Source organism: Bos javanicus, chromosome 20, assembly GCF_032452875.1.
Source record: "Bos javanicus breed banteng chromosome 20, ARS-OSU_banteng_1.0, whole genome shotgun sequence".
In the NCBI taxonomy this organism is placed as follows: domain Eukaryota; kingdom Metazoa; phylum Chordata; class Mammalia; order Artiodactyla; family Bovidae; genus Bos; species Bos javanicus.
In genome coordinates, this window is record NC_083887.1 from 66374720 (window position 1) to 66518222 (window position 143503).

General features: G+C 49.0%; 3 protein-coding genes across 3 annotated transcripts; 1 reads left to right on the plus strand and 2 right to left on the minus strand.

Annotated features, from left to right (window-relative positions):
- Positions 1–6802: 6802 nt before the first annotated feature.
- Positions 6803–66192, minus strand: UBE2QL1 (ubiquitin conjugating enzyme E2 Q family like 1). The gene is made up of 2 exons (XM_061393898.1): positions 65308–66192; positions 6803–8133 (listed from the first exon to the last, which is right to left on the minus strand). Exons 1-2 carry the CDS (start codon positions 66100–66102, stop codon positions 8002–8004), a joined length of 927 nt encoding a protein of 308 aa, XP_061249882.1. The 5' UTR covers positions 66103–66192; the 3' UTR covers positions 6803–8001.
- LOC133233774 (protein FAM204A-like) lies at positions 40240–41114 on the minus strand. The gene has a single exon (XM_061393899.1). The coding sequence runs from the start codon at positions 41064–41066 to the stop codon at positions 40365–40367; it is 702 nt and encodes a 233-aa protein (XP_061249883.1). The 5' UTR covers positions 41067–41114; the 3' UTR covers positions 40240–40364.
- Positions 66193–132324: 66132 nt separating the features above from the next.
- MED10 (mediator complex subunit 10) lies at positions 132325–141457 on the plus strand. Its single transcript, XM_061393900.1, has 4 exons — positions 132325–132531; positions 133548–133631; positions 138217–138319; positions 140837–141457. The coding sequence occupies exons 1-4, from the start codon at positions 132410–132412 to the stop codon at positions 140933–140935; spliced, it is 408 nt and encodes a 135-aa protein (XP_061249884.1). The 5' UTR covers positions 132325–132409; the 3' UTR covers positions 140936–141457.
- Positions 141458–143503: the final 2046 nt, after the last annotated feature.

Sequence of the window (143503 nt, forward strand, 5' to 3'; positions counted from 1 at the left end):
TGACCACGTTTAAGTGAAATCAGATTAGAAAAATCAGTGAAGCTTTCAACTCCTGCTTTCTATCTTCAACCTCAGCATGGTACTGCTCACGAGTCCACCTCAAAACGCTGCTCATGGAGATGATGTGAGAAAGTAGTTCTAAAAGGTCTTCAAGAAATTAAAAATGTTGCCAATGTGGACGAACAGGAAGAAAACAAAAAAAAAGGAATAGTTCCCTATGGGAAGGTTCATTCATGTTGCTTACAGTTACGTGATTGGATTTGACAGAGGATGAGATGGTTGGATGGCATCACCAATTTAATGGGCAGGAATTTGAGCAAACTCTGGGAGATAGTGGAGGACAGAGGAGCCTGGTGTGCTGCAGTCCACGGGGTCGTGAAGAGTCCGACAGGACTTAGCGACCGAACAACAACAATCTTCAAAATACTTATTAAAAAACCTTTCATGACTCGAAAGAAAAATCTTTACCAAACTTCTCTGGGATAAATTTAAACAACAAAATATGCTTTGCTTTCAAAACTCACCGTGTTCTGACCCTGTTGCTTCTATAAGGACCAATCCCTGCCGGATTATACACAGTCCCTACACTTGGAGGCTGAGCAGACTAAACACAGTTTATTTAAACTTCATTTTTGCAAACAGATGGTGTACACATCTACTTCCATATCTCTACTTTATCCTTGTGTTTAAGTAAAAGTAACTTGTTTTCATTAACAGGAAACAGTTATTCTAGCATGGAAATAGAACTCAAGATAAACACCTAAGCGACAGACACAGCGGAGGCCCAGGGCGTGAATCTTACGTAGTCTTGATCCGTCCGGGTACAGACATAGATCGCGTATCTTAGGTTAGGGGTCAGCTGCAGTCCCGCTGGGCCTTAACTTTTGCCTTAAGGAAGAAATGTCCCCGGACACAGGCTACCCAGGCCACCGCATCAACTCCCCACCAGCTGGACTTGGATACGCTCAGGGAAGAGTGCAGGAGTGGACCCACGTCCCTCTCCATCGCCCGAGAGAAAGGCAGAGCCAACGCCCGGCTGATGGAGGACCTTCCCTGCCTTTGCTCACAGGAAAGGGTGTGAGTTCACCTGGAAGGAAATGAACAGCTTAAAGTAGATTCTAACAGCCAAGTCAAGCTGTCGGCTTGACCATTCCAGGTCAGTCTCATTGTTATTTCCCCCAAATGCTCTGAGTACCAGTTGCATGCCAGGGAGGGGGCGCCCTGCTCCCTGCTTAGTGCTGGTCTTGTCGCAGCAAACTCCACTGTAAACGGTCACTTCCTAACTTTCATTCAGAAAGTGGAGACCACATCTGGGAGGCTAAATTCCTTATTCACATGTGATGGGAGGTAGAGGGGATTCAAGGCTGTTTAATTCCAAAGTCTTAGCCTGTTAATACCAAATCACATTTAGAGATTTTTTTTTAAAGAAAAATGTGCTCTTGATTGGGAAACAGTCTCAAATACTAACACCAGGGCTGCGAAGCTTCTCTGATTAACAATTTAAAACTAAAAGCCAACTTATATACTGGTGTGAAAAGTTGGCTGAAGTATCTTTTAAATAAAGTGAGCTCTTGAGCTCAGTGGTTCAGTTGTTTGACTCTTTGTGACCCTGCGGCCTGTAGCCCACCAGACTCTTCTGTCCTTGGGATTTTCCAAGCAAGAATACTGGAGTGGGTTGCCATTTCCTCCTCCAGGGCGTCTTCCCAATCCGTGGATCGTCTCCTGTGTCTCCTGCAGTGACAGGCAGATTCGTCACAAAACTGAGCCACCAGGGAAGCCCCAAAAGTGAGCTCGTGTTACATGAAAATGGTCACTTTCCGGAATTACCACTCCATAAGAGTTTTCTAGAGAAGTGTCTCTGTGCTTTGGTGTTAGTTTAGGCGCACTATTGTGCCAAGCACACAATGTCAGTCATGTTGAGAAACTTTAAATGGGGACCTTTGGCAAACCTGTTTATAATGCATATGGCAACTGAAGGAGAAATGTAAATCACACAATGCTTAGGTTTGGTTCACATTTCATCGATTTTTATGGAGAATACCTGAGACATGCTTCAGAATTTTCATTTGGCAAACCATAAATAAAGCACAAAAGAACCAGCGGACACTACACGACAGGGCTGCCCACAGCGGCCCACAGAGGACAAGGTCCGTGGAAGTTCAGAGGAGTCCAGGCAAACGTGGACACACAGCATGTAAAGGTGCAGCAGACGTTCCACGGAGAGACGTTTACTGATGTTAGAGTCTTTTCAGAATCACGATGTTCCCTCTTAGGACCTTGCCTCTAGACTATGGGACTCGGGCATTCGACCTCTTCTAACAGTCAACATTTCTTTCCTATTTATTTTATGGCACACGCAATTTCCCCTCTCTCATTTGCGGATCCCAGACTAGGACAACCTTGGAAGAAGTATGCAGTGAAGCCTCAGCGTGCATCGTGGTAATAGTCTGAAAGCGTCCAAGAGCCCACAGCTGTAGATGGCATTCTACTGTGGTCACCATAGCGACAGTGTTCAAGAGATAAAATGTCGTCAGTAAAAAGGACGAGCAGGACACGAAACCCAGCACTTTGGGCCACAGCAGCTCTAGTTTAGCTCAAGGAGTATCACCAGCAGTGATTCCCAAGACCTAGACGTATGAAGTGATTGTGTGTCTTAATTTACCTCCAGCAGAAGAAACAGGGAAGCGCCTCCTTGTTGGAACTCGGCAGGAAATAGTGGTGAGTCTGCAGTGAGAAGGGCTACAGCGTTTATCTCCTCACCACATACTGCCTTCCTGACCCACGAGGAGGACCTTGGAGCCGCCTCCCCCACCTCCGTCCACTCTCCTATTTACTTAGCCCTATTATGACCTGGTGATAAACACTGGTACTTTCGAATCTGCGTTCTCTTTAAACATTCTGCCTTGATTATGTGTCTTTGGCCGGCACACTGGGCGCCTGTGTTTCTTCTGGAGCCGAGCTGACAGTGCTTACTGCCGGCCCTGATGACAACAGTGTGTGTTTGGCTGTCCCAGTTCATTGGCTGGTCATATCTTACAGGTCAGATGGGCCCTGGGATCCAGGGATACTCAATACTATGTAAACTGGAGGTGGCAAAAATCAAACAGATGAGTCAGACCATAGTGTCACAGCTGAAAGTTAAGGAGTGAAGCTGTCTATTATTTTAACGTCTTGGGAGGGGAAGAAAAGTACTGTGGCCGCGTGGACTGAGCTCCAAGCCCCTCACCATGGCTTCCCAAAACAGGAGGGAGTACAAACTGTCTTTCGCAGCAACTTGCTTTCAACGCAGAGTGGATGACTTTGGGTGATTTCCACCCAGCTCTGGAAGGTGTGTGGCTCTTTGGACCCAACAGTGAAATAAAAGGCATGCACTGGGATGCGGGTCGCATGAACTGCCGAATGGTCTGTGGGAAGCACCAAGGATGATCAGAAAGCACCACCAAGACAGTGGCCTCGGTGTCACCTCTGTAGTTGACCTGGAAAAGCCACGCTGGGCTTGGTGCCTCCACAGTAGGGTGTATCAAGTTAGACTTAAGTTCCTCCTAGATTCAGTGGATCCGCCCTCACTGCAGTTGGGATCAACTCTGCTTCTCTAGCAAGCACATTCTGTGAAAATTCTGCATGCTTTTGGGAGGGTTCAGATGAAACGTGGGAATCCAGTTGTTAGGGAAGGGGGCAGCCCCAGAGGCCAATATGCTGTCCTGCCTCCAGAAATCAGATCCGCAGACAGGGTCCCTGCAGGGAGAAGGGACAAGTAGCTGCCCGGTGCCCCATCCTGGGCCAGTGTGGATGGAGACCCTGCCCCATCCTGGCCTTCCCTCTTCCCCAGCCATAGCTCAAAGCTGACTCATTCCGAAATCTTCCCTGGTGATCGGCCAGGAACACTCTGAGCCACAACTGCTGCAATGCAATTTAGCTGTCTGTGTGCTATTCTTGTCTGCTGAAGTCCTCCAGGAAGGAGCCGCGTCTTTAACTTCTACTTTCCCTGTATCTGAGTGGGTGCAGAGATGCTCACTGAATGTGCTTGACTGACTTAAAGGAAGGGGCTGAGGACAGAAAGCCAGCGCAGGATTTCAAGCTGATTGCATTCGAGCCACTGTAACGGCTCAATCTGAGCCCACATCCAAGTGCATTGTAATATACATTTCCTCGTACTCTAAAAATGACACTTCAAGTTCACATGACAGTTTTTTGCTTCCCAAGCATTTTCCATTGTTCACGTCCATTCTCATGCCAACCTGGTAGGAGGTTACAGCCCAGAAAACTGAGGCTCAAACAGGTGGTGTGACTCGCCAGTCACACAGACACTGCGGGCATTTGTGTATCGGGTGTTTTCATGAGGCCAAAGTTCCCTCTCATGGAATAAGGTTGTGTCAAATCACTCAGTTCTGTCCGACTCTTTGAGACCCCATGGACTGTAGCCCACCAGGCTCCTCTGTCCCTGGAATTCTCCAGGCCAGAATACTGGCGTGGGTAGCCTTTCCCTTCTCCAGGGGATCTTCCCAACCCAGGGATCAAACCCAGGTCTCCCGCACTGCAGGCGGGTTCTTTACCAGCTGAGCCACCAGGGAAGCCCAAGAATACTGGAGTGGGTAGCCTACGCCTTCTCCAGGGTATCTTCCCAACTCTATGACAGAGCTATGAGGGAAGCTGCAGCCCAGGGAACTGAGGCTCAAACAGCTGACGTGCCTCGCCAGTCACACAGACACTGCGGGCGTTTGTCTTTCTGTACCGGGCCTTTTTCATGAGGCCCAAGTTTCTTCTCATGAAATAAGGTTGAATTATGATAAATGGAAAGAAGTTGGGGGCTGAAAAATTGAGGTCTAAACCCTGTTGTTTTTTTTTCTGAGTAATGAATTTTAGAAATTGTTAGTCTTCCAGAGACTCTGTGTGAGTGTGTGGAACTTTACTGATCACAGAGAACTTACTGAAGGTAAAAGTGTTAGTCACTCAGTCACATCTGGCTCTTTGTGACCCCATGGACTGTAACCCAGCAGGCTCCTCTGTCCATGGGATGGATTCTCAAGGCAGGAATACTGGAGTGGGTGGCCATTCCATTTTTCAGGGGGTTCTTCCTGACCCGGGAATTGAATCTGGGTCTCCTGCATGGCAGGCAGATTCTTTACCATCTGAGACACCACAGAAGCCGAGGAACTTCCTAAGCAGCAGTCGTTCTTGATCTTCGGAAAGACCGTAAGCTATACGCAGGTCCCACACACAGCCCCTGGCCTGCTGTGGAGGGGACACCCAGGGGCTCGGGCAGTCAGTCCAGGAAAAGTGCTGGCTGGAAAGGAGGCGCATGGTGGTTTGCATTTTTCCTCCCTTGGTTCTGTGGGCACCGGCTGGATTCAAGTTCCTGTCTGTGAGCGGGGGTGTGGAGATGGCAGGCCTTGAACACGTGCTGGCCCGTCTGATTCCTCCCTGCTGTCCACCTGCAGAGCGATGGGCTTCTTGGCCTGCGTGGGAACATGAGCCCTGCCAGCCCGACCCAGAGGGCAGGAAGGACCCACACGCAGGGTCATCACGGAACATCCCCTCCGGCCTCTGCTGTTTGGCCAACTCTGCCATGTTTCCCTCCAGCCCCCAGAAAGGGGAATTCTTGCTTCTAAGAGTCAAAGCAATAGTTGAGTTTTAAATTATTCCCTGCTGCTTTTTAAAATAAAAAAGTCTTCCCAATTTAAGTGAAGACTAGCATTTTTTTTTTAAACAAAGAGGTATTTCTTCTATAACTTCCGGTTTCTAACAAACCTAATGGAAACACCACGCACAGGAAGTCTAGGAGGTACAGGTTGGAATGGAGCCAAGCCAGTGGTCTCCCTCCCCGTTGCCGTTGGCAGTCACCTTGCCCACCACCTGGCCGCCCCTGAACCAACCGTGGCCAAGCTGTTCCATCAGTTAATGAGCAGCACTCAAGTGACCCAGGTTTGGGTCAAATATGTACCTACGTTCCTAGTAGAAAGTTACTTTTATTTTACAATTGGAAGAGAGGGCTTCTGGAAAGAAAGAAACCGAGGTGCTCTCCCTGACCAGTGCTTCTGTCCTAGGCCCTCACTCTCCCACGTGTGATTCCATTATAGACTGGAGCCCAGGGGCCCAGGGACCGGAGGCTGGATGTCACGTTTCCAGGACGGAGAATTCTGCCGTGGAGGATCAGGTGAACGGATACCTTAAGTTCATTGTCATCGAATTTCATGACTACACTTACTCAGAGGGAACTTGAACAAGAGGTCAAGCATCTTAGCTGCACAGAACTGCATGTGTATCCGGGGCCGTAAGAACATGGTTAAAATAATTAAAGTAGCAATAAAGAGTGGATTCGGGTAAGGAAAAACCCTACTGGGGGAGCTGGCCCTCGGCATTAAGGTTTGGTGTCTGAGAGCTCTGACCTCCTGGGACAGGTGTGTGGGACGCCAAGTACCCGAAACTGCCTGAAGGATCTAATATAGTGAGCAGAGACGCTTCCTCTTCCTTCACGGTGCTAAACTGGGACTGGCAGCATCCGGGTTCGGCCAAATAACCCATCAGTCCTTCCAGCCAGTGTCCTATTGTCTTTCTGGCTGCTTCTGGGGACCGTTCCAATCCACTGGATTTTTGAAAAGACCATTGGTTCCTGAGACTCCTTTCCTGCAACTCATGGCAGGAATGCCTTCCTGGCACGTGCAGTATCTGAACTATGAACCCAGGAATCGAACCTGTGCCTCTGGCGTCTCCTGCATTGGCAGGTGGATTCCTTACCACTAGCGCCACCTGGAAAGCCCGAAAACAAATACTTTCAGTGGAAGAAGAGCCCACAACGACCAGATTCAGGTATGCGTGATTTTATTTAAAATGTGTCCAATAAGATTTTTCCACTTGGAATGAACATTTTACCTCTTTTCCGCATATTATAAGAAACAGTGGTTTCCTCATTTCATGGAACTTCTTGGAAAGGTCTAAGTAACTTAACAGAAGAGAAAACTGAAATTGTGGGGAGATTAAGTAACAGGAGTTTATATCCGAGCGAGGGTGCTCACGCATCGCGGCCTCGGGGACACACGAGTGACTACTGGGCCATGCAAATTGTCCTACCGTCACCGGGCCTCCGAAGGCAGTTCTGGCATTCCCCGCCACGCGCACACAGGACACGGGTCAGGTGGCTTCAGCGGATGGCACACTGTCTTTTGCTTTCGGCGGTGGGTCGACCAGCAGAGAGGAGACAGGAACACGAACGTCATAGGAGCGTCTGAGGATGTCGGAAGAGACCCTGTCCGCAACCCGACCTGAGCGCCCCCCACCCCGGCGTCTGCACCCATGTGCCCGGTTGTGGCCACAGCACCCCGCCTTCACCCACAGGCTCGGGCTGGGCTGCGGACCGCACATGCGTCGGCATCGGCCTTGGGAGCACGGTCTAGCCAAGAGGGCGGTTGCTGTTTTCCATCCCGAGAACTTGGCCATATTAAATTTTTTTTGTTCTCATGAACCAGCGGTCATAGAGCACAAACGAGGTCTACATGTCATGACACGGGGCCACAGAAAGATGTGTCTTCAAGTTACGATGTTGACCTGCTGGGGAGAGAAGGAGACACGGGGCACAGCGCACGGGGACTGGACGGGGCACGGCGTTCCTAGGGGCGTGTCAACGGGTCCAGCGAGGGGAGCTGAGCTTCCTGGCTGCTCTGTGGAGCTGCTGTCAGGAGGAGAAGCTAGAGGCCCAATGATGGGGTGGGGGCGGGGAGGGCAGGCGGGCGGGGGAACGTCACCATCTCGACGTGTGATCTAAAGTGACCTAGAGATGATCATTCATTTATCATCGAAACCTAATCCCGAACAGCGTTGGCTCCCCGTCCTTCTCTCTGTAAACACATCTGATCATAAATAACTTAGGCGTCTCCTTGGCATTCAGGATTCCGTTCCGAAGGCTGGAGTTATAAAAAGGATGAAGGGTGCTCAGCGTGGAGAGGAGATGTCAGGTGTGTGTGTGTGTGGAGAGGCAGCTTAAGCGTCTAGTGCACGGCGCGAACATCAGCCGTCAGACACGGGCGGGGTGACCCAGCCGTACTTTTCGTGAGTCTTCACCAAACTCTTAAAGGTGGCTTCGGCTTCCTTGCGACTGAAGGACTTTTTCGACTTGCCAGCTTTCCTGCAGATCCGCCCCTGGGTGAGAGGGAAAAGATAAAAAGCAGGTTAGAGCCCAGCAGTGATCCCGATTACCGCCCTCTTTGTGAAGAGCACTCACGGAGGCGGGGATTTCTGAAGTCCGCGATGAAAGGAGAGATAGGGAACATGATGGCTTTGGTATCAAACAGATGCAGTAATCCAGCGCAGGCAAGCTTTTGGGGGAGGGAGAGACACGCGTGCTGCTGGCGTCCTTGGAAGGCGCTCATCCTTGGATGCTGGCAGGCGGTCTCTGGGAGGACCAGCTTTATCAAAAGAGCATCCATGCAGAACGCAGCGCGTCGCCCTGGAGGCGAAAATGCTATTCTAACTTCTCTTCCCTCCCACCTCAGGGTGCCTTTTAATTACAACTTAGAGATAACGCATTTATGTATAATCTGTGTATTTATACATTCACACACACACGCACACTTGAACACTCTGACTTTTCACATTCAAGCTCAGGAGCAATAAGCGACTTTCTTGTATTTCATGCTGCGAGGGAACAAGCTCCTGAGAAGACAGAGGGGCCATAGACAGGAAGGCAGAAGCCTGGCCCTGAGTGTTCCCAGGGAGAGGTTCAGGTGAGGCCAGCGCTTCCCCTACACAGTCCCTGGGGGTGGGGAGCGAGGGAGAGGTTTGCCCAGCTCTCAGTGCCCGGGCAGGCCGTGGTCTGAAGGACGGAGCACGTGGGGCTGCAGTGAACAGAGGGTCTGGCTCATCTCAGCCCGGCCACAGACTCTGGACCATGAGAAGGAACCAGGAGACCCCACTGAGTGGCTGTGACTCAGGCCATCACATCCCTCGGGGAGCCCTGGGGAGGGAGGTTTAACTTGGCGGTGGTGGGGATGGGCGGACGAAGGACCACAGGAGCGGGGCGGGGCCGGACTCCCCGTCAGATGAGCTGTTGCTGTTCTTACTGCCCCCGGCTGGGCCAGTCCCCACGTGATAGCCCATCAGCAGAAACCCTGTCTGAGCCTCTCGGGCACACGTCCTTGCGCCCGACCTCCCTTCGCTCGCCTGTCCTGGCAGATCCGCTTCTCATCCCAAGCATCTCACACACATGTTTCGTAGGTGGGACACAAACGCCCGCAGTTGCACCCACTAGTGAACACACGCACGCTGTTCTCAGCAGGCGAACGCTCACCAATGATGCGCCCTGGGAAGGCTCTCTGCATTCCTGACACGTGACGCACAACACGGGCATGTACCACCCGTGCAAGGGGACCTGGACGGGAACCAGGCTCATCCCCAGGGCCTCACCGCATACCTGCCCCCCGCAGAGGCAGCCCCCAGGTCTGTGTGGCTGGGTGCGTGAGATCCCCCATCCGAGCTCTGATGAACCACTGACAAGTCCCCTGGGTAGACGTCTGAATCCGTGGGGGAAACGGCACCGATCCCCACGAACTGAGAATGGGAGGCTGTGTCACACATTTAAATTCAGGGCTTCTAGTTCCTTTTCAACAAGTGCTGTCTTTCCAACAGGGGAGACTCAGAGCCACGCCCAGCCGAGGAGTCGGCCACTGGAGCCCCTGTTTCGCTCTGTCTCCTCTGGCCATCTCTCTGGCTGAACTTTTCCCCCTGCCAGTCAAGGGCAAGACCAGCTCTTCTAATTAGCTGCTTTGTGCCCATACTCAGTCACTTCAGTCGTGTCCGACTCTCTGCGACCCCATGGACCATGGCCCGCCAGGCTCCTCTGTCCATGGGATTCTCCAGGCAAGAATACTGGAGTGGGTTGCCGTTTCCTTCTCCAGTGATAAAGTATGAAGTGAATGAAGTGAAGCCAGTCAGTCGTGTCTGACTCTTTGCGACCCCATGGACTGTAGCCCAACAGGCTCCTCCGTCCACGGGATTTTCCAGGTGAGAGTCCTGGAGTGGGTTGCCATTGCTTTCTCCGATTAGCTGTTTGGTCCACATCAAATAGGAGATCAAAGCAGTTGATCTCCTGCTAAAGGAAATCAACCCTGACTATTCATCGGAAGGGCTGATACTGAAGCTCAACCTTGCCCACCTGATGCTGACTCAATGGAAAAGACCCTGATTCTGGGAAAGACTGAAGGCAAGAGGAGAAAGGGGCAAAAGAGGACGAGATGGTTGGATGGCATCACCGACTCAATAGACATGAGTCTGAGCAAACTCCAGGAGATGCTGAAGGACAGGGAAGCCTGGCGTGCTGCTGTCCATGGAGTCAAAAGACTCAGACACGACTGGGTGACTGAAGAACAACAGCCATGTCAAATAAGCTGCTAAACGGTGAAGGAAAACGGGAAAAGAAGACAGGAAACCACCATGTACTGACTTCTAGAAACGTCCCCGTGTCCTCTTGCTTTGCTTATGGGATGTAGTTATACTAGATACAAAGGGACCACGAGCAGCTAAGACATTTACAGTCATCACTGTGTGAGCCAAGACCAAAGTCCAGAATTATTTCATTAAACACAGGCAAACGTACCTTTGCAGGGACGTCAGTATCAATTTCTACATAAGTGGGAGCAGGTATCAAGAGCTAATTTCTTTTGCATAAAACACCACAAGTTCTAACCATGTCTATCATTCTTTTCTATGATACTGAAAATTTATGGTATGACTTGAGAATTCTGAACTAACGGCAGCCAGACAAACACCAGCTCACAATAACCTTGGAGTATTCCTGTGCTCTTGGCATGAACGTACACTTGGCTCATTCTTTGTGAAAGTCCCAATTGTTGCAGAAAACAACAGACAAAACCCCAAACGAACAGACCAGTCTTTGTGGCTTCTTCTCCCCGAGAAGAATGATGAACATAAAACACCAGCACCCAGTCAATTCAGCAGCTGGGAGACAGGGTCCGTGGGAGACAGAGTGCGTGTGTGGCAGCCGGGGTCTCGGCATCTCCACTGAGCTCAGCTGGCCTCCAGCACCTCCCCTCTCGCCTCGTGTCTTACGGCCGAGTTTGCAGCTAACAGATATTGCTGCATAGACCGCCTGTCCTCCTCTGATTGGCTACCTAAGCATCGCCCAGTAACACACTGGGCTTGAAAACCAGGGTGGCTGAGCTACGCTTGCTGAAATGTCCTTGAGGAGCCCACTGCGCCTGGAAGGTCAGGGGCACCCTCTCCACCTCGGGCCTCTTGATGGTCCAGGCCACTCGGACGTTGAACCAACTCCCATTCTTTTTTTTTTAAATTTTTTTGACAGTGCCATGTGGCTTGTGGGATCTTAGTTTTCCAACGAGGGATTGAACCCAGGCCACAGCAGTGACAGCAATGAATCCTAACCACTAGACTGCCAGGGAACTTCTTTAGTTTTTAATTGAAGTATAGCTGATTAACAACGCTATATGAGTTTCAGGTGTACGCAAAGTGATTCAGTTATACATGTACACACGCATATATGTGCACACACATTTATATTAGTTCTCTGAGTACATGCGTTATGGACATACATTTTTTCCATTTTATGTTATTACAAGATATTGAGTACAGTTCCCTGTGCTATGCAGTAGGTTCGTGTTTATTATGTATTTTATATGTAGTAGCGTGTTTATGTAAATCCTATATTCTTAATTTTATCCCTCCTCGGCTTTGGTAACCACAAGTTTGTTTCCTGTGTCTGTGAGTTTCTGTTTTGGAAATAAGCTCATTTGTATCACCTTTTTCAGATTCCACATATGAATGATATTATATGGTGTTAGTATTTGTCTTTCTGTTTCTGACTCCATTTAGCATGGTAATCTCTAGGTCCATCTATGTGGCTACAAATGGCAATATTTCATTCATTTTTATGGTGAGGAATATCCCACTGTATATATATATATACACTCTATGTATATAGTAATATATGTGCATACACTGGGCTTCCCAGGTGGCGCTAGTGGTAAAGAGCCCACCTGCCAAAGCAGGAGACGCAAGAGACATGGGTTCAGTCCCTGGGTTGGGAAGAACCTCTGGAAGAAGGAATGGCACCCCACTCCAATATTCTTGCCTGGAAAATTCCATGGATGGAGGAGCCTGGTGGGCTACAGTCCATGGGGTTGCAAAGAGTCGGACACGAGTGAAGTGCCTTAGCATGCACGCATGCACATATATTAATGTATATAATCTCCTTTATTCACTCATCTGTGCACGGAGACTTAGGTTGTCTCCATGTCTTGGCTATTGTGAACAGTACTGCTATGAACATGCGGGTGCATGGACTAAAGGGTTTTTGAATTAGAGTTTGCTCCAGATATATGCCCAGGAATGAAATCGCTAGATCATATGGTAGCTCAGTTTTTTAAGGAACCTCCTTACTGCGCCATGGGCTTCCCTGGTGGCTCAGACAGTAAAGAATCCACCTGCAATGTAGAAGACCTGGGTTTGATCCTTAGTTTGGGAACATCCCCTGGAGAAGGGGCTACCCACTCCAGTATTCTGGCCTGGAGAATCCCATGGACTGCATATATAGCCCACGGGGTCAAAAAGAGCTGGATATGACTGACCTTCACTCACTCACTCACACTGCTCCATCGTGGCTGCGCCGGTTTGCATTCCCACCAGCAGTGTCTGAGGGCTCCCTTTTCCCCACACCCTCTCCAGCATTTGTTTGTAGACGCTTTCATGGTGGCCACTGTGACCAGTGTGAGGTGACCCCTCACTGTGGTTTTGCTTTGTGTTTCTCTAACACTTGGTGATGCTGCGTTTCCCATTCTTCCTTCCAAGGAGCAGTCTCCTGGAGTCTGGACTCTGGGAAAACTGCAGCCTAACTTCTCTGACCCTCTGTGTGTGCGTGCTTCGTAGCTTCAGGCGTGTCCAACTCTGTGCGACCCCATGGCCTGTAGCCCACCAGGCTCCCATCCACGGGACTTCCCAGGCAAGAAGACTGGAATGGGTTGCCATTTCCTTCTCCCTGATCCTCTGTACTGCTGCTGCTGCTAAGTCGCTTCAGTCGTGTCCAACTCTGTGCAACCCCAGAGACGGCAGCCCACCAGGCTCCCCCGTCCCTGGGACTCTCCAGGCAAGAACACTGGAGTGGGTTGCCATTTCCTTCTCCAATGCAGGAAAGTGAAAGTGAAAGTGAGGTCGCTCAGTCGTGTCCGACCCTCAGCGACCCCACGGACTGCAGCCCACCAGGCTCCTCCGCCATGGGATTTTCCAGGCCAGCGTACTGGAGTGGGGTGCCATCGCCTTCTCTGGACCCTCTGTACGTCCCTCTATAACAGGGACAAGACCCACTTCACAGCAGCACTACGAACTTCAGATAAGATACTGAATTTCAAAAACATGTTGAGAGTTTTAAGGTGTATACAACGAATTAAGAACAGGTTTTCTTATTTTCCTAACCTGATGGTTTCTCTATCCGTTTCCATGTAACTAATACTCAGACAGTCTTTCCTGGAGATTTCCCTTCAAATAACTCTTGTTTTTCCCTAAAACACCTCCACTTTAATGCTAAAGGACCTGATCTGAGAGTTTACTCAGCCTACATGATAGCTCTGTGCTCTCACTAAGAGCTCAGAAAAGTACCCTCTCTCTTGATGACCATCAGCCTTGCTCCAGACTGTAAATGTACAGTTATACATAACCATAGGGTTCTGCCCCAATCACCTTAAAAAGCTCAAAATCTCGCTGTAATATTGACACCAAGCAGTGCTCATACGCACCCAGTTCCCTGGGGCTGCATCTGCCAAACACAGCCATTCGTGGGCGCTTGGTTTGATCTTTCTATTTTGCTCACGGATTTTTTTGTTTTGGGGGGGTGTGTGTCAATCACAATGAACCACATGAGAACACTTCCACAGAGCTAACGAGTGGCCCCAGCCTCACGTCCTGGCACCAGCCGCCGGGTCTGCTGCGGCTTCTGCTACCCGCAGTGTGCACGCTGGACTTCAATCCGTCTCTGTCTCCTACTCATCTCTCATTCATTCATTCGCTCACTTAGTATGTTGAATCCTGGGTGTAGAAAGACAGGGACTGTGGCCCCTGCGGCAGGGCCTAAGATTCATCGAGGGGAGAGAACTGAAGTGTGTTGTCGGTGCTGAGACAGGAGGGGGAACGTCAGGGTTCCTCAGCCCCAGCACTAACTGACAACGCGGGCTGGGTGAGTCTTTGCTGGGGGGTGTCCCGTGCACAGGAGGATGTTCAGCAGCGTCCGTGGAGATGCTAGCGGTACCACATGAGCTATGACATCCGAAGCGTCTCCAGATGTCGCCAGATGTCTCCTGAGAGATAGAATCACCCCCGAACGAGAGCCACCGGTGTATGGAATAAAGGTGGGCCCGAGCAAGGGGGAGACGGTCCATCTCCATTCATTCAGCAAATGGTTGCCCCAGGTCCTCCCGGAGTTACGAACTGGGCTGGTTACTGGGACTGCATGCGTGCGTGCCAAGTCGCTTCAGTCGTGTCTGACTCTTTGTGATCCTGTGGAATGTAACCTGCCAGGCTCCTCTGTCCATGGGATTCTCCAGGCAAGAATACGGGAGTGGGTTGCCATTTCCTCCTGCAACTGGGACTGCAGGGTTTTCTAAATTGGAAACGCTTCTGATCCTCATGGAACTTATAGCTCAGCAGGGAGGGTGGGGTCTACCTTGGGGAGAGGGAAGGAGAAGAGGTAGGGTTCATTGTCTGTGGGTTCAGAAAGATTTCCATGTCTGAAGACACTTGAACTGAGCCTTGAAATACGGGTGGAAAGTGTTTGCCAGGTGGGTGAGGATAAGGGACCCCAAAGTGGAGGTTGAAAGACATGGCTGGATTCAGAAAAGGATGGGAAGACACTTGGTGAAGCTAGGGGGTGTGTGTGTGTGTGTGTGTGTGTGCGCGTGCGCGCTCGGTGGGCGGGCGTGAAGAATTCAATACACCTGGCCTCAAAGCCCTGCTCCGATACCTCCTGGCTGTGTGACCTTGGATGTGTTAATTAACCTCTCTGAAGTGCAACTTCCTCACCTGGAAAATAAGCATAATAACAGTACTATATGCCACTGAGGTTTTATAGGGACTTGCTGGTGGGCTGCCATCTATGGGGTCGCACAGAGTCGGACGTGACTGAAGCGACTTAGCAGCAGCAGCAGCAATGTATTAACAGGTGTAGGATGCTCAGCTCAGTGCCAGGCACAAGATGAACACAATAAATGTGGGTTTTCATCTTTGAAATCATCACAGACGATCTTATCCCTATCCTTTGGCAAAGTTAGTTTCGTTCTGCTCTCCTGGAAAAAAAATGTGTGGATATTATGATGGCTTATCCAGTCACAAAAACATCTTCAGGCAAGTCCAGTATTTTGTATTTGTAGGGCTGCTTTCCTAGCCCTTTCAGTAACATCATTTTAACTGGTTGACATAAACATATTCATTTGACATTTCTCACTTGATTAGATTTTCTTCTATTTTTCCTCTTTGCAAACATACTTTCATGACATTTTCATGGTTCACTTGCCCATGAATTACAAGCTTTGCTCCTTTAAAACTAGTAGGAACTTACAGACTCTTCATGCAAAGTTTTGAGGCTCCTTCACTCATTTCGTGTGTTGAATTACAGAGCAGCTGTAATTTGTTTTTAAAGTCTTAGAACGTGTGACTGTTAGTCTAAAAGCACTCGCACGCCCCACCCTCCCCCGATGTGGGTTTCAAGTGTGTGTAGTGCTCAGTGTAGACTCTCGAGGACGCCGCACGTGGAGGAGGCACTTAGACCGGACCTGTGCTTGGCTTGAGGAAAATACAGGAACACGCGGATTTGGAAGGAGGTCCGCTTGGAAAGACGGCAGTGATCTCACCTCTCTTTGAAGCTCTGATTCAAAGCAGGTCGGCTTACACGTTCTAGAGGACAGATAAGACTCTGCAGTGAACGAGACCACTTCAGAGCAATGCTTTCCCAAATCAAAGGGCGACTCTGAAACCGCTGGCCAGCGAGGAAGGTACTCCTGCTGGATGTGGTCCACTGAGCATCAGGGAGAGGCTGGTGTGGCTGGAAACGTGCCGAGCTGGTTCCGCAGCCTTGACCATGGGTCTGAGAGTGTGTGTGTGTGTGTGTATGCTGTGTGTGCACGTGTACATGTGCATACATATGCATGCATGTACACGAACGCTCACATGTGTGCTTGTATGTGCACGTGTGTACGTGTGCGGCTACAGTGATGTTGTTTAAACTGCAGGGAGAGAAATGTGAGGGTTCCTGAGCTGACTGGAACCCAGGAGTCACCTGGAGGGAAGCCTCAGGCCTCATACTTGGACTTGGAGGATGGTCAGTTTACAGGGGGAGCCCACCGCTCGTCAGGGACCCCACCCAGCACCAGCCAAGGCAGGGGAGGGGGAGCAGAGGGGCTCAGAAGGGCAGGCAGTGAGGGGGCAGAATGATGCTGTGGGCACGTGCCGTGTCGCCACCTGAGCAGGTAACAAGCTGGTGCTGGAAATGGTTCCTTTTTTTTCCCTTTGGCTGGACCGCATGGCTTGCAGGATCTTAGCTTCCAGACCAGGAACTGAACCTGAGCCCTTGGCAAAGAAAGCACGGAGTCCTAACCACTGGACTGCCAGGTGTTGGGTTTTGACAGCATGAAAGCCCCTGATTGCCCGTGTGGCCCCTGTCCACAAGTGCAAAGGCATCCGCTCCGTGTCCGGCTCACGTCAGCTCCTGTGCTGCAGTGCTGGGGCTGCTTTCAAACACTGCATCTCATTACACCTCCAGACAACGCTCCACTTCAGCGTGGTGGTCAGGGCTGGTCAATGGGCTTCCACTGACCGGCTGAACCTCCATCAGGCACAGCTGCTTCCCGCAGACCACCAGGTGAGGACCAGTGGGCCTGGGAGGGCATGGGACCAAGGGAGATGGCCCCGTGGCTGGGCCCGTGGGACACGCAGAGCCCGCCGGGAAAGGGCTTTGCCGGACCTGAGGGGCTCCCTCCCGGCAGCCAGCATGTCTGAGGACACAGAGGCTCAGCTCCCCACCGCCCCACGTCCTGTCCCTGTGCTGGGCATTCAGGTCCCTGTGCCCTCCTTTTGAGTTTTAACCAGAATTCATGCCCAGCATGGCTCCTGTCACATCATCCTCACACCCCGCCCCAGCTATTTGTAATTTAGTCTCAGATCTTATTGGGAACATCTTTGGTGAGACACAAAAAACTAAAAATAGAACACTGTACAAATACACTCCTGGGTATTTATCAAAAAAAGAAAAAAAAAACCACAAACCACTAATTCAAAAAGATACATGCACCCCAAAGTCCATAGCAGCATTACTCACAATTGCCAAGACGTGGAAACAATCTAAGTTTCCATCAACAGTTGAATGGATAAAGATGTGGTATACATAAACAATGGAATATTCAGTCAGTCAGTCACTTCAGTCGCTGAGTCGTGTCCCACTCTTTGCGACCCCAGGGACTGCAGCACGTCAGGCCTCCCTGTCCATCACCAACTCCCAGAGTTCACTCAAACTCACGTCCGTTGAGTCGGTGATGCCATCCAACCATCTCATCCTCTGTCATCCCCTTCTCCTCCTGCCTTCAATCTTTCCCAGGGTCAGGGTCTTCAGCCACAAAAAGGAACGAAATTTTGCCATTTGCAATAACATGGATGGACTTGGAAAACACTGTGCTAAGTGAAGTAAGTCAGACAGAGAAAGACAAATACCGTATGGCATCACTTATGTGTGGAATCTAAAAAGCAAAACAAATTGGTATATTAAAAAGAAAAAAACAGACTCATAAGAGAACAAACCAGTGATTACCAGTGGGAAGAGGGGAGCGGGGGCAGTTTAAGGGTGAAGGTATAAGACATACAAACTCCTAGGTACAAAATAAGGGAGTACAGCCAATACTTTATAAAAACGAGAAACCAACTACACCTTCTAAAATTTGCAAATCACTATATTGTATGCCTATAACTTAATATTTTATATCAAGTATACTTCAATTAAAAAATCAAGCCTCTATGTCCTCATTGCAAAATACTATAAAGATTCTGCTGCTGCTAAGTTATTTCGGTCGTGTCTGACTCTTTGCAACCCATGGACTGTAGCCCGCCAGGCTCCTCTGCCCATGGGATTCTCCAGGCAAGCATACTGGAGTGGGTTGCCATGCCCTCTTCCAGGGGATCTTCCCGACCCAGGGATCAAACCTGCATCTCTTATGTCTCTTGCATTAGCAGGCAGGTTCTTTACCACTAGCGCCACCTGGGAAGCCCATAAAGATTCTACGATATATTAAAGGTCTTATTTTTATAATATAAACCACCAAAAAAAAAAAAAAAAGACTGTGAGGCAGACTCTAGAAATGATCAACTCAAAACTTTCATCTCAGAAACAAAAAAGCTGTCTGTCTTTCTGGAAGTTACGCCTTGAGGACACAAGGTCTGTCCTCTAACTCTGACACTGGGTACTAACTCATAGTTAAGACACACAAAGCCTATTAGAAAAGCGCGTTTCACAGCAGGCCGCTAGACCATCCCACTGGAACAGAGGACGCTGGGGGCAGTGCGCTCATGGTGCTGGACGGAATGGACCCGCCCTCGGTGGCTGTAGGTGGAAAGCCCAGACTCCTCTGCTCAGGGAGCGGCATGAAGCTTTGTGTGGGTGCACTCGTGGCTACACCGTCCTCTGCAGAAAGGCGCTGTGGTCCCTCTACCGGAGACGTCCTCACAGAGCATCGCGGGGCTGCACGCATCCACCTGAGGCGGGCAGATCGCCAGCAGGTGATACCATGTCTAGGGAAGATAACTGGGTGAACTGGGGGACACCTGGGAGGAGGCCGGGGCTCTCTCCCCATCAGCACACAGCCTTTCGCTGCACACACCCCAGGAGCATTGCTTTTGCGGTCGACCCACCCTGAAAGACAGCAGTCCCCCACCTGTTTGGCACCAGGCACCAATTTCGGGGAACACGATTTTTGCACGGACTGGGGTGGGGTACGGTTTTGGGATGCTTCAAGTGCATTCCATTTATTATGCCCTTTCTTTCTGTTATTAGGACATCAGTGCCACCTCAGATCATCAGGCATTAGATGCCGGACATTGAGAATCCCTGCTTAAAGACAGGCCTGGTCTATCAAAGTTGCTGACGTGCAAAGGAGTGTATTTCCCATAGATAAACTGTATTTCCCATAGATAAACAGAGCAGACGTTGTGCAGGTTGCTGGAGACACCAGGGAAGGGAGATGGCCAGGGCTCGGCACGGGCCTGGCGGGTGGCACATTGGGGATGTCTGGACAAGAGAATGCTCTATGCTGTGCTTACTCGCCCAGTCGTGTCCAGCCCACCAGGCTCCTCTGTCCATGGGATTCTCCAGGCAACAGTACTGGAGTGGGTTGCCATGCCCTCCTCCAGGGGATCTTCTCCACCCAGGGATCGAACCCAGGTCTCCCACACTGCAGGCGGATTCTTTACTATCTGAGCCACCAGGGAAGCCCTGAAGGAGTGGATGCATGAATGCAATTGACCAGACTCGCGTGCCCTCCCTGGCAGGACCACAGGCCAGCTTTCCACAGCACTGACCCTCATCGGGGCCAAGGACGCGTGGCCACTGCCATCAGGAAGGAAGGTCTTCTGGGCGGGAAGACTCTCCACTACAGTCTCTAAAGTGGTTTCCCAATTATTAAATGATCAATGTCTTCAGATAGTCTCTCTTGATTTTTGTGAACCTCTCAGGATGACAAAGTCAGCATCACTTTTATGTAAACCTGGATAATATTTAATAGAAATTAAAGTGAAGCCATGTTATTTAACCCAGTGGTGCCCCTTAGCTACTATTCCTCTTTCTGTGATTTCAGTTACCCTTATCAACTACAGTCCAAAAATACTAAATGGAAAATTCCAGAAATAAAAATTCACAAGTTTTAAATCAGACTGTTCTGAACAGCGAGATGAAATCTCATGCCCGGGCAGATCTTGGATACACTGCAGGTTTGGTTCTAGGCCATTGAAATAAAGCGAGTATCTTAAAGAGAGTCACATGAATATTCTGGTTTCCCAGCGCATATAAAGGCTATGTTTACACACCACTCTAGTAAATTAAGTGCACAATTGCATTGTGTGTAAAGAAACAATGAAAACATTTAAAAATCAGCATTAAGTGCAAAATGTTAGTCACTCAGTTGTGTCCGACTTTTTGTGACCCCATGGACTATAGCCCTCCAGGCTCCTCTGTCCACGGGATTCTCCGGGCAAGAACACTGGAGTGGGTCCCTATTTCCTTCTCCAGGGGATCTTCCCAACCCAGGGCTCGAACCCAGGTCTTCTGCACTGCAGGTGGATTCTTTACTGTCTGAGCCACCAGGGAAGCCCAAGTACAAAATAATGCTGTTGAAAAATTGGCACTGACAGACTTGCTTGATGAAGGGTTGCCACAACCTTGAATTTGCTTAAAAAACAACAACAAACAACCCACATTATCTGCGAAGTACAGTGAAACGAGGTGTGCCTGACCATCACCCGCAGTCCCACCCGGGCACCTGGGACTCGAACCCTCTCTGCCCAGCACTTCCACACAGAGAAGAAGACACAGTGTAGTGTTCAGTACTATCCATGGTTTCCCGCGTCTGCTGGGGGGCCGAGTGTGTCCCCGCAGATAAGAAGGGACAACTTGATAACCGTTAAACCATCCTCAAGCCACTGGCAGCACCAAAGGCGCAGTTCATGGATATTTTTGATTCTTGCAAAACGTAAGCATCTCTTTCTTCTACGTTTTAAATAAAGTTCTAGCAATTATGGGATCTGTTTTAAGACAGATTGCACTTTCTTAGGAGAAGCAAACAGGGAAAAAGGAACGTGATGATCAGACTTTAAATTATGTAAGATGCTTGCTTCAGAATTATTTTTTCTGGAGGCTCTGCCAATAGTTCTGCTTAAGCAACTGGGTCCCAGCGGGTTTCACGAGCTGTGTGGGACACAGGCAGTGGCAGCTGGACTTCACTCTTTAAAGGCAGTCGTGGTGGTGGCGGTGGCTCGTCCCTGCTGTGCTGGGCACTGTCCTCAGGACCCGGGTTGCATAGACTCCTTAAGTGGGTTGGGGGGTGGTCCCCGGACCCCCACCAGGTGGGCTCTGCTATCTTCAGTCCATCAACCCTGATTCACAGGTGAGGAAACAGACACAGAGAAGCCAACCACATGCTCAAAGTCACACCGGATCCCCCAGCCGAATCCCAGGCCAGGCCGGCTCTCACATCACGGAGCAGCTCCTGGGAGTCAGCGAGGGAACCAGGTACCAACCCTTCGCTGCGCAGGACGCTGGAGCCTGGCTGCTCTCGCTGGATGCGGGGCGCCAGGGTCCCTGAGCTCCTCCGTCCCCTCCCCTCTGCACCCTTCTTCCCACCTGGAGCTCACCCCATGTGCACGCTCTGAGCTGATCAGGGCACCCAATCTGCCTTCGGCACCAAGCGTCTGGCCCTCCGGCCACCATCGTGGGGACCTCTGCTCCTGCCCGACTCTGGGGACCTTGGTCAGCCGGGCGCCTTCACCCCCCCAGGGGCCTTGTTCCCTGGGACACCGGCATCCATGGTCTCCATCTGCTACACACAGGGCATGGGCAGAGCTGCTGGCCACGGGCCAGTTGAGGACGGCATGTTCCCGTCTGCAAGCTGGAGGGCCCGTTTAACACAGCACAGCTGCCGCTTCTGGGTCTGCTGCTTCTTAGCGGATCTTGGCGCCTGGAGAAGCCGGAGAGCAGACCCTCTGCCCTGCCAGGAGATCCCTGTGGGGGATCTTTATCAGCTCGGTCACGCTCCCCTTGACCTGGCTCCATCACAATCATCAGCCTTCTCACAGGGGCAGCTCCACGTCCTGGTGAGTGAGTAGGGCTCGGGGGTGTTTTCCTACCCACCGGACCTCTCGGGTCAGGATCGGGCCAACCCTCTGCCCCCACCCCCGACACATGACATCACAAGATGAAGACTGTGGATTACTTTATTCTTTATTCTGTGTGTGTGTGTGCATGCTTGGTCACTTAGTCGTGTCTGACTCTTTGCTACCCCAGGGACTCCAGCCCGTCAGGCTCCTCTGTTCATGGGATTCTCCAGGCAAGAATACTGGAATGGGTTGCTATTTCCTCCTTCAGGGGATCTTCCCCACCCAGGGATCAAACCCAGGCTCCCGCATGGCAGGCAGATGGATTCTTTACCATCTGAGCCACCATGGAAGCCCAAGAATACTGCAGTGGGTGGCCTATCCCTTCTCCCGGGGATCTTCCCGACCTAGGAATTGAACTGGGGTCTCCTGCATGGCAGGCAGATTCTCTACCACCTGAGCTACTCAAGAAGCCCTGTTCTTTACTACTTCACTGAATTTCAGGAAAGCGGTGGTGTTCCTAATGACGTGAAATTTCAATTCTGCCCACTGGAGAGACCCCACGCCTGCCTTCCACCTGCTTCCAGTGGGATGGGTCTGAGAAGGCAGGGTCTGCGGTCAGCTAGGTTCTGTTTCTCAAAGTGCTGGGTGAGGATGGAAGCCATTGAGATGGGGACATGATGAAGCCTCGGACAGCAGCTCAGAACACGGTTTGTCTCTGAAGAGCCACGCAGACTGGGTCTCCGTGCACACGTCCTGGTTCACACATCATGCCCTGAGCAGGAACCCTGGAGTCCACAGCTCAGCCTCCCCCTGCCTCCCAGGTGCCGGTCACTTACTGCTGGACACGGTCACCAGGGCGACTACTGCAGCCTCTGCGTGGACATCTCGGCCATCCAGCTTATCAACCTTCCAATCAGTTTTTCTCTAACTTCCCCATTTTCTCTTTACTTTGTATTTCTGCTGCTGCTGCTGCTAAGTTGCATCGGTCGTGTCCAACTCTGTGTGACCCCATAGACGGCAGCCCACCAGGCTCCCCGGTCCCTGGGATTCTCCAGGCAAGAACACTGGAGTGGGTTGCCATTTCCTTCTCCAATGCATGAAAGTGAAAAGTGAAAGTGAAGTCACTCAGTCGTGCCCGACTCTTAGCGACCCCATAGACGGCAGCCCACCAGGCTCCCCCGTCCCTGGGATTCTCCAGGCAAGAACACTGGAGTGGGTTGCCATTTCCTTCTCCAATGCATGAAAGTGAAAAGTGAAAATGAAGTCACTCAGTCGTGCCCGACTCTTAGCGACCCCATGGACTGCAGCCTACCAGGCTCCTCCGTCCATGGGATTTTCCAGGTAAGAGTACTGGAGTGACTTTGTATTTCTATATAAGTTTAAAAGAATTTTTTATTGTTCATACCATTTTAAAGGTTTTTTTCCACTGATAGTTATTATGAAACATTGGCTGCATTCCTTGCACAATACGTTCCTGAGCTTATCTTACACCCAATAGTGTGTACCTCCCCCCCTCCTATGTTGCACAAACCCCACCAACTTTCTGGTGCTTCTCTGGTGGCTCAGTCAGCAAAGAATCTGCCATCAGTGAGAGGGCCTGAATTTGATCCCTGGGGAAGGGAATGACAACCCACTCCAGTGTTCTTGCCTGGGAAATACCATGGACAGAGGAACCTGCAGGGCTACGGTCTACGGGGTTACGAGTGTTGGACACGACTGAGGGACTAAACTATCAACTTTCTAGGCAGCTGTTTCTCAAAGTCTGGAACATCCCCCAAGAGTCCCTCCCTCAGCCAAGGAGGCCTGCTGGGCCAGCCCTTCTGGTTTTGAAGGTGGTAGGGGGAGGCGAGTGGGGGCTGGGGCCCTCCTGTCCTAGGGGGAGAAAGTGAGGGACTCCTTGCAAGCTCCGCCCACCCCCCAGCCCAGCGCACCTGCAGGTCACCCCGAGTGAGGGCTGGGAGAAAGTGAAAGCGGAGTCGCTCAGTCCTGTCCATCTCTGCGACCCCATGGACTGTATCCCACCAGGCTCCTCTGTCCATGGGATTTTCCAGGTATGAATACTGGAGTGGGCTGACATTTCCTTCTCCAGGGGATCTTCCTGACCCAGGGATGGAACCAGGTGGGTTTCCTGCATTGCAGGCAGATGTTTTACCGTCTGAGCCACCAGGAAAGCCTGGTGAGGGCTAGGAGCCACGGCAGTGACCAAGAATCCCTAACGGGGCTGAAACCAGGCCCCTGAACTTGGCCTGAGATGCTGGCTCCCACGACATCACTTTGGCTTGGGGCGGGGGTCATGGCCTGAGCCGGGCTGTTTGTGAGGCTGCACTCTCCTGGAGGGTGCTCAGAGGTGGGGTGGTGGAGGGGAAGTCCAGGGGGTGGCAGAAAGAGACTCAGTCTGAGGCAGAAGGCTGTGGGGGCTGATCTGGGTCGGGGGCCATGTGGGAAGGTCTGTCCTGCTGGCTCTGCCCCCTCACGCGACCACAGAGCTCTAGCACTGATGTGAGCCGGTGGTCCCCAGGCTCACAGGTAAGGCCACCCCTGAGGATGGGCATGGAGCGATTTCTGACCCTCACCTCTCCTATGCCAAGGCGGGTGGGGCGCTCCTGCCCTAGGAATGGCAACCATCCCAGAGGCACCTAAGGCCAGTGAAGACAATGGAGCTTTGGTTGTAAAAATGGAAAATAAGGAGGCTCGTGGGCGGGTGGGCATCGCTAACAGGATGAGCCTTGAAACACTGCTCCAGGTATCGGAAAGAGCCAGGCAAGTGTCACCAGGAACGTGGCACGCGCGGGGCCCCTTTGCTTCCAGGCACGTCCGCACACACTGGCCGAGGTCTGGGGTGGGTTTTGCACGCTTTCAGGATGCACCTGTGTCTTTTTTGGGGGTCCCAAGTTTCCGTTCCATCCCACAATGAGTCAACATGGGGGCCCTGGCCAAACAGCCCTGTCCCACCTCCATGGCCTTAAAATGGGGTGTTTTGAAAACAGACCCACAGACAGAAAACAAACTTATGTAGCCATAGTTCAGATTCCACATATAAGCAATATCACTTGGTATCTGTCTTTTTCTGACTTACCTCCCTCAGAAATGGACTTATCTACAAAATAGATACAATTACGAATGGACTTATCTACAAAATAGAGTTACAGATGTAGAAAATAAATTTATGGTTACTTGGGGGCAGGAGGGAGGGATAAACTGGGAGATCGGGGCTGACATAGACACACTACTACACACAAATGTATCGCTGATAAGGACCTGCTGTAAAGCGGGGACTCCACTCAATTCCATGTAATGACCTAAATGTATCGCTGATAAAGACCTGCTGTAAAGCGCAGGGACTCTACTCAATTCTACGTAATGACCTAAATGGGAAAAGAATCTAAAAACGAGTGGATACAGGAATACGTACAACCGGTTCACTTTGCTGTACGCCTGAAACTAACACAACATCATGAATCACCGACACTACACTAAAAATGTCAAGAAAAACCAGTCTATGTTTACCAAAGGGGAAGGCAGGGTAGGGATAAATTAGGAGGATGGGATTCACAGATGCACACAACTGTATATAAAACAGATAACTGACAAGAGCCTACTGGATAGCACTCAGTATTTTGTAATAACCTATAAGGGGAAGAATCTGAAAAAGAATATATATATATTTATGAGATATATATGAGATGTAGACTGAGTCACTGCGTACACCTGAATCTAACATGACATTGTAAATCAACCATACTTCAATATAAAAGAATGGGGAACTCTCTTTCCTGGGAAAAGTGGCCATCTATGTGTGAAAAACCTTGAGTAAGCAAGCAGCCTGTAGTAAACTTGAATCATGCCTGGTGTATTTGCCCGGAGAACTTGACTCTGACAGTTTTGTGTGCTGGCTGATAATGAGGTGCTAATGAGGTGCAGTGCTGGGGGGCAGAGGCAGAGGAAGGGAGGCTGGGAGGAAGGGAGGCGAGAGTGGGAGCAGCCCCCGCCTTCCCTCCCCACCCAGACCCCCTCCCCCATCCCCACCCAGACTGCAGACACCCCCTCCCAGTACCCTACCGGGGCAGGCATTTCCCCACCCTGACTCCCGAGGACCCCGGCCTGTTCTGAGCCATGTCAGTGGTGCAAAGATGTCCTAACACAGGAATCCTGGTGCACCTGACCTTAAAAACTAAGAGTGTTTCACCGGGTGTACTTTTTGAAGGGTCTTGGGGTGAAATGCAGCACCCATAACCAGGGCAGGTGCTGCAAGCCTGTGCACTTCCGCCGGTGAGCGTCCATCGCAGGCCAGTGTCTTGCTTCCACCGCTGGGGGCCTCTGCCCCTGCATTATGTCCCATGCCTCCCACCCCCCAGCCTGCCCCCCAGCTCCCTACACTGCCTTCCTTACACTGTTTTCTCATTAAATGAAGAAAGCGCTAGGAGTAATAAGAGCCCTACTGCACAGCACTCAGTATTTTGGCCACGTGCTATGAATACCTGCATAAAGGTAAGGCTTGCAAACCATCAGGGCTACATACTGCCATCCAGCCATAGGCGGATGTCACACAGGTGCTGGGCCCAGTGCAGGTGAAACCCAACACCTGCCTTTTCTGTTTGCAAGAAAATGCAGGGCAAAGATAACAGATGAAATAGCTTACTCAGTGCTGAGAAGGAAGGGGTGGGCATCTTTCTAGAAAACACCATGTTCTGTCACCAGAAAACAGTCTCAAGATTGTAATCAAGAAAGGAAGTCGGTTCTAAACTCAAATTTCTAGTCTCTGCCTGAAAGGCTTAGGAAACTGACGGGCTGATTCTGGCTGACCTAATAAAAATTTAAGAAGTGATTTTCTATAAGCACCTGGGATGGCTATTATTGCTTTCAGGTCATTACTTTAGGGATGTTCTGATTTCAGCTCTTTATTTGTATAAGGGTGGTGCTACAGAATCTTTTCTTTTTGATTAAGTCAGAACTATAGTAAGTAGAGAAGTGAATTCAGTCAGTGATTTTTATAAACATCACTGGGAATCTTCAACCAAAATAGACATACAGATGGGAATACCAGACCACCTTACCTGGCTCCTGAGAAACCTGTATGCAGGACAAGAAGCAACAGCTAGAACTGGACATGGAACAACAGACTGGTTCCAAATTGGAAAGGGAGTACCTAAAGGTGTGTCCTGTCACCCTGCTTGTTTAGCATCTATGCAGAGAACATCATGTGAAATGCCGGGCCAGATGACTCACAAGCTGGAATCAAGATTGCCGGGAGAAATATCAACAACCTCATATATGCAGATGACACCACCCTTATGGCAGAAAGTGAAGAGGAACTAAAAAGCCTCTTGATGAAAGTGAAAAAGGAGAATGAAAAAGTTGGCTTAAAGCTCAACATGCAGAAAACTAAGATCATGGCATCCGGTCCTATCACTACATGGCAAATAGATGGAGAAAAGTGGAAATTGTGGCAGATTTCATTTTCTTGGGCTCCAAAATCAATGAGGATGGTGACTGCAGCTACAAATATGAAAGACACTTGCTCCTTGGAAGGAAAGCTATGACAAATCTAGACAGTGTATTAAAAAGCAGAGACATCACTTTGCTGACAAAGGTCCATACAGTCAAAGCTATGGAGTTTCCAGTAGTCATGTATGGAGAGTTGGACCATGAAGAACGCTGGGCACTGAAGAATTGATGCTTTCAAACTGTGGTGTTGGAGAAGACTCTTGAGAGTCCCTTGGACTGCAAGGAGATTCCTAAATCAACCAGGGATCAACCCTGAATATTCATTGGAAGGACTGATGCTGAAGCTGAAGCTCCAATACTTTGGACACCTGATGTGAAAAGCTGACTCACTGGAAAACACTCTGATGCTGGGAAAGATTGAAGGCGGGAGGAGAAGAGGGTGGCAGAGGACAAGCTGGTTGAACGGCATCACTGACTCGATGGACACGAGTTTGAGCAAACTCCGGGAGATGGTGGAGGACAGGGAAGCCTGGTGTGCTGCAGTTCATGGGTCGCAAAGAGTTCGGCATGACTGAGTGACTGAACAACGAACAACAACAACATAAAGCTTGGGCCGGTCACAGTTCTGACAGAGTGACATGGATCAACTCGCTTAATCCACACCATAGAGAGATCTCGATACCCGCCCTCATGAGGAGGAAACAGGCTCAGAGTTAAACAGCCCGTGGTCACACTGCAGGTGGAGCTGGAATCTGAATGCTCAGATGGTAACGAATCTGCCTGCAATGCGGGAGACCTGGGTTGGGAAGATCCCCTGGAGGAGTAAATGGCAACCCGCTCCAGTATTCCTGCCTGGAGAATCCCATGGACAGAGGAGCCTGGTGGGCTACGGTCCTTGGGGTTGCAGAGTCGGACATGACTGCCTGGCTACCGTTCTCACTTTCCCTGCCCACCATGGATCTGCTGTACCAGGTAAAGCAATCCTCACTGATGCAGACATAAAAGCTGAGTGGCTCCCACCCATACGTGCCTAGGTTATCAGCAGGTTTGCACAATATCGGTCCAATCTTTAGTTGAGCAGTTCACAATTGTATTTAAATGTTAAATAGATTTCTAAAGGCAATAAACCCCGTTGCACCAATCCCTTTAACAGAAAGGATAGCTTTATTTCTTTATATCAGACTGTTGGATCCTTTCCTAGCCTCACCCCCTCCTCTCACGGTAATCAGGGTTATACTTGTTTCCTTTCATTGTTTGCCCAAATTAATTTTCCTCTTTTGTACAAAGGGACTGAACTTTGGGGCCAGTGGAAGAAGTGTATCCCTCCCTCCAATCCCTCCCGTGAGGACAAGGTTCTGTTGTTACACACAGTGGGTAGGGGGCTTGTCTTTTCTCAAAACTTGTTGCATGCTGAAAACGGCAGACACGGAACCTCCCCACCCCTCCCCTCCGGGGACACGTGTGTATTACAAGCTGGCTGCCAGGCATGCCGAAGGGCGGGCGTCGTGATGGCGAGAGAGGTGCCAGGTTGGCTGATGCTTGACCTGTGGGTACCTTCTACTTTATAATGCTGTGTAAACGAAACCTGTTCTACAAGTCGACAGCGATCCCTGCAAAGCCTGCTATGGTTTCTACATCATTTTCAACCGACCTTTCTCATTTATGTCTTGCTCTTTGGCGTGGCAGAGACAGCAACTATCACCTTCTACGGTAAAAGGTGGAAATGGTTGCTGGTAGGTGGGGAGCAGGGTCACCCCGAAAGAAATGTGGAGTCACGACTGGAGCTAGGACCCCAGTGATTTGTAAACATCCCTCCCGCATTATCTAAGTAAGCAGCAGCTTCCTAGATCTACCAAACCCCACAATGGGACCAAAAGGAGTTTCTGATTTATACATTATTAGTTACATAATCTCAATGTTAAGACTACACCATGGCAAGTTCAATTAATTTTGTTTTCTTTATAAAGATCAAGTTGGGTAACTATTTGGTCAATATAATTGTACACAATAACAATTGGTGTAGCCAAAAAAAAAACCAGAGGGAGCCACAGAGGGCAGAATGCAATGGCACCCCACTCCAGTACTCTTGCCTGGAAAATCCCATGGATGGAGGAACCTGGTGGGCTGCAGTCCATGGGGTCTCTAGGAGTCGGACACGACTGAGCGACTTCACTTTCACTTTTCACTTTCATGCACTGGAGAAGGAAATGGCAACCCACTCCAGTGTTCTTGCCTGGAGAATCCCAGGGACAGGGCAGCCTGGTGGGCTGCTGTCTATGGGGTCGCACAGAGTCGGACACGACTGAAGTGACTTAGCAGCAGCAGCAGCAGACAAACACAGTGGGCTTCCTGGGTGGCTCAGATAGTAAAGAAGCCACCTGCAATGCAGGAGACTCGGGATCGATCCCTGGGTTGGGAAGATCCCCTGGAGAAGGGAATGGCTACCCACTCCAGTATTCTTGTCTAGAGAATTCCATGGATAGAGGAGACTGGCGGGCTATAGTTCATGGGGTGGTAAAGAGTTGGACACGACTGAGCCACTAACACTTTCATACTTTTCATAAAGACATAGGGTTTGAGGAAAAACAAATTCGACAGATAATGTTTGCACACCCAATGCAAACTGTGTTTTGCAGATACGTGAACTTTTTACTTGATGGACTTGCTATTAAGTCTAACAAAAACTATACAAATTGAACCCAAATATATTCTCAAGGCATCTAAAATGTAATACAAATTAAATAAGGTAATTCTTAAAGATTTCTGAGTAAACAACAGCATAATCAAATGTTCTGAAGAATCATCGTTTAAGTTTTTGAAACCAAGCAGGACTCGCCAAGAGTTGGACACAACTGAGCGACTGAACAAGATCAAGGACAGCGTGGGCCCCTCCCAGGGACAGGCTGTCTCCCACCCCTCTGTGTGTCCCCGCCTCTTGTCTGTAGAAAAACGTTAGTCTTCTTGGCCTTCTCAGAGTTCCAAAGAAGAAATTTAATCAGAGAAGTCAAACGATGAGCCCACAAAGGGAAACAGTCAAATAAGACAGAACAATAATAGTTCAGCCATAAAACAAAGTCGAGGGCCTTGAGTTCCTCCCTGAGGACTGTAGAAAATATTCTGAGCTATACCCTTAAGCTGTTTTTCAGATACTAAACCCCCACCAGGTGGAAGAAGTTAACTGTATGCTCCCCACAAGCGTGGAGACCCCAGGCCCGCTGGAACCAGAAGGTTGATGAGGTTGACTCCCAATATTTGGTTATTTCACCAAGAGTCCCTTGGACAGCAAGGAGATCAAACCAGTCAATCCTGAAGGAAATCAGTCCTGAATATTCACTGGAAGGACTGATGCTGAAGCTGAAGCTCCATTCCTTTGGCCACCTGATGCAAAAGCTGACTCATTAGAAAAGACCCTGATGCTGGGAAAGATTGAGGCCAGGAGGAGAAGGGGATGACAGAGGATGAGATGGTTGGATGGCATCACTGACTCAATGGACATGAGTTTGAGCAAACTCCGGGAGACAGTGAAGGACAGGGAGGCCTGGCGTACTGCAGTCTATGCGGTCGCAAAGAGCTGGGCACAACATAGCAACTGAACTACAACAACCACCTCACCACCAACCAATGAAAAAACAGGTCCATGAGCTGATCAGGTACCTTTGACCCTCACCCTAAACACTGTCTTTAAAACCCTTCCCTGAATGCCACTGGAGACTTTGGGTCTTTTGACCATGTGCTGCCCATTCTCCTTGCCCCATGTTGGATGCCTCGCAAAAAGCACTGTGCTGTCCTTCACCGCAACCTGGTGTCAGTAGACTGGCTTTACTCTTTGGTGACATTTGGTGGGAAGCATGAGAAAGCCATACTGGCTCTCAGGTGCTAGTCTACTGTAACTTAAGAGAATTGTATTTCCATTTTGGAAACTTAAATTTCTAATGGGCTTCTCTGGTGGCTGGGACCATAATGAATCTTCCTGCGATGTGGGAGACCCCAGCTTCAATGCCCAGGTTGGGAAGATCCCCTGGAGAAGGGAATGGCAACCCACTCCAGTATCCTTGCCTGGAGAATTCCATGGACAGAGGAGCCTGTTTATGTTTTGGCCACACCTCCCAGCATGTGGGATCTTAGTCCCATGACCAGGGATTGGACCCAGGGCCCCTGCACTGGAAGCACAGAGCCTTAACCACTGGGCAACCAGGGAAGTCCCCTGGATACCTAATTTTAACCATGGATATAATGTATGGAGTTAGTCTGTATGGCAAGTTCAGGTCAGCCGTGATTATGTATTTTATGCCCACAGATATATTTTCCTATACCTGTGAACACACAGCACAGACTGGAGGGGAAGAAACCCCTTCTCACTGTGTGCTGGAAGGGACACGTGAGGCTGAGGCATCCCAGCTCATGGTCTCGGGTACCCAAGGCCTCCATGGAGGCATCACAGGACCATGTACCCAGCGCCCCGTGCGTGGTCCAGCCGCTTCCCCAGGGGGAAGCAGGGATCCAGGGGAGTCACCAGCACTGATGTGGTACAGGCTCCCTTGCGTCCTGGCCAGAATGCCAGAGCAAAGTGGGACGTGGGCGCTCCATGTGGCATCTCACACATCAGCTCATCTAATCCTCCCCTGGGAGGTGGACACGGTCGTAATTTTGCAAATGATCCCGTGGAGAATGAAGGGGCGAATCGCTTCTCTGTGTCAGCAGAGGTAGACAGGAGTTCGTCAGCGACCCAAAGGCTACAGTCCATGGGGTCGAAAAGGGGTGGGTCAGCTGAGCAACTGAAGATGCGCCCACAGTGCCCAAGCCAGCTGCTGGGATCAGACTCGGAGCTCACCGCACCAAACCTGGCATCCTAGGACCGATGTGCGTCTCAGCTTTCATGAGAAATATCACCGTATCATCAGCATAAGAAATTGAATGGCTCTGAGTAGGCCAGGATATACCAACCTTATCTGATGACAGAAGGCCTTGTTCTCACCATACCACCCCCTGCCTGCTCTCGTCCTAAGTAACAGCCTAAGGACTAGCGATCCTGCTGGAGGGGTCATCTCCATGGTGTCACAGATGGCAGTGCTGGATGGTCCCACCCAGACAGTGTGAGCACAGACCAGTGCTCTTAGCCCTGCAGTGAAGTGCTGGCCGCTCAGTCGTGTCTGACTCTTTGTGACCCCATGGACTTTAGCCCACCAGGCTCCTCTGTCCATGGGTTTCTCTAGACAAGAATACTGGAGTGGGTTGGCATTTCCTCCTCCAGGGGATCTTCCCAACCCAGGGATGGAACCCGGGTCTCCCTTACTGCAGGCAGATTCATTATTATCTGAGCCACCAGGGAAGCCCCTGAAGACTTAAAACCAACCAGCACACCAGTTCTGATCAGAGGTTTCCAATAAGCATCTTTAACAAAGTCGTTTACAGAAGACAAATTTCTTCTTCCACTTTGACTGAAAACAGCTCATGCAATGGTTATGTTTACAGTCGACAATTTGGGATAGGGTTTATTTTGGAGGTGCTAATTAGATATCAAAGGGAGTGAAAGAATTAAATTATCAAAACTGCCCGTTTCCTGGGAATGGGAAAGGTAATACCAGGTATGTTTTGCAGTGATATTTTAAATGTTACAGGGCAATTTTTCACAATATCCTGGCTTTGTCATGTGATGTTCATGTTGGCTTGTGTTGTGATGCAAATATACAAAAATCAAGCTTGCTCGATCTTGATATTTGAAGTGGCAAAAAATGATCATTTGGCTCCAGCTTTGTTTGCCTGCCTTTCATGGTATTAAGAGTTTTTTCATGCCACTGGGATGCAATCGCCTGTTGACCTGGTTATTTGCAGATGATAGAATTGCCTACGCAGAAAATCCTAAAGGCTTAGCAATTTTTTTCAACCCCTGTAAGGCATGATTGACGGGCCAATGCTGTTTGTATTTAATGTGTACAACTTGCTGAGCCTGAGACGTGGCTATTTTTGAGGAACTTGATGGGGTAGGCGGCATTCCTGCCCTGTGTTCCCACCTCCTGCACACTGAATGGTGGCCGTGTGGCTAGTTCTGGCCAGCGGACAGTGACAGGTTGGCATATCCATTGTGGGCAGACAGTAGGAGCTGCCATGCTCAGCCATCCTCGTCCTCCGTGGCTGGGAATCTGACAATGTGCCTGACATCCTCTCGATGGAGAAGACACACGGTGGTGGGAAGTGGCGCCAGCCCCCATCAGACCATGTGCAGGAAATGCGCACTCATCGTGGACACTGAGATTTGCGGGTGTGCTCTGTTGCAGCAACGAGAGCTCCCTACTGTGATAAAATTCTTGACAAACAGTTGAAAACAATTTACATGCAACATGAATGATCCACAGAGGGCTGAGAAGAGCAGAGAGGGGGTCTTGTCCTACCTGACGCTGGACAGAGTAGCAAGCTAGGAGGCTGTGTCCCTAAGACAGAATAATGTTTGTGCAGGAGCAGGGAGATGGGTGAGCGGAGCCCACGAGGACTCTATGTTTGTGGGGATTGTACATAATCATGAAGGCCAAAAAGTAAAGGGCAGTGGAGGACAGCTAGGTCCCTGCAGTACACGGAGAAGCTGGGCTTCTCATCGCCCACAAATCCAATGCACCACACTTGAAATGCAAAAGATATACTTATGAAGCTACTGCAAGAGCACACAGGGGTGTATCCTGCGATGCAGGTGTGAGGAGACGGGTCTTCACACACAGTGCTTGCTGCGAAGAGACGAATGGACCGAACTGCTGCAACATTGGCATCTTTTCTTCAATAAAAGATGAGAGAGAGAAGGACGGGTGGGCCACGATTAACCCAATTCTCTCTGCCCGTGAGGCCAAAAGAAAGAAGTAACAGTAAAAATGGGATGGAAATGGACATACATCTGTATGAATATATTATGGATATGTGAAAGTTTGACAACTTTCCCATATGTCAACAATAACTGTTTAGAAAATGTAACGAAAACAAAGCCTTACTGACCAGATCAGCAAACACAGTCCATCCTGTAATGGGCAGCCTCTAGATCAGATCAGATCAGATCAGTCACTCAGTCATGTCGACTCTTTGTGACCCCATGAATAGCAGCACGCCAGGCCTCCCTGTCCATCACCAACTCCCGGAGTTCACCCAGACTCACGTCCATCAAGTCAGTGATGCCATCCAGCCATCTCATCCTCTGTCGTCCCCTTCTCCTCTTGCCCCCAATCCCTCCCAGCATCAGAGTCTTTTCCAATGAGTCAACTCTTCGCATGAGGTGGCCAAAGTACTGGAGTTTCAGCTTTAGCATCATTCCTTCCAAAGAAATCCCAGGGCTGATCTCCTTCAGAATGGACTGGTTGGATCTCCTTGCAGTCCAAGGAACTTGCAAGAGTCTTCTCCAACACCACAGTTTAAAAGCATCAATTCTTCGGTGCTCAGCCTTCTTCACAGTCCAACTCTCACATCCATACATGACCACAGGAAAAACCATAGCCTTGACTAGACGAACCTTTGTTGGCAAAGTAATGTCTCTGCTTTTGAATATGCTATCTAGGTTTGTCATAACTTTCCTTCCAAGGAGTAAGCGTCTTTTAATTTCATGGCTGCAGTCACCATCTGTAGTGATTTTGGAGCCTCTAAGGTGGCCCCAAATCCCCGTTCCTGGGGTTCCTGCCCCTGGTGACCTGCAATGTGAGTATGGCCAGGACCTGTCACTTGTCACATGCACAGATCATGGCAGAGCTGATGGGATGTCCCTTCTGGGATGGGGCCTCTGCTGTGGGCACACTCTCTTGCTCTCTCTCCAGTTCCCTCCAAGGGAGGCCAGATGCTCCCCAGAGAGCCCGGGGGATGGGGTGGCCCAGCCAGCAGCCACCAGGGCCCAGAATGTAAGTGATCCAGGAAGCAGGTCCTTACCCCGTCAGGTCTTCAGATCCTCAGCTGATCTCGGCCCCTATTTCTACTTAGAAATTTGGCCTTTATAGTGGTAATTAAGGTTAATCAGGGCTTCCCTCATAGCTCAGTCGGTAGTCTGTCTGCAACACAAGAGACTCAGGTTCGATTCCTGGGTGGGGAAGATCCCTGGAGAAGGAAATGGCAACCCACCCCAGTATTCTTGCCTGGAGAATCCCATGGACAGAGGACCCTGGTGGGTTACGGTCTACGGGGTTGCAAGAGTCGGACATGACTGAGCGACTAAGCACACAGCACGAACGAGGTTAATGAGGTCACTAGTGAGGTGTTAAGTGTTAGTTGCTCAGTCGTGTCCAACTCTCTGTGACCCCATAGGCTGTAGCCCACCAGGCTCCTCTGTCCATGGGATTCTCCAGGCAAGAACACTGGAGTGGGTTGCCATGTCCTTCTCCAGGGGATTTTCCCGACCCAGGGGTTGAACCTGTGTCTCTTACATGTACCTGAATTGGCGGCAGGTTCTTTACCACTAGCGCTACCTGGGAAGAACTGGGAAGTCTGAAGCAAGCCCTAGTCCTATAGGCCTGGGGTCCTTATGGGCAGAGGACATTAGGGTGCAGACAGGCACAGAGGGATGCCCACTTACAGGGAGAGACGCCTCAGCAGAAACTGACCCTGCCCACACCTTGATATTGAACTTGCAGCCTCCAGAACGATGGGAAAATAAATGCCGCCCGGTCTGTGGTATGTTGTTACGGCAGCCCTAGCAGACGAATACAGATGCTATACCTCAGTTTTACAAAAGAAATGTTTTTACAGGACCTAGAGATTTTCATACTTAATGAAGTTAGACAGAGAAAGACAAATATCATATAATATCCCTTAGATGTGGGAAAAAAAAAAACAGATATCAATGAATGTATTTACAAAACAGAAATAGACCCACAGATATAGAAAAAGAATTATGGTTAGAAAAGGGGAAAAGGGAGAGTGGATAAATTAAGAGCTTGAGATGAACAAATACACACTTGATGCTGAAGCTTCAACACTTTGGTCACGCAATGGGAAGAGCCTACTCATTGGAAAGGACCCTGATGCTTGGAAAGATTGAGGGCAGGAGGAGAAGGGGATGACAGAGGATGAGACGGTTGGATGGCATCACTGATTCAATGGATATGAGTTTGAGCAAACTCTGGGAGATAGTGTAGGATAGGAAAGTCTGGCGTGCTGCAGTCCACTGGGTAGAAAAGAGTTGGACACAACTGAGCAACAATATATAAAATAAACAACCAGGACCTACCGTACAGCACAGGGTACTATATTCAATATTTTGCAATAGCCTATGAGGAAAAAGAACCTGAAAAGGAATGCATGTATGCATATGCATGCAGAGCTGCATCGCTGTGCTATAACCTGAAACTAACACGGCCCTGAAATAAGCCAGAACGCGACTAAAAAAGCAAATACAGAGGCAGATAAACAAACAGGGAGGCAGTTCAGTGCAGGGTTTAAGAAAGAACCAGATCTGTTTTGTCTGTGAGACCAGGAAGTATGCATTGGAATAACAAGCACAGGGGTGTGGAGAGGCGTCAAGCTCACGCTGCTGGTGGGACGCAGCCTAGAGTGGCCCTGATGACAGGCAATTTGACAACACTGCCCCATCCATATGTGTGCCCACCCCCTCGGATCCAGTGACCTGCTTCTGGGAGGGTCTTTCATGGCAACACAATCGCAGGGGAGTGACTGTGATGCACAAGAACGATAAGAGAGAAAGCTGCTCTGTGGGCAGCTCCGGAGCCCACGACTCCACACCTGGGGCGCTTGGCAGCCTTGCGGAGCGACCTGCTCGGGCTCAGCAACCTAATGTTTAGACGTGCGTGGTGCACTGGTGAGAAAAGACGTGCGGACTTCAGACCATCACACACACAGCACGATGCCATTACTGTGGAAGCTGTTACACTGGCGCAACTGTGTGCGTGTGTGCGTGTGTGTGTGAGCTCACGTGTGTATGTGTGGTGTGTGTGTGTGTAAAAAAATCATTATTTCTGGCAGGTAGAATTCTGGATCTGTTCATTCCCTATTTTGTACATTCTGCTATTGGATGGATTTTGTACAATAAGTATGTAATACTTTCTATAATCAGAAAAAAGCTCAGAATGTTACATGTTAGATAAAACAATGTATCACATTAAAATGTTGCACATTATCACAAAATCCATGCCTCTCCTGGCCCCTTCAGGAAACACTGAGCCCTTGATATTCATGGTAAGAATAAAAACAAAAATATGATTAAAAACTGCAATAGCATCATATAAGTGTGTCATCACCAGTCTTGCCTTGAGTGACAAAGGCCACAGCTGGCCGCCCTCTGGGAAGGGCAGTCTTCTGAGAGTAGGGGACAAAGGCATCAGGCTGTGTGCTACCTTGTAGGGACCTTCGAGCCTCTGGACTCAGCGCCGGGCACAGAAGCACACCTGAGTCTTGGCTCCCCTCGGCAGCTCACGCACTGTTGGGCTCTGATTGCCATGGACTGATGCGGGCTCTTGTCTGAGTATCATGAAACGTCTCCTGGAAGAAGGAACACACCTCCACTGTTGGTGGGATGCAAACCAGTGCAGCCACTCTGGAGAACAGTCTGGGGCTCCTTAGAAACTAAATAGGGGGTTCCTTAGAAGCTAAAAATAGAGCTGTCATACGATCCAGCAATCCTGTTCCCTGGCACACACCCAGAAAAGATGCAAACTCTAATGTGAAAAGATGCAAGCGCCCCTATGCTCACAGAAGCACTGTTTATCACACCCAAGAATGGAAGCCACCTAAGTGCCCATCGGCAGATGAGTGAATAAAGAAGAGGCTGTGCTGAGCAAGTCGCTTCAGTCGTGTCCGACTCTCTGTGACCGCGTGGGCTGTAGCCCGCCAGGTTCCTCTATCCACGGGATTCTCCAGGCAAGAACACTGGAATGCGTTGCCATGCCTTCCTCCGAAGGATCTTCCCAACCCAGGGATCGAACCCACATCTCTTACGTCTCCTCCATTGGCAGGTGGATTCTTTATCACTAGCACTGCCTGGGAAGCCCATTCATCCACAGGTGAATGGATAAAGAAAATGTGGCATGTATATACAATAAAATATTACTCAGCCATAGAAACAATAATGCCCTTTGGAGTAACAAGGCTGGATCTAGAGATGGTCATACTAAATGAAGTAATTCAGACAGAGAAAGACAAATACTATGATATCACCTATATGTGGGGTCTGAAGCGAAAGTCGCTCAGTCGTGTCCGACTCTGAGACACCATGGTCTGTATAGTCCATGGAATTCTCCAGGCCAGAATACTGGAGTGGGTAGCATTTCCTTTTTCCAGGGGATCTTCCCAACCCAGGGATCAAACTCAGGTCTCCTGCATTACAGGCAGATTCTTTACCAGCTGAGCTACAAGGGAAGCCCAAGAACGCTGGAGTAGGTAACCTAGCCCTTCTCCAGTGTCTCTTCCCAACACAGGAACCAAACCTTCCTTTGCAGGCAGGTTCTTTACTAACTGAGCTATCGGGGAAGCCCTATGGGATAAACACAACACAAATGAACTTATGTGTGAACCAGAAGCAGACTCACAGACAGAGAGAACAGACTTGTGGTTGCGAAAGGGGCGAAGGGGTGAGGGAGGGATGGATTGGGGGATTGGGATTAGCAATTCAAACTAGTATGTATAGGGCGGATAAACAGCAAGGTCCTACGGTATCACACAGGGGACTATATTCAATGTCCTCTGATAAACCATAGTGGAAAGAATATGAAAAAGAATATACAAGCAGAATATATGTATATATATACACAAATCACTTTGCTGTACAGCAGAAACTAGCACAACACTGTAAATCAACTATATTTCACTACAATAAATTAAAAATAAATTAAAAAATAAAACATTCCCTGGTCCTACTTTAATCTCATAAGGGCATTTGACTCCAACTCAATAACTGTTGTTAAATTGAACTGAATTAGAGCCATCTACTTCTCTAATAAATCATGATATCATGGGGAAAGATCAAAGCTGGCTGCAACAGAGAACACCCATTTGTTGTTTTTCACTTAATTGGCTTTTTGTGGTTAACTGCATTAAGTGGAAGGAAAAAAAGCCCACAGATCATTTTAACTATGATCCTGTGAAAGTCAGCAACATCATTCCTAAATTAAAATGTAAATATCTAAGTGTATGCTGTTTGAGTAAGAAAATTACCGTAATACTTTAAACATGAATTTTTATTTTATAAGATGCCTTGGATTATATGTATTAAGGCTTCAGTCTTATGACATTTTGTTAGACTCTGATATTTGTGAAGTTTATGGAAAAATCCCTCTGCTTGTGTAACATCTGGGGTCAGTTGGTCTTGGCAATCAGTTGTGGAAAAGATGCTGCGTGTCCGTCATCTGCAAAGCATTTCATCTGGACACGCAGACGAACATAATTGTGATTGAAGAGATTCATTCAGGAAGAGTCTGTACAGTGTTCCTGACCTCTGTCAATGCTGGCCATGAAACCAAGCCCGCCTTGCCCTGCAGAGTTCCGCGTTCCAAGAGAACAAGAGATGGGAGGGCTTGTTTAGTCGGCCTGGAGCGGAACAAGGCATTCAGGACGCTGGAAGGAGAAGCGTGGCTTTGTGTATAAATTATATTCACTTCTGCCAGGAGTTGTCACCAAGAAGGGCTGTCCTGGCCTGTTCTCAGGCTGGTAGAGATACTTGGGGATATTTTAATGAATTCCTCTACTTTTGAATAAAACAAAAATGCATGCACAGTGCAAATGGTTGGATAAACAGTTTTCCCTGATAAACCTTGCCTCTGACGTATTATCCCCCCAAACTCTTAGGGGCTTGTTTCAGACACGATCAATAAATTTAACAATGAAGAATTGTTTTCTCATAGACTGAGTGATAGAATTACCATAAAAATGGAAATTAGGGTTTTCAGAAAGCATCCTACATCTAAGTTTGGTCAAGAGACATCTACAACAATAAATATCGGGGTTTTTTTTTTTTTTTTTTTGATAATCAACTCCCAAATTTTATGCTTATTTTTTCTACTTCCATCAATTTTCTGACAAAATCTTTTTTAGTAAATTGAGCAACTGAAGACTCGAGTGAAGCCTCAAAGGTCTTGAAGAACTCTGGCAAGTCACATATATCCCATGTTGCTTTTGGTTTCCCACCTCTTCTTTGCTTCAAATCCCCAGGCAAGTTTCTTCTTTTTTCGTGCAACCTGTGAATTTTCAGCCTCCTTTTTGGCTTTCACGAAGTTGTGGCAGGCAATAGCTTTGGCAATTTTTACACCAAGCTCACGAGTAGCTAGCTGGTTGCTGAGTTCCTCGGCCTTCTCAATGTTCCACTCTTCCACAGCTTGGTCTATCCTCTTTTCAAGTCCCGACTTTTCAACTTTTTTCCTTTTAACAGGGGGGTCAAACCTCTCATTGACTCCAAAATACTGGGTAAGCTCCTTCCACTGGGTTTCAGTTGAAGACTGTTCACTATGAGATTCTTCGTCATTCTTCAATTTACCTTTTCTGGAGCGTTTTCTTTTTTTCTTTTCGGATCTAGAAGCTGAAGTTTTCTGTTCAGAATGCTTTTTATGCAATTCTTGAAATTTATTCCACATATTTAAGGGAATTCCAGAGGGACACTCTTCATATGCATTTATATTTGCCTTTGCTTCAGTGTTTGGTCCATCTGTAGGAATATCTACCATCTCTGTCTTTTCAAAGGTCCCATCTTCTTTACCCTCTTGTAAGTTAAGTTCAGAGCTCTCTAATGTGGTATCATCGTCAGAATTCAATTCAACATCACTTTCATTTAGGCCAGGAGGTAACAGCCCACTCCACATCTTTTCAGTCCGGACGATGCCGCCCGGCAGCCATCTTAAGGCCTGCCAACATCCATCAAATATCGGTTTTAATTAAAAAAAAATGCAACAACTTGGGCGCATCAGCATAAAAATCAGTTTGATTAAAGCATACTCACTCCAATTTTGACCTCAACTGGTCCATTAATGTGGCCTTCCAGGATGGCTGAATCTCAAGCTGTGGTTTCAAATAAATCATCAGCACATCAGCATCTCTCCCTTTCGGTCCACCCAGCATGTCCACACTGCCTTCCCGACAGCAAACCCTCTAGGGTCCTCTGCCTCCGTAGACCCCCCGACAGACGCACAGGGCACAGCACCCCTTTTCTGAGACACCTGCTCGCAGGGCTGATGGAGATGCTGAAGGAGAAGGAGGCACCTGGGCGAAGCGGAGGAGAGGAAACACCGACCCACAGAGAAACAGAAGGGTGAGTGGCTGGTCCAGGGTGGATGAAACATGGGAGGCAGTGATGGCTGGACAGCCGGGAGGGAAGCACATTCCAGTCGAGCAGGGGCCAAGTGGAGGGGAGGGAGCCACGTGGGAGCAGGGATGGGGAGATGTTCAAACATCGTGAAAGAAAAGGGGGGCAAAAGTCATGAGGTGCAGAGAATAACCGGGGGCTGGGGTGAGCACCAGGGAGATGGCGGGCCCTCAATCCCTGGTTTGATAAAAGCAGGGGGAGAAGGCCACAGCCCACAGGGCCAGAAAGAATCTTTCAGGAAGAGAAGAAAAGCATGAAAAAAAATGAAGGCAATTATAATCTTTAAGGAAAGCAAAAAAACAAGGCATTCTGAAAAAGCGAAGAAAACAGGAACCTCCTGCCAATGAGGAGGAACGTGTGCATGGGATGCTGCGGGAGGAACAGGGCCCGTGAAACGAGAAACATCCCGACGCTCGCTCCAGGGGCTTGCCGCGGAGGAGGTGCTGGGCCTCCGGACAATGACAGGAGACGGGAAACCGGAATGCCAGGTCACGAGAGGAGAACAAGCGGCCAAAACCGATATGGTGTGAAAGAAAGACTCTGTTACGGGCTCAGCCATGTCTCCCAACATTTGTATGTGGAAGCCCTCACCCCTAGGATCTCAGAATGTGACTGTGCAGACAAGGTCTGTACAGAGGTAAGTAAGGTAAAGTGAGGTCATTGGAGGGGCCCTGATCCCACCTGACTGGTGTCCTGGTATTAGGTGGCTGCAGATGTACTTGCAGCTTTGCATTGCTGAACGGTGCCGTTTGAAATTGGAATACATTCTTAAATAAACAGGGTTATGCCACAGAGGATGAGATGGCTGGATGGCATCACTGACTCAATGGACATGAGTTTGGGTAGACTCTGGGAGTTGGTGATGGACAGGGAGGCCTGGTGTGCTGCAGTCCATTGGGTTGCAAAGAGTCGGACACGACTGAGCAACTGAACTGAACTGAACTGATGCCACTCCAGTATTCTTGGGCTTCCCTTGTGGCTCAGCTGGTAAAGAATCCGCCTGCAATGCAGGAGATCTGGGTTCATATTCCTGGGTTGGGAAGATACCCCTGGAGAAGGGAATGGCTACCCACTCCAGGATTCTGGCCTGGAGAATTCCAAGGACTGTATAGTCCATGGGGTCGCAAAGAGTCGGATGGGACTGAGCGACTTTCCCTTTACATGCTGCATTACTAAGAGGCGGCGATCAGGACACACACAGGGACGGGCACGTGAGGACACTGAGGAGACGGCCGTCTACACACCAAGGAGCAAAGCCTCCAAGGAGACCAGTCCTGTGGACACCGTGGTCTGACTTCCAGCCTCCAGGACTGTGACAAATAAATGTCTGCTGCGTAGCCACCCAGACTGTGGCGCTTGCTGGCTGCTGCAGCCCTCCCATAATAATACAGCCCAGGGCAGGCTCGAGTAAGGAAAGTCACTGCTGAGAGGAAGGAGGGGGAGAGGGCAGAATGAAATGATCTGGCCTCATCGAAACCCCAATCAGGTGAAGACCACAGAGAGACAGACGTTTACAGGGGAGCTCTTTCCCATTAAACTTACTTGACAAAATAAAGATCCAGCCCTCCGTGCGGACTGATCATCTGAGGACAGTGGGCAGGACCCTCGCTCACTCTTTCCTGGACTCTAAATGCCAGCCTTCATGAGTGTCCCTGTGGTCTGTTTTCTGGCAAATCGAATGAAGACACTTCAAGGGCACATGATTAAAAAGCTCATGAGAGGAATTCTCATTTACTAAGACACCAGGATCATTTGGTGTTTAGAGGAGAAACAAAAAATTCAGATCACCTGGGATGCTCATGTTGCAGGGGGTGAAATTATTTCGATACTCAGTGTCAACCAGAAACATCATCTTGATGGAGTGTCTGTTGCTAAAAATGTCCACCTTACTGACACTGTAATTACAGTGCACTCAACACCTTTAATCTTTCTTTGATGATTCACGGTCTTGGCTACTGGAAGGTTACGAACTCAACTTCCTTCTATAATAGCTATGGGGTGTCTACTAGGCGGAAGGGCTGGGCTAGTCCCCATGGCCCCACAAGCCCCCGGGAAGCCGCACCAAAGTGCTCCCCCCGGGAGAAGGTACTCCTCCTCTAGGGAGATGCTCCCACTGCGGGGGCGCTAGTCTGACTCAGGGTGGCCTGAGACTCGCGTGCACACTTGGGGCAGGGTCTCGCAGCCCAGCGGGAAGGCCTGCAAAGGCCACCTTCGCTGACCCCAGAGCCTCCGAGCCCCTGGGGAGGGCTGGCAGGGTTTGTTCTGACTTCCACATGACCAATCCTGTTCAGCTCCGACTAGGAAAGGCAGCCAGAATTGGACAAGAAACCTCACATAGGAGACAGTGAAATCAGCTACTTCTGATAAAGGCCTTCGGAACCCTACAGACACACGAACAGTCTGCATGCTGAGCAATCCCACAGGATCTGAATGAGGGGATTTCCCATTGATGAGACGGCTCACCACCTTGACTTTGGAATTTCGTGAGATGCAGGATTTCGAGTCTCTCATAGCTCTCGCTCCTGTGCTTGTGCTCTGTGCTTGGTTGTGACCTACTCTTTGTGACCGCGTGGACTGTAGCCCACCAGGCTCCTCTGTCCATGGGATTCTCCAGGCAAGAATACCGGAGTGGGCAGCCATTCCCTGCTCCACGGGATCTCCCCAAACCAGGGACTGAAGCTAGATCTCCTGCATGGCAGTTGAATTCTTTACCATCTGAGCCACCAGGGAAGCCCTTCAGTGTTCCCAGCACAGGACTTTAAACCATGCTATATTGGGGAGAGATCTGGTTGCATGCCAAGGAAATACAAATGTCATCACAGCTCAGTAAGCAGCACTGAAATCCGGGTCTACAGGTCAATGTGTTTCCCCAACTCTGCTTAATTCCGAGATTCCACAGAAAACTTAGAATCTTCTGGAACAAAATTTCAGTATAAAATCATAATACAAATGCTAACTAAGCCTAACTGGGTTTGAGGAGATCTTTGAATCAAGGCCTGGCACCTGGTTCCCCTGGCCAGAGCATGGCTTGAGGCCAGTGCAGTGTCAGAACAGGTAACCTTGCAGTCTATACCAGCATAAAGAGGGTTTCCCAGGTGGCACTAGTGGTAAAAAACCCACCTGCCAAGGCAGGACAGGTAACAGACACAGGTTCCATCCCTGGGTCGGGAAGATCCCCTGGAAGAGGAAATGGCAACCCACTCTGGTATTCTTGCTTGGAGAATCCCATGGACAGAGGAGTCTGGGGGGCTACAGTCCACAGGGTTGAAAAGAGTCAGACAGAACTGAGGCAACTTAGCAGCAACAGGCAGCATAAAGAACTGGAGGGGTGCTCCACCCAAGGCCCAGCACGGAGGAAACTCCACCCTCCTCTGCACTGGTGGCCTTCTCTCCTCTTCCAGTTGCTACCAAACCCTTTCCCCAGACTGTCTGCTGCACATTCTTCTGGTTTGTACAACAGTAAAAGTTTTATTAAGTCAAAATAATACTGGAATCACTGTATGTTAAACTTAACACATGGCACCTGCTTAAGGTTTGCAAGGAATACGTTTTAAAGGGTTCAAAGGGTTCACTCAGCCAACCTCAGAGTGAAACCTTCTAGAGCATTCTGAAATATTTTCTAATATGCTGCTGCTGCCAAGTCACTTCAGTCGTGTCCAACTCTGTGCGACCCCATAGATGGCAGCCCACCAGGCTCCCCCATCCCTGGGATTCTCCAGGCAAGAACACTGGAGTGGGTTGCCATTTCCTTCTCCAATGCATGAAAGTGAAAAGTGAAAGTGAAGTCACTCAGTCGCGTCCAACTCTTAGCGACCCCATGGACTGCAGCCTTCCAGGCTCCTCAGTCCATGGGGTTTTCCAGGCAAGAGTACTGGAGTGGGGTGCCATTGCCTTTTCCTTCTAATATGCTACCTCTCTGTAAATATTGTGACTTACTGACTTAAAAGCATCACTATGAACAAAGCTAGTGGAGGTGATGGAATTCCAGTTGAGCTATTTCAAATTCTGAAAGATGACGCTGTGAAAGTGCTGCACTCATTATGCCAGCAAATTTGGAAAACTCAGCAGTGGCCACAGGACTGGAAAAGGTCAGTTTTCATTCCAATCCCAAAGAAAGGCAATGCCAAAGAATGCTCAAACTACCACACAATTGCACTCATCTCACATGCTAGTTAAGTAATGCTCAAAATTCTCCAAGCTAGGCTTCAGCAATATATGAACTGTGAAATTCCAGATGTTCAAGCTGGTTTTAGAAAAGGCAGAGGAATCAGAGATCAAATTGCCAACATCTGCTGGATCATGGAAAAAGCAAGAGAGTTCCAGAAAAACAACTATTTCTGCTTTATTGCCTATGCCAAAGCCTTTGACTGTGTGGATCACAATAAACTGTGGGAAATTCTGAAAGACATGGGAATACCAGACCACCTGACCTGCCTCTTGAGAAACCTATATGCAGGTCAGGAAGCAACAGTTGGAACTGGACATGGAGCAACAGACTGGTTCCAAATAGGAAAAGGAGTACGTCAAGGCTGTATATTGTCACCCTGCTTATTTAACTTATATGCAGAGTACATCATGAGAAATGCTGGGCTGGAAGAAGCACAAGCTGGAATCAAGATTTCAGGGAGAGGCAAGAATATACAGTGGATTAAAGACAATCTCTTTAACAAGTGGTGCTGGGAAATCTGGTCAACCACTTGTAAAAGAATGAAACTAGAACACTTTCTAACACCATACACAAAAATAAACTCAAAATGGATTAAAGATCTCAACATAAGACCAGAAACTATAAAACTCCTAGAGGAGAACATAGGCAAAACACTCTCTGACATACATCACAGCAGGATCCTCTATGACCCACCTCCCAGAATATTGGAAATAAAAGCAAAAATAAACAAATGGGACCTAATTAAACTTAAAAGCTTCTGCACATCAAAGGAAACTATTAGCAAGGTGAAAAGACAGCCTTCAGAATGGGAGAAAATAATAGCATATGAAGCAACCGACAAACAACTAATCTCAAAAATATACAAGCAACTCCTACAGCTCAACTCCAGAAAAATAAATGACCCAATCAAAAAATGGGCCAAAGATCTAAATAGACATTTCTCCAAAGAAGACATACAGATGGCTAACAAACACTTGAAAAGATGCTCAACATCACTCTTTATCAGAGAAATGCAAATCAAAACCACTATGAGGTACCATTTCACACCAGTCAGAATGGCTGCGATCCAAAAGTCTACAAATAATAAATGCTGGAGAGGGTGTGGAGAAAAGGGAACCCTCTTCCACTGTTGGTGGGAATGCAAACTAGTACAGCCACTATGGAGAACAGTGTGGAGATTCCTTAAAAAACTGGAAATAGAACTGCCTTATGATCCAGCAATCCCACTGCTGGGCATACACACCGAGGAAACCAGAAGGGAAAGAGACACGTGTACCCCAATGTTCATCGCAGCACTGTTTATAATAGCCAGGACATGGAAGCAACCTAGATGCCCATCAGCAGATGAATGGATAAGAAAGCTGTGGTACATATACACAATGGAGTATTACTCAGCCATTAAAAAGAATACATTTGAATCAGTTCTAATGAGGTGGATGAAACTGGAGCCTATTATACAGAGTGAAGTAAGCCAGAAGGAAAAACATAAATACAGTATACTAACGCATATATATGGAATTTAGAAAGATGGTAACAAAAAAAAAAAAAAAAGATTTCAGGGAGAAACATCAATAACCTCAGATATGCAGATGACACCACCCTTATGGCAGAAAGTGAAGAGGAACTCAAAAGCCTCTTGATGAAAGTGAAAGTGGAGAGTGAAAAAGTTGGCTTAAAGCTCAACATTCAGAAAACAAAGATCATGGCATCTGGTTCCATCACTTCATGGGAAATAGATGGGGAAACAGTGGAAACAGTGTCAGACTTTATTTTTGGGGGCTCCAAAATCACTGCATATGGTGATTACAGCCATGAAATTAAAAGATGCTTACTCCTTGGAAGGAAAGTTATGACCAACCTAGATAGCATATTCAAAAGCAGAGACATTACTTTGCCAACAAAGGTCCGTCTAGTCAAGGCTATGGTTTTTCCTGTAGTCATGTATGGATCTGAGAGTTGGACTGTGAAGAAAGCTGAGCACCAAAGAATTGATACTTTTGAACTGTGGTGCTGGAGAAGACTCTTGCAAGTTCCTTGGACTGCAAGGAGGTCCAGCCAGTCCATCCTAAAGGAGACCAGTCCTGGATGTTCATTGGAAGGACTGATGCTGAAGCTGAAACTCCAGTACTTTGGCCACCTGATGTGAAGAGTTGACTCATTGGAAAAGACCCTGATGCTGGGAGGGATTGGGGGCAGGAGGAGAAGGGGACGACAGAGGATGAGATGGCTGGATGGCATCACCGACTCGATGCACATGAGTTTGGGTGAACTCTGGGAGTTGGTGATGGACAGGGAGACCTGGAGTGCTGAGATTCATGGGGTCGGACATGACTAAGTGACTGAACTGAACTGAACTGACTTAAAAGCCTGGCAGAGAGTAGTGGGATAAATGAGACTGGCAGGAAATGGGGAAAATGAAGATTGGGTACAATACACCAATATTCACTGTAATTATGTAGAGAAAATAACATGAAAAAGAAAGGGAAATACTGAGGAGCAAATAAATGGGTGATTTAGACATTCACACTTCTGAAAGATGACTTATGAAAAATTCTGTCACTCAAACTACGCTTGACTTGTAAGATGAAAAATTCTATCACTCAAACTATGCTTGACTTGTAAGACTAGTTAATAACACTGCATTGTTCTTCTGAAGACCAAACAAATTATGAAATTCACCATAGGTTTAGAAAGCTGACATGTCAGAAGTGTTTCCTTGTGGCAAAAATCTTAAATTTTCCTTTAACTTTTTGGGTCGACTGAATTCAATGGCACAGAATGGAAGTTTCCATTGACTCTGGGGATTGCTCCACAGGAATTCTGGACAAGGCTCCTTCTGTCCTGAATGCACACTAGTAGGGTGCTCTTTTACCTCGAGGAGTCCTGTAACAAGTTCATTCTGTCCAGCCCTTCCTGGCAGACTGTCTTCTTCCTAATTGTTATTGTTTTTGTTCAGTCACTAAGTTGTGTCTGACTCTTTGCAACCCCGTGGACTGCAGCACACCAGGCTTCCCTGTCCTCCACTGTCTCCCAGAACTTTCTCAAACTCATGTTCATTGAGTCGGTGATGCCATCCAACCATCTCATCCTCTGTCGTCCACTTCTCCTCCTGCCCTCAATCTTTCCCAGCATCAGGGTCACTTCCAATGAGTCAGCTCCTTGCATCAGGTGGCCAAAGGATTGGAGCTTCAGCTTCAGCATCAGCATCAGTCCTTCCAGTGAATATTCAGGGTTAATTTCCTTTAGGATCGACTGGTTTGATCTCCTTGCAGTCCAAGGGACTCTCAAGAGTCTTCTCCAGCACCACAGGTCAAAAGCATCAATTCTTTGGTGCTCAGCTTTCTTTATGGTCCAACTAATATCTGGATATGACTACTGGAAAACCCATAGCGTTGACTACATGGACCTTTGTAGGGAAAATGATGCCTCTGCTTTTTAATACATTGTTTAGGTTTGTCATAGCTTTTTGGCCAAGAAGCAAGTGTGTTTTAATTGCATGGCTGCAGTCACAGACTATAATGATTTCGGAGCCCAAGAAAATAAAATCTGTCACTGTTTCCACTTTTCCCCCACCTATTTGTTAAGAAGTGATCTTTCTAATTAGTAGCCCTCAAACTTGAATATTTGACAACACCTACTTAATGATGCTACAGAATGAGACAATAGGGAGAGAAAATCCCTCTTGGAAATTATCACTAAGCTCCTAGTCCCCACTTGAGGAGTAATGGTCTGGTTCAATGACATTGCCCTTGGGAGCTCAATAAAACAGGCACTTACTGTACCCTTGGGTCTGCTAGTCTGCCCTGCTCCTCAGGCTGGCCTTCCTCTCATCTTGGATCCCCAGGAAGCCGCAGGAGAAGTGCTCTGTCAGCAGCAATGCTGAATGCAAGCACTGCTCCGAGGTGGGGATCTGGCTTGTCCATGTCTATCAGAGAGCCCCTGCTGGCCAGCATGCTCACTCCTTCCTCCACAATCTGGCTTGTCCACTTCTATCAGAGCCCCTGCTGGCCAGCATGCTCACTCCTTCCTCCACGATCTGGCTTGTCCACGTCTATCAGAGAGCCCTGCTGGCCAGCATGCTCACTCCTTCCTCCACGCAGACCTGTGGCTCTCACCTCCTGCCATTGGCTGCATCCTTCCTACACTTCCTTCCAGATTTGAGCTTAGAGTTCTGGGCTGTGGGTGTCTTTCTGGGTTGGGCAGTGATCAAGATCCAGCTCTGAAGACCTTGGGTTTCTCCTGGCCACAGAGATGGCATGAGACCATCTATCCCTCTTCAAACACCCCGAAAAGGTTAAACAATGGTCGTCTGTTCTTGTGAGGCATCTTAGCCCCAAGGGCAATCAAGTCAGGGGTTGACCAACAGCTGCTAGGAGCCTCCTCATCTGAATGGGGTGATCAGCTGTCCTCTGAGACTTCTAAGTGGTACATGGTTGGGGCCAAGCTGCAGATTGAGGGCTATTGATATTTTTTCTTGGGGTGTGTGCTAAATTGCTTCAGTCATGTCCAATTCCTTGTGACCCTATGGACTGTAGCCCACCAGGCTCCTCTATCCATGGGATTCTCCAGGAAAGAATCCTGGAGTGGGTTCCCATTTCCTCCTCCAGGATCTTCCCAACCCAGGGACTGAACCCTCATCTCTTACACCTCCTGCATTGGCAGGCGGGTTCTTTACCATTAACGCCATCTGCGAAGCCTTTCTTAGGGTAGGGCAACTAAATGATCTCAACCAGAAGGTTCAATGACAGCCAAATAATGAGTTTACAGGAGGGGAAAAGAGACATAAATGCCTGTGAAATAAACAGTCTGAGCAGTGCTGGGTAGAACCGTTTCTATTTGCTGACTACAGTGTTCTGAGCAGTGCTGGGTAGAACCGTTTCTATTTGCTGACTACAGTGCTGAAAACATTACCAACCTACAGGGGTAGTTATGGCAACACCACCCAGGCCCACACAGTGATTTAGATGTTGTTACAGAATCTACTTCCACGAAGCAGCTTCTTAGACTGATGCACCCTGCAAGCTGAGAGCCCCTGGGGATGGGAGGGGGCTTCATGTCTCTGGTGATCTCAGAGGTTGAATTTCAGATTTCAGTATTGCTAACCTTGCGGGAAATCAGTGGGAGTACAACAGAAACAACACAAACATCCTGGAGGACCAACGAACCATACACTATTCCCTCTCCTCCTGAGAATGCTGGCTCCATTCATCGGAGTCTTAAGAGCTGGAAAAAACCCCGAAGACATCTAGTCACTCTTTTGTCAAATGCAGGACGCCTTAGCCCAGTTTCCAGGCCAATGCTCAGAGCCTTAGCTGACCAAGCAATAAGAGAAGATTGGTGTTTGATGTTGATTATCTTCCAATTATTGTAATATATTGTATACATAGGTGGGTTGAACATTTCAACTATACTTCTTATGAATTTCATTAAAGAAAGACTTTTCCTTGAGTTTGGGATTAGCATACATACCGCTACAACATATAAAACAGATAAAAAACAGGGATCTAACGTATAGCACAGAGAACTACAATCAATATTTTATAATAGCCAATGAGGGACAAGGATGTATACACATGTGTGTGTGTGTGTGTGTGTGTATACATAAATACCTATGTATACTTATTCATATATATATAAGTAAATATATATATACACAAATATACATGTATATACACTCTAAAAAAAAAAAGGAAAGAAAAGACTTTCTCTAAAGGTTATCAGTCAGGCAAAGAACCACTAAGTGAAACTCTCTTTCAGTTGTACTGAGGCAATTTGTGTTCATTCTGTGTGACCTGTGATAACTACTGGAAACCACGGCATTTGAAAACATTTAAAATTTGATTTCTGACTCAGCTTTTCATCTTGAAACAAAATGGAAGCCCCAAAGTTTTCATGTGGACTTCAAATTCTGTAATAAAGAAAGCATCTCAACCAAGATGTGATTGAGAGAAGATAAATGTGTGAAATAATTATATTCTTCAATGTGATTTTCTAACAGCAGCAGCAGAAATTAAGGTAATCTAAAGATACTGCTAACAAAGAGGGTTCTTGGAGAGCAAGGCTGTAAAGCTGAAAAAGCTCTCAAACCTGTGCTTGGATAACACAATCATGGTTTGTATTAGAAATCAACTCTTAACAATATAAAATGACTTGATGATGGAGAGTCAGCAGGTGATGACAAGAGTCCACAAGGGTAGGTGACAGTTCTGAGAGAGCAAAGAGGGGGCTGCACTGTGATTTTTGTGAATATTATAAAACTCTGATCAAATAAAGAAAAAAAAAATCGAACCAACTGAATGTCAGTATCACTCAGAAATACTAATACTCATGAAAGCAGATTGCTTCCTGTGATGGATATTGATGGGAAACCACTTCTGGATCGTTGGTTGTACTTTTTTTATGTGTTTATTTCAATAAAATTCTACTTTTATAAGAAGAAGCATCTATTGACCACCTCCTGTATGCAAGGCACCTGCGGCCATCATTTCCTTTGAGCATCATAATACACCTGTGACGTGGGGTCATTTTCAGGTGAGGCAACTGAGGCTCAGGTGGGAAGCAGGCTTGGGAAGAGGGGTTGGGGTGCAGCCAGCCCCTGCGTGAGGTCCATGGCTTTATCCCAAGTCCACCCAACAAGACCATGACTGAGCTACATGCTGGGGTCCTGAACCTCATCCCCAGAGGTCCTGGCCATGAGCTGTGTGGTAAGACTTAAGTTCTTTCCCAAGACAGCTCTCAACACCTAGAGCCATGGGCTCCAGGGGCCACGAATCCTCAAGGGAACATAAGCTTAGATGCAAAAGCTGTCTTTATTTTCATTAACTCCTAACTGCAGTTCAGCACTTCATTTAGTTGTGCTTGGAAGTAACAGAGCAGAGCAGATTTAGCATTGCTTTCATTTTGTTACCAAGAGAAATCCCAGACATTTAAAACTCACGCAACAGTTGTGGATAGCTTTAAATGTCATCAGTTTCTTTCTATGTCCAGTTAGGACAGTAAATAGATTTCTTTTTAATATTTATTTTTATTTATTTGGCTGTGGAATCTAGCTCCCTGACCAGGGATGGAACTTGGGCCCCTGCATTGGGAGCATGGAGTCTTAGCCACTGGACCCCACTAACTAGGTCTTGATACTAAATGTGTCAATAAAGTCGTGCTTTTTAACTTCACGTTTTAGTTCATCATTTTAAAAAGGTGATAACTATATTCCTAAGTTGGACTGTTTTCCTGTGAATTTTATTTTGTGCATTTGATGCATTGTTCTGAGGAGGGGTCTCCAGATGTCCACAGATGCTCAGGGTGGCCTTGTGGGATCTGAGGTTGTAGGAAGGGGCTCCTGGGGCCTCTGGTTCCTTCTCTGATCTGCAAGAATAACCAAAAGGCATCCATCTCTCTTGTCTATGAAAAGGCGGATGCCAGGATCTTTTAAATAAAATTACAGAAACAAAAATCACTGTAATTCAATCCAGTAGGGTTCAAAGTCACTTTTTATTAGATTAGTTTTAGTTATGAATTAAAATAATTTCCTTTACGCTTAATGTAATTTTACCAGTTGGTCCTTATAGAAAAACTTTGTCTTTTACGGGCTAAGATTACAGTATTTCCTAATACGCAGTATAAAAGTGATCAAGGGAAAAACAAGCGGTTCTGTGAGGGGAGGGGCCACAAGGGCCGCTACGGGAGCTCCTCTGTGTTAGCGTCAGGCGTTCACCGGGTGAGGGCTTCCTGAGGACCCTAACCCGCATATTTTCGGGGCTCTGCTGGAGAAGGCAATGGCACCCCCTCCAGTACTCTTGCGTGGAAAATCCCATGGACGGAGAAGCCTGGTGGGCTGCAGTCCATGGGGTCGCTAAGAGTCAGACACGACTGAGCGACTTCACTTTCACTTTTCACTTGCATGCATTGGAGAAGGAAATGGCAACCCACTCCAGTGTTCTTGCCTGGAGAATCCCAGGGACGGGGGAGCCTGGTGGGCTGCCGTCTCTGGGGTCGCACAGAGTCGGACACAACTGAAGTAACTTAGCAGCAGCAGCCTTCCCCAGGCCAAGCTGGAGGGGCTCCAACCTCAGGGGAGTGTGTCCCCTCACACGTGACCTACAGAGGACGCTTCCCTGAGACTTAGTCCTCTTGTACAAACTGAGATTAAAGAAATCATGATTCATTTAGTATTCGGATGACTTTTAAAAGTTACATTGTAAAAGCGCATGTCACCTTGTTACAATTAATTTAAGCTTGTAACAAATTCAGTTTCAAGTTTCCTTCATGTTATTTCCGCTGGCAGGGGAGCAGAGCAGGGTAGGGTGTGCCTCCAATCGTGGAAGACCGACACAGGTTAATCCTCGCTGTAGTGAAAGCTTACTTTGTACAGTTACACGCAATACCTAGCTGGGGTCTCTTGGGAAGCAAAACCGGCTCCCAGCCTGACAGTCAAAATCACTCTCATTCATATGTATTGGTAAGGAAAAGCAATTGTTGTGTGTGTGCGCGCGTGTGTGTGTGTGTGTGTGCACAAAACGACCAATTTTGCAAAACAAGAATAGCTGATTTTTATTATAATACCATATAATAACATTTTGTAATTTCATATTCTGATGTTTGGAAATGTCTGATTTTCACCATCAAAAAATGGCAAGTACCTCCTTAACAATATTTTTCTGGGAAATTTCTCCTTCAATTCTCAAGTGAGCTGAATTCACTTTTAAAATGTAATCTGATCCACTAAAATATAGGATTTCCTTCTCTCATCAAGAACTCTTAATAATAATAATAAAAAATCTTGGGGATACTTGCTAAATATTGTGATGGAGAATTATTATTTTACAGAAACTATTTTTAAAGTAGTAATTTCTTCAACCTGTGTGGCTTCACCAATGTAACCATTACCTTCAGAAAGCATTTCTTTCTCCAGTTATCTTCAGGATCTTTAAAATGTCTTTCCTTTTTGTGTATAGAAGAAATAATGAAGCAATAATTCTCTTTCTCCTATACTTTGAAAGAATTAAAACTTTCTTCCATTTGACATAATAGATACAAGCTGCTGACTGTTGAATTTGGGCCAATACAGTTGTTTAAGTTTGTGGAAAATTCTGTACCATAAACTACAGAATTTTAGATTAGATTTGATGGCTACATCAAGTCCCACCCCTTGTGTATTAATTCTGAGTTGTAGCAAAATCAAGCATGTTACCCTTACAAAGCTATCCCTGAGGAGCGTGGGGACCCATGAGAATGACCAAGCTGCACGTGCTACCTGGTCAGGGTTGCGGGGGGGGGGTGCCACCTGCCAATGTGACAGCCCACAGGAACCAGGTGGCTCTGACAGACTGCCTGGTGACATCTCAGCTCTGCCCTTTTACTAGCCATCTGCCTCGGGCACAGATTCAACCTCAATGAGCCTCAGTTTCCCCCTCTGTAAGAAGGGGCTAACAACAGCACCTACCCCATAGGCTGTTGGAAAGATTTAATCAAATGACCCACTAAAGCATTTGCACAGCAGCCGGCCCACAGGAAGCACCTGGCAAATTCACAGCCTTACTGTATTTCAAATAGCTATGAGTGGAGGGGATGGGGTGTGTGCTCAGTTGAGCAAATTGGTAATGGACACATTTGTTCAGCACATATGATATGCTGAGTATTGGGTGAGGGGAACGTGAAACAGAGCTGCAGAAAGGTAATGCAGTCTAGCAGGATCAGCATAGAAATCAACATTGTCCAGACCACGCGGAGGTATTAGAGAACAGAGCCCTCGAGTTACTGGAGGAGTCATGGAGGAGTCTTCCTCGGGAGCTAAGGCATCTCGGCAGGGTTTTGGAGGATGGAAGGGGCTCAACTGATGAACGGGGGAGCTTTCCAGATCGGGGTGGGCCTGTGAGCTCAGCAAAGGGGGAGACCTACGGTGTGCCCTGAGAGGGTGGGGCTGGTGGGAGAGGGACCTCCCGGGGGGCCCTGGTGGGAAGAGCCACACCCCGGGTGGGTGCTGATTGGGGGTTTGGATGTATTCTATAATGGTCATGACCAAGGGCGTGAGAAGGCCAGGTGAGGGTTTAGAGGAACCAGAGCAACGCCAGCAGGGAGGACGGAAGGGGATGGAGCAGCTGGACGGGGCACCACAGGAAGCCAAGCGGGGATGACACGCCTGTAGGGAGACGGTGGGGCGAGGAGAAGCCAGGTTGGGAGGGGGAGGTAGACCACCCCAGACCCGCCAGGTGGGCAGCGGCACCTTGTGGCCACTTCCTCCCTCTCCCAGGCCCCACCCGGCCCTCCTCTCCTAACCAACGCCACCTGGTCGGTCCCAATTCTGTTTATTCCCCTGACGCTCTCCATCTGGGGTCCTTTGTCCAGTCCATCCTAAAGGAAAGCAGTCCTGAATATTCACTGGAAGGACTGATGCTGAAGCTGAAACTCCAATACTTTGGCCACCTGATGCAAAAAACTGACTCACTGGAAAAGACCCTGATTGAGAAAGATGGAGGGCAGGAGGAGAAGGGGGCAACAGAGGAGGATGAGATGGTTGGATGGCACCATGGATCTGACAGACATGAGTTTGAGCAAGCTCTGGGAGTTGGTGATGGACAGGGAAGCCTGGCATGCTGCAGTCCATGGGGTCACAAAGAGTTGGACACGACTGAGTGACTGAACCGAACTGAGCAGTGAAACAAAACTCAGAAAAGCAGGCTAACCCTCAGTGTTACAATCAGGTACCTGCAATGAGCGTTCCTGCTGGGATAGTTACGCAGAAGCTTGGAAAACCCTGCTGACCCCAGAACCCTGCCTCTCATAAGTCCCCAATGCACACGCAGGCCATGGCCAGGTGTCCAGTCTGTACACACCAGTGAACAGGCCTTTTCTAAATACTAAGCAAGCAGTAACTGCAGGACTGCTGGACATATCATAGACACATGTGAGGGGGTTTCGCATCATCCCTACTAATCATCTCTTTGCTGACAAAGGCCCATGTAGTCAAAGCTACAGTTTTTCCAGTAGTCATGTACAGACATGAGAGTAGGACCTTACAAAAGGTTCAGCACTGAAGATGTGATGCTTTTAAACTGTGGTGCTGGAGAAGACTCTTGAGAGTCGCTTGGACAGCAAAGAGATCAAACCAGTCAATCCTAAAGGAAATCAACCCTGAATATTGATTGGAAGGACTGATGCTGAAGCTGAAACTCCAATACTTTGGCCACCTGAAGTAATGAGCCGACACATTGGAAAACACCCTGATGCTGGGAAAGATTGAGGGCAGGAGGAGAAGAGGGTGGCAGAAGATGAGATGGTTGGATAGCACCTCCTTCTCAATGGACATGAGTTTGACCAAACTCTGGGAGATAGTAAAGGACAGGGAAGCCTGGCATGCTGCAGTCAACAAGAGTCGGACATGATGGAGCAACTGAATAGCAATCACTAGATAGTTCTTCGGAGAAGGCGATGGCACCCCACTCCAGTACTCTTGCCTAGAAAATCCCATGGATGGAGGAGCCTGGTAGGCTGCAGTCCATGGGGTCACGAAGAGTCGGACATGACTGAGCGACTTCACTTTCACTTTTCACTTTTATGCATTGGAGAAGGAAATGGCAGCCCACTCCAGTGTTCTTGCCTGGAGAATCCCAGGGACGGGGGAGTCTGGTGGGCTGCCATCTATGGGGTCGCACAGAGTTGGACACGACTAAAGCAACTTAGCAGCAGCAGCAGCAGCAGCAGATAGTTCTTGGTGACCAGCACTTTCCACAAATTTTATTCACTGTGTGCCCAGTGTGTGCCTGGCACAGAGCGGGCACGCAATGCCTACAGTGCATGAACCAGCTAGTTATCCACAGTTCTGGGTGATCCTGCACCTGAGCCCTTGGAGCTGTGTCTGATCTGAGGTGAGGACTCTTTTGACACTCACGCTCCCTTTTTGCAGCGCTTCCACTCCTTAGTCCAGGGAGGCAGGCCTGGGTCATGTGACGGTCTCTTCTACACAAGCAGGGCTTGCTGGTGGGAGGAGGGACCACAGACGGTGGATGTGGAATACAAGAGCAGTTCTGGTCCAGCCCTGGTCATCCATTACAATCAAGTAGATTTTCCAACAGGACTCTACTAGGGCCTGATCTTATCCATGAGAAATCTCAATCTTCGATGATGGGGACCTGGCATTGGAATAATGTGGGCTTCCCAAGTGGCACAGTGGTAAAGAATCTGCCTGCCAATGCAGGAGGTATGGGTTTGATCCCTGGGTTGGGAAGATGCCCTGGAGGAGCAAATGGAAACCCACTCCAGTATTCTTGCCTGGGGAATTCCCATGGACGGAGGAGCCTGGTGGGCTACAGTCCATGGGATTGTGAAGAGTCAGACACTACTCAGTGGCTGAGCACACATGTGAGCACTGGAATAATTCAAAGGCTTCCCAGAGCATCTAATGGACCCAGGGCTGACCACCTCCAGCAGAGAGGACAGGAGTTACCCCTCCCCTATCCCATCCCATCTCCCCACTCTCTTGCATGCGTGGGTGTGCAAAGTCACCTCAGTCGAGTTTGACTCTTTGCAACTCCATAGACTGTAGCTTGCCAGGCTCCTCCATCCATGGGATTCTCCAGGCAAGAATACCGGAGTGGGTTGCCATGCCGTCCTCCAGGGGATCTTCCCCACCCAGGGATCGAACCTGTGTCTCCTTCAGCTCCTGCATTGGCAGGCAGATTCTTTACCACTGAACCCCTGGTGAAGCCCTTCCCACCACCTTAGCTACCCGGTAAGAATCTAGGATTCAAAAGAAATGTGGCTCAGAGAACCCACTATTAGAGGCTGTATTTTTTTTTTTTAATTTTATCTTTTAAATGGACATGAAAGTCATTTGTCTGGTCCCTTTACTGCCCCCAGAGTGGTACCACTGAGGCCGCTTTCCTTCTAAACCTGCATCACATATGCCTGTTCCTGGGGATGAGAAAGGGCAGGGCTCTGGGTTAAAACAAACTTCAACTTCTTAGTTGGTTTGGCATGTCCCACTGAAGTCCAAAGAAAAGCCCCTAAACTCTCCTGAGCCTGAAAAAGGAAAATAAACCTTTACACCGTTTCGTATAAATCAGACAAGTAAACACGAAGGCATGTACATCCTCCTTCTGTACGTGCTGATCTGAAAAGGCTACAACTCCGGGTAAAGTGAGTCACTACTGCTGTGAACTGCACTGTCAGCCCGGGATGAGCAGCCTTGCTGCGGAGCCGGCGTGTGGGAGCTCGCCAAGTTGGCGTGGGACTATTTTAGGATGCAGAGGCCTGGCCGTGTCCTCCTGCCCGCCCTACTTGATAGCGGAACAAGCTATTTTTTCCTCCGAACCATCGAGCACAGGGAGACCTCAGCCGCAGAGTCATCCGGCATGGGTGATGACCTCTGTCACCTACACGAGGGCACAGGACACAATGGCAGAGTGACTCATAAGACAGCCCCCGCCCCCGCCCCGAATCTGCTCTCCTGGCTGAGTCACATGGCATGACCCACGCCCCTGCTGTCATTGTTTACACACCCGCTTCTCCTAGCTTCCCTTTAAAGGGGCCACGGTCTCTGTTCCAAGCTGACCCCACTGAGTGCGGTCCTGTGTGCACACAGGTGGGCTTCATTTATGTTACTCTGCAAACCAGCAACAGCCTCGAGAGAAAAGAGGTTGAACTGGTTAAGAAATTCCTGTTTGGGCTCCTCATGGGGCTGTGCGGTGATCCCACCGAAACTCAGCATGGAGTCCTACCCCCAAGTACCTCAGAAGGTAACTATCGGTGTGTGGAGGGTCTTTGCAGAGGTAATCATGTCAAACTGAGGTCATTAGAGTGGGCCCTGATCCAGTAACACAAGGGCTTCCCTCATAGCTCAGTTGGTAAAGAATCCACCTGCAATGCTAGGAGACCCCGGTTCAATTTCTGGGTCAGGAAGATCCCCTGGAGAAGGGATAGGCTACCCACTCCAGTATTCTTGGGCTTCCCTTGTGGCTCAGCTGGTAAAGAATCCGCCTGCAATGCAGGAGACCTAGGTTCAACCCTGGGTTGGGAAGATCCCTTGGAGAAGGGAAAGGCTAACCATTCCAGTATTCTGGTCTGGAGAATTCCAGGGACTGTATAGTCCATGGGGTTTCAAAGAGCCGGATGCGACTGGGCAACTTTCCCTTTCACTGACCCAGTAAGACCAGTGTCCTTACAAGAAGGGGAGGTGAGGACACAGAGACAGAAGGAAGGCCACGCAGGGACACAGGGAGCAGACGGCTGTCTACGAGCTGAGCAGGAGGCCTGAGAACATCCTCCTCCCCTCAGAAGAAGCCAAGCCTGCTGTCACCTTGGTCTCAGACTTCTGGCCTCCAGAAGGTGAGAAGTAAATGCCTGTTGTTTGAGCGCCCCAGACTGCGGTACTTTGGGTCAGAGACTTAGCAAACCCACACAGTGCTTTCAGAATGTTGTGTGAACTACAACAGCTCAGACGCCAGTACACTTTAGGAACCCATAGGGCTGTTCTTCGCTACTTTTTGAGATTTCGTTTGCTTGCTTCTAGTCGCTGAGTTGTGTTTGACTCATTTGCGACCCCCTGGACTGTAGCCCGCCAGGCTCCTCTATCCATGGGATTTCCCAGGCAAGAATACTGGAGTGGGCTGCCATGCCCTCCTCCAGGGGATCTTTCCCATCCAGAGACTGAACCCGAGACTCCTGCACTGGCAGACAGGTTCTTTACCACTGAGCCACCTGGGAAGCCATGGAGATTGTGCAGTAATAAGTAAAAAGCTACTTCCAGGCCTAGTACTTTGGAAGAAATCCTGAAGATGGGCTGTGTGTGTGTGTGCGCCAGACTCAGGAACACCTATGACACAGAACCCTTGAAGCGCTAAAGTTGACCTCCGAGATGCACTTTATCATCAACCAAAGCTGATCTGCAGGGCTGCTCCTTCATCATACGTTCACAAGCTTGGACACCTGCCACTTTGCTGCGTTCCAAAATTCCAGAAACGATTGCTGTCAGGAAACTCAACTGTCCCAGAATCGCTTACCTACTTCTAGTTCAAACACCGAGAACTGAAGGTGTTTCAGTCCGACTGTTTTAATTCTTCTGCTGATGGCTGACTGTGTCCCTGTCCTCTGTGGACACAAATGATGACCACATAGGTCACCTCCAACCACCGGCTGGAGATAATCAGGGTCCTAGCTGGCCTGCGTGTGACTCTGCCATCAAGGACAACCACCACCAATGTGGGCTGGTGCTCAGAGCCTCACAGTCATTGCTGGTATCAGCACATGAAGCGGCATTCACTTCCCCTGATGGCGTGGAGCTAAGGTTCCCTCACCTGTATAGTGACCACTGGAACAGCGGGGCCAGGTAAGCTGATCGCCCTAATGCTCAGCTGCCCAGAGCTTGACAGAGCCAACAGTACATGCTAGGGGCCACTGCTGCTAATGCATCGACCTCCTGCTGGGTTGAGTCCTGTGGTTGGCACCAAGGGGGCAGAGGAGGAATAAGAAACTCTCTTTCAAGCACCATCTGGTTCCCCTGCCCAGGGTGATATCTCACTAATTAAAAAGGAGACACTCAGGAGGGACACTGATCTGAAAATAGAACCCCAACTTAATGTACCCTCAAGCCACTATGACTCCTATACTGCTGAAGCTGAAGCTCCAATACTTTGGCCACTTGATGTGAAGAGCCAACTCGCTTGAAAAGACCCTGATGTTGGGAAAGATTGAGGGCAGGAGGAGAAAGGGATGACAGAGGATGAGACGGCTGGATGGCATCACTGACTCAATGGACATGAGGTTTAGTAAGCTCTGGGAGATGCTGAAGGACAGGGAAGTCTGGTGTGCTGCATTCTATGGGGTCACAAAGAGTCGGACACAACTGAGCAACTGAACAACAGCAAGTCACTTTGGGGAGCCTTCTGCTCAGACAAGTGCAAGTAGAGGGCATCTGTAGAATCATCAGTTATTCCAGGAGTGAGACCCGGTACACACAGGGCATGGCCTGGGCAGGACCCTCCAAGGCATGGCGATTTCTCTTTTAATTTCACAAACGAAGAGTTAGCTTAAATGTCTCTTTGGAGTCAGAAGAAGATTTGGTGATAAACAGGCAAGGTATGTACGTCACCATCTCTACACAGAATATATACAGAAGAAATATTTGGTAAGTTAATTTAAAACAGACAAAATTCCTAAAGCAGTACACCAGAGATGTTGATAACATGGGGCCTCCAAGAGTCAGGTAACGTGAAATGGCTGATCCGTCACACCGCAAAGATAAACCCAAACATTTAATGCTCAACACAAAATGGTGAAGCAGATCTCTTCTTTATGCGACCATTTGATTAAGAAAACCGATCTCTTCTCAATATGACCCTTAAAAGTATTTTGTCTTCCCTGGTGGCTCAGATGGTAAAGCATCTGCCTACAATGCAGGATACCCAGGTTCGATCCCTGGGTCAGGAAGATCCCCTGGAGAAGGAAATGGAAACCCACTCCAGTATTCTTGCTTGGAAAATCCCAAGGATAGAGGAGCCTGGTAGGCTACAGGCCATGGAGTCGAAAAGAGTCGGACACGACAAGCGACTTCACTATGCTATGCTCTGCTAAAAGTATTTTATGATATGTCTAAAGGCAGAGAAACAAAATCGACTTTAGGCTATCCCCAATTCAGAAAGTTAAGCTTAGCAGTTGCGAAAGAGGAAACGGAGACTTTTCTAACTTTGTCCAGTAAGAAAAATGAATCCTAAAAAAGAAAGTGCCGACAGAGAGGGGAAGGTAACTAGAATGGAACCGTTCTGCCTTTTAAAGTAATTATTGGTTTGGTAGCATTCTTGGTTCTCTTTGAAAACCTCATCAGGTATTTTGATTGCTTTCGCAAAGCATATTTATTACCTCTAACTATGGAAATAATTCGGTAACCAAGGTACGTGCGATGAACAACCTGTAGGTAGGAAATTCACAAAAGCAGGAAAGGCGCCTAACACACAGGGCCCCCAAACTACCCGGACCCTGTCCCACAGAGAAGCCTGAGACACTGGTGGGCGACCATTCCTCCGGTACTTACACTGCATGTTGAGGAGTTTGTGTGTACCCTACACGGCTCTTTTGGATGCTGAAGTTAGCAGGAAAAGTGCAAAGGAAATGAATTGGTATTTTTAAAAATTTCTGAATCCTCTTCCTTTCAGATATTTCACATGCTAGACTTTAGAACAGGCTAAGTATAACACAATATGCTAGGTGGGGGAGGTGCTGAGTTCAACTGAGATTTTGAAACTAATAAATAAAAATGTTGATAATTACTTGCAACAATGAGGTCTCTATCTTGCCAACTGTATGAAGATTCTCAATTTGGAGTACGGAGAAAAGAAATATATACCGAAGGACTTGCCCAATTTAATAGAAGTGCCGAGGCACCAACAGAACGATCACTCACAGCACTGATGTGAACGTGGCAAATATTTATTAACAACTTACTAAGATAGATCTCTTCTTAGGGAAAAAAGTCCTTACTTGTCATTTGAAATCTTTATTTTCCTGCATCTTTAAAATGATGCTGAGGTCCATGTGACCTCTGGGATCGCTTCCAAACCTAAATGCTATGATTCTATGATTATAAGGCAGAATGATATTCCTCTGCCCCATGTCCTCAAAGTCATCCCCATGAAGGATAAAAGATGGTAAGAGAGTGTTCTAGAGAGTTCTGATTAGCAGAGCTTTCTGATACCAACAACAGATGGCATTGCTGTGAAAAAGTCTTCCCCATCATTTGTACGAATCCTGATAATATAAATGGGACCCCCTCTGACCCCCGTGGCTTGTATTCCATCGCAGGCTCCCATCACATCAGAGCCAGCACGAAATCACAAGCTTCAGGGTGAATTTCTGATGTAAAACCGTTAAACCTCGCCTTTCTAAAGCTGCCACATTCATGCTGTTTCAAACTGGAGAAACAAGCGGAAGCTAAACCCCAGGAAAGCTGGACTAGCAGGATAGTTACTTGGTGAAAACAGACCTCAGTCAAGAATTAAGTGCCAAGGCAATTGGCGTGGAATCCCAGGGGCTCCACCTCTAGTGAAATTGGCAGAACAAGCATTATTTGATTAGTGTGAAAGATCCTGAAGAGGCAGGTGACAGGGGACTGATGGCTTCTAAGATGCTGGCTGTAGAAAGAGCACATCGAGGTCATTTGGGGTCTCCTAAACAAAACAGTGATTCTCCATAAACCTAAAACACACCCACATAAAACTATGCTTTTTTTTTTTTTAAGTAACGCTCAATAGACCCACTCCAGTGTTCTTGCCTGGAGAATCCCAGGGATGGGGGAGCCTGGTGGGCTGCCGTCTCGGGGGTTGCACAGTTGGACACGACTGAAGCGACTTAGCAGCAGCAGCAGCAGCAGTAGCAGCAATGCTCAATAGAGATTTAGGAAAACATCAACCAACCTGAACATGATCAAGAGCATATAGCTTGGGAAGAGAAAAACCATCACACCTCTGCCTGCAGCTGCTGCTGCTGCTGCTGCTTCTAAGTAGTTTCAGTCGTGTCCGACTCTGTGCGATCCCATAGAGGGCAGCCCACCAGGCTCCCCCGTCCCTGGGATTAGGGGAAGGGATTTCAGAAGGTTCATTCATTCTCCGTTCTCAGGTTTTCTGGGGGTTCTTTACAGTAAAGCTGCCATCTGGGGCAGGAGGCGAGAAGACTCGGACATCAAGCTTGCCCCTGATTTCAGTCGTCAAAAATCTTTAACCCTGATGGTGGATTTAAGCCCTGGGGGCATGAGGAAACTGAAGGAAGTTCATAGGTCTGAGAGAGAGCTAGATCTCCCAGGAGCCGATGGTCCTGGTGAGAGGCAGGTCCCAGGCGTTTCCTGGGGGAGTCTGGCCTGTCACTTACAGAACGACTCACACCACACCTCTGCCTCTCCAGTGAAATTTGTCAAGAGCAGAATTTTCACCTTGCACTAGATGCCCATCAGGACGAAGCAGGGCCAGCGAGCAGATTCGGCAGCAGGCAGCTGGCCCTCTGCAGAGACAACCCGCCCGCCCCCCACCCCCAACTCGCACGCAGGGCATCCCTGAGCTATTCGGGGGTGGGGAAAACCTCTGTGTGTGTGGCGGGTGAGGGGGCGATAAACTGGGCTGGACATTTAGATGACGAGATCCATATAAAGTTTCACCTTCGGGGAGATTATGGCTACAGGAGATGGGGAGGCCACGGAGGAGACCTGGGCGGGGGCGGGGGCGGGATGGGACGGGAGGGGAGGAAAGAGGGGGATTAGGGGGCAGAGAGGGAGGGAGGAGGCGGAGATGGTGGAGGGGCAAGGGGGAAAAAGGCAGGAGCGGATGGAGGCAGCAGGTTTGAGGCGAGGACCGGAGGTGGACAGGCAGATCGGGAGGGACGATCAGCGAGAAGGACGGAGGAGGAGAGACAGGAGGGTGTGCGGGAGGGAGAACCCGAATTCTGGAGAGGCGGAGACCGGAGCGACGGGATGGGAAAGCGGGCAAGGGAGAAAACGCTCAGGCAAGTCGAGCGGAGGCGCCCGGGGGACGTCTCCCCGTAAGAGGCAGGTTTCAAGGGCGCCCCGCGCGCCCCGCGAGCCTCCCGCCCGCCCGCTTACCTGGCCCTTGACCAGGCTGGCGGCGAACTGGCGCATGACGGCCTCCACCGTGTAGGCGCTGGACCAGCCGCGCGGCGTGAGCAGCTCCATGCAGATGGCGCCGCCGTCCAGCACGTAGCCGTTCTCCAGGCGCGGGCTGAGCACCCGCATGAAGGGCGGCGAGAAGGGGAAGTTGTCGGGGAAGGTGAGGTTGAGCAGAATGAACTCGGTGTTGGTCTCCTTCATGTCCTGCCACAGCACCGAGTCCTTGTCCACCTGGTGCAGCTTCACGTTCCAGTCGAACAGGCTCTCGTCCACCAGCTCCACGGAGATGAAGCGGTCGCTGAGGCGCGCGATGTCCCGCAGCTCCTTCATGAGGCGCCGGCTGCGCACCTGCGCGCAGTGCTGCTGGCGCGCCGCGGGCACCAGGCTGCCGCCCGCCGCCGCCGCCGCCGCCGCCGCCGGGCCCGGCCCCGCCCTGGCGCCCGCCGCCCGCTCTCGGGGGCCCCCGGCGCCCGGCGCCCCCGCCGCCCCCGCCGCCGCCGGCGGCGCCTTGTCGCGCGGGGCCAGCTCCGCCGCGCGCTTGCCTTTGCCCTTGCCGGGCCCGGGGCTGGCGTCGCCCGCGCCCCCGGCCGGGTGCGGCTGCTGCGGGGGCTTGTGGCCGCCGCTCTTGGCGCCGCCCTTGCCGCGCAGCGCCGCGCTCTGCGGGCCGCCGCCGCCGCCGCCGGCGCGGTGGTTGTTGTGGTGGTGCTTGGGGTCCTCGGTGTCCCGGTTGTGCAGGCGGATGAGCCCGATTTTGCGGAGCAGCGTGGCCATCTTAGGCTCGGCGCGGGCGGGGGTCTCCCCTCGGCTCCTGCGCCCGGAGCCCGAGGGGCGCGCGGGGCGGCGACCGGCGACCACTCAGCGGGGCGCGGCGCGGGCCACCCCCGGCGCCGGCGGCCGTGGCGCAGGCGAGTGGGCAGCACGCGCTCTCGCCGGCCGCTGGGTCGCCGCTGTCATATGACGGGGCCGGCGCGGGCTCGGGCTCGGGCTCCGGCCGCCGGGGAAGCGGAGGCGTGGAGGGCGCGCGGCGCGGTGGTCCGTCCCCCCCGGCCGGTCCCCGGAGCCCGGCGTCCGCGGTCCTTTGTGCGCGGCCGCAGCCGGGGCTGGCTTCGAGTCCGAGCGCCGCGCCGGGGCGCGCAGAGCCGGCCGCCGCGCCCCGGAGGCAGCGAGGGGGGCCGCGGGCTCGGGCCGTGCCGTGCCGCGCGGGCAGCTACCGCGGGGCCCCGGCCGCTGCCGCTCGCGTCTCCGCCGCCGCCGCCGCTGCCGCTGCGGCTGCTGACATTGCAGAGGCGGCTGCTCCGTCTGAGCCGCGCGCGGCGCGGAGGGGGCGGTCCTGCCGGCCCGGGCGGGGGGGCGCGGGGCGGGGCCGTGGGCCTGCCTGCGCCGAGCCTCTCCGCTCCCCCCCAGCCGCCCGCCCGGGTCGGGCGGCTACAAGCGCACGGCCGCTGGGGGGAGACAACGGCGCGCGCCGGCCACACCGGGAGCCCGGCTGCGAGGGCGCCGCGCGCGGAGCCCGGCAGACGCGGAACGAGGATGCGAAGTAGGGAGACAAGGGGCGTGTGTGGGCGCGCACTCGGGGTCTCGGAGGCCCCCAGCTTTTCCGCCCCGGGATCCAGGCTTGGCCGCCGGCCGGTGACCTACCTCCGACCTCGCTTCCCCTGATTCGAACAATCCTGAGGGGAAGGGGACGTCGGGGAAAGGATGGAAAGCAACCTGTTTACTGATTCCCTCGTCCCAGATGGAGCCTGGGGTCCCACACGGCAATCCGGGACCCGGGTCTTTGGAACCAGCGCTTTCCCAAAGACCAATCAAAGAATCGGGGACTGGGAAGTAGGACTCAGGGAGCGTGAGCGCCGCAAGCCCCTAAAGAATAGCCGCCCCCGCCCCGACCCCCCTCCGCCCCCACCACGCCTCAAGTCAGGACTTTATTTAGAAGATGACCGTTTCATGAATTGACCCCTGCGTCCCGGCCCGGCTCCTCTCGTCCCCTCCACGCCACAGGGGTCCTGCGTTCCGAAAGGGGAAGGAAGGGACCTCTGAGCACTGGCTTTTGCGTCCGACGCTGGCGCCCGCGGGTGCTCGGGGCGGGCCCCGGACTCCGGTACCCGCGGGTGACCTCGGGACCGGCAGAGGAAAGGGTGGGAAGCCTCCCTCAACTTGGGCGCTTTCATCCCTCCCCTCTCTTTCTGCCTCGAACCCATTGACAAGTATTTTTGTCTGGTGAAATTTCAAACAAAAAGCCCCCAAAGCTGGACCAACCAGAGAAGCCGTGGAGGCAATGTTTGCAGCGATGGCGCTGCCCCGCGGGCCGGGTCTGGTGTGCGTGGCCCGGCTGCGCAATCGGGAACCGGGTGGGGCGGTGATGAGCACCGCGGTGTAGGAGGTGTGTGCGCGCCTAGTCGCTCCGTCGTGCCCAACTCTTGCCCGCCAGGCTCCTCTGTCCATGGGATTCTCCAGGCAAGGATACTGGAATGGGTTGCCATTTCCTGCTCCAGGGGATCTTCCCGACCCAGGAATCAAACCCATGTCTCCTGCATTACAGGCAGTCTCTTTACCGACTGAGCTATGAAAGTAGGAGGAATCCCCCTGCAAACCCAGATGGCTCAGGGCTGACTCCAGACTTCTCCGCTGTTTCTGGTTTGGCTTTCATCTATCTCGAGGACCCTCTAAATTCATCTGCCCAGCGTGTTCATTCTAATGTCATCATGATTGTTTCTAAATGTCTCTATCATTTTCACTTTTTCCAAATTGTTAAAAATTTTCACTATGGAAAGTAACTTTTCAGACCACCCCGGAACTAAATACAGATCTGATGGTCTGCGGTTGGGTTTTCTGGGGTTGTCTCCCAGCAGAGCAGGGTGCTGGCCAGTCCTTGCCGGCTTGTGGCAAGTGCATGCACGCTGGGACATGGTCCCTGGATCGGGACGAGGTACAAAGGTGTGTCTCCGTGGAGGCTGTTTTTTCAGTGGGTGGGACTGGGCAGAGCTTCTGCCCAGGCAAGATCAGTGGCTGGTGACCAAGTCTCGCTGTAACTGACTGTGATGTAGTTGTCCAGATCTCCTGGACATTTTTGTGACCCCCATTCTATCCAGCTCTGATTTTTAAAGAGAAGTGGAGCAGGAAGATGACAGGGTCTGTCTGTAAATATGCTGAGTTCATTTAACCTGTGGGAAGACGGAATGTTAGAAGATCTGGTGGTGATGCTGGTGCGGACAGGCAAGCATTACATGTTTTATCATTTTACGGCCAGAGACGCCATCTCAGGTTTTATCTGACCCATTTTATTGATGAAGAAGCTGTTTCAAAGAAGCTGAGCAGCTGGCCCAGCTCAGCCCTGTGCTGGGCCTTGCACCCCGACCCTGTGTCCCCGAGTCCTGTGCTGGGGTTGACCAGCTGCCCCAGACTGTACCTTGCACTACAGGGTTTCTGCTTGGGTTGAGTATTGGTCCTGCTCTGGAGCTGGAGGTGAGAAAGCCTCTGTAGATGAGACTGTCATCCCCACAGACTAGCGGGCCTTGGGGAGGCCTCACCTGAAGCAGGGGTGTCATCCCATGTGGTTTGGGAATTGTTTAACTGAAATCCCAGGCAGCTGTCTATAAGGTCTTTATTTCTGGTTGGGAAGATTATTAGAGTGACCATATAATTTATTCTCTGAATGCAGCTTTTTTTGTTTTTGTTTTTTAAGTAAAAGTTAAAATGAAAGAAAGTGAAGTCGTTCAGTCATGTCCTCTGACTCTTTGTGACCCCATGGAGTGTAGCCCACCAGGTTCCTCTGGCCATGGGATTTCCCAGGCAATAATACTGGAGTGGGTTGCCATTTCCTTCTCCAGGAGATCTTCCAGACCCAGGGATTGAACCCAGGCCTCCCACACTGTAGGCAGACGCTTTACCATCTGAGCTACCTGGGACCTCATTTAATACTGATGGCTGAAGCAAAAAGCCAAAGCAGGACTGACCAGCAGGTGAGACTGTGGTCATCTTACCTGTTATACCTAATCCACTTGAGAGAACAGTATGCAGCAATAACCTTATAGCTATGGAGATTATATGGCAAAATGAAAATATTTATGAAGAACTTAATAATTTCAAGTAAGAAAGCAGAGTGAAAAGGTATATCCACACTATAGCTACAGCTACATAAAGCTGTGTGTAGGAAGAATGACTGAAGGAGGAAAATTGAAATGGTAACAATTATTACATTAGTACAGGTAGGTATTCTCAATTTACTGTCCCCTCAACCCTCCAGTCCACGGACCCGGAGACTTGCTTCAGTGACTGCACGGTAAAGGCAGGAATGGGAAGAAGGACCTTTCCTTCTTATCCCAGGAGATTCTAGAAAGTTCCATGTGAGAAGAATGACTGGGTGACTACCCAGCCTAGCAGTGTGTATAGGTTACACTTCGTGTTAAAATTTTTCTTGTTTATTTGATTTTCCAACACTCTGAAAAGGAATAGGTTGCAGTTACAATGGAAAAAAAAGTTAACAAGTTTTTAAAATTTACCTTATTAGAGATTAAGTTTACACCATTAGGACAGTTGAATTGTGAGCATTTCGCAAAAGAAAATAATCTCCAAGGACAACTGCGGGTTCTGAGTTCCTTCTCCCTTCGCAAGCAGTGATGGGATGGGGAGGAGGACAGCCAGGGAATCTCTGCAGAGAGAGCCGAGGCCTGTCTGCCTCGAAGGGAAGAAAGGGAGACAGGAAGGGAAGCTGGTTATCACCATCGTCATCCGTCATCTGGGAATTGCGCTGTACCCGCCAATGACACTCCTATGAGCATTTGAATCAGTGATGTTGGGGCCAGCTCTCTCCAGTGGCGGTTTTTATAAAGAGATGCAGAACTGGGTTTGACCATTTATTTTTTTTTTGTCTCTAAGGGCTGTATCGATTTTTTCCAGCTGGTCCTATTTCTTTTGGAGTCCAGTCTCAAAAAGGCATCAACCAGACCAGCTCAGAAGGTCAGCGCCCGAGTCGTGCACATTGTTTATTCCCTTGAATGGAGGTGTTGAGATCATGACCAAAATTCAAAGACCTTTTTTCACTAAAAGAATTCACTGCAAGGCAGCATAGTGTTGATCTCTGATGTCACTAGGCACGTGACCTATGATGGCCTTCGTTTTTCCACCAATCATCAAAGCCAACACTCACATGGCAATTCGTAGCTTGTGTCATCCCAAGCACTATGTGATCTGAATCTTAATTCACTTAATCTTCAGCTCAGTTCAGTTTGCTCAGTCGTGTCCAACTGTTTGTGACCACATGGACTGCAGGACGCCAGGCCTCCCTGTCCATCACCAACTCCTGGAGCTTACTCAAACTCATGTCCATTGATTTGGTGATGCCATCCAACCATCTCATCCTCTGTCGTTCCCGTCTCCTCCCACCTTCAATCCTTCCCAGCATTAGAGTCTTATCCAATGAGTCAGTTCTTCGCATCGGGTGGCCAAAGTATTGGAGTTTCAGCTTCTGCATCAGTCCTTCCAGTGAATATTCAGGACTGATTTCCTTTAGAATGGACTAGTTGGATCTCCTTGCTGTCTAAGGGACTCTCAAGAGTCTTCTCCAACACCATAGTTCAAAGGCATCAATTCTTCGACATTCAGGTTTCTTTATAGTCCAACTCTCACATCCATACATAACTACTGGAAAAACCATAGCTTTGACTAGACGGACCTTTGTTGGCAAAGTAATGTCTCTGTTTTTTTTAATATGCTGTCTAGCTTGGTCATAACTTTTCTTCCAAGGAGCAAGCATCTTTTAATTTCATGCCTGAAGTCATCATCTGCAGTGATTTTGGAGCCCAGGAAAGTAAAGTCACTCACTGTTTCCATTGTTTCCCCATCTATTTGCCATGAAGTGATGGGACCTAACACCTCTTAAGTAGGCAGCATGTTTAGCCTTACTTTATAGGGAAATTAAGTACCTGGTCCAAAATGATGCAGTGAACAGTCAGTGAAGCCAAGGTTCAAACCTGGACGGATGGTGCCGCGCCGTCGCTCTATGAGCACCTGCTTCATGCAGTCACTGCAGAGACCAGAGTGCAGGAGTCCTGCCCTCCTGGAGCCGGGGTTCTGGGGAGGACGTCTTTATCACCCTCTGAGCGCTCCCTAGAAAGTTGCTCTAGAAAGCTCTAAAGTAAAGAGCTTGAGGACATTAAGGAATATTCCATACTGTGTTCTGCACTTACCCAAGACCCACGATGGATGCAGAAGGATTTATTATTTAATTGAAAACTCAGCTTTCCATTTTACAACACAGATGTCTGAAGTCATAGCAGTGAGGCTCTTGCCCAGACTCACAGGAGGTGGTGGTGAGGGAGCCTGGACCCCTAGGCCTGATACCTTATCCAGATGCCTCATCCACATGCTGTAGGTTGTACCATAACAGGGCAGGGCTTTGCTTCTTTCTCCCAGGGTACAAGCTCTCTCCTCTTGGATCAGACCTGACACTTGCTCCCTTGGGGTGAGCTGGGCGCTGGTTTGGGGGCAGGGAGGAGTGGCAGGTGAGTGTTGGGGAGGACTTCCTTGGGTATGATTAGCATGGGGCCGCCAGGCATAGAATGGCTTCCCTGGTGGCTCAGATGGTAAAGGATCTACCTGCCAATGCAGGAGACCTGGGTTTGATACCTGGGTTGGGAAGATCCCCTGGAGAAGGGAATGGCGACCCACTCCAGTATTCTTGCCTGGAGAATCCCATGGACAGAGGAGCCCAGCAGGCTACAGTCCACGGGGTCAAAAAGAGTTGAACATGACTGAATGACTAACATTTTTCCAGGCGTAGGAGCTAGTATCCTTATTCAGGTGTGGTGAAACTCTCCCGGCAGGCAAGGGCAGTTAGGGTTCTAGGTTCTCAAAGCTTTCGAAGTCACCCAGATGGGCCAGTCTCAGTCATCTGGGTTCTGTTTCTTCCCAATCCATGACCAGCTCTCACACCTGAGTGCTGGCAAGGCCGTGAATTCAGTGTCCTTTATGATTCTGCAGCCTCAAGAAGCAGCTTTGGGGGCTGGTTTCAGCTGCTCCAGTGCTGCAGTTCTAAGGGTCATGATGGTCTCTTAGGGCCATGGTGGAGTGTCCTGCCGGCTCTGACTCTTCTTGAGCTGAGCGTTCTGATCTCTGAGCCTGTTTTCCTTCCACCAGCTCTCTCCCCACTGTGCAGAGCCCCCATCTTCTGCCTTTCCACTGTCATCAGTGTCTCTACCATCAGGGTCAAGTGCAACAGCTGTGTGCGCTCCCCAAACCTTCCTTTCAAGTGCATCCGCATCTCAGGCAGCACAGGTGCTGAACATGACAGAGCTGCTGCTGCTGCTTTGCACTGACTACCAGTTCGCCATTTTCCACCAGCGCTGATTCCATCATTGTGCTCAAGTCAAAGCCGTTAGCTGGTCTTCTCAGTTTTTGGACTCACTCCTGGTGCTAATCCTATAATAGTCCAGGTCCAATCAGGAACACACAAGCTGGAATCAAGAGCACCAATCTCAGATATGCAGATGACACCACCCTAATGGCAGAAAGTGGAGAGGAACTAAAGAGGCTCTTGATGAAGGGGAAAGAAGAAAGTGAAAAAGCTGGCTTAAAACTCAACGTTCAAAAACTAAGATCATGGCATTCAGTCCCATCGCTTCATGGCAAATAGGAGGGGGGAAAGTGGAAACAGTGACAGGCTTTATTTCCTTGGGCTCCAAAATCACTGTGGACAGTGACTGCAGCCATGAAATTAGAAGATGCTTGATCCTTGGAAGAAAAAAATGACAAACCTAGACAACAGATTAAGAAACAGAGACATCACTTTGCTGACAAAGGTCCGTCTAGTCAAGGCTATGGTTTTTCCAGTGGTCATGTATGGATGTGAGACTTGGACCATAAAGAAGGCTGAGTGCCGAAGAATTGATGCTGTTGAACTGTGGTGTTGGAGAAGACTCTTGAGAGTCCCTTGGACTGCAAGGAGATCAAACCAGTCCATCCTAAAGGAGATCAGTCCTGGGTGTTCATTGGAAGGACTGATGCTGAAACTCCGATACTTTGGCCACCTGATGCGAAGAGCTGATGCATTGGAAAAGACCCTGATGCTGGGAAGGATTGAGGGCAGGAGGAGAAGGGGACGACAGAGGATGAGATGGTTGGATGGCATCATTGGCTCAGTGGACATGAGTTTGAGCAAACTTCAGGAGATAGTAAAGGACAGGGAAGGCTGGCATTTTATGGGGTCTCAAAGAGTTGGACATGACTTAGCTACTGAATAACAACAACAACAAATCAGCAACACAGAGATATGCCAAGTGTTTCAACAGGAGATATTTAATCTAGAAAATTGATGACAAAGGTACTGAGGTGTTTGAGAAACAAACGAAGAAACAGGGGTGCTGAGGAAGCCAAAACAGGGGAATCGCCCTTGGGTGTTAGCTGCTCGCCGCCCAGAGCTGCGTGAGTGCTGGAATGGCTGCGGAGGGCTCCCCGTCGCGGCCCACAGCTGCCTCCCCTCTGCCCTCACTGTGGTGTCTTTCAGGAGTTGGCAGAACATCCCTACGCTGTTCCTTCATGACCTCCAAAGGTCAGGTGGTCCAGTCCAGAGGGGGTCAGCGTGGGGACTGCCTAGAAGACCCCGTGAACCATCACCACGACGGTTGCTGAAGGCTTCCTCTTGGGCTATACTTAGCTTTTTGAGCAGAGAAGAAAGAGCTTGAGATGGCTTTTGTGATTACGGAATTTAGATTTTTCTCTTGGCAGTTGAGGCATGCTTGACTGATGAAATGAGTCATACATTCTTTTCTGAAGAAGCTGCTTGGTCCTGGAGAGGTTTCCAGAGATAATCATCTCATTCTTCCTGCCCTTTTTATCTTTGCTAGAGGCAAAGACAGTTCCTTTCTGGTTGTATGGAAGTGTAAAATGACAGCTGATATTGTGTGTCAAGGTGGCGCGTGTCTCTATTCACTGTTACCTTAAATATTAGCTCTAAATATGGGTCCAAATATAGTATTCTGAGAAAGTCAGTCCTGCTTCCTGACACAGCTGAGGGGTGGTGAGTGAAATATTGTAATTAGCTGAAACTGAGAGCATGTATTATATTTATCTTATGCATTTTCAAAGCATTAGAATATAATGGAATCTTCTGAAACTTTTTTGCTGTTTATCTTCCCAGCAGTGCGGGACAATAAATGTGTTAGTGCTCTCATGTCAGCTTTGAAAAAAATAATTAAAAATAAACTCTGCAAATTTGGTACTCAAAAATAGTATCTTATTTTCAAACTTTTTAAAGTAGATGGTTCATTTGCATTCAGTGAAGTGCGCAGATTTTTATTGCACGACTGAGTGGGTTTTCAAGCGTGTGTGCACTTGTGTAGCTGCAGTTCAGTTCAGTTCAGTCGCTCAGTCGTGTCCGAGTCTTTGCGACCCCATGAACCGCAGCACACCAGGCCTCCCTGTCCATCACCAACTCCCAGAGTTCACCCAAACTCATGTCCATCGAGTCGGTGATGCCATCCAACCATCTCATCCTCTGTCGTCCCCTTCTCCTCCCGCCTTCAATCTTTCCCAGCATCAGGGTCTTTTCAAATGAGTCAGCTCTTCGCATCAGGTGGCCAAAGGATTGGAGTTTCAGCTTCAGCATCAGTCCTTCCAATGAATATTCAGGACTGATTTCCTTTGGATGGACTGGTTGGATCTTGTTGCAGTCCAAGGAACTCTCAAGAGTCTTCTCCAACCCCACAGTTCAAAAGCATCAATTCTTTGGCGCTCAGCTTTCTTTATAGTCCAGCTCTCACATCCATACATGACCACTGGGAAAACCAAAGCCTTGACTAGACGGACCTTCGTGTAGCTTAGACTTTAGTTAAGATATGGACTACTTCCTTCACTCCATCATGTGTCAAGCCCGCCCTAAGCCTCCACCACAGGCACCCTTTGTTCTGGTATCTATTACCATACAGTGGCTTTGCTTATTTTTGAACTTTTTTATTAATGGAATTATACAGTAGGTCCTCTTTTGTGTCTGACATCTGCCAACCGATATATAATCAATATATGGTCTCAAGGTGAGATTCATCCATGTCGTGCATGTATCAGTATTTGGTTTTATTGATCGGTAGTATTCATTGCACTGACTCAGTGGACATGGGTTTGAGCAAACTCTGGGAGATAGTGAAGGACAGAGGCGCCTGGCATGCTGCAGGTCATGGGGTCTTGAAGAGTCGGACGTGACTGAGCAACTGAATAACAGTATTCATCGTATGAATATGCCACGATATGTTTATTTTCCTCTCGAAGGACTCTGGGGTTGTTTCCAGTTTTGGATATTGTGTAGATAGCCTCTGTGCCCACCGAGATGCAAGTCTTTTTAAGTGCCTGTTTTCACTTCTTTCAGGTTATGACAAGGAGTACGTCAAAGGCTAGGTCTATGTTTAATTCTGCGAGAAACTACTAAACTCTTCTCCAAGTTGGTTGCACTGTGTTCCACTCCCAGCAGCATAACTGCTAGAAAATAAGAAAGAGGGTCCTCAGTGGACCTGAAACGCGGAGGCGTTCCTGAAAGACAAGAGCAGGCTGAAGCAGATCGGCAGGGAAAGCAGTTCAGTGAATCCGTGACACAAACGTTCTGCCACAGAGGCTGATCAAGAATGCCAAAGAATGCTCAAACTACCACACAGCTGCACTCATCTCACAGGCTAGTAAAGTAATGCTCAAAATTCTCCAAGCTAGGCTTCAACAGGACGTGAACCGTGAACTTCCAGATGTTCAAGTTGGTTTTAGAAAAGGCAGAGGAACCAGAGATCAAATTGCCAACATCTGCTGGATCATCGAAAAAGTAAGAGAGTTCCAGAAAAACATCTATTTCTGCTTTATTGACTATGCCAAAGCCTTGACTATGTGAATCACAACAAACTGGAAAATTCTGAAAGAGATGGGAATACCAGACCACCTGACCTGCCTCCCGAGAAATCTGTGTGCAGGTCAGGAAGCAACAGTTAGAACCGGACGTGGAACAACAGACTGGTTCCAAATAGGAAAAGGAGTACGTCAAGACTGTATATTGTCACCCTGCGTATTTAACTTATACACAGAGTACATCATGAGAAACGCTGGGCTGGAAGAAGCACAAGCTGGAATCAAGATTGCTGGGAGAAATATGAATAACCTCAGATATGTAGATGACACCACCCTTATGGCAGAAAGTGAAGAACTAAAGAGCCTCTTGATAAAAGTGAAAGTGGAGAGTGAAAAAGTTGGCCTAAAGCTCAACATTCAGAAAACAAAGATCATGGCATCCGGTCCCATCACTTCATGGCAAATAGGTGGGGAAACAGTGGAAACAGTGGCTGACTTTATTTTGGGGGCTCCAAAATGACTGCAGATGGTGACTGCAGCCATGAAATTAAAAGATGCTTACTCCTTGGAAGGAAAGCTATGACCAACCTAGATAGCATATTCAAAAGCAGAGACATTACTTTGCCAACAAAGGTCCGTCTAGTCAAGGCTATGGTTTTTCCTGTGGTCATGTATGGATGTGAGAGTTGGACTATAAAGAAAACTGAGAACCAAAGAATTGATGCCTTTGAACTGTGGTGTTGGAGAAGACTCTTGAGAGTCCCTTGGACTGCAAGAAGATCCAACCAGTCCATCCTAAAGGAGATCAGTCCTGGGTGTTCATTGGAAGGACTGATGCTGAAGCTGAAACTCCAGTACTTTGGCTACCTGATGTGAAGTGTTGACTCATTGGAAAAGACCCTGATGCTGGGAGGGATTGAGGGCAGGAGGAGAAGGGGAAGACAGAGGATGAGATGGTTGGATGGCATCACCAACTCAATGGACATGAGTTTGGGTGAATTCTGGGAGTTGGTGATGGACAGGGAGGCCTGGCATGCTGCAGTCCATGAGGTCACAAAGAGTTGGACACAACTGAGTGACTGAACTGAACTGAAGATAAAGAATAGGATGGGGACTCCGGACAGTCACCAAGGTGATCCTTGCTGGGTCACAACAGGCAGCGTTGGAAGATGCATGCAAAGTTCGGAGAAAGCATGGGAGCTACTGGATATCTCAGGGTGAATTAGAAGCTGCTTATCTGGACAAATAGACTTCCCTTGTGGCTCGGACAGTAGAGAATCGGCCTACAATGCAGAAGACCTGGGTTCGATCCCTGGGTCAGGAAGATCCCCTGGAGGAGGAGATGGCTACCCACTCCAGTTTTCTTGCCTGGAGAATTCCATGGACAGAAGAGCCTGGTGGGCTACAGTCCACGGGGTTGCAAAGAGTTGGACCCAAATGAGTGACTAACTATCCGATGATCAGTGCCGGTTTGCTCCTCTGTTCATGTCCCTCACCCACGGTCATGGAAGACAGCACATTCAGCCTCAGCCTTCCCCGGGGAATGAGCAGGGGTTCCTGAGCAATCCCATACTCAGAGAATGAAACACCACCAAAGGCTTGAGAAAAAACCACCCAGAGAACCACCATCTGAGGAAACAAAGCTCAAAGAACAGCAAAAGAGATTTTAAGATATATAACAGATACCTTCAAAAGCAATGTGAGATAAAATTTGTCCTGCTATCTTTCAGGGGATGGCATTTCTGAACATTGTTTTTTACTGAATAATTGTATACACGCCTAAATGAATTAATCCAGTAATGAATATTTAAATAGAAAAGCCTGTATTTTTTAAACTTTATTTTTAAGTGGAGGGTAATTACTTTCCAATGTTGCGTTGGTTTCTGCTGTCCAGCAGCGTGGATCAGCTGTGTGTACACATGTCCCTGCCCTCTTGAGCCTGCCTTTCATCCTCCGTCACCCCCTGCCTCTAGGTCGCCTCAGAGCCCTGGGCTGAGCTCCCCGTGTTAGACAGCAGGTTCACACCAGCTAGCTCTTTCGGACGTGGTAGAGCATATACGCCAGCTCTCCTATTTCGATCTGTCCCACCTTCTCCTTCCCCCGACGTGTCCACAAGTCTGCTCTCTACACTTGCGCCTTTATTCCTGCCTTGCAGATAGGTTCATCGTACCATTTCTCTAGATTCCAGAGATATGAAAAGCCCAATTTGATCAAAGCCATCCCCACCGGTGAGGCTGCCTGCCGGAGATGTTTGTGCAGTGGTCCCCGTGTTCAGGCAGCGTGGACAGGGAGGGGTGACAGTCTCGTGGGAGGAGTCGTTTTGTTGTTGCAGTGATATATGGTCCCCATCTGCTTTTGAAGCAGGGGATAGTGTCTCCGGTCAGGCAGCCTGCCCCAGAGGAATCCCATATTTCTTTGAGGGATGGGACCACACGAACAGCCAGGCAACGTGGGAAGGAGACACTGACTGCCCTGCACTGGAGCGAGTCGTGACTGCTGCTTGGCAGCTGAGACCATGGCGATGACACGGGGTCTCTGAGCTCAGATGTTTTCCCAGAATTCCTGGCACAGGATTTAGGGGAAGCTTTTATCCTAAGGTCTGTGGTAAGAGCCCCTTCAACAGACGAATCAGATGACGAGAGAGCCCTGGCAGAGAACTCTTTCAAACACATAGAAAAGGCTGGGGACAGAGAACAAAAAAAAAACTATATACTAGCTTAATTTAGAGCGAGCGTGAACTAGGGAAAAAAAGGTGGGAAAAGCCATGGTCAAAGGTCATGGTTCTGATGGAAAACAGAGGCCGTAATTAAGATGTGTGGCTGTGACTGTCTCTTCATGGAAATAGAAGCTACGAGTGTCCCAGAGTGCGAGAATGTTTCTTTAACCCGATGAAAGCAAGATATTGAGGGGCTGCTGCTGGTGGTTTGAGTCATCAAATGTTTATCTCTGAAGCAAATGATATTTGTCTTTCGTTTTATTCGTTTCTTTTTGGTGACGCTGGGTATTGGTTGCTGCCTGCAGGTTTCCTTAAGTTGCGGAGAGCAGGGGTTATCTCGAGTTGCGGTTGTCCAGCTTCTCCTTGTGGGGTCCTCTCTCACTGTGGACCATGGGCTCCATGGTGCACGGGCTTCAAGAGTCGCGGCTCTCAGGCTTCATTGTCCCGAAGCATGTGGAATCTTCCCAGACCAGGGATCAAACCCGAGTCCCGTGCATTGGCAGGCAGATTCTTCACCGCTGGACCAGAGGTGAAGTCTGTGAATGATGTTTCTGAATTGCCCCGGCTGACTCTGAGATGCCGCTCTACCTCTGTAACTCATGTTTGGGTTTCATTTTGTCCTTAACTTGTTAAAAATGTAAGATTTAATTATGAATATTTCTGCAAGAAATTGACGTGTTTTGGACACGGGGTGTGTGAGTGGGCTGGAGCGTATACGCAAGCATTGATGGGAAGACTCACTAGCAAGTTCATGAACTCTTTTTGAAGTAACATGAACTCTTTGGGAAAACATTTCAAATGTCCTGTATCCCTACTTGAGAGGGTTTTGTTTTAGCCCTCATGGGTATTGTGAGCAGCACTTTTCTCTTCTCCCCAGACTCGGATCTCTGTCGACACTGGCTCACGAGCCGACAAAGGACAGATCAGCCTGTTTGTTATTCTAAAGCAGAGACGGTGCACGTTTCCGTCTGACCATGGTTGCTCTGTCTCATGGAACTTTCTGGTTCTTGCTCCCGAGGTCACCTTCCAGCAATTCCATGCTTTTGGTCTCAGCATAAATGGCTCTGGGGCAGCATGAGCCCCACTGCCCAGAAAGCAGGTGACTCTCCCAGAGTAAATTATTATTTAGCCCTGGGAGGGTCCAAGGTTTGTACAACCATGCTTATCCTTCCTATGTACAAGGCCCTGAGATATTTTCTTATTTGTCCTGTCTTAATCCAGGCTAGTCGATTTCTGTGATTTTCTTTGTGTGTGTGTGTGTGTGTGTGTGTGTGTGTGCTCGCTCAGTGTGTTCAGCTCTTTGTGACCCCATGGACTGTAGCCCACCAGGCTCCTCTGATCATGGGATTTCCCAGGCAAGCATACTGGAGTGGGTTGCCATTTCCTCCTCCAGGGGACCTTCCCAACCCAGGGATCGAGCCTGAGTCTTTTGCATCTCTTGCAAAGCAGTTGGATTCTTTTTTTTAAAGATTACTTATTTGTTTGGCTGTCCCAGGTCTTAGCTGCGGAACGGGGGATCTTTAGTCGCAGCACGCGAACAGTTAGCTGCAACACGTGGGGTCTGGGTCCCTGAGCAGGGATTGAACCCAGGCCCCCTGCACTGGGAGTCCAGGGCCTTAGCCATTGGATCACCGACCTGGGAAGCCATGATTTTCTTTTACAGATGATGCTGAATGGACTTCTCTCTTTTCCAATAGGCTTTGCTCTGCTCTGTTAAAATTGTGTCCTACACCATCTCCTGCTTGTATGATGTAACTGCCACCCCCTCAACACACCATAAAGCGTTTGTTGCCCTGAAACATCTTATAGGGAGGAAAGCATTATCTCCATCTATGGCTGGACCACTCGATGTCAAGTCACTTTTGAAGAAAGAAGATGGTTATCTGTGACCCTGGGGGTAATCAACATTGGATTGCTCCTAAAATGCCTACAACTCCCCCACCCCCTTCCTGGGGTCTGGATGAGCCCAGAGGCCACCCCCATCCCAACCTGCCCATGTGTCTGAGCCCGAGCGTCTGAACAGCCAAAAACCTCCTTGCTGTTGTTTGCATTCACTTTAGCTGGGGAGCAAACGTTTATGACACCTCCCTCTGAATCTATCACTTTGCAATCTCATCTTTTCTGAGAAAATATTCTATAGTTTTAGTGCTGCTGTTTCATCTAGACAGCAATATTTTCTTGAAAAGAGATTTTATTCTGAGCGAGCCTCTGCAGAATAAGAAATTAGGCAATTTAAGAAGATAGATATTACTTCCTCCAAAACAGATAGCTTAAGCAGATAAGCCACGAGTCTTGCACACATATATACATTTTTTGAAAGCAATTACCATCTGCCTGATGAAGAAGAATAACTCTGCTGGAATTGGGGTTTATTGTGCAGCTTTATAATTAGGAAGCCTCTGAACAGAATAATATCCTTATCAGAATTCATGAAGAAGGGCTTCTAATATTTTTCTTTTATTTTCAAACTCATTATATGAACAACGTTTGGGGTTTTGGATAGAAGAGTTTATACGTATATGTCTTGCAGGGCAGAGCATTTTTGTGACTATATTTTTCGAGAAGGGGAGGAGCCCCTGCAGCTGAGGATCCTTCTTGGTTGCTCTGACATTTCTCTCACATCAAATGTGTGTGCTGAAGTGTTGGCCTCGATCGCCCAGCAGGGCTGGTTCTGGGCCAAGGAGGGGAGGTGGAATCCAGCTCTTAGGTCCGCCCTGTGGTCCTGTGGTGGTCCCCTTCCTCTAGCAAATTCCTCCATGTGCCAGGATTGCCCAGTCCCTCATCCCTGCCCTACTCCGCTTCTGTCCTCTGTGCCTGAAAATGCCCCCCACCCCAGAGGCTCACAGCTCCCTGAGACCCCTCAGCTCCCCTTTCTTGGTTACCTGTGCCGCACAGGGTGCCAGTTATTTGAATTAGCCAAAAGTGTCTTCTTGAGCATGGCTGGGGGGTGGGGAGAAGCCCGTATCCTCCCTAAGAGATGGAGGGTTTCCTGCCACGTCAATAAACAAGCAGGCCACAGTCATCAGCCTCCAGGGCGTGCAGGAAGGAGAGCAGTACCTGCCACACTGGCCCCGATAGCTGAGAGGCACAGGAACGAACAATTTCAGCGGGCTCAGCCTCCTGCCTCTTACCGTACAGGGACAAGCACTAAATTCCTTACCTTGAAATGTCTGGTTTTCATTCATTCGCAAGAACACTTTTGATGTTCAGACTACCTGCCATTTGTTGCAAACCTCTATGTAACCTGACTCCTCCCTGCCCTCCCCCTGCCTTGGAGCAGTTTACTCAGAATTACTTGAGATGCTGTCTCCTGGGCTTAAGGTCCTAAAAATTCCCACTGAATAAAACATTGTTGTCCAGTTGCTAAGTCGTGTCTAACTCTTTGCGACTCAAACTATGTCCATTGAGTCAGTGATGCCACCCAACCATCTCATCCTCTGTCACCCCCTTTTCCTCCTGTCTTTAATCTTTCCCAACATCAGGGTTTTTTTTTTTTCCAATGAGTCAGCTCTTCCCATCAGGTGGCCAAAGGGTTGGAGCTTCAGCTTCAGCATCAGTCCTTCCAATGGATATTCAGGACTGATTTCCTCTAGGATGGACTGGTTGGATCTCCTTGCAGTCCAAGGGACTCTCAAAAGTTTTCTCCAACACCTCAGTTCAAAAGCATCGATTCTTCGGTGCTCAGCTTTCTTTATGGTCCAACTCTCACATCCATACATGACTACTGGAAAAACCATAGCTTTGACTGTTCAGACCTTTGTCAGCAAAGTGATGTCTCTGCTTTTTAATACACTGTCTAGGTTGGTCATCTCTTTTCTTCCAAGGAGCAAGCATCTTTTAATTTCATGGCTGTGGTCACCACTCACAGTGATTTTGGAGCCCAAGAAAATAAAATCTGCCAGTGTTTCCATTTTTACTCCATCTATTTGCCATGAAGCAATGGGACCGGATGCCATGATCTTAGCTTTCTGAATGTTGGTATCTCTCAACTTTAGCTTGTTGTTGTTCAGTCACTAAGTCATGTCTGGCTCTTTGTGACCCCAGGGGCTGCAGCACGCCAGGCTTCCTTGTCCTTCACCATCTCCTGGAGCTTGCTCAAACTCACGTCCATTGAGTTGGTGATGCCATCCAGCCATCTCATCCTCTGTCATCCCCTGTGGTGACTATGTTTTAAGTCGACGTTCCCTTACCCCGAGACATCCATTAACAATTTTTACCTGTTACAGGCGGAATTGGGTCCTGTAACCCTCTGCTTCATGTGTTAAAGTTCTAACCCCCAGTACCTCAGAAGGGCCTTTTTGGAGGCAATTGAAGTAAAATGAGGTTATGAGGGTGGAGCCTGATCCAACAGGCCTGGTGGCCTTAGAAGAAGAGGAGATGAAAACACAGACCCGAGGCACCCAGGGAGGACCGCGGGAGGACTCTGGGAGAAGACGGCTGTCTGTAAGCCCAGGAGGGAGGCCTCAGGAAACACCAACCCTGCCGACTCCTTCAGCATGGATTTCTAGCCTATAGAACTGTGACCACGTGGTACTCTGTTGGGGCCGCCCTGCTGTTGCTGCTGCTGCTAAGTCGCTTCAGTCATGTCTGACTCTGTGCGACCCCATAGACGGCATCCCACCAGGCTCCCCCGTCCCTGGGATTCTCCAGGCAAGAACACTGGAGTGGGTTGCCATTTCCTCCTCCAATGCATGAAAGTGAAAAGTGAAAGTGAAGTCCGACTCTTAGTGACCCCATGGACTGCAGCCTACCAGGCTCCTCCGTCCATGGGATTTTCCAGGCAAGGGTACTGGAGTGGGGTGCCATTGAATATACCCACCCGCACCTTTGCGCTGGTGTGTTGGCCTGATGAGCCTCCACGGTGCCTTGCACATGGCTGGGGTCCTGGCGCACAGAGTCCTGGCCTGCTCCGCATGGGCCTAGCTTCTAGTTCCAACCTTCTTCTCCAGCTAGTTTGCAAAGCACTAGGTCGCCAAGGCTCACATTTAAGTCGGCTGGAGCGCACATTTCATTTGTCCCTAAAACACTGTTCTGTGCGGGGATTTCGTGCCCAGACTGCCGCACAGTGGCACTGGGACTCTTAATGTGCTTGGGGCGTGCTTAGTCTCCTCCGACTTTTTTCGACCCCATGGACTGTAGCCTGCCCATGTCCTCTGTCCATGGGGATTCTCCAGGCCCGAATACTGGAGTGGGTTGCCATGCCCTCCTCCAGGGGATCTTCCCAACCCAGGGATTGAACCCAGGTCTCCCACATTGCAGGCAGGTTCTTTACTGTCTGAGCCACCAGGGAAGCCCAAGAATGCTAGAGTGGGTAGCCTATTCTTTCTCCAGAGGATCTTCCCCACCAAGGAATTGAATCGGGCTCTTCTGCATTGCAGGTACCTGGGAAGCACTTGGAACCTTAATATGTGAAACGATTTCCTGGCCATTCGTTCTGTCTTTCCTGACAACCCTCAGGCAGACACACTTGGCCCTCAGCCCCGGAGGGCACACGTTTTCCCTTTTCCTGGGACTACTGAAGCTTCCCCTGGGCTTGTCCCAGAAAGTGGTGCTGGGGCTCTGGGACCACCCAGGTGGGATCTGGGACAGACGGGATGGGAGGGGGCGCTGAGTCCTGCTCCCTTCATCCTGCTATGGGGATTCATGTCACTGTAACAGAGGCTTCTGCCTGTTTCAGGGCGGTGATGAACAACAAGAGGAGGAAGCGTGCAGAGATGCACAGGCAGAGGAGTGGCCTGCTGACCCGAGGTTAGCACCTGTGGGGGAGGGGGCTGGAGCCACGGGGGAGGGGGGCTGGGACCCGTGGGGGAGGGGAGGCTAGGGGATGGGAAGCTGGCACCATGGGGAGGGGGCTGGGACCCGTAGGGGAGGGGAGGCTGGCACCATGGGGGACAGGAGGCTGGCACCCATGACGGAGGGGAGGTTGGCACCTGGGGGATAGGGGCATCAGCTTCCTGGGCCAGGAGCTGCTTGCTTGCTCCCCCATCTTCCAGTGGACGAGCCCTAGGCTGCAGGAGACTCTGGAGCCCAGCCCAGCTCTGCCGGGGCCCCAGCCTGGGAACCTCTCCAAGGCAATGCAGAAGCAAGGACGAACAGCCCAGGCGTGCAACCAGAGTGAGCTATTTTAAAAAGTAACACGCAGGAGCTGTGTCTGTGACGTAGAAGCAGTCCACCTGCAAAGTGGGATAATGATGCATCTGCTGATGAGCTGCAGACGTCACTGACTCTGAGGTCACGGGGGCATGTGCGAACTGCCTTGTTAAAAGTCTAGGGTTTGCTGAATTCTGTAATAGGAAAATGTAAAAATATTCAGGCTCGGGACTGACGTTAAATTATTCAGATAGGAAAGTAGTGTTAAACTAGAAATATGTAAATAGAGAAAGCCTTGAAGTCATCCTGAAGATATTACCCTGTCTCCAAGGAGAGTTCCCCAGGGTGGCAGCTGAAACAAGGTTATGTGTTTCTCAGCGTAGTTGCCCCGGGGCTGCTCATTTCCTAAGCTGAATTCATCTGGTTTTTTTTTTTTTTTAACTTTTAATTTTATATTGGAGCATAGTTAATAAACAATGTGGTGTTAGTTTCAGGTGTACATATCCATGTATCTATTCTTTCTCAAATTTTTTTCCCATTTAGGTTGTTATGAGCAGAGTTATCGAGCAGAGTTCCCTGTGCTTTACAGTAGGTCCTTGTTGATGATCTATTTTAAATACAGCAGTGTGTATGTATCAGTCCCAAATTCTCTTACTATACATCCTCCCATCCTTCCCCTCTGGTGACTATAAGTTCTTATCTAAGTCTGTGAGTTTGTTTATGTTTTGTAAATATGGTTCAAAAGGATATGTACACCCCAGTGTTCACGGCAGCCCTGTTCCCAATAGCTGAAGCACAGAAGCAACCTGAATGTCCACTGACAGAAGAATAGATAAAGATGTGGTGCGTATATGCAGTGGAATGTGATCCAGCCATGAGAAAGAATGAAATCACACCATTTGCAGCAGCATGATGGACCTGGGGACTGTCACACTGAGTGAAGTGAGTCAGACAGAGAAGGACAAGGATTTTATGGTATTGCTTATACGTGGGGTCTTAAAAAAATGACACAAATGAACTTATTTATACAATAATGCATTTGCTTTTAACAACAACCTATCTAAAAAGGAAAGTTCAAAGAGACTTTAGGGTCTCCAATATGATATATATTTACAGATTTAATATATACATACAAAATTATTATGGTTATTAATACTAAGTAAACATAATGGAAATCATTATATTTAAGTGTAAATAGTTATAATATGTAACATAGCATGTTTATATTCAGTTCAGTTCCGTCTCTTAGTAATGTCTGACTCTGCGACCCCATGGACTGCAGCACTCCAGGCTTCCCCATGCATCACCAACTCCTGGAGCCTACTCAAGCTCACGTCCATTGAGTTGGTGATGGCATCCAACTATCTCATCCCCTGTCATTCCCTTCTCCTCTCCCCTTCAATCTTTCCCAGCATCAGGGTCTTTTCAAATGAGTCAACTCTTTGCATGAGGTGGCCAAAGTATTGGAGTTTCAGCTTCAGTATCAGTCCTTCTGATGAATATTCAGGATTGATTTCCTTTAGGATTGACTGGTGATCTCCGTGCAGTCCAAGGGACTCTCAAGAGTCTTCTCCAACACCACAGTTCAAAAGCATCAATTCTTCAGTGCTCAGCTTTCTTTATAGTCCAACTCTTACATTCATACATGACTACTGGAAAAACCATAGCTTTGACTAGACAGACCTTTGTTGGCAAAGTAATGTCTCTGCTTTTTAATGTGCTGTCTAGGTTGGTCATAACTTTTCTTCCAAGGAGCAAGCATCTTTTAAGTTCATGGCTGCAGTGATTTTGGAGCCCCCAAATATAAAGTCTGTCACTGTTTCCATTGTTTTCCCATCTATTTGCCATAAAGTGATGGAACTGGATGCCATGATCTTAGTTTTCTGAATGTTGAATTTAAAGCCAGTGTTTTCACTCTCCTCTTTCATATTCACCAAGAGACTCTTTAGTTCTTCGTTTTCTGTCATAAATGTGGTGTCATCTGCATATCTGAGGTTACTGATATTTCTCCTGGCGATCTTGGCTCCAGCTTGTGCTTCTTCCAGCCCAGCGTTTCTCATGATGTATTCTGTGTATAAGTTAAATAAACAGGGTGACAATATACAGCCTTGATGTACTCCTTTTCCTATTTGGAACCAGTCTGTTGTTCCACATGCAGGTCTAACTGTTGCTTCCTGACCTGCATACAGGTTTCTCGAGAGGCAGGTGAGGTGGTCTGGTATTCCCATCTCTTTCAGAATTTCCCACAGTTTATTGTGATCCACACAGTCAAAGGCTTTGGCATAGTCAATAAAGCAGAAATAGATGTTTTTCTGGAACTCTCTTGCTTTTTTGATGATCCAGCAGTTGTCGGCAATTTGATCTCTGGTTCCTCTGCTTTTTCTAAATCCAGCTTGAACATCTGGAAGTTCATGGTTCAGGTATTGCGCATTGAGCATTACTTTGCTAGTGTGTGAGATGAGTGCAATTGTGTGGTAGTTTGAGCATTCTTTGGCATTGCCTTTCTCTGGGATTGGAGTGAAAACTGACCTTTTCCAGTCCTGTGGCCACTGCTGAATTTTCCAAATTTGCTTGCATATTGAGTGAAGCACTTTCAGAGCATCATCTTTTGGGATTTGAAATAGCTCAACTGGAATTCCATCACCTCCACTAGCTTTGCTCATATATTACACAGTACTATTTGTATATATTATATATACATGTGGGCTTCCTTGGTGGCTCAGACAGTAAAGAATTTGCCTGCAATGTGGGAGGCCTGGGTTCAATCCCTGGGTTGGGGAGCTCCCCCGGAGGAGGCCGTGGCAGCCCCCTCCGGTATTCTTGCCTGGAGAATCCCATGGGCAGAGGAGCCTGGCGGGCTACGGTCCTCGGGGCCGCAGAGAGTTGGACGCGACAGCAGTAAAGGTATGCGTGCATACCTGTGGCGCCTGTGCTCCGCAGTGTCCGACTCCTCGTGAACCCGTGGACCACAGCCCTCCAGTCTCCTCTGTCCGTGGGATTCTCCAGGCAAGAATACTGGAGCGGGTTGCTATTTCTTTCTCCAGGGGATCTTCCCGACCCAGGGATTTAACCTGCATCTCCTGTGGTTCCTGCATTGCAGGTGGATTCTTTACCTGCTTTTATGTTATTATAAATGATATGATTAGTGGAAAATACTCCAGACGTATGCTCTGCAGTAAAATGGCATTAGGCGTAGGGTTTGCACATGGAGGTCAGGAGAAAGAAGACATCTTTCCTGTTCCCAAGGTCATGTTAACCCAGAAGAGCGCAGCATATGAATTAACATAGCATCTTTTTAACAAAAACGTAGCTTAACCCAGGAACAGAGGAGCCTGGTGGGCTGCCATCTACGGGGTCGCACAGAGTCGGACACGACTGAAGTGACTTAGCAGCAGCAGCAGCAGCAGCAAGGTGAGAACATTATTAAATATATATTTTCTTATGAAGTAAAAAAAAATGACTTAGTAAATAGGAGGCTGTTATTACTACTTTCCTTTGCAAATATATTTGCCCATGTTCTTCCAGTCAGTGATTTCTTTGTGCTGAGCCTCTGCTTATGCGTTTATAACGCCCTCGTTTCTGTGTATCACTGGTTTTTGCTAGCTCTCATTCCATGAGGATCTGGGGACTCCTGCGTTGGGCTGCTGCTACTTTTCTTCATTGGCCTTCCCAGGTGGCTCAGTGGTAAGGAAATAGCTGCCGAGACAAGAGACAGAAGAGGCCGGTCCGATCCCTGAGTGGGGAAGATCCCCTGGAAGAGGCAATGACAACCACTCCAATATTCTTGCCTGGATAAATCCCATGGACAAAAGAGCCTCCCGGGCTACAGTCCATGGGGTTGCAAAGAGTCAGACACAACTTAGCTGCTAAGAACACACACACATACACACACACACGACTTTCCTTCATTACTTACATAATTTCAAAATTATTTCTCAATCTCTTGATTTTCCGAAAGATTGCTTTTCCTATTGTGTAAATGGTTTGAGCCAAGAGTTGAATTTAATGAGATGTTGTTTTTTTGACGCTCGATAAATAAGACGTCATTTAACCAGGGCTTTTGCTATACAAAGAATGAGAAAATTTAACGAGTTCCAGCACGGCCCTGGCAGCTCACTGCCCCCGTCACACTTGCAAATGGTTTATTAGAAACTCCTTTTACTCATCAATTTCCATTTGCTTCCATTTTCTAAGTTGTGGCTTATGTCTGCAACTCTCCATATTTAATCTAATTCCAAAGTCAAATTACTCTTGGTTTATTTGGGTTAAACAAGGTCTGCTGTGAGGCAATTTTGCAGGTGTGAAAAACTTATTATTCACTTTTCATAGAGCATTGCCCTTTTCCTGCCAAATAACAAATTCTACTGAATCACTGTTGAGCGGGAAAGTAACCTTCATCTTTATGTCTCAGAATTGGCAGATCACTTTTAAAACTCTTCTTCCCCTCTATGTGTGAGACAGCAAAAGAGACACAGATGTATAGAACAGTCTTTTGGACTCTGTGGGAGAAGGCAAGGGTGGGATGATCTGAGAGAATAGCATTGAAACATGTATGTTATCATATGTGAAACAGATCGCCAGTCCAGGTTCAATGTATGAGACAGGGTGCTCAGGGCTGGTGCACTGGGATGACCCTGAGGGATGGGATGGGGAGGGAGGAGGGAGGGGGGTTCAGGATGGGGAATACATGTACACCCGTGGCTGATTCATGTCAATGTATGGCAAAAACCACCACAATATTGTAAAGTAATTAGCCTCCAATTAAATAAATTAAAAAAAATTAAAACTCTCCTTCCAAACCGGAGGAGGTCAGATAAGGTTTCATTTGTTCATTCATTCATTCATGCATTCAAGGAGTATTTGTTAAATGTGGTAGACTAGGCTAGACTTTTATAGTTAAAAGAATAGTATAGACTGCAACTCTGGAATGGCAGGGGTTAATATTCTAGTTCAGCCATCTCAACCTGGCTACATACAGGCTCACGGGGGTGGGTGCATGGGGCTATCTTGGGATAAACTGATGCCCACTTCCCCAGGGCCAATTACACAGAGCCTCCTGGGTGAGGCTCAGATCTGGGCAATTGGACTGCTTTCCCAGCATCACCTCTAGCCAGGTTGGGCTTGCTGGTCTGATGAGACAGGCAGGAAACCATCGCCCTCTGTGCCGTGGGCAGTGATTTAAATGGCCAGTGTGGCTGGTTGAGCAGCTGGAGCCAATGTGGTCCCACGTGGACAGAGTTCTCCCCCAGGGCTGCACCCTGGGTCTGGAAGCCCAGAGGCCAGTCGCTGGGCCCAGGGCAGGTTCTGAGAGGGGTGGTCTGTGTCACTTGACACATTGGTCCTGTACAGGCAGGCAACTGCTAGTGTGTTCTCCAGGCCTCGCTGGTAAGCCAGACACAGTGCTTCCAGAGGGTGTAGAGGGTCTCCCACGGGACTCACATGCCCAGCTGGGACAGAGCAACAAGATGCTTATCACTGCCCCGGTGACCATGGACTTGAGATGGGAATTCCACCGGGAAGAAGAGCTGCGGAGGTGGCAGCCTGGTCACCGTTAGCAGCTTCTTTGTTCAGTCGCTCAGTCCCGACTGGCTCTTTGGGACCCCATGGACTGCAGTACGCCAGGCCTCCCTGTCCATTACCATCTCCTGGAGCTTGCTCAGACTCATGTCCATTGAGTCCATTGGTTGGTGATGCCATCCAACCATCCCACCCTCTGTCATGCCCTTCTCCTTTTGCCCTCAATCTTTGCCACAGTCTTTCCCTGTCTTGAGTTGGCCCTTCCCATCAGGTGGCCAAAGTATTGGAGCTTCAGCTTCATCACCAGTCCTTCCAGTGAATATTCAGAAGCTTCTTAGGAACAGAATTAATCAGAACTCCCTCCCTCATCTGTTTTGTCCTCTAGGTTGAAACTGTGGGCAATTAATGGCCATTGTTAAAGAAGATGGATAGCTACACATGTGCTGCGTAGAACCAAGCCTTCTTAGCATCAGGGGTGCAGGGAGGGATGGAGAAGCACTGCTGTAGATATTATAGGTCTTGCCTGTTTTCCGTTTGACCTTCCCTTTGTCCCTCCTTGATCCTCCAGGTTGGAGTCCATAATCATTATCATGGCCCACAGAGCCTCTCCCCAGTGAGTACTTTTTCTTAATGGATGAAGCTGAGCCAGGCCGGTTGGCAGTAACTCAGGAAAGTGCTGAAGGAGAGAAGGGGCCTCTGGCTGGCTGGTGATAAAGGTGCCCTCAGACCCTGTCCCACCGAAGATCCGGCAGCAGTCTGCCCACTGCTGGTCTGTGCCGGCAACCCAGGTGCCCTTTGGAGACTCTGCTACCCCGAGCACGAGCTCATGACAAGTCCCAGCTCCCGACAAAGCGGCCGGGCAGGAAGTGCTGGGGACATTGTGTTCTGCCCATAAAACAGAAATCATTCGGTTTTGCGTGCACGCACGGTCAGTCCTGTCTGAATCTTTGTGACCCCCTGGACTGTAGCCCTTCAGGCTCCTCTGGCCATGGGATTTCCCAGGCCAGAATACTGGAGTGGGTTGCCATTTCCTTCTCTAGGGGATCTTCCTGACCCGGGGATCGAACCCAGCTCCCCCACATTGGCAGGAAGATTCTTTACTGTCTGAGCCACTTGGGAAGCCCCGTTCAATTTTAAAGGAGGTTTTTCATTTGTGTGCTTTTGTTTGAAATGAACTCAACCTTTTACCGCTAGGAGAAGTTCTTGGATGAATTTTATTTAAGCCATCTGAAACTGCCCTGGACACTGACTGGCTCATAACAGGTGAGGTCTTTGGCTGCTGGAAGGAATATAATGTCCGGTGGTGCCTGTGATGAAGGACCACCGACTGGGCGGCTCAGAACCACGGGAGTTTCTTCTCTCCTGGCTCTGGGGGAGCAGACGTAGGAGACCAAGGTGTCGACAGGCCTGAGCTCCCTCTGATCCTCTAGGTCAGCCCTTCCTCACCTCCTTCTGGCTTCTGCTGGCTCCCAGAAATCCTTGGGGCTCCGAGGTTTGCAGCTGCCTCTGTCCCCACAGGGAGACCTCCCTGTGTGTGTCTGTGTGTTCACGTGGCTTCTCCTCTTCTAAGGACCCTGCTCTTTGGGCTTGGACTCACCCTAACGGCTTCTTCCTAACTTGATCACAGCTATGAGGAAGCCTATCACACACAAGGGCACGTTCACAGGTCCTAGGGGTTGTCATTGGTGTTGGCGTTCAGTCGCTCAGTCGTGTCCGACTCTTCACGACCCCATGGACTGCAGCACGTCAGGCTTCCCTGTCCTGCACTCTGAGGACTGCACTTATCTTTTCTGGGGCACAACTTAATCTGTAACAGAAGATGAGAAAAAATAACACAGCATGCTTGTGTGGGAGGTGGCGAACAATGAAGGAGGAGTAAGGAGGAGATGGGGATGATGGCGGACAGAACCTTGGGGGCTGGGGAGGGGGCGCTTTGTTATATGAACCTGCCGATCATCGCAAGTCTTCTACCAGCTATGTCTGTCCCAGGAAATACATCCAGCTCACAGGACAGTGAGTTTCCATTTGTCAGTATGGTGTTACATCGTGTGTGTGTGTGTGTGTGTGTGCACGTGCGTGCTTAGTCGCTCAGTCGTGTCCAACTCTTTGCGACCCCATGGACTGTAGCCTGCCAGGCTCCTCTGTCCATGGGGATTCTCCAGGCAAGAATACTTCCTGGAGTGGGTTGCCCTCCTCCAGGGGATCTTCCCAACCCAGGGATCGAATCCAGGTCTCCCACACTGCAGGTGGATTCTTTACCAGCTGAGCTCCTAGGGAAGCCCAAGGATACTAGAGTGGGTAGCCTATCCCTTCTCCAGGGAATCTTCCTGACCCAGGAATCGAACCTGGGTCTCCTTCATTACATCATGGGCATGATTTAAATCGGGAGGTGAATATCTTGGTTTGTGGAGCAAAGTACACAGTCTGTCTTTCAAGTCACGTTTAGGCTGGACTGGGCTGTGGGGCGGGCGGAAGACAGGCGAGCCTGCGGATGCGAGGAAGGAAGAAGCGATGACGTCGTGCTGAAGCCTGACCTCAGTCCAGGTCCTGGGGGGCCATCCATCCGATGCCCCTGTGACGGTGCCCACTGACCTGGGAGCTGGCCTCACTGCCATTACAGTATGAACTGACCCTCTAGAGCTGGGCAGAGCTGCCTTCTGCTTCAGAAAAACAGAAAACAAATAATCAGTTGTTGGCTCTCTGATACCCTGCTGACAAGACTTAGAAAAATCACGAAAAGTTGGAAGGCTGAAGTTGTCCCCTTTGTTGAAAATATAGAATCATGGAAGCAAATTTCCTGGTGACACGTGAGTGACACAAGGGATTTCTCTAGGGGCTCCGAAGGCCCTCAGATCCTTAGAAGAGCTAAATTAAACCTGATTCATCTCAACTACCAGGATGAAGAGAAACTGTTGGGAGCAGCAGGTTGGACTGGGAAAGGGCATGGCCTTTAGCGTCGGTCAGACATTGTTCGTAAGCCTGAGCGTACGATGCCCAGCTGTGAGAGTGGAGCCCATTTAAGTGTTGGCTTTGTACAAGAGGGAGTAAATTCAACCCACCCTTGGGTTGTGGAGGGATTCACTCTGAGAACGTGTATGAAGGACTTTGCTCAAGGCCTGCATTCTGCGGCCCCTCAACAAGCATGACACCCAGAGCACGTTTCTCAAGGAACAAACCGATGCAAGCAGGGCCTCCGAACGTGAACTTAGCTGCAGGTGGAGTCTTCAGAAAAGAAAGAAGGTGAAACTGCTAGTCCACCATTCGTGTCCGACTCTTTGTGACCTCCTGGACTGTAGCTGGCCAGGCTCCTCTGTTCATGGGATTCTGCAGGGATGAATACTGGAGTGGGTTGCCATTTCCTCTTCCAGGGAATCTTCCCGACCCAGGGGTTGAACCAGGTCTCCTGCACTGGCAGGTGGATTCTTCACCAACCACTAACGTCAACTGGGAAGTCCTCTTGTAGGGGCACTAATCCCAGTTGTGAGGGCTCCACGATGGTGACCTAATCACCTTCTGAAGGTTCCGCCTCCCAATGCCATCATACTGGGGACTAAAGCTTCAACATATCAGGTTAGGGCCAAACATTAGGTCCACAGAAGAAGACTCTTGAGAGTCCCTTGCATTGCAAGAAGATCCAACCAGTCCATCCTGAAGAAAATCAACCCTGAATATTCATTGGAAAGATTGATGCTGAAGCTGAAACTCCAATACTTAGGCTACTTGATGGGAAGAACCGACTCATTGGAAAAGACCCTGATGCTGGGAAAGATTGAAGGCAGGAGGAGAAGGGGACGACAGAGGATGAGATCGTCTGATGGCATCACTGACTCAATGGACATGAGCTTGAGCAAGCTCCAGGAGCTGGTGAGGGGCAGGGAGGCCTGGCGTGCTGCAGTCCGTGTGCATTTATGTGTGTGTGCATAAAGAGTTGGACGTGACTTAGTGACTGAAAACATTCAGTCCATAGCAAGGGTTATTAGAGTGGGTTCCAATCCAATGTGACTGGAGTCCTCATAAAAGGGGGACGTTCAGGTGCTGAGAAGAGCATACACAGAGGCCACTGTGGCCATTTACCAGTCCTGGGGAGGAGCCTGGAGCAGGCTAGCACGTTCGGAGCGAACGTGGCGCTGCCACACCTTGATCTAGGACTTCTGGCCTCCAGCCCTGTGAGCAATGTATTTCTGCCGTTTGAGCCTCTGCAGTCGCTGGTACTTTGCTACGACAGCCCCAGGAAGCTCACAGACAGCAGTTGGGGCACCACAAAAGCAGGAATCAGTCCTCTGATCTGCCAGATGTTACCCAAGGTGGGGCCCATTTCCACTCTACCAGCCACACGATGCCCAGGGCAAGATCAGTGTCACCTCCATAAACGCCGTGGCGCTCAGTCACCATGAGGACCCAGACAGTCCCAGCAAAGAGGCCCCTTCAGCAGCTGCTTTGCTATTTCTTTCTCTGTTTTTATTAGTGAGATCTATAAAAAGATTTGAACATCTTGAAGACTGGGAACGCGTTTGGGTGCAGCGCAGGCATGGAAAAATCCCCCAAGAAGAGTTCTGAGTGTTGGTGACATCACGTGCTGTAACAATGTCTAATTAGATGAGAAATTATTAAATTATAAAACGTGAGGCTGGGAAAGTGAACTCAGCCTCCTGCAGGTATAATGACATGCCTCTCCATCGGCTGACATTGGATTCACAGGGCGAATGTCATACGGCTCCCGCCACCGTTCTAAACATGAGCCTCGTCAGGAAACATGCCAAGGTGACAAAGCCAGTGAAAAAGGAACCCTCTTCTTATTTGGCCTCTGATGTTTTATTTGCACGGTGATGTGATAAGACTGTTTAAGGTTAATCAATGCCAACTGGAAAGTTAATCTTGACTTATTTGCTTGCTTTGTGTTTTCTTCCACGACTCTTTTGGTTTCATAATCATTTACACTCTTCCACTGATGATGACTGGTTTGGATGAATGAATGTGGGGTCTGAAAACACTGACAACTTAGAATCGGAGTCTGGACGGGGCATGCAAGCCGGCTTCTCAGCACGATAGTCCCTGGGGCGGGCTTGTTCTTTGGTGGCCTTCCCTGTAGAGCAGGGGGTTTAGCAGCCTTCTGGTTCTATAGCTACTGGATGTCTACAGAAACCCCCTCCCTTTTGAGGACCAGAAGTGTCTCCAGATACTGCCAAGTGACCTTGTGGAGGGACACCATTGCCCCTGTGGCAAGCCTCTGGGTTACAGAAAGAGGGTAAAGGATTTGGCAAGGACAGAAGACCTAGGCCTGTATGCGAGTGAACTCTGAGCTGCCGACACCCAAGGTCTCCTGCTGGAGTACTGAGGACACCTTTCACCTCCGGACGGTTCCACCTTCCAAAGCCAGTCATCTTGTTTATTTTCCCAGGTTTACATGATGAAATCAAACACAGAGTTATTGACAAAGCAGAAATGAATGATGCTGTATCAGTTTGCTAGGGCTCTCCTAACCAAAAAAAAAAAAAAAAAAAATCATAGACAGGGCAGCTGAAATAACAGGAATTTATTTTCTCAATGTTCTAGAGTCTGGAAGTCTGAGGTCAAGGCTGGGTGTGGTGGGACCGCCTTCCTCAGCTTGCAGATGGCTCCGTCCTGCTGTGTCCTCACGTAGCCATTTCTCTGTGTGCTCAGAGGGAGATGGGGGAAGGGACAGAGACCACCTACATGTCTCCTTTCTTCCACGAAGAACACCCTGGATCAGGCTCACACCCTCCGATCTCTTTGACCTTCCTCACCTCCTTAGAAGCCCCACCTCCAAATACAGTCACTTGGAGGGTTGGGGCTTCAACTTGTGAGTTTTGGAGGACACAATTCAGTCCAGGACAAATGCCGGAATTGTAGCTCTGACCAGAGATTCCCGGGACACAGTCAGTCCCAGGGAATCAGGAGGAGGAGCCTCCGCTTTGAATCACATCTGCCCTTCTCCAGGGCCCCCCTCGGCGTGGTTGCATTTACTAATGTCTCGCTCGGGGCTCTCTGATCTCCCGAATTGTGGCATGTCTCCTGCTCTGTGTTTGATCATCTGGAGTGATAGCGAGCCAGGATGGAATAAACCAGACCGAGGGGCCCTGCCGGGCTTTGCAGCTGGCCCTGCTGAAGTGGCAGGATCTCTCCTGCTCCTGGTAGTAAGTTGCCCTGCCGGATGATGAACTTCCTGAATCCCTCCTGATATCAAGTGCTGGGCAACTCGACTGTTTGGAGGAGGCTGCAAGATGAGAGAAAGAGCACAGGCTCATTGGAGCCCAAGGAAGAGCTCTCTGTTTACCTGCACCACCCACTGGACGCACCAGCCACCGGGCCAGGCACCATGGGTGCAACACAGAGCCACCCAGAGGGCTGCATCCTCGGCAGATGGAGGGGTCAATCAGCTGGGGATTAATGGCTGGGGACGCTGAATGACAGGGAGAAAGGTCCACAGAGTCGGGAAGCCCTGGAGCAGGGGCTTTGTCTACTTTGGGGGTAAGTCACAGAGGGCTTCCTGGAGGAAGCAGCAGCTGAGTCAAGATGATTTTATGTAGGAATCTGCACACTTGTTTTAGAAATTTAAATGGAGGCCAGGATATTTTCTCTGGGAGATTTGATTCACATCTTCCATGGCATTTTAATTACTTTGAAACTGGTTATGTTAAAATGAAATTTGGGATTATTTATTTAAAAGATTTTAATCAAATTGCCCTAATTAAGGATGTTCCTTAAATTAAAGGGGAAGAGATGCATCTTTTTCGTTTCTTTACAGAAGCAGGAATGCCTGGAAGGAAAGAGCTTTGCTAAGAGGCAGCCCAGGAAGCTGAGATCCTCGAAGGTGTTGCTCAGACATCTCTGATGTGCCGGGGTCCCAAGACAGGTGCAGGAACCCAGGGCCCATCTAAAATGTCACTCAGGAGGGTGGACTTGTGAACAACTAGGAGCCAAATGGTGTCAAACTACTGCGGAGAGTAGACAGCACTCTATTTCTTAATGGAGAGGGACTTGAATGAGTTCACATATTGAGCTATCTCCTTTAACAATATCTGTGTTTAAAGGAGACTGTGCAGAGCTCACAGGTCTTATGTTTTCAATTTGTATTTGGTCCAGATCTGACCCCCTTCCTTTCCCAGTTTCCTCCTGTTCTGACGGTGGTTTGGGTTCCAAGCAGCCTGCTGTGTTCCGGCAGGCATTCCCACCTGACCCTTCTGACTCCGCCCGCGGGCTGTGGAGCGCCCTGCTCCACCACACAAGCAGTTCTGTGTTACCAGCTGGGGGTCCCGCCACCCCCACCCCCACCTGGAGACAGAGTCCAGTCCCCCAGACTAAGGGCTCATTCCTACAGGACCCACCCCCGTCCCTTGGCCACTTCCAAGGCCCGCTCACCTGTGCTTCCGACCTACCTATGGTTATAGGTCCAGTGATTCCCCCCCTTCCTCGGGTTTGACTAATTTGCTAGAGCGGCTCACAGAGCTGCAACACCTTACTTCCTGGCTCTCCAGCGTATTATAAAAGGAGAGACCTCGGGAAGAGGCAGACGGCAGAGACGCGGAGCACAAGGCATGGGGTAGGGGCTGGGAGCACCGGCCATCTGAGCACCAGTTCACAGCCCAGAAGCCCTCCCTCCCCAGGCTTCTTATGGGGGCTTCACTACAGAGGACGGATTGCTGGCGTCGTTCAGTCTCCAGCCTCTGATCCCGCGAGTCGGGGGTGGGACCGAAAGATCCACCGTCTAAAGCACTCTGAAAGGTTGAGTCCCTGCCCACCCGCCCTCCGCCTTGCTGCCTTCCAAAATCATCTCGTTAACAGAACGCTAGACACAGGACTCGCCAAGGGTTCTGGGAGCTCTGTGCCAGAACCGGGGCTCAAGTATCTCGTTCTTGCTTTTCTTTTTATTGACGTATAGTTGATTCACAAGTCGTGCTCCTTCCAGGGGTACAGCACCGTGAATCAGTTATGATATTTACGTAAGCGTTTTTAGATTCTTTTCCCGAATAGGTCACTACAGAGGATTGAGCTGAGCTCCCTGTTCTGCACTGCAGGTTCTCATTCGTGATCTATTTGATGGGTAGTAATCGTATATGTCAGTCCCAGGTGGGAAGATCCCCTGGAGGAGGAAATGGCAACCCACTCCAGTATTCTTGCCTAGAGAATTCCATGGACAGAGGAGCCTGGTGGCCTAAGTCCATGGAGTCGCAAAGAGTCAGACACGACTGAAGTGACTGAGCGCTACCATCCCCTCATATGTCAATCCCAACCTCCCAGCTTATCCCTTATAAATCACAGTATCACACCGCCAAGCCGGTTACTGAGATGACTCAACGTCTTGTTGGGAAAGGAGAAATCCTTCCAGATGAGGGTGTAGGATACCTCTGTAACCCTTGAGTCTTAACCTTGGTTGCACAATAGAATGACCTCATAAATAGTAATTTAAAAACAATTAAATGAAAATCTCTGAGACTTCCTCTGATGATTCTGACATGCAGGAGAAGAATAAGCCCTGTTCTAGAACAACCTTGGGAGAAAAGGAGTATTTTGGCTCTGGAAGACATGTGTAGGACCCCACGATGCGTGTGTGGGGCAGGACGTGGACGCACAGCTGCTGGGTTGTTCCTGACCGGCAGTCCCCAGCTTTCCTGCCCTCCTGAATCACTGGAGCGGTTTTGAAAACCTGCGTCCATCCCACGGGCCATGTCCACAGACACATCAGTTTATTATTAGTATTTAATGTTCAGCCAGGTTTGAGAACCAGGGTTGTAGACCAGGAGTCCTCACGCATGAAGGTGCATCCGAGTGACCCCAAGGGTGTGCTAACTCACAGGTCACTGTCCCTCTTCTACCCCAATTCCTGATTCAGCCAGTGTGCCTCTAACACACCAGGTGATGCAAATGCTCCAGGCACGCCCTTGTAGAACCTCCTTCTAGGTCAAGCTAAGTCTCCTGGACTTCCTCCCGGACGCAGGCTAGTTCTGCAGCCCCTACAAGGGAGACCAGTGTGTCCAAGTAGACAAGTGTCCGCAGTGCTCTGGACCAGGTAGATATACACTCTGTTCCTTGAGGATCAGAGTCACAGGCTCACCGTTGCTACAGAGGAAGCACTCCCATGGCTCCTATCTTTGATCCTCGGTGGCTTCAATCTATCTTACCTGAATTTGGCCATGGGCTGTCACTGTTGAATGGCCAAAGCCAACAGGACATTCAAAGAGATGACTGCATTCCAGCCATTGATGATTCCTTCCCCCAACCCTTTTGTGATGCCGAAGAAAATTAAGCAAGGATTAATTTAGTCAAAGCTATGGTCTTTCCAGTAGTCATGTATGGGTGTGAGAGTTGGACCATGAAGAAGGCTGAGCACTAAAGAATTTCGAATTGTGGTATCAGATAAAACTCTTGAGAGTCCCTTGGACTGAAAGGAGATCAAACCAGTCAATCCTAAGGGAAATCAACTGTGAATATTCATTGGAAGGACTGATGCTGAAGCTGGAGCTCCAGTCCTTTGGCCACCTGATGCGAAGAGCCGACTCATTGGAAAAGACCCTGATGCTGGAAAAGATTGAAGGCAGGAGGAGAAGGGGATGACAGAGGATGAGATGGTTGGAAGGTATCACTAACTCAGTGGATATAAATCTGAGCAAACTCCAGGAGATGGAGCAGGACAGGGAAGCCTGGTGTGCTGCCATCCATGGGGTTGCAAAGAGTCACACATGCCTTAGCGACTGAACAATACAAGTTATTCGGGATAAGGCGAGATAAATTATTCAGCAGTTAGTTTGACATTTAGAAAGCTATTTATAAAAATGATCATTTCTCAAGAAAATAAAAATAGTGAGAAAACTAAAAATTGGCAGTTCTAGCAGCAGGAGATAATGCGATGCAGAAGGCATTTTCAGGGTTTCCTTAAAACATATTTTGGGTTTATTCAGGGTTCTTTCTCCTCGCTGACATTCAGCTATTCCTCTGGCAAGATTCTCCATTCTTCCATTTTTTTTTTCTTTCAACATTGACAGTTTTAAAACTGCTTAGCTGTTCATTGTTGTACCAACATCCACATCATCGGTGTCATCTTCCGGGGGTGGGTCAGCTCCTCTCAGTCCTCCCCGGCGCTGGGCAGTGAGGAGGAAGAACTGGAATCTGTGTTCCATGAGTGGGTGTTTGGTGGCATCACACAGGAAGTTCCGTGATGCCACACACAGGAGAACGTTTTTTAAACTCTCAATTCAAGTAGGAGGTGATGCTCTTCCCTGTGAGAATTTACATCTCCTCTCTCTCTCCCTCCATCCTGCCCACTCCTGGCTGGGATCTATCAAGGGCACAGCTGATGAAATATACCCTGTTCAGAGGGACCACACCACAGGAGCGTGGGACAGACTCGGAGTGCTATGTGGGTCCCTGTTGGGCTCCCTAAGTGAAGGCTGAGAGCAGACATGGCCAACTGTCATGGGTCCGCCATGTAATAGCACCACTCAAGCAGCCCAGACCACATGTGGGAAGAGTAACACGGGTCTCACAAGTCTGGATCCACTGGGGTGGTATCCATCCTGATTTGCGGCTGGAGTTAATTCTCTGAGGAGTCTTATCAGAATCCACCAAATATCATGCCCAGTTGGCTATGAGCTGTAAGTATAGTCCACTGATATGCTTTTCATGGCATGGGGCCAACATTCTCAACAGATCCCTTGGGTTTATAAAGCTCCAAGTCCAGGTGTCTTTTTGGGTGTCGTTAAACACAGCTATGTACCTGGGGGACCCCTGCAGGGCTACTATCATTCGCTGTGTGCTGTGTGCGCGCAGTTGCTCAGTCGTGTCTGACTCTTTGCAACCCCGTGGACTGTAGCCCACCAGGCTCCCCCGTCCATGGGATTCCCCAGGCAAGAATACTGAGGGGTGAGAGGTTGCCATTCCCTTCTCCAGGGTGTCTTCCCCACCTGGTGATCGAACCCGCATCTCCTGCATTGTAGGTGAATTCTTTACCCACTGAGCCACCTGAGAAGTCTGGGTATTGTTAGAATGTCCCTCAATTTATCTTCTTGGAGGTTTTCTTTCATGTCAATACTCAGGATGTTTGGGGGAGGAAGGGGAGGTCTTCTGTAGCCCATCACATCAGGGCACCCGATTTGGACATGACATCCCTGGGCAGGATAACCCTGGTCATGTGGAGTGGAGATTCCCAGATTTCTCCACCATAACCTTATTCCCTCCCCTTGCCATATTCTGTCTTTTGGAATCAAGTGTCATGGAATTGAGCCCACAGGCAAGAATGATGTTACGTTCTACCCGCTAGAGGGGGGAGTAGTTACACAGACCTTCTGGATTCGTTCCTGAGCAGGGCTTTTATGAGAGGTGGATCCAGGTGTTCCCGGACCTTATCCCTTTGCAGACAACAAGTGATGAAAACATCAGTGGCTCAAACAGTTCTTGTTTAATGATGACCATGACAAACACTGGTGCTTGGTTCCCAGGGGGCTCATGCCGTGGCTTTTATGCTGAAAGGGACTTCTTGTCAAAGGCATGGGTGAGCTACGTGAGTCCGAGTGGATGGCCTGTCCATCGCACCCTCTTTTGGAGAGTTGCACTGATCACCCCAGCCTGAGACCTACCGAAAGGCTGGGAAATGAGGAGGAGCCTCCCTGACAACAGGTGAAAGTGAAAGTCGCCCGTGTCCGACTCTTTGCGGCCCCATGGACTATATAGTCCATGGAATTCTCCAGGCCAGAATACTGGAGTGGGTAGCCTTTCCCTTTTGCAGGGGATCTTCCCAACCCAGGGATCGAACCCAGGTCTCCCAAACCCAGATCTCCCGCATTGCAGGCAGATTCTTTACCAGCTGAGCCACAAGGGAAGCCCAAGAATACTGGAGTGGGTAACCCATCCCTTCTCCAGCGGATCTTCCTGACCCAGGAATCGAACTGGGGTCTCCTGCATTGCAGGCAGATTCTTTACCATCTGAGCTACCCAGGAAGCCTGACAACAGGTAGACAGTCTTAATTAACAGAGACATCACAAGACAATTTCCTGAATGAGGTGGAACTGACAACCTCCTCTCTCAAAGCTGTAATTAAAGAAACAGTGGAGAAATGTTATCTTCTCCAATTCTGCACATTCAAACTCACCTGTCACAAACTATTGTTAAACTCCCTTTGGTGTCAAAAGCCTGCTTGTCGAGATCATTTACACTTGAGTGCGTTTGCTAACAGAGGTTTACTTCTTTAAAAGGCTCGCCAGGTCTGGGGGGCTGGGTTGTGACAGTTCAAATCCACCTTCTGTCTATCAATTATTTCAGTTACTCATGCTGGGAACAATCTTGTTGAAAATCTAACCTTTTTAGGTGCATTTTTTTTTCCTATTAGGTTTTTGCATGGGATGTCAACAGTGTTATCAAAAAGAGATTGGGGTCTGGAAGCTATTAATTGAGCTCTTCCCAGGGAGCTTTGGATTTTTCTCTGATGTAAAATCTCCCAACTTCTCACTAGCTATCCATTTTACACATGATAGTGTATATAAGTTGATGCTATTCTCTCCATTCGTCCTGTCCTCTCCTTCCGCTACTATGTCCACGAGCCCACTCTCAACATCTTTGTCTCCATCCAGTTCAGTTCAATTCAGTCGCTCAGTCTATCCAACTCTTTGTGACCCCATGGACTGCAGCATGCCAGGCCTCCTTGTCCATCACCAACTCCTGGAGTTCACTAAAACTCATGTCCATTGAGTCAGTGATGCCATCCAACCATCTCATCCTCTGTCATCCCCTTCTCCTCCTGCCCTCAATCTTTCCCAGCATCAGAGTCTTTTCTAATGAGTCAGTTCTTTGCATCAGGTGGCCAAAGTATTGGAGTTTCAGCTTCAACATCAGTTTTTCCAGTGAACACTCAGGACTGATTTCCTTTAGGATGGACTGCTTGGATCTCCTTGCAGTCCAAGGGACTCTGAAGAGTCTTCTCCAACACCACACACAGTTCAAAAGCATCAATTCTTCGGTGCTCAGCTTTCTTCACAGTCCAACTCTCACATCCATACATGACCACTGGAAAAACCATAGCCTTGACTAGATGGACCTTGTTGGCAAAGTAATGACTTTGCTTTTTAATACGCTGTCTAGGTTTGTCATAGCTTTCCCTCCAAGGAGCAAGTGTCTTTGAATTTCACGTCTCCATTGCTGCCCTACAAAGAGGTTCATCGATACCATTTTTCTAGATTCCATACATATGCATTAACAGACAGTACTTGTTTTTCTCTTTCTGACTTACCTCACTCTGTATAACAAGCTCTAGGTTCATCTACCTCACTAGAACTGACTCAAATTCGTTCTTTCTTATGGCTGAATAATTATTCCGTTGCTTAGATGTACCACAGCCTCTTTACTGATTCATCAGTTGATGGACATCCAGCTTGCTTCCATGTCCTGGCTGTTGTAAATAGTGTTGCTATGAACATCGGGGTACATGTGTCTTTCAGAATGATGGTTTTCTCAGGGTATACACCCACCGCCCTGAGAAAACTAAAATCAAAACCCCCAATGCAGCAGTTTTTATTCGTGATACTGACTTATTGATGAGTCAGGAGAGGAAGCACCGTTTGCCCTCATGGGATCCACATGGCCTTGCTCTCTTGGAGGCAGAAAAGGAAACAAGGCTGGTACTCAGGTGGGAGGGTCAGCCCGGGGCTTGTGCTGAGGTGGTGGTGTCCTTGGCGAGGAGGCAGCGTGTGTGCGTGGACGGTACTCAGAGCTGGTGACACACTGTCTTACCACAGTCACACAGACCATGGTCTGCACCCACTTGTGCTTGATCGGTCCCGAGAGTCTGGTCTGATTTTTTTTTTTCCTCAAGTCTGCTTGCTCTGGAATTGGACTATTGAGAGGGATCCATTCTAGACACGCCCATGTGAAATCCTCACAGAGGCCACTGGATGGGGATGTCGGGGGAAGAAATGAACTTCTCTGTAAGATCGGCCAAGGATCTGAAATTAGATGGCCTGGGTGGTTGACTTATTCCCTCTGCAGAATCCTTTTTATCAAGGAGCTGGCCTGCCCCTCTGCCCACCATACCACTGCTTTGTTTTGGCCTCGAGGTGCTCGGGGCAGAAGGTGCAGAGTACCCCGACTCTGCTGACCTGCAGCTTGAGAGAAGGCTCAGAAGACCTGTGCTTGGAACGGTGCATTCTGAGACATGGAGGGTTTCTTGCCACATCAGTAAACAAGGATGTCACAGTCATCGGCGATTCCAGCCCTCTGATGTGAACCAGTGAGCCCTGAGGACATTCAGAAAGAAGAATACCTGCCATTTAGCAGCCATCAGACTGCAGCCACTCCCTCAGGTGAGCGTAGTCAAAGCTGAGGTCTTTCCAGTAGTCATGTACGGGTGTGAGAGTTGCACCATAGAGAAGGCTGAGTGTTGAAGAATTGATGCTTTTGAACTGTGGTGTTGGAGAAGACTCTTGAGAGTCCCTTGGACAGCAAAGGAATCAAACCAGTCCATCCTAAAGGAAATCAACTCTGAATATTCATTGGAAGGACTGATGCTAAAGCTGAAGCTCCAATCCTTTGACTACCTGATGCAAAGAGCCAACTCACTGAAAAGACCCTGATGCTGGGAAAGATTGAGGGCAGGAGGAAAAGGGGGCAACAGAGGAAGAGATGGTTGGATGGCATCACCGACTGGATGGACATGAGTTTGAATAAGCTCCGGGATATAGTGAAGGACAGGGAAGCCTGGCATGCTGCAGTCCATGGGGTCGCAAAGAGTGGGACATGACTGGGTGACTGAACAACAAGAGCAAAGGAAGCTCAGGGTGTGAAAAGCGCAGGATGCTGGCTCCGCATAGCTGACGCCTGTGAGAGGAGAGATTTCAGTGAGCCCAGACTCCCGCATCTTCCACACGATACATGCTTTGCTTTAATTACCAATCATCTTTTGATATTCATGCTCCCTGTCCTTTGTTGCAAAACTTCTCTATAAGCTGGCTCCTCCCCTCGCCTCCCTGGAGCCTTCTCTCGTGATCACTTGAAATGCTGCCTCCTGGGTCTGAGTCCTAAAAATTCCAAAGGAAAGAAAGAAAAGAAACCAAAGAAAACAGAACTCTCAGCCTTTAGATTGCGTGTACTTTTTTCAGCCTACAATTCCTTCATTTGAAAACACACATCTTTCTTCCTTATGACCGCCAGCTCATTCCCAAGAGTTTCCTGGGTTGACATTTAAATAAATCCTCTGTTCTTTTTAGACTCGATTGCCTTTATTAAAAGAGGACCCTGTGAACACAGAACAAAATTAAAGGCGGGGAGAGTGACAGGGGGAAGAGAAAGAACGGAAGCCAGGGCCCTGTGCTCACCGCTGGCTCCTGTCTGACCTCGCCTTTGGTCGTCCTGCTGAATCAGGTCGCTGCCCACAGAGCAGCTGGCTCTGCTGTAAACCTGTGTTTTTCCAGGGAAGCTCTTGGCTTGGAACAGGCATTCCTGGGGCTGCTGAAATCGAGAGGGGGCAGGAGGCCAGAGACTAGACGGCCTCTCTGAGAGGGACCTGGCTGACCAGACGAGGTGATCACAGCTATGTAACCTCTGGGGCGGACGCCCAGCCCTGGCCGTCATGAGTCAGGAGTTATATCCCTGTACTTTCGTAACTCTGCCGTCGTGCCGTTGACCTTGAGGGTGAGGGAGGCAGGCAGCCTATTGAATGGGACTTGGTTAAAGAGGAATGGGCTTCATGGCTGAGATTTCCTGCTCACTGGTGCTTGTGCCAGGAGAGTAAGTCACCATATCAATTTCAAAGCACTGATAGGAGCGTCTGTGGAGGCTTTTAATCAAGCTTACTCATTTAAACAAGATCATCCACCTGCATTACGTAACCAGACAGGTATATTCGCACCTCTGGTGCCTGGAGAATCCCAGGGACGGCGGAGTCTGGTAGGCTGCCGTCTATGGGGTCACACAGAGTCGGACACGACTGAAGCAACTTAGCAGCAGCAGCGGTGTCTAAAATTCAGTGTCGATGTCATAATTCAAGATAAAATAAGTCCCTCAGCTGGTGAAACACTGAAGTGGACATGACTGCTCTTAAAGACATTTTTAACACGTTTCTCACCAAGGCATGCTGAAGTTGGAACTTCTGTGCGACCCGGAATGAGTCAAAAACTCCACAGGCTTCAGTGACTAAACTCTGCCACCAGATCAGAGAAGCCACCTAAGGGGCTTGTGCTGGCAGTAGGTTCCGCAGGGAGAAAGTTTTTATTTTTATTTGTGATAAGAAATTTGGTGCTGGGATAGCCCCCGGGGGTCTTTGTCCCCCGAGCCTCGTCTCACAGACGAGCAAGCTGAAGCCGGGAGGAGGATGAGGGACCCCCGGAGGCGGCCACCAGGGAGGGTGGGGCAGCACGGACATCGTCACCGCTTGGTCAGGGAGAGCAGGCCTCCGCTGGCCTCAGACACAGCGTCTCGGGTGGCTTGGACGGCCCACCCACCCCTCAACCCCATGTTCTCAAAGCTTCTTTTCTTCTATCTTGACATTTCCCTCCCAGGATTTGACTGTAACCACCTACTTCCTAAGAACGCAGAAATCATCAGACAGGACGGTCAGGTGCCCTGTGTGGTCAGGAGCAGCCCAGGTCATCACCCACAGCTGATTCGGTCCTGCTCTGAAACCCCCTGGGCAAAATCAGGACGTGGGAGGGCCCAGATGGATAAAAGAGGACCATGTGTGTGCCAATTGGTCCGGGAAACAAACATTTTCCACTGGGATTCTGGATGCTTGTGGGCATTTATTTAGAAATTAACTAGGGGGGAGGGATGGATTGGGAGATTGGGATTGACAAATACACACTGCTATGTATAAAAAGCACACTGCTACATGTAAAATGCACACAGCTATGTATAAAGTGCACACAGCTATGTGTAAAATACACACTACTACATATATAAAACAGCACCCCACTCCAGCATTCTTGCCTGGAGAATCCCATGGACGGAAGAGCCTGGCGGGCTACAGTCCATAGGGTCTCAAAGAGTAGGACACAACTGAAGTGACTTAGCACATACAGCCACATATATAAAATAGATAACTAATAAGGACCGCATGTATACGAGACCACCTTACCTGCCTGCTGAGGAATCTATATGCAGATCAAGAAGCAACAGTTAGAACTGGACACAGAACAACAGACTTGGTTCCAAATCGGGAAATGAGTGTGTCAAGGCTGTATGTTGTCACCCTACTTATTTAACCTATATGCAGAGTACATCATATGAAATGCTGGGCTGGATGAAGCACAATCTGGAATCAAGATTGCTGGGAGAAATACCTATAACCTCAGATACGCAGATGACACCACCCTTATGGCAGAAAGTGAAGGAAAAATAAAGAGCCTCTTGATGAAAGTGAAAGTGGAGAGTGAAAAAGTTGGCTTAAAACTCATAAGCTTATGCCATCTGGTCCCATCACTTCATGGCAAACAGATGGGGAAACAATGGAAACAGTGAGAGACTTTATTTTCTTGGGCTCCAAAATCACTGCAGATGGTGACTGTAGCCATAAAATGAAAAGATGCTTGCTCCTTGGAAGAAAACTATGACCAACCTAGACAGCATATTAAAAAGCAGAGACATTACTTTGCTGAAAAAGGTCTGTCTAGTCAAAGCTGTGGTTTTTCTTTCTTTTTTTTTTTTTTTTAAAGCTGTGGTTTTTCAAGTAGTCATGTATGGATATGAGAGTTGGACTATAAAGAAGGTTGAGCACTGAAGAATTGATGCTTTTGAACTGTGGTGTTGAAGACTCTTGAGAGTCCCTTGGACTACAAGGAGATCCAACCAGTACATCCTAAAGGAGATCAGTCCTGAGTATTCATTGGAAGGACTGATGATGAAGCTGAAACTCCAATACTTTGGCCACCTGATGCCAAGAACTGACTCATTGGAAAAGGCCTTGATGCTGGGAAAGATTGAAGGCAGGAAGAGAAGGGGATGACAGAGGATAAGATGGTTGGATGGCATCACCAATTCGATGGACATGAGTTTGACTAAGCTCTGGGAGTTGGTGATGGACAGGGAAGCCTGGAGTGCTGCAGTCCAGAGGGTTGAAAACAGTTGGACATGACTAGTGACTGAACTGAGTATAGCATAGGGAACTGTAGTAAACACTGTGTAATGGCTTATAAGAGAAAAGAATCTAAAAAATGGTATATATATGTATATATATATACACCATTATATATGATTCACTTTGCTGTACCTGAAACTGATCAGTTCAGTTCAGTTCAGTCGCTCAGTCATGTCCAACTCTTTGCGACCCCATGAATCGCAGCACGCCAGGCCTCCCTGTCCATCACCAACTCCCGGAGATCACTCAGACTCACGTCCATCGAGTCAGTGATGCCATCCAGCCATCTCATCCTCTATCGTCCCCTTTTCCTCCTGCCCCCAATCCCTCCCAGCATCAGAATCTTTTCCAATGAGTCAACTCTTCGCATGAGGTGGCCAAAGTACTGGAGTTTCAGCTTCAGCATCATTCCTTCCAAAGAAATCCCAGGGCTGATCTTCAGAATGGACTGGTTGGATCTCCTTGCAGTCCAAGGGACTCTCAAGAGTCTTCTCCAATACCGCAGTTCAAAAGCATCAATTCTTCAGCGCTCAGCTTTCTTCACAGTCCAACTCTTACATCCATACATGACCACTGGAAAAACCATAGCCTTGACTAGATGGGGAGAAGGCAATGGCACCCCACTCCAGTACTCTTGTCTGGAAAATCCCATGGACAGAGGAGCCTGGTAGGCTGTATTTGGCAACGTAATGTCTCTGCTTTTGAATATGCTATCTAGGTTGGTCATAACTTTTCTTCCAATGAGTAAGCATCTTTTAACTTCATGGCTGCAATCACCATCTGCAGTGATTTTGGAGCCCCCAAAATAAAGTCTGACACTGTTTCCACTGTTTCCCCTTCTATTTCCCATGAAGTGATGGGACCAGATGCCATGATCTTAGTTTTCTGAATGTTGAGGTTTAAGCCAACTTTTTCACTCTCCACTTTCACTTTCATCAAGAGGCTTTTTAGTTCCTCTTCACTTTCTGCCATAAGAGTGGTGTCATCTGCATATCTGAGGTTATTGATATTTCTCCCAGCAATCTTGATTCCAGCTTGTGCTTCTTCCAGCCCAGTGTTTCTCATGATGTACACTGCATAGAAGTTAAACAAGCAGGGTGACAATATACAGGCTTCACGTACTCCTTTTCCTATTTGGAACCAGTCTGTTGTACCATGTCCAGTTCTAACTGTTGCTTCCTGACCTGCATATAGGTTTCTCAAGAGGCAGGTCAGGTGGTCTGGTATTCCCATCTCTTTCAGAATTTCCCACAGTTTATTGTGATCCACACAGTCAAAGGCTTTGGCATAGTCAATAAAGCAGAAATAGATGTTTTTCTGGAACTCTCTTGCTTTTTCCATGATCCAGCAGATGTTGGCAATTTGGTCTCTGGCTTCTCTGCCTTTTCTAAAACCAGCTTGAACATCTGGAAGTTCACGGTTCACGTACTGCTGAAGCCTGGCTTGGAGAATTTTGAGCATTACTTTACTAGCGTGTGAGATGAGTGCAACTGTGCGGTAGTTTGAGCATTCTTTGGCATTGCCTTTCTTTGGGATTGGAGTGAAAACTGACCTTTTCCAGTCCTGTGGCCACTGCTGAGTTTTCCAAATTTGCTGGCATGTTGAGTGTAGCACTTTCACAGCATCATCTTTCAGGATTTGAAAGAGCTCAACTGGAATTCCATCACCTCCGCTAGCTTTGTTCATAGTGATGCTTTCTAAGGCCCACTTAACTTCATATTCCAGGATGTCTGGCTCTAGGTGAGTGATCACACCATCGTGATTATCTTGGTCATGAAGATCTTTTTTGTACAGTTCTTCTGTGTATTCCTGCCACCTCTTCTTAATATTTTCTGCTTCTGTTAGATCCATACCATTTCTGTCCTTCATTGTGCCCATCTTTGCGTGAAACGTTCCCTTGGTATCTCTAATTTTCTTGAGATCTCTAGTCTTTCCCATTCTGTTGTTTTCCTCTACTTCTTTGCATTGATTGCTGAAGAAGGCTTTCTTATCTCGTCTTGCTATACTTTGGAACTCTGCATTCAGATGCTTATATCTTTCCTTTTCTCCTTTGCTTTTTGCTTCTCTTCTTTTCACAGCTATTTGTAAGGCCTCCTCAGACAGCCATTTTGCTTTTTTGCATTTCTTTTCCATGGGGATGGTCTTGATCCCTGTCTCCTGTACAATGTCACTAACCTCCGTCCTGAAACTGATACAACATTGTAAATCAACTATACTTCAATAAAAATTTAAAAAGAGAAATTAATAGGAATTTAAATGTCCATGTAAATATATTATATAGCACTAAACACTATTGTATACAAAATGAGAGACTTCCCTGGTGGCTCAGATGGTAGAGAATCTGTCCGCAGTGCAGGACACCCCAGTTTAATCCATGGGTTGGGAAGATCCACTGGAGAAGGGACTGGCTACTCCCTCCAGTATTCTTGTCTAGGGAATCCCATGGACAGAGGAGCCTGGCAGGTTACAGTCCATGAGGTCAAAAAGAGTCAGACACGGCTCACTGACTGACATTTTCACTTTCATATACTAAATAAATGCTAAATAATACTAAAACTCATCAACTAGGATCTAGTCACACGTCTCTTATATGATGTTAATCACCCAGATGATTTTACCAATCATGGTTTCCTGACTTGTTTTTTAATGGCCCATGTATCTCTGGAGGGAATGGTCTTAGAGAACGTATTGGTGAGTATTTATCCACACATCCAACATGCCTGTGGCTTGCAGCTCCTCTGGCCTCTGTTGTTTAACTTGTTGTGTGATTTGGTCAAATTGTTTATAAGTTCTGTTCTTCCCCTGAGCAGGGAAGGCATCAGAGTGTATCACCTGATTCTTCAAATATCTGACCCCTCTTCAGATCCTTCTCCATTGCTTCTGAGAGCTCCATGAAGAATATCGGAGAACAATCTAGTTTCTGAAAATTCACCTGCACATTCAAACAATAATGTTTAGAATGGATTTGAGGGAATGTCTAGGGTCTTCCCTGTCCTTTAAATTAAGGCATCTGGAATGCTCATCCTATACTTCTCAGATAATTTTTATATTTTTCAGGGTCTGTTGGGACCTAGAACACCCCAGATTTCTGTTACCAGGATTCATGTTCACATATTAACCAACTGGAAGCACATCCCAGGCAATGTGGCCAGTTCAAACTAGGAAACCTATCCAAACCCAAGTCTTCCCTTCTTAACCCCATGTCTCTTCCATTCTATATAATTTTTTGATTGACTTTTGGTGAGTCTTCGGTGCTGTGTGGGCTTTTCTCTAGCTGTGGTGCACAGGCTTCTCATCGTAGTAACGTCCCCCATTGTGGACATGGGCTCTAGGGTGTGTGGGCTTCAGCAGTTGTGGCTCCCAGGCTCTAGAGCTCAGGCTCAATGGTGGTGGTCCACAGTCCCACGTGGCATGTGGCATCGTCCCGACCCAGGGATCAGACCTGTGTCTCCTGCATTGGCAGGTGGATTCCTTATCATTGAGCCACCAGGGAAGCACCCCCACCCCCACCGTGTCCCTTCTTCTATCGCCTCCCATGGGATTTAGTTTCTTTGTCTCTAAATTTAGAACCAAAACTAGGTGACCACTACAACATTCTCAGTTTTAAGATTCATGCTCGCAAGCAAGGCTATCTGGTTTCATACATCATTTGAGGAGTATGCCTATAAAGAAGCAAGGGAAATCTGTGAATAGCAGAAATATACATTTGAGAATAGACCACATCCTCATTTTGACATGATGAAAGAGTTCTGTTTCATTTGGCTGCAAATCATCATACTTTGATTCTTGTTTTCATTGGGGATGTCTTAGAAATTGCCTCTTCATCTTGACCCAAGAAAACCAGACCAATTTTCAGTTGGGGTTTGGTTCCACCAGTTTTGGTGTCACATAAATATCTGATTTGATTCCCCTGTTCTTTATACTTAGAGGATTTTGACATGGTTGCAGGAGATGCTGTGTTTTTTCTAAGGATCAAACACTCCTCCATCTCTCAGGAAGACCATTCCATGCCTGAGAATTTATTTCCTAGCAAAAACATGGTCTCAGTTGGTAAAGAGTCTACCTGCAATGCAGGAGACCCGGGTTTGACCCGTGGGTCAGGAAGATCCTCTGGAGAAGGAAATGGCAACCCATTCCAGTGTACTTGCCTGGGAAATCCTGTGGACAGAGGAGCCTGGTGGGCTTCAGTACATGGGGTTGCAGAGAGTCAGACACGACTGAGTCACTGAGCACACACACAGGAGGACTCAGAGGACTCAGCATATGGTCACAGTCACAACTGTGATTTATGTGGGCACAGTCCATAGGGTCGAAAGAGTCAGACCTGACTTAGTGACTAAGCCTACCTAAAATAGCAACAATGACAACAGCCAGCACAAACAATCCCTATTGCCTCATCCACCTCCCTTCCCTGAAAGTAGAATTATTTTCTGAAGACATTCAGTGAAATGTCTTGGGAGAATTCAGGCAGCTAGCTGTGGGAACTGGTTTTCCAAGCAGCGTCCTCCCTGTGTTGCATTTAGGGCCCTGAAACATGCTGGTTGTCCCCACCATCCCCAGCTGGGCCGAGTGAAAGCGCTCCACCCACACACACGCAGCCCACAAGCAGCTGAGCTCTTGCTTTGCACTTCATCAGCAATGGGTAAGCAGGGACCAACTGAGGAGAAACGTGCTCGCAGTGACTGCAAAGCCCTGTTAGCATTGCAAGAAAAGAAAGAAAAAGGAGAAGAAACAGAGCAAAGCAAATGGAACTAACAAGGGAACAAGAGAGCCCTTTACTGGGTGTGAAAAGGCCCCCACACTATTCAGTGTTCTCAGAGATTCAAGACATAACACGTCTACTAAATAAGAAAGGGAACAATCGGAGAATAAGAGAATGCTTTTTTGAAATAAAAGATAATTGCTGGGATAAAAAATTTGAAAAGTTGGAAAATGAAATAGAGAAAATCTTCCAGACAGCAGAATAACAGCAAAAGAGACTGCATATATACGCATAAACTTCAATCGTGTCTGACTCTTTGAGACACTATGGACTGTAGCCCACCAGCTCCTCTGTCCATGGGATTCTCCAGGCAAGAATACTGGAGTGGGCTTCTTCTCCAGGGGATCCTCCTGACCCAGGGACCACATCCACATCTGTTGTGTGTCTTATGTCTCCTGCGTTGGCAGGTAGGTTCTTTATCACTAGAGACACCTAGGAAGCAATAGGGTAGAGTATGGGAAAAAACACAAAAGGCCTGAAGGAAAAATGTATGAGGCCTGATATGTGACTAATAGGAGTAAATTAAAGAAAGCAGAGGGAAGGAATAATATATAACAGAGATTGAGGACTTTCCAGAATTAAGGGACTAACGTGTTCAGATTAAAACAATCCATGGAGTTATCAGTGCCATGACTGAGACCCCTCAGCCCTGACACATTCCTGGGGGGATTTCAGAAAACCAAGGGTGCAGAAAGGCTCTTTGTGTAAATAAACGTTGGTTTGAAATAAGATCTCTTGTTTCCTACACTGGGTGCTAAAAGATAATGGAGTGGTCTTTCAGGTTCTAAAGGAAAATGACTTGGAACTAAGATTTCTCTACCCAGCCAAACTATCAAAGTAGAAACTATGAAGGCAGGATGAACACATTTCAGATGTGTGAAGATTCAGAAATTGTATCTACCAGTGTTCTCTCATCAAAGGTTACTTAAAATTTGTTTTATATTTTCCAGGTCTCCTGTGAATGAGCTATCATACTCCCATAATTAAAGAATATATATTTTTTAAAATTACTTCCCTGGTAGTTCAGTTGGTGAAGAATCCACCTGCAATGCAGGAGATCCCAGTTCAATCCCTGGGTCAGGAAGATCCCTTGGAACAGGGATAGGCTACCCACTCCAGTTTTCTTGGGCTTCCCTGGTGGCTCAGATAGTAAATAATCCTCCTGCAATGTGGGAGACCTGGTTTTGATCCCTGGGTTGGGAAGATCCCCTGAGAAAGGAACAGCTACCCACTCCAGTATTCTTGCCTGAAGAATTGCATGGACAGAGGAGCCTGGCGGGCTACAGTCCATGGGGTTGCAAAGAGTTGGACACGACTGTGCAACTTTCACTTTCACTTAAGTTTATACTTGAGAAAGGCAAACAAGAGGAAGATGTGGGGTCCAGGAGACAGTGAGCCACACTCAGTAGGAGAGAAGCTCCCAGATGTCAGTGATGTGGCCTGGAAAGTGGATCCAGGCTAGGAGGGTGAGGATGGGGAACTCCTGCAGGTCATTCCAGCAGAAGGAGGGTTTGACTGGATAGAACAGATACTGGAGAAGGTAGTGGTGGGGAAGTTGTGAACAAGGCCAATCCTTAAAAGACATGAGAAAAACAATGAACAGTACAATAAAAGGAATGGATTCAAAACACACCATTTGGTTCTCAAAAAATGGCATAGTCTCAGGAAGGTATCACTGTTGGCTGCTTTATAATGTGTGGAACCAGCCCTACAGATAAAGCCCTGAAGAGCTCATTCAGATCATTGCTAGGGGTCTAAGTTGCTTATACATTTGAGGGATGTGTGGTTTATACTGATGGAGTTAAGAGATGAGAGGGCATTACTAAAATTACTAAGGAATCAATAGGAAAATTAAAAAATAGAGATGTACTTTTTGGGACCAGGGCTGGGGCACAGTAAAGACTTCACCTGTCAAAGGATGATGTCAATATGTAATTGACAGGTTGAGTAATGCTAACTGTTGTTATTCAGTCACTCAGTCATGTCTGACTCTTTGCAACCCATGGACTGCAGCACACAGAGCTTCCTTTTCTTTCGCCATCTCCTGCAGTTTGCTCAAACTCATGTCTGCTGAGGCAGTGATAGCTTCCAACCATCTCGTCCTCTGTCGTCCCCTTCTCCTGCCTTCAATCTTTCCCAGCATCAGGCTTTTTTAACAAGCACATTTTGTAAAGATATGCTCGGAACCACTGGAAGAGGAAACAGCAGGCAAGAGAGGGCATTTGGGAAGCAAGGGGCCCAGGACAGCTGCTCTTTGTAAGTCCTCCTGTATGTTTTGAGTTTTTTATTCATGTAGTGCATAGAAGTTGGAAAAGGTATGCAATATATTAAAGAACAAACAACAAACCAACCAACCACAAAGGGACTTTCACTAGGTTGCCTCGGACTGGGCAGGAAGCAGCTATGGAAACTTCTGCTCTGTATACTGGAGATCCTGTTCTGGTCTAAGTTCTGGGTTCCTGGTTTCATACCCTTGCTGTTCCTACCCTCCCCCACCCCAGGAGATTCGCTGCTTTTCCTGCCCTCTCCCCCAAAGGATGCAGGCTGCCCTTGGCTTGGAAAAGACCATGAATACCTCGCTTCAATTTCCAGATGTCCAAGGGGCTTATCAATTGGTTGTTGAGTGAAGATAAAACTTTGAAGTTAAAACATCATCTCTCACCAGGTGTTTATGGTTGTCTCTCTCCTCTGAACACCCCCCAGCCTACACAGCTGCACACCTTACAGGCATACTCACTCACACACACTCACATGTGCCGAGTGTCCCCATATCCTCCAGGACATGACCTGAGGGGCCTTTTCAGAGCAATAGCTGACTCCTGTCAGAGGAAGGTGACCGGGGGTAGGGTGTTCACTAGGGTAACTGTAGCGGGAATTAATCAGCTGTGAGTCTTACAACCTCAGCACACCCCAGAGAGTTCTGGAAAATCTGTGGAAAAACCACTGTTTCTACCCAAAGGGCTCCCATAAAGAAATAGCCTATAACAGAGAAAAGAGAAAATGAGGGAGACCAAGGAGCTGCACCAAGAAGTAATAAAAGAAAAATGAAATTCTAAAGTTAATTACAGTAACATATGTAAAAGTGCTTGAAATGGAGTGGTTCCTTAATACTTGTTAGCATAAAAAAATCCCTGTCCCCAATTTAACTTCTATAAATAGTACTAAGTTTTGAGACGTGTTAATTCACCCTCTCAAGGAATGAGAACTCATATGCTATTTGGAAAATATGGAATTTAAACTCTAGCAATTATTGTAGAAGGATGAATGGCTCAGCAGTAAAGAATCTGCCTGCAGTGCAGGAAACACAGGAGATGCAGGTTCCATCCCTGGGTCAGGAAGAGCCTCTGGAGGAGGAAATGGCACCCCATTCCAGTGTTCTTGCCTGGAGAATTCCTGGGACAGAAGAGCCAGGCGGGTTATGGTCCATGGGATCTCACACGGCTAAAGTGACTGAGCATGCAAAGTATAATAAAATATATAGTTGGGATAAAATATATACCTTAGAAAGATTATTTATCTTAGTGGTTTATGTGTTAAGTACAAAAGTCTTTGACAATTTAGAGGCTGGACTTTTTTTTAATTTACTGTTATGATTATGCAAAAAAGTTATTTATGCTTTTAATCAGAACCAGAGCTGGATAATTTCTTCTGTGATTATGTTTGTGAAATATGTTATCCTCAGATCGACAGACTGGAGATTAACATGAAAGAGTGAAAGCTAAGAAAACACAGCTCTTGGGATGGTGATATTCTGGCTGTGGGTACACATACATAATTCAGCAGAGCAGACCCCATGAATAGACCCGTGACACTCTCGGTGTGACAGTTTCTTAGCAATTTTACACGTCTAACTAGTCATTAGACCTTTATCCGAGGGTTGGAAAAGGCATGGTATTGAAATGAATGAATATCCAACTCGTAACTCCCAGGATAACTACGTGGGCCCGCGTGAAGGGTGTTAGGGGGCTGTGCTGTCACAGGTGGGGAGGGGCTGCGGAGACCGGCCTTGGCACCTTGGGTACATTTCAAGTCCCAGGCGTGGGAGGCAGGCCGTGGAGGACAATTAGCGGGCGGAGGCTGGATGAGTCGTCTCCCACTGTGTGGCAGAGAATTATTTCTAATGGTGAGAATGGGTTTAAGTACTGAAGTAAAAGTCCTATAATACAGGACTTCCCTGGTGATCCAGTGGTTAAGAATCTGCCTGCCAATGCGGGGAACAGGGGTTTGATCCCTGGTGTGGCATGATGCCACATGCCATGGAGCAACTAAGCCCAGGGGCCACAACTACTGAGCCCCCACCTAGAGCTGGTGCTCCGCAGCGAGAGAAGCCACTGTGATGGGAGGCCCATGCACCCCAACAAGGAGTAGCCACCCCACTAGCTGAAATTAGAGAAAGCCCATATCAGCGACAAAGACCCAGCACAGCCGAAAGTAAATAAATAAAATTAAAGGATCAGACTTAAAAAAAAAAGTTGTATAATACAAAAAATATTTAGTAAGCATTTGAACCCGAGAAAATTCCATGCTGGGTCATACAGCCTTGCTCTTCTTGCTAACAGGCAAGTCAGTGCAAAACCCCACCTCACCTGAGTTCATAAATCTGACTGCTGTGGGTGCCACATTAGGTGCCCCAAAGTCCGAGAAAGACATTCCGAGTTGAGTGTTTCAGGGTGAAGTTCCTGTGGCTCATGGAATTTTCAAATACTTCCCGGAGATGCTACTTGCTAGGATTCCAGGTGTGGTAATGGGAACAGGAATGTCTATGTCTCAGGGTTAGCAGGGAGTGAACTCAGGACAGACTCCAGAATGTCCTCTGTGATTTGATAAGAGTGTATTAGTTTGTTACTGCCTCTGCAACAAGTTGCCACAAATTTGATGGCTCAATACAATGGTAATTTATTTTCTCACAGGTGTGAAAACTCATTGGGAGGATGGATACTGAAGCTGAAGCTCCAATACTTTGGCCACCTGATGTAAAGAGTCAACTCACTGGAAAAGACCCTGATGCTGGGAAAGATTGAAGGCAGGAGGAGAAGGGGATGACAGAGGATGAGATGGTTGGATGACATCACTTACGCGATGGACATGAGTTTGAGCAAGCTCCGGGAGTTGGTGATGGACAGGGAAGCCTGGCGTGCTGCAGTCCATGGGGTTGCAAAGAGTCGGACACAACTGAGCAACTGAACAACAACAGAAGGGTCTCCTCACCTCCAAATCCTTAATTACACATGAAGAGGCCTTATTTTTTTTTTTTTTTTTGCCAAATTAGGCCACATTCCTAGGTTCCAGGGGCTGGGCCAATGAACATGTCTCTTAGGGGCCACTGTTCAATCCCCTACAAAGATTAACCAAGTGACACAGGAAACCTGTCAGGTGGAATCTCTTGACCAGCTGTTCCTCCTGTGCCCAGCAGCCCTGCTGTCTTAGAAACCTGTTCTCTGGAGCTTGCTGCCTGTGTTCAATCCTGGCCTGGCCTCCACCGGCCACACAGCTTCAAGGAAGCTGCTTAGCCTCCATCCGCCTCTGTCTTGTACCTGACAGAGAACAGTAGCATCTACAGACTGTACTCTGCGTCGTAAGGCTGCTGCGAGGATTGCGTGCGTGGCAGAGTGCTAAGTTGCTTCAGTCGCGGCCGGTTCTGTGCAACCCTGTGGACTGCAGCCCACCAGGTTCGTCTGTCCATGGGGATTCTCCAGGCAAGAGTACTGAAGTGGGTTGCCATTTACTCCTCCAGGGGGTCTTCCCAGCCCAGGGATCAAACCCGGGTCTCCTGCATTGGCCGTCCGGCTCTTTACTACTAGCGCCACCTGTGGTGAGGATTGAGAGTGAAAGTACCTGAGTTGTGTCCGACTTTTGTGACCCCATGGACTACACAGTCCATGGAATTCTCCAGGCCGGAATACTGGAGTGGGTAGCCTTTCCCTTCTCCAGGGGATCTTCCCAACCCAGGGATCAAACCCAGGTCTCTTGCATTGCAGGCAGATTCTTTACCAGCTGAGCCACAAGGGAAGCAGAGTTAAAATGTGTGAGGTGATTATGAGCAGCCTGGCTCATGCTGCCTCTTTAGAAGGGCTGGTTTCACTTGCAACCACCCAGGATGTGAGCGTCTGCTGCGGCCCTCGTCCATAGTCCAAAACCGCCACAGGACCGCACTCTAAAACCAGCAAGCTGCATCACCCTTCAGGCAGGTCCCTGCCCACATGATGCTGGAGGAGACTCCCCACCTGCCCCTCCAGAGCCTCGCTTTCTGCTAACCATGGGCGCATTTCCTACTCACCCTCCCTGTGGTCACTTGTCCTGTGTCCAGCTCCCATCTGAGTCACTGCTCCGTCCTGCCCTTCCAGGTCCTTACACCCCACATCACCTCGAACCTTCCAAGGTCCCTTCTCTCCCCACCTTGCTGGGTTTCTTTCCAGCCTCCACTGTGCACTGCAGACCCCTGGATGACCACCTTGAACCCTTCGAGTCTCACCCTACACGCTCTCCCTGAACCTTCTCAGCCCATGCCTGGCATCCGTGACCTGTGGTCCTGGGTCCCCTTCACCCCTCCTACCATGGCCATGACATGACCTTGACACTGAGCACCCAGGGCATCTTCACAACGGTCTGCTGGGTATTTCCACTGGGAAACCCCCGCAAACAGCTTGGCCTCCACGTGCCTGGGACCAACTCCGTGCCCCTCGCTTCCTTCCTCTGGATTCTCTTCATCCTTGCCTTCCTGCCGGAACACAGAGTAACACATGGTTCTTCCCTCGGTCTCTCCTCCTTCCGAGTTCACTTGAGTGTCCCCACAGACACCCCACCTCTCTACTCAGGCTTCCTGTCTTACATGGACTCGTGTGGAAGCCAGGACCACTGAGAACGGCAGCCAAGCCCACGCTCACTCAGCTCTCACCCTCAGAGGCTCCTGTGGATCGGCCCCCACCCAACAGCATTCACTCCCTGAGACCTTGTGTTCCCGCCGGATAGACCCACAGTTCTTGTCCGAACCCCAACAGTGGCCCCAGACCTGGATCGGCATTCAGTTTTTCAGATTTCAGAAAGTAGTATGGGTGTGACAGTTGATTGCATTTCTCAACATGGCTGGGCTAAGGGGCCTCCTGATAGCTAGGAAAACATGGTTTCTGGGTGTGTCTGTGAGGGCGTTTCCAGAAGGGATTAGCATTCAACTCAGCAGATCAAACAAAGACCCCCCTCACCTGTGGAGGGACTCAGCAGATCAGAAAAGCTGAGGAAAGAGGAATTTGCCCTGCTTGAGTGGAGACATCCATGTCCAACCCGTGGACATCATCACTCCTGATTCTTGGGGTTTTACACTCATATCAGAACTTAGGTTTTCAGCTCCTCTGGTTTTCAGGCCTTCACGCTGGTACTGAATATTCCCTGGAAGGACTGATGCTGAAGCTGAGGCTCCAAATCCTTTGGCCCCCTGATTCGAAGAGTCGATTCATTGGAAAAGACCCTGATGCTGGGAAAGATTGAAGGCAGGAGAAGGGGGGGGGGTGGGCAACAGAGGATGAGATGGTTGGATGGCATCATCGACACAATGGACTTGAGTTTGAGCAAACTCCAAAAGATAACGAAGGCCAGGCAAGCCTGGTGTGCTGCAGTCCATAGGGTCACAAAGAGTCAGATGTGTTTGAGTGACTGGACAACAATAATCAGAGATCAGATCAGATCAGTCGCTCAGTCGTGTCCGACTCTTTGCGACCCCATGAATCACAGCACGCCAGGCCTCCCTGTCCTTCACCAGCTCCTGGAGTTCACCCAGACTCACGTCCATTGAGTCAGTGATGCCATCCAGCCATCTCATCTTCTGTCGTCCCCTTCTCCTCCTGCCCCGAATCCCTCCCAGCATCAGAGTCTTTTCCAATGAGTCAACTCTTCACATCAGGTGGCCAAAGTACTGGAGTTTCAGCTTTAGCATCATTCCTTCCAAAGAAATCCCAGGGCTGATCTCCTTCAGAATGGACTGGTTGGATCTCCTTGCAGTCCAAGGGACTCTCAAGAGTCTTCTCCAACACCACAGTTCAAAAGCATCAATTCTTCGGTGCTCCACCAGATCTACATATATATCAATAAGTTACATATCTTACCAGTTCTGTTTCTCTGGAGCACCCTGGCTGGCTGACCGCCACCCCCAGGCTCGCTGCCTGATGGGTGTGCAGGTGGGTCTCTTGCCACCGCCATTGGCCAGCTCTTCTCCAGTCCTGCCCTGACTACGGGGAGGACTGCACACCCTCCCCTTCCACCAGCGCCTGAACAGAGATTCCCGGCCAGGCTCCCGCTTAGGAAAAGTTACCTGTGGGAGTCGGGACACAGTGCTGCCTCTGCCAAGGCCCTTAGATCCCAGCCTCATGTCTCCACCTGTCCCCAGCACCCCTCGGGGACACACACTTGATAAACTGGAATTGATGAGAGTGATCCGGAAGGTGTTCTCTGCCAACAGCCCACAGGAGTGAGTCATCCCTGCCAGCCTTTGTGCTCAGGGAAGGCTACATAGTAACCTTTCTGTGAGGATTGGAAGGGCTATTTCCCTGGGGAGGCTCTGGGTGGTGGGGACAGAGAACCCTTGTTTGGGCTGCTACTGGACTGCCATGGTGATTGGACATCCAAGGGAAGGCTCAGAAGCAGCAATTCAACAGCTAAGGTATTGGGTTTCCAGGTAAACGAATACTAGAGGAGTTACTTATCTATTCATTCATTCAATAAACAGTTTTTAGCATCTTCACTGCGCTCATCACTGAAGAACAAGAAAATTAACGACAGTCTCCACCCTGGAGCAGAGAAATAACTCAACAGCTGTCTATACTATAATACGATATGTTCTATAATAATAGTTACAGATTATGGTAACTATTGGGCTTCCCAGGTGGCCCTAGTGGTAAAGAACCTGCCTGCCAATACAGGAAACATAAGAGACATGGGTTTAATCCCTGGGTTGAGAAGTGCCCTACAGGAGGACACGGCAATCCACTCCAGGATCCTTGCCTGGGGAATCCTATGGATAGAGGAGCCTGGTGGCTACAGTCCATAGGGTCGAAAAGAGCTGGACATGACTGAAGCGACTTAGCACACAGGCATAGTAACTACTACAGTTACTATAGTAATAGTTACAGAATGCTCAACGTGGGTCAGACACTGTGCAAACACTGTACTAGCCTCCCATCATTTATCACTCCCAAGAACTCTATGGAAAAAGAGCCTGTTTCCCCCATTGTATAATAAACAGAGAAAACAGAGGCACAGAGAGGTGGATGGACTTGGCCAGTGTCTATACAAACAGTAAATGGTGGAGCCTGACTCAAACCCACATGTATCAGCTAGTGCAAAGCTAGATGTTGTGACAAAGAGTCCCCAGATTTCATAGCAATAGCTCACAATTACAGAGAGATATGGTATTCTGAGTGTTTTACATTATTACTCCATTTGCTTCTTGTAGCCATCTGAACTTGCGTAGTCTTCACCTCCCCAGGGCTGTGATGAGAGCTGAGGCACAGGACATTAAGCAACTTGCTCAAGGTCACACAGATATTAAGCGGCAGAGCTAACTAAGTGGAATTGGAACTGACAAAGTGACCCCTGCCGGTCATTGCCATAACCACCCTGCCACACTATACTAACACTGACTTCTCCCCCACTCTCAACAGTTTTGTGGTCCATACTGGTGGGGTAAGTCTGCTCTGCCAGGCATCCCAAGACCCACATTCTGTCCATGTCTTTACTCCTCCATCCCCAAGGATGCCAGTGTCTGATACAGTATCCACTGCTGACAAGGCTCTTTTACAATTAAAATGTGATTCCTCAGCTGCCCTAGCCACACTTTAAATGTCCAGGGGCTACCACCTTGGACAGTATAGGCTAGAAGATTTCCATCATCTCAGGAAGGTCTATTGGACCATCATTGCCTTGTCCAGGTCCAGGCAGAGACATGAGGGGAGTGGTCGTGGGGAAAACCCAGCAGATGCGTTAAGTCCCAGACCCAAATCTGACCACATCGCTTCTGCTTGAATTTCTCAGTGTCAAGGCCATGCGTGCCTGGGAAATGTGGCCCAGACAGGCAGTCATGGGCCTGACTTCACTTCCATTTCTATGGAAGAAGGAAGTTCAGTTCAGTTGCTCAGTCGTGTCCAACTCTTTGCATCCCCATGGACTGCAGCACACCAGGCCTCCCTGTCCATTACCAGCTCCCAGAGCTTACTCAAACTCATGTCCATTGAGTCGGTGATGCCATCCAACCATCTCATCCTCTGTCATCCCCTTCTCCTCCCACCTCCAGTCTTTCCCAGCATCAGGGTCTTTTCCAATGAGTCAGTTCTTCACATTAGGTGGCCAAAGTATTGGAGTTTCGACTTCCGCATCAATCCTTCCAGGGAATATTCAGGACTGATCACCTCTAGGATGGACTGGTTGGATCTCCTTGCAGTCCAGGGGACTCTCAAGAGTCTTCCCCAACACCACAGTTCAAAAGCATCAATTCTTGGGCACTCAGCTTTCTTTATAGTCCAACTCTCACATCCATACATGACTATGGAAAAACCACAGCTTTGACTAGATGGACCTTTGTTGGCAACGTAACGTCTCTGCTTTTTAATATGCTATCTAGGTTGGTCATAACTTGTCTTCCAAGGAGCAAGCCTTCTAATTTCACGGAAGAAGGAAGGGTGGGTTTTATTTGGATTCTGCAGTCTCCACCGCACTCGCGTGCCTGTAGGTTGGGTCTCTGGTTTTAGCCTCTAGTGGATCCTCTGCCTTCACAGGAGAGAACAGGTTCCAACGTGCCAGAGCTCTGACCAGAGAATTACAATTCTGCCTGAGTCAGTGAGTGAAAACATTCCTGAAATGGACAAGTGAGCTCCCCAAGTATGGGACAAAAGCGTGAAAGGGCACTTCCACGTAGAGGGAGGAACCCAACAGAGGCAGCAGACAAGGGCCACCAGGGGCCAGCCAGGCCCTGGGGTGGCAAGTACTTGGAGTTCATTCTTTTTTTTTTTTTTAATTAGAAAATTTATCTTTTTGGCCATGCCCTATGGCATATGGGATCTTAGTTCCCTGACCAGGGATTGAACCCACGTCCCCTGCCTTGGATGCATGGAGTTTTAACCACTGGACCACCAGGGAAGTCCCTTGGGGTTCCTCTTGAGGCCTGGAAACTCTCAAAGGGGAGATGAGGGCTGCAGCCCAAGTTGCTGGAGGATGAGTATTTTCAGACTACACAGTCTACTCCTCTGAGGCTCTCATGTTGTTGTTCAGGGAGGTGCACCTGCTTGCCTCCTCCAGCCCACCCACAGAACTGGGGTAACAGAGCAGAGCAAGGGTGTGTGGATGGCGTTACACAGAGAGTGTAAAAATCCACAGCAGATTATTAGTATTATAAGTAATTATATTAAATATATAATTAATATTATTATTAGTTATTATTAGTTAATATTAATAGTTAATGTTAACTGGAGAGTTAGTTCGTGGTACAAGAAGAACAGCTTGACTTTGTGCATGTTTGGTAGAAGCTCACAGAAGGGGACCACGTTCGTCTGTCACATGCTGGGTGCCATGCTGGATGTTTTACGTGTTTATAGACATGACCTTGATTCTAGGAGGAGACCGCTGATGACCAAGGTAATTCTTACAGTCATGAAGCAAGGAAATATTAGGACTTTGTCCCTTGCTGGCCACACCTGAGCTCCATTTGTAGACAGTCAGGCAGACTCAAGGAATGCCATTTGGAATCATCTAGGGCCCAGGGCTGTGAGGAGTCATTTGCTGGAAAGTGTGAGGGTGTCGCTGTCACATCTTGTCACTTGTGAATTATGCAGAACACGTGCAGCATTGTGTGTTCAGTCACTCAGTCATGTCCGACGCTTTGCGACCCCATGGACTGTAGCCTGCCAGGCTCCTCTGTCCATGGGATTCTCCAGGCAAGAACGCTGGAGTGGGTTGCCATTTCCTCCTCCAGGAGATCTTCCTGACCCAGGGATTGAATCTGTGACTTGCTTGTCTCCTGCATTGCAGGAGGATTCTTTACTGCTGAGCCACCAGGGAAGCCCCATATTCAGCATTGTTTATATTAAAAAAAACACGCTTTTTTCTTAGCTTAAGTTCAGGGGAGTCAGTATGTCTTGTTGCAGAAATGCAAGTCCTCTAATCTATTTGTTGTGGGAAGAATATGACTCAGGATTCATTGTCACCTCTGCATCAACCACTTGTGTAGTCTTGGAAAGGGTGCTACCCTTCCAAGCTTCAGCTTCCTAACTGAAATTGGGGAGCAAATGTACCTCGCTTGGAGGGCTGCTTGAAAATTATACTTAACATATGTAAAACATCTAGTGTAATGCTTGTCTCTGAGCAGCCTGTTGGTGAACGGCCACAGTCATGATTGTGGTTTTGATTGTTACTTGACCTGATGTGGTGCCTGCAAAAAAGCAGCTCTCAGATCCCTAAGTGCAGTGGTCAGAATGGACCAGAGGCCCCAGTGCTTTGCTCGGAAACCTATTGCAGTTTTTGCTCCCAGGGACTGCTTCCAGCCAGTGACTCGGTGAGGCAGGAATACTAAGTGATGTTCGTCCTGAGAGATGTGGGACTCTGCTGGTGAGGGATTTAGGTTTGAAGACTCCATAGTGGTCTTCCCTAACTCTCCCTAGAACTGCCCTGCCGTCTAAGATGCTTCTAGCCTGCCAGCTCACCCTGTTCCTTCCTCTCTCCTCCCCTCACACCTTCCCTCCCTCCCTGCATCCTCCTTTCTCTCTTTTTCTTGGAATCAGAACTGCACGTGGGTCTGATGGTTCTCCCAGTCTTTTCTGATTCCTTCCCAATTTTCTTTTACCAATATTTCTTTTAAAAGTATCTTGGATACTCAATCGCATCTTGGAATCTGCTTCTCACAGGAGCCATACTAGCACAACTAAAGTCATTTTCCAGAAGGTTAGGAGGTTGACACTAGTTCTGGTGTCCTTTGTAACCAAAGTTGTGCAGACCTTGATCACAGCCCCTCTCAGCTTCTGTCTTCCAGACTGAAGGGTTTTGATATATTTTCCTTAGTCTTCTGACACAAGCTGCTTCTTGTTTGCTTATTTTGGGTGCTCTTTGCTGGCAGCGTCCCGGTTCTCTTTCTTGATTAGAACCAGAAGCAGGTGTTCTCCACCCATGGGCACAATGATTTTCTGCAAGGTAAGGATTTGCTTTCTGGATCGTCTCAATTAGAAGAGCTTACTTACACCAAATGCATTTCTCTTCCTAGTGTTTAAGACAAACTTAGAGTTCTGCTGAATGTCACCAGTTTTTACACTAGGGTTTGAGATCTCAGGACTTCAGCAACGTACTGAAGGAGCTAACAGGGTGAAAACTGCATGAAGTCTGAAAGGTTTATATTTCTGTGTTTGTGTGTATAACTGGCTAAAGAGTCAGATGTCTTAGTGTTTCCCTCTTTTCATAATGCTTCCCCTGTCTCCTCTTGAACCTGTGGCAAAACTCTTCATCAAAACTTAATGGTGAGTGTCAACTGCATACTTCCATCTTCTGATTGGCTTGCATGAGAATCTGTAGGCAACAGCAGTGTAATCTTGTCACAGGTCCATCACAAAGAATTTCAGGTGGAACAACAGATGTTTCATGTCAAAGGAAGTGGAAGAGAAATCTTACTGCCTCTCAGTAATTACTAGTGTAAAACCAAGACACAATTTATTATTTTTATGGCACAAATCTCACACTTTCACTGGCATGTGACCCTAATAGAATAAATGGTAAATCTGATTTACTTGAACACTCACGTGTCAATGAGGTACTTATGGAAAAATTCTTTCAGCATCCTTCACCAGTTGGAATTATTCTGCTTCTCAATTCTATGTTTAAGGAAGCTTTTCTGGCTTCCATTTGACCATGTATGGTGCACATTATAGTAGCTTCCTCTTAGGGTTACGAAGAATAAATGAGATAATCCATATAAAGGGCTCAGCAAAATGCTAGATACTGGCCTTAGTGTGATCATGATCGTCATCATCATCACCATCACCATGATAGTCATTAAAGCAACAGAGCTGCAAATATTCCCTTCTGCTAGAACTGCTAATGTGGGGAAAAATCACAGAGGAAGGCAGAAACCAGCTGTTTTGCCCTCTTGGTAGAATAGCTGCAGTTTTTTTAAACTTAAGCTGAATCTGGTTCTCAGTATAAATGAGAATGTATGGCAAAAAATGTTCCAAATGGCATCCCTAAAGGCCACAAGTGCTGATCAAGCAAGAAGAATGCAAATGGAAAAGAAAGAAAAAAAGAAAGAAAGAAAATGCCTCCAGATTCCAAGGTCACAAAGTATTAGAACCCTGGAAATTTCCGTGGGGCAGACCATGCTGACCTCAGAGGGGAACGGAAGCAACACCCTCAGGTCAGCAGAGCCCCACCCGGTGTGCCTCCGAATTGCTGGGATTTCCCAGCCTAATTCTATTTGCTCTTGGAGCCTGGGGTGTTTACAGCTTAAACCATTCCTTACAAACAAATCAACAATATTTACCATGCTCAGTAAAAGGAAAGCAGCCACAGCTTAGCTGCTTCGAGAGGAAAAGCAAGAATTTTCCTGTTGGTCTCAGTGGACTTGAACGGCTTTTGGTTTCATCAGAGAACAATAGTCAATGGAACAGTGAGTTAGGACAATGAGGAGACAAGTGATTTCGAGATTCTTGCAAACTCCGGCCCTCTCAGTGGATCTCAATGGCTCTCCTTGGGATGGTTTCAAAAGTCAGACTTGAAAACCTCCCATTCCTATTCTCAATCTCACCAATGGAAATGGGAGAAGAGAGGAAAGAGAACACTTTTGGGAACCAAAATGGGAGCTGACGGCTAATCACAGATCACAAGAATGTAAAGAATGAGACCATGATTGTACTCATTGTGACTTGGCCTGAATTAAATGTCCTGCGAAGGCCATGGCGCCCCACTCCAGTGCTCTTGCCTGGAAAATCCCATGGATGGAGGAGCCTGGTGGGCTGCAGTCCAGGGGGTTGTGAAGAGTCGGACACGACTGAGCGAATTCCCTTTCACTTTTCACTTTCATGCATTGGAGAAGGAAATGGCAACCCACTCCAGTGTTCTTGCCTGGAGAATCCCAGGGACGGGGGAGCCTGGTGGGCTGCCATCTATGGGATCGCACAGAGTTGGACACGACTGAAGTGACTTAGCAGCAGCAGTCACAATACACAGAATGAGTGATACATTCCTGAACAGAAGAGGTGGGTGTTACAGGTTCAGCTGTGTCCCCTCCAAAAACACACATTGGAATTCTAACTCCCTGTCCCTAAGAATGTGACTGTTCTTGGAAATAGAGTCTTTGCAGATGTAACTGAGTTAAAATGAAGTCACTAAGGTGGGCGATAATCCCATATGGCTGATGTCCTTATAAAAAAGGGGAAATTCGGACAGAGACACGCACACAGGGAGAACGCTGTCAACGTGAAGGCAGAGAGCAGGTTGATGCATTTACAAGCTAAGGTGCAGGAAGGACTGCCAGCAAACCCCCAGAAGCTAGGAGAGAGGCTGGAGCAGATTGTCTCAGAAGGAATCGGCCCAGCGGACGCCTGGGTCTCAGGCTTTGGGGCTCCAGGCCTGTGAGACCACACATTTCTATCCTGTAAGTCCCCCGGTCTGTGGTATTTTGTTGCAGCAACCCTAGGGAACTGATACAATGGGCAACAGGATCCCAGACCAGCTGACTATGGGCAGAAGCAGCAGCTCAGAGCATCTCCACGCAACCTTGTCCATGGCCACGGCTGCTCTTAGAGACTGGTCCATGATGGGCTAGGGATGCGAGTATAGAAGGCAGCAGCAACAACTTGCTCAGTTCAGTCGCTCAGTTTTGTCTGACTCTTTGCGACCCCATGGGCTGCAGCACGCCAGGCCTCCCTGTCCATCACCAACTCCCGGAGATTACTCAAACTCATGTCCATTGAGTCAGTGATGCCATCCAACCATCTCATCCTCTGTCGTCCCCTTCTCCCGCCTTCAATCTTTCCCAGCATCAGGGTCTTTTCCAGTGAGTCAGCTCTTAGCATCAGGTGGCCAAACAACTTGCTAAGTGCTGAAAAAAACAGAGGTGGGGGGAGCACAGATGGGGCTGTAAGTCTAAACCTCAGAAGTACCCATTTCTCTTAATTATATGGAGAGCAAATTGCCCCCAGGGTCTACTTGACAGAAAAGGATGGCTTCCTGGGGAGTTACATCCGTGGTGAAAAAGCAGGCATTTGGGTTCTGTCTGTTGCTTCCTTTGTTTTTTCCCCCGTGGCCTTCAAATAATCAAAAACTGTTTAGTGAGCTAGTTTGCATACATCTGGGACTCTGGAGGATGTCTAAGTTTGGATTCCTGTCCTCAGAATTCCTAAAACACAGCTGGGAAGCTAAGGTATAAGATACCTTGGGGTTTTAAAGATGAATGGGAAGTACACAGAGGTTCAGGGTCAAAAGAGGCAGACCATAGGGAGGACAGGAGTGACAGCCCAGTGCTGCTCTCTTGGCTGTTGAGTATTTCCAAAGTTCTATCATTAAGTCAAATGCCTTCTCTCAGGTTACAGTATCTACCCGCTATTAGGACCAGGAAGTCTCTATTAGTTTTCTCAGAGGTTTCTTTGTTAAAAAAAAAACTAACCCATCAATCAAGACCCTGATGCTGGAAAAGACTGAAGGCAGGAGGAGAAGGAGACGACAGAGGATGAGATGGTTGGATGGTATCACCGATTTAACAGATATGAGTTTGAGCAAACTCCGGGAGATGGTGAAGGACAGGGAAGCCTGGCGTGCTGCAGTGCACGGGGTCACAAAAAACCGGGCACAACCGAGCAACTGAACACCAGCAACAAGTCAAGTTGAATTTTATCGTGTCTGTTTAAAGAATCTATCTGAGAGGTTTCTCTGCTTTAATCCTCAATGGACTTAAATACATAAAAGATTTCATAATATTCACTATTCTTGAAGTCCTAGGAAGAGCCCAACAGATAACATTTTCCCCAATGTGATGTGTGACAGACTGAATTTTCCAAAAATGGCTTAGAAAGATCTCGATTTCACTTGTTCTTCCAACAACCGGCTTCTCATTTCTTCCGTTGAGAGACCGGGGTTTTGTTCCTCCCTGGGAAGCCATCTGTGTGACAGCGACGGTGGGAGGGATGCTCGTGGACTCTGGAGGCAAGGCCATAAAAGGCAGTGCAGCTTCTACCCACTTCTCTTGAGCTATGTGCTCCTGGAACCCAGCCACCATGAAGCAATGATGCCCCTCTTCAGAGACTTATGCAGAGGTCTGTGGTTTCTAGCCTACGGTCTACCTGGGCTCCCAGCTAACATCCATTATCAATGTGATGGCTATGGGAGTGAGCCATCTTGAAAGCAGATCCACCAGACCCAGCCAAGCCATCCAGCCAGTGTGACACGGAGCAGGGGGCAAGTTATGAATGTCATACACAGTCCACGTTTCAAATTTGTGAGCAAAATAGGGGCAGATAGTTGTCTCAAGTCACTAAATTTTGAGGAGGCTTGTTTATGTAGCAGTTGATAGTTCATACAGGATAATTGATTCAATTTACTAATATTTTGTGACTTTTACATCTGCTTTCAGAAGGAAGATTGGCCCATATTTTCTTCCTTTTTTTGGACTGTCCTTGTCTGCATTTCCTATCAAAGTTACATAACTTTTTAAAACTGAGCTGGAATGTATTTCTTCTTTTTCTAGTCTCTGAAAACATCTAAGATTGAAATTCTTTTCCTGATGGTTCAGTGGGTAAAGAATCTGCCTGCAATGCAGGAGACATAGATTCAATCCTGGGGTCAGGAAGATCCCCCAGAGGAGGAAATGGCAACCCAATCCATTATTCTTGCCTGGAGAGTCTCATGGACAGAGGAGCCTGGTGGGCTACAGTCCAGGGGGTTGCAAAGAGTCTGACCTGGCTGAATAGGAACACTATACATGATTAAAAAAAAAAAAAAGAACAAACTAGTGTTAAAAACAGTCAGGGCTTGATGTCTTTGGTTTCTTTGAGATTTTCGTCTCCTGGGCCAGTTTTTGGAAGGTTAGGATCTATTCTGATTTGGGGTTTTTATTTTTAGGTTAACTTTTGCGAGTTTCCTAGAAAATTGTCCACATTCTTCAAGTTTTCAAAATATGAATACAGGTTTCAATGTTACTGATTTATGTTCCCTCATTCATCTATAATATTGTTTATTTTCTCTCTCTCTATTTTCCTGATGGACTTGCTGAAGTATGTCTATTTGACTCATCTTTTTAACAATCAGCTTTTCTTTACTGTTCATCTTCTAGCTTCTCATGAAAGCAGAGAGAAAACTAATGAAAGTTTTCAATTATTTACAAACAGTACCTTTAATTTGTATTATAGTCGGTAAAGAATATGTCTGCAATGCAGGAGGCTTGGGTTCGATCTCTGGGTTGGAAAGATCCCCTGGAGAAGGACATGGCAACCCACTCTAGTATTCTTGCCTGGAAAATCCCATGGACAGAGGAGCCTGGTGGGCTACAGTCCCAGGGGTCACAAGAGTCGGACATGACTTAGCGACTAAACCACCACCACCTGTAATTCGCATACTCAGGCAAAAAAAAAAAAATAGTCTTTTCATTGCGGAGTAAAGCTACTTTTTCCAAGTACGGCCCGCTGGGCTTCAGCTTTCTTGGCATTTTCTCTTCTAACAAACTTCAGGTAACGGTCAGGTTTCGTTTATCCCGATTTTACGGATGAGAACAAGAGGCTCAGAGGCTAGCGAACTTGCTCAGGGCCAGGGGAGACAGAGCGGGAACCCAGAGGTCTCCACCGCTGGCTCTGTGTGTCCCTCAGCCACGCCTGCAGGTCCTGAGGACCAACACGTGCAGCGCGCCGCTCACCTGGCGGGCTTAGGGATGCCGGGGCAGGACCGAGCTGACTCCGCCCCGCCCCGGCGGCCCCGCCTAACGCCCCGCCCCGCGACCTAACCACGCCCCATACCCCACCCCGGCGGCCCCGCCCCACCACCCCAGGCCCCGCCCCATCCGGCCCCCAGAGGAAGCGGAAGTGGTGGCGGGCCCGGACGGAAGCAGGAAGCGGTGGGGCAGGACCAGGGCCGCGGTGGTGTGCGGGCTGCGCGGCGATGGCGGAGAAGTTCGACCACCTGGAGGAGCACCTGGAGAAGTTCGTGGAGAACATCCGGCAGCTCGGCATTATCGTCAGCGACTTCCAGCCCAGCAGCCAGGCCGGGCTCAACCAGAAGCTGTGAGTGGCACATGGGGCGGTGTCTGCCTGGGCCGGGGTGGGAAGCCGGGTCCGGCCGCGAGCCTCTGCCTGGCCCCTACTCTTGCTCGGGGGCCAGTCCCTCCTGGTCCAGGCTGTGCGCAGGGGTGCTCGCCGCTGCCTCCTTCCCGTTTTGCCCTGACTGGGACCTTCCCTTCAGGCCCCATTTGGAGAAGTCATTAGGGCCAGATAACAGTTTACCGTTTCTGGAGGAATCGCATGACGGTGGGTGCTGGGGGGCTGAGAGGGGCCACGGAACGCTTATGAAATAGTTTTTCTGGCAACAGCCTTGTGCAGGCCCTGGTGCTAGGCCCCTGGGATGGACCAAAGGCGGAGTCAAATGCTGTGGATAAGGGCTCGCAGCTTTACGGAGGTTCAAACATAACAGCCGTGTTTGCAACCCCACCTTCGTACGCAGTGCTGTGGGACCAGCCCGGTGTTCTAGGAGGACTCCCAAGCCGAACTGAAATTAAACTAGGCCTGGTGGCTTTCTTCCCCAGACTCGGAGGCTGGACTCCTGAAGGCCAGTCCACTGCGCGCCCCCCCCCCCCCCACCTCCCCTGTTGTCTCAAAGGGTACACAAAATCTCAGAGGCTCCCGCCCTTATTCCTGTTGGTTTGTGACCCCTCAGTATTGGTAATTCCTTGTTCAAAAAGAAAACCAAGGGATATGTGAGCATATTGTGTAACTCCAGAGCTTTCCGGGGAATCCTGAGCTAACCGAAGAGCTGAGAGCTGCGTGTCACCTGTTCCTGGGTAAGGAACAGGCCTCTAGAGCCCTCCTCGGCTCGGTGTGGGTGCTGCCCAGTGTGCTCATCTAAACTAACCTGCTGCTGCTGCTGCTAAGTCGCTTCAGTCGTGTCCGACTCTGTGCGACCCCATAGATGGCAGCCCACCAGGCTCCCCCTTCCCTGGGATTCTCCAGGCAAGAGTACTGGAGTGGGGTGCCATTGCCTTCTCCAAAACTAACCTAATGTTCTCTTATTGCTTCTCCCCCAGGAATTTTATTGTTACTGGCTTACAGGATATTGATAAATGCAGACAGCAGCTTCATGATATCACGGTCCCTTTAGAAGTATTTGAGTAAGTACCGTACTTGATATTCTGGTTCTTGTTTGGTTTTCCTGTAATGATTTCCTTATCATAGGGCTTTTCTGGTGGCTCAGATGGTAAGGAATTTGCCTGTGATGGAGACCTGGATTCAGTTCTTGAGTCGGGAACATCCCCTGAAGAAGGGAATGGCAACCCATTCCAGTATTCTTGCCTGGAGAATTCCACAGACAGAGGAGCCTGGTGGGCTACAGTCCATGTGGTCACAAAGAGTCAGACACAACAACTAACACTTTTCCTTGACCACCAGTGTTTAAGTGTCTGCTGTGTGGCACGGACGGTCTGGGTGCTGGGCATATTCGAGGGAAAAAAGCAGATAAAAATACCTGCCTTCATGGAGCTTCAGGGAGTCCCTGGTGGCTCAGATGGTAAAGAGTCTGCCTGTAATGCAGGAGACCTGGGTTTGATCCCTGAGTCAGGAAGGTCCCTTGAAGAAGGAAATGGCAGCCCAGTCCAGTATTCTTGCCTGGAAAATCCCATGGATGGAGGAGCCTGGCCAACTACAGTCCATGGGTCTCAAAGAGTCGGACACGACTGAGTGACTTCACTTTCACTTTCATGGAGCTTATGTTCTAATGGAACTAAACAATTAAAAAAAAAAAAAGATCTCAGTATAGTATTGTTGAAAAAGAGTTACAGGTGAATAATGGCTCTTGAAATATTTGAAAGACATCATAGGCTCTCAAGATCCTACTTAGCTGAAAGGTCAGCCCCATGACTTCCTGACTTCTTTTTTTTTTTTTTTCTTGAGAAGGAGAAAGTCTTATGTGGCTATGTTATAAATTAAAAAAAAAAAAAAAACTTAAAGGTAGAAACAACCCAAGAAGTACGAATTTGGTGTCTCCCAGACTGCCCTGGCAGTAATAGTTCTAGGAGATGATAATATGTGCTTCATTAGGGGGGGAAAAAAAAAGTTCTTCCGAGAGGAATGTTTCGGAAGGATGTTTACTGTTTCCTGCGAGAGAGTCAGCTGCACCCGGGTATAGTCATGGCCTGGAGAGCGCCTCTGGGAAATGAACTCCTTTAGGTTTTATTAATCCAGGTTTTAGCGCCCTGATTTCACAGGTGAAAGAACTGATAGGTAACTGCACTGTCTTGCTAGCTAGTCAGTGTCGGAGCTGGGGCTAAAATTCTAGGCTTGTTAAAATTTTACTCTATTGAATATTGAAGTATAGTTGATTTACAGTGTTTTAATTTCTGCTCTGTAGCAAAGTGGTTTAGTTATATATGTATTTTTCTCGTGTTCTTTTCCATTATGATTTCTCATGGGTGCTGCGTGTGCTTCCCTGTGCTGTACAGTAGGATCTTGCTGTGTGGGTAGGATCCTGTACAGACTGGTGCGCCTCTGCTGATGCCAAGCTCCCGTCCCTCCCTTGCCCACCCTCTTCCCCCTTGGCAGCCACAAGGCTGTTTCTACATCGTGAGTCTGTCTCTGATTCGGAGACATGTTCGTTTGTGCCGGGTCTTGGATCCCACGTGTAGGTGACAGCATGTCGTGTCTGCCTCTGCCTTTGTGACGTCACTTGGTGTAGGTGACAGCATGTCGCGTCTGCCTCTGCCTGTGTGACGTCACTTGGTGTAGGTGACAGCATGTCGCGTCTGCCTCTGCCTGTGTGACGTCACTTGGTGTAGGTGACAGCATGTCGCGTCTGCCTCTGCCTGTGTGACGTCACTTGGTGTAGGTGACAGCATGTCGCGTCTGCGTCTGCCTGTGTGACGTCACTTGGTGTAGGTGACAGCATGTTGCGTCTGCCTCTGCCTTTCTGACGTCACTTGGTGTAGGTGACAGCATGTCCGTCTGCCTCTGCCTGTGTGACGTCACTTGCTGTGACGCTCTCTGGGTCCCTCCGTGTTGCTGCAAGTGGCGTTGTTTCCTTCCTTTTTAAAGGCGGAGGAGTGTTTGACTGCGTGTGTGTGCACCACATCTTCTTTGCCCGTTGATCTGTGGTGGCGCTTGTGTTGTCTCCACGTCTGGGCTGGTGTAGACAGTGCTGCTGTGAACTGTGATACGTGGCCGCATGTATCTTTGTGAATTTTAGTTTTGTCTGGATATATGCCCAGGAGTGGGATTCCTGGATTATGTGGCAACTCTGTTTTTAGTTTAAAAATCCTGGACTTGTGTTGTCTTTGACCAGGGCCAGTTCTCTGGGCTAAGCAGCCTTACTCCCAGAGCTGGCTTGGAACAGCAAGAGAATTCTGGGGCTTTCTCCAGTAAAACTGCAGATGTGAATCACTGGAGCTCCGTGCACAGTAGAGGGAAGAGTTCTCATTGTACGTCCCCAAGTGTCAGAGATGGACGTCCTAGTCACAGCGCAGCTCAGCAGCGGTGCGCCAGTGAGGGCGCACAGGCTGCACTTCTCAGGGTCTCAGCTCCGTCCTGTTCTGTGGGCCGAGGGGCGCGGAGCCCAGGGGCGCGAGTTACAGCTCCAGACTCCTGTGGGTGAGGCGCGGGAAGGTGGAGCCCGATTCCCCTTTCCGGAAGAGTCCTCATCAGAGCTGTCCTGGCCCTCAGTGTGTGGGATGAATAGATTGACAGATGCCGAGGACCACTCCCAGCTTCCAAAGTGGAGCAAAGGAGAGCGAGACCCCTGAAAGGGTGGCGATGGCGAGGCTCTGCCATTGCAGCTGCAGCCGCAGCTGGCCGCAGGGCCGGCTGAGACCCCCGTGGGCTGAGATGAGGTGGTCTCCGGACGCCCAGCGGGCAGCAGTGTGCACTTGCGGTCGCTCTGTGCCAGTGGAGGAGGGTGTCTGCAGGGACTGTGCCTGTGGCAGAGCTGACAGTGTGGAGCTCGGCCCTCCTGGGGGAACTCGGGGTCTGGGAGATGGCAGACGTGGGATACAACCCTTGGTCTCCAAAGAAGCGTCTAATCTAGGTGATGTCACTGTCGAAAGGGTGGTTTATTTTGGACACTTGGGCCAGTCAGGTTTCTCCCCTCAGAAATGGATGGATTTTGCTTAGAATTAATCATAATTTTCGGTTTCATGCATTGGAGAAGGAAATGGCAACCCACTCCAGTGTTCTTGCCTGGAGAATCCCAGGGATGGGGGAGCCTGGTGGGCTGCTGTCTATGGGGTCTCACAGAGTCAGACACGACTGAAGTGACTTAGCAGTAGCAGCAATCATAATTTTGGCTTTTTTCATTCCATCATTTCAAATGCATTCCAGTAACATGGGATTTCTAGAACTTTTGATTTATTAATATTTTGCTATGTCGTAATTAAAGGTCAGTTTTTATGCCATCAATAGTAACTTAATGTCTTTAATCTGAAATGATAATTTTTTTTTTAACTGAAGCATAAAAATGGGACTTGGTTGTCGTGGTTTTGTTTCTTTGTTAATAATTCTATTTAGCTGAGTGACGTGCAGGTCTTCAGGCAGACGTGTGGCCTGACCCGGGTAAAATGTGGATGTTCATCTAGGCGTGTGCTCAGTGAAGTCTGGGTGATTGGGGACAAGTTGAAATTTCAAGAAATCATTTTATGTTGTTAAGAAATAATTGGAGAGAATCTGTCTTAGTCCAAATCCAGTTGGTTAGGAAAGGATCAGTAGACGTGTATACACTGCTATATTTAAAATGGAAAACCAGCAAGGATCTACTGTACAGCACAGGAACTCTGACAGTGTTATGTGGCAGCCTGTCTGGGAGGGGAATTTGCGGAGAATGGATACACGTATCTGTACGGCTGAGTCCCTTTGCTCTCTGTCTGGAAACTACCAATGCTGTTAATTGGCTACGTGGTGGTGGTTTATTCACTAAGTCGGGTCCAACTCTTGCGGCCCTGTAGACTGAAGCCCGCCAGGCTCCTCTGTGCCTGGGGATTCTCCAGGCAAGAATACTGGCGTGGGTTGGCATTCCCTTCTCCAGGGGATCTTCCCATCCCAGGGATCGAACCCAGGTCTCCTGCATTGCAGGCAAATTCTTTACCATCTGAGCCACCAGGGAAGCTCATACCCCATACTGCTCATACCCCACTGGCTATACCCCAGTACAAAATAAAAGGTTAAAAAAGAAAGTAGTACATCAGCCCCGTCTCTCCCCAGTCTGTGACCTGATCTCAGGACGGGCAGGGCCTGCTCTCCTGCTCGGGGCTCTCCCCTCTCGCGTCCCCTCCGGGACTGGGTGCACCCGGAGTGTGGCTGCTTCTCGGCAGGCTCCCTGTGTTGCCCAGGCCCGAGGCTCCGGCTCACACTTGGTTCTCTCTTGTGAAGAGCTGCCTGACCTTACAGGCTGTTGTGAGGATGGAAAGGTGGTGAAACCTTTTGAAAAACACAAATGCTGAGACATGTGTGAACTGGCGTGGCCGTGGAGCTTGCTTGGGTTATAAGTGATCATCACTTGACTTCATGAGTTATTCATACAATTAGAAGTAACGTGAGTGTGAGTGACCCCTACGTGTGTAGCGAAGGAACCCTCACTCAGCCGGTTCCTGGACGCAGTTCCCTCTAAACAGGGCCGTGTGAGCTTACAAGCTCTGCCGTTGTCTTTTCCCCCTTAAGGAAACTGTGAGAGGAGGTGTCAGCCGTGAGGATGCTAACGGCGATGTTTCCTGTTTCCAGGTACATAGATCAAGGGCGAAACCCCCAGCTCTACACCAAAGAGTGCCTGGAGAGGGCTTTGGCGAAGAATGAGCAAGTTAAAGGCAAGATTGACACAATGAAGGTAAGGTTCTTATAAATGGAAAGGGATGTCAGAGCAGCAAGCAGTGCTCACAAAGCCAGTTAGGCTGATGGACTCTGTGAGGCATCCGCTGTTTGACCGCCTTACACAGTTGGCGACTTCTGAGTTGTGTAGCAGGTTGTTTCTCAGTCGTTGTTTAGTCACTAAGTCAAGTCTGACTCTTTGCGACCCTGTGGACCGCAGCATGCCAGGCTTCCCTGTCCTCCGCTCTCTCCCTGAGTTTGCTCAGACTCCTTGTCCATTGAGTTGGTGATGCCATCCAACCATCTCATCCTCTGCTGCTTTCTTCTCCTTTTGCCCTTCATCTTTCCCAGCATCAGGGTCTTTTCCAGTGAGTTGGCTCTTCACCTCAGGTGGCCAAAGGATTGGAGTTTCAGCTTCAGCATCAGTCCTTCCAATGGATATTCAGGGCTGATTTCCTTTAGGACTGACTGGTTGGATCTCTTTGCAGTCCAAGGGACTCTCGAGAGTCTTCTCCAACAACCACAGTTTAAAAGCATCAGTTCTCCAGCGCTCAGCTTTCTTTATGGTCCAACTTTCACATCTGTACATGACTAACTGGAAAAACCATAGCTTTGACTATATATGGACCTTTGTAGGCAAAGTGATGTCTCTGCCTTTTGATTTGCCGTCTAGGTTTGTCAGAGCCTCCTTCCAAGGAAATAGGTAATAAAATTAAATACCTTGGAGACGTGTCATAGCATAAAAAAATGAAACTGTGTGGCAGTCTTTCAGGAAAGTCCCAGGTAATTTTTGTAGTGTTAGCTGTCGCTGACTTCACTGTGCTGTTTTCATTTGTAAGGTTTTAGTGTCTGCAGCATGCACGGGATGCTCTCTGCATCCCTCGGTCAGGCCCGTCCCTGCCACTGCAGGTCGTGGGCCTGGAGGCTTCTGTACCTTCCTCCTCTCTTCCTCGGGGATCCTTGCCAGCGGCCAGCTCACGCCCCCTGTACCCGATTCCCTGTTCTCCACGGAGGCCCTGCTCTTTCCACGACTCTTGGTGTTGATGAAGTCCAGAAAGCTTGGCATCTTGAGCATGATGCCTGGAATTGTTTCCTTACACTGAGTTGCCCATGATTCAGGTTGTGGGGCGGGTGTTGCCACCCCTTCCCGTTGGCCTCCGACGGGGAACCCCCCTGCCTCCACCCTGGTCTTCCTTATGGCCGGCCTGGCAGACCTCGAGCCCCTCATCCCTGGCCACTCCCCTGCCATCTCTGCTGGGACCCCCGCACGTCCTCTGTGCCCTGCCCACTCTCCAGGGTCAGCATCTCTGCCCCTTTGAGAGGCCTTGCGGGCCAGCCTTCTCTCCATCCCTGCCCCGTGTCCCCCGCGGCCCGAGCCCCAGGAGACCAGGAGCACGAGGCGTGTGTTGCCGCTGCCCCCGGGTGCAGCGTGCCGCATGGTGTCTGGCGTGCTGCGGGATGGCTGCGTGGGGACCGCAGTGACGGCCGTCCTGTGCCCAGGGCAGGGGCCCTGCCCCAGGCATGCTTGTGACATGTTGGCTCGTGTGGCGCCCACAGCCTCCCTTCTGCTTTGTCAGCCGGAGCCCCAGCTGCTCTTGAACTGGGCATCATCCCCGTGAGCTGGGGTGGTTTCGACCGCCGTGTGGCTGAGCTGTGTCGTCCAGCAGGGGCCGCCACTCAGGAGCAGGGTCACGGCCCCTGGGGGGTGCGCTCCCGGGTCCCTGCGCTCCCGTCCTCCCCGCCGTTGGGAAGGTTGCCCACCCGCCCGCCGGCAGTGACGCTAGTGGCTGTCCGTGCAGTTTGCATTCCTTTCTCTGCCTCTTGGTGTCATTTCCTGTCACCGTGAACACCTCACGAGACAGCTCGTGTGCCCGGTGGGCCGTGTGCTGAAGCCTGCTCGAGCTCTGTCTTCCTGGAGTGTTGGTGTGCAGCCTCCTTTGAGGATGTCTTCCTGTTTTCACCTAAGGGCGGTCTCTTGTTTATCCCTGCGGTACGGCTTTACTGTACAACTCGTTAGAAAAGGCTTTGAGATGCTGGCTGGTACTAGCTGCATCTGAGGTCGGATTAAGACACATACGCTGATAGCAAGGCTCAAGGAGCCCCAGCATTTGGGGAAGACCGGTTTCCGGGTTCTCCGAAAGCCTCGCTCAGGCTGTGCGCACACAGTGGCCTGGATGTGGTTTGAGTTAATAAGTGCTCAGTTAAATATTCCACGATGATTCCCGTGCTGTGTGTCACGTGCAGAAACCCTCTCTGCCCGTGCGGCTGGCTCTTTGTCGGCAGAGACAGGAGTAAGGCAATGGCGTTTGAGTGAGGCTTATCTTCCAGGCAGCTCTGCTGTGCCCAGGCTGCCGTGCCCGCCGTGGTCTCAGGCAGTCACCCGCTGCCGTGGGCCCAGGGTCGCCTCCGGGGCTGAGCACACAGCACCATGAGGGCACGGTGTCTCCTGAGCTCGGGGCTCGGTGGGCTTCTGCTTTAACTCGGGTGGCGGGTCCCCAGCAAAAGCATGCTGACCGTGTATGTTTTTCCTCCTTAGAAATTTAAAAGCCTGTTGATTCAAGAACTTTCTAAAGTATTTCCAGAAGACATGGCTAAGTACCGAAGCATCCGAGGGGAGGATCACCCTCCCTCCTAACCACACCCGCCCTCTGTCTGAAGACCCTCCTCGTCCTGCAGAGTTGGTCGTGGCCCTTAGGCCGCTGTGACTGAGCGCATCGTCCGTCCCCTTGTCCCCGTTGCGGGCCTCTGGGGATGGGGCCTGCGGGCGTGTGGGCAGTGCCCCCAGCCTGCCCTCCCCGGCTCTCCGTGTGGTCCTCACCCCTCAGACGGCTGGTGATCACACAGCTTTGAGCGCGAGGCATCTGCGTCTCCACGGCCAAGCAGCCTTGGAAATAATGTGACAGGTAAACCAAATGTTTTTAAAAACCCGCGCTGACAGTTTTCTTGTAATGTACTCTTTCTGTTCCTTTTTGTTTTTTAATGTCAAAACTGAAAAAAAAAAATGGGAAAAATTGGTTTAATATGAGAAGTACTTTAAGTTGGTTTTAAGTACTTTAAATTGTATATTTTTGAGTGTGGTGCATAAAGAATGCGTTCATTGGAACTGTGTTTCCAAGGACTTCAGTTTGTCTAACGTAATAAAGTCTTTAAATACTTACTTGCTCCATGGAATTGTTTCTATAACATTTTTATAATTTAGTACTGTGTGTCTTGTAAACCATGATCACTTCGCTCAAGTGTGAGGAATATTGGTAAAATGTGTCCTGTGGGCATTGGAACAGGAGAAGCAAAAGCAGAAGGCAGAACTTGATGCCCCGAAGCCTGTCTCACAGGGGGCCTCGCGGCTGTAGTGACCACAGTTCAGGAGCGTTCCTCCCCCGCCGCCCCGGGGTCCCGTGTGTCAGCCTGGGGGGCTGCATGGGGTTACTGTGCCCTCTGACCTGCAGGGCTGGGCAGGCAGCGGGAGGCGGTGTGGCTGCTAAACTTGGCAGTGCTGTTGCTGCATCCGTGGGCTGACTCAGAGCCGCCGGCCCAGGACAGTGGTTCTCAAGGGTCTCACAGACCACCTGCCCCAGAATGTCCTGGACTCGTTCATTGGGAATGTGGACCTATTGGGTCAGGGGCTCTGGGCTTGGGCCCCCAGAACTGCTTTGCTGGTTTCCCGCCCCCAGAGACTCCGGACCCCCCAGGATTGAGACCCACGCTGGGGACTTCGGTCTCACGGGGAGGTGGGCGTGGACAGGGGCACCTGCCCCAGTGACTCCAGACCCGCTAGGATCGAGACCCACAACTGGGGACTTCAGTCTCACGGCGGGTGTGGGTGTGGACAGGGGCACCCGCCCCAGTGACTTCTCACCCCCGGGATTGGGACCCTTCAGTCTCACGGGGTCTGGGCGTAGTGCTGGCTGTAGTGGCAGGTGAGTCCAGCTGTTGGCTCTCAGCCGCCCCTTCCTCTGGCATGGGGGCTCCTGTGTGCCCTCGCTCCCCGAGGGGTCTTGTGTTGGCAAGGAGTCAGGGGCCAGGCCCCTAAGGAAATTGCTACCTCCTCGTCAGTGGTTCGTCCTCTCCTGAACGTCACCGGGAAAGGCCTCCCCTCCTGACCCGGTTTCTGCTGGATGAAGACTGCCTGTCTGGTAGGCCTGGGCCCTGGGTGCTCCTGCACTGGCCCTGCCGCCTCCAGCTGCCCTGTCAGCGCCTGTGGGCATTGGGAGGCCCAGGTCCCACGAGTCCACTCGGTCCCCAGCACAGTCCCCGAGCTGCAGGAGGTGGTCCCCATCACGGCCCGGAGCGGCCTGGGTCCCGCAGCCAAGGCTCGTGGCAGGCGTGTAGAGAGCGCGTGTGGCATGCGGCCTGCCTGTCCAGCGTGGGTTCTGGTGCGCACGGTTCCACTGGCCGGGAGATGGCTTTCTTCTGCACTTCGCACAGCGACCTGACCGCAGCAGACCCTCCCCGTCCTCTGGAAGCATCGCATGATCTGGATGTGGGCTTCCTGAACCCCCAGCCTTGGAAGGGGTGTTTGCACCCCTCTGCTTGGCTGCCCGGCAGGTCCACAGGCATCCTCAATTCCCATTTGGGTTCCGGAATTCGCAGGACATAGCTGGCAAAGGGGGCTGTTTTGCCCGCCCTGGGCCCAAGGATCAGGGAGCCTTCGGCCATTTACTGGGGATCCTTGAGAGGATGAATGGAGATGCTCATTGAGCCATCTGTGACGCTGCAGAGCCCCAGGGTGGGGTCTGCTGACCCCGGCCCAGCAGGGCAGGGCTCGCGTAGCAGGCGTCCCTCTGGAATGGTCTCCCATCTCCTTTCAGTACAAGTTTGGGCGCACAGTCAGCCTTGGGACTTGCTAGCATGTTTCACGGGTTATCTCCATTTTGCACCATGCCTGCCTGGTATTGGCATTCTCTGCATGTGCCCACCAGGTCGAGTCCTGTTCAGGATGACCAAGCAGTGCAGGCTCGGAACGGATACCAGGGTCAGCAGGCAGCCTTCCTGCAAACTCAGTGTGAAGGTGGCGCGTGGAGTGTAACTGTCCACGGCCTTTAGATTTCCCTGGAAGCTCCAGGACGACATCCCAGACTCAGGACCTGCACCCTTACCTCGGGCCCCTCCCCGCCCCCTCCCCCCGCCTCCCCACCGGGTCCCAGGACCCCTCCTCTTGTTTCAGTTAGAAAGTTAGAACACTGATGACTCATTATCCTGGTGG

Excerpts from the sequence above, each read along its gene's own strand:
- UBE2QL1 (XM_061393898.1), bottom strand. The coding sequence starts at position 66,102 with ATGGCCACGCTGCTCCGCAAAATCGGGCTCATCCGCCTGCACAACCGG. Across the intron at positions 8,134-65,307 it reads CCAGCCTGGTCAAGGGCCAG|GGGCGGATCTGCAGGAAAGC; the intron begins GTAAGCGGGCGG and ends CCTCTCACCCAG.
- LOC133233774 (XM_061393899.1), bottom strand. The coding sequence starts at position 41,066 with ATGTGGAGTGGGCTGTTACCTCCTGGCCTAAATGAAAGTGATGTTGAA.
- MED10 (XM_061393900.1), top strand. The coding sequence starts at position 132,410 with ATGGCGGAGAAGTTCGACCACCTGGAGGAGCACCTGGAGAAGTTCGTG. Across the intron at positions 132,532-133,547 it reads GCCGGGCTCAACCAGAAGCT|GAATTTTATTGTTACTGGCT; the intron begins GTGAGTGGCACA and ends CTTCTCCCCCAG. Across the intron at positions 138,320-140,836 it reads GCAAGATTGACACAATGAAG|AAATTTAAAAGCCTGTTGAT; the intron begins GTAAGGTTCTTA and ends TTTCCTCCTTAG.